Genomic DNA, 144,179 nt, shown 5'->3' with positions numbered 1-144,179 from the left:
TCCACCAAGATACTACTTTTCATCTAATTCTCCCGCAATTTCAATGAAGTGCACACCGGACCAAGGTTTCCTCTCTGGGGAGATCATGTCATTACTCAGATACCACCAAGAGGTATCCGGTCAAACAAAAAAGTTGGGTTTTGTATCCTCCGCTTCGGAGATGCTTTACAGTAAGGTTTCCGTGACGAAAATGGTGTTTCGCTCTGATTGAAAAGGACCGATTTGATCTTTCACGGAGAACAAGTTTCTTTTTTCTTTTCCAAAGACAAGAAGGGAAAAGACACAGGAGATTAGCTCAAAGATGTTATGATTTGCATCGGATCTATAAATTACTCCTTGCTTTCAGAAATTTGCTTCTTATTTTGAAGTCCTTGTAAAACTTACATAAAAGATACAACCGCATAAAAAAGTCTTGGTCTGACAGAAATTCTGTTACAACCAAGAACTTGGTTTCAACCCAGAAATCTCAGTACCACCAAAAAAACCAAAATTTGTCTTGCTGCCAGCAATTGAAGTTGTCTCCTTGATACTTAAAGAAGTTCGTTGTAGAGTTTGTATCAGTAAACGAGGAAAACCCGGGTAAAAGTTTCGGTGGGATGGGTGAGCTATTCTTCCATCATATTTGATATTCCCCTCCCACTCATCGTACATGTTTCCTCTTCAAATAATTCCTTTCCCTATTCTCTCTCAGTTAAAAGAAACATACTAATACAAACTAAAATTGATGTAGAAACAAAAATCACAAAGGGAAGCCTAAGATTAGACATTGTAAGCTAAATATCTAGGAACTAAAGTAATCCGCCGGCGTGAGTTCCTTTTCGGGTTCACCCACCTTTGTTCGCTTGAAGAATCCCATCGGTGTTGAAATAGAAGGTTTCAATTAGAAAAGGAAAATAGGAAGCCCTTTGTAAGAAGAAGAGGAGGAGGAATAAGAGACCAAACAACATACTGTCGGATCTCTCACCGCTGATAGCTGAGGGTTCAGGTCACTATCTCTCACCGCTGCTCGCCGGTGTGTGAGATAGGGTTCGGTGGAAGAGAAGCAATGAAATGGGAGGAAGGATTCGAACAAGGGTTTTTTATTGGGTAAATTTCTTAAACGCTACCCCTACTATTTTTCATAATTGACTAATATTTCCTTATTGTTAACGTTTTTTGGTAAACCATTCAAATGTGCCATCACAAGACTTATAATTTTAAAAATACCAAATCTACCCTTTTATGCTAGAAATGCCATTTTCGTTTCGACTGACACCTTCGTGGCAAAATTGGTGGTAGGTTAGAGATCTTAGAACTCTCAAAACAGGCATCAGATCCTCTTGCTCTTCGTAGAAGATGTCCTCTTCGACGGAGATGACAACAAGGGCAAAGGCATAGGGATGCCAATTTCCCCCATAAAATCGGGGCGACGACAAGGGCAAAGGCATAGGGATGGCAATTTCCCCCATAAAATCGGGGTCCTGCCCCGCCCTGAACGGGGCAGGTTTTCCCTGACCCTAAATGGGGACGGGGAAAGTATTTTTCCCCAAATTAGGGACAAGGCAGGGACGAGTTTTGTATATAATTCCCCGAACCCGAAGGTAAAGTTAGTAATATACCTCTAGGTTTAATATTGATATTTAAAATATCTCTAGGTTTTCCCTAAATTCTTAAAATCCTAGAATCCAATAATTTAATTTTTGAAGTACCCCCAAAGTATTATAATTCAGTTCCTAAAATACCCCCAAATTCCAATATTATATGTGAACATTTTTCATCAAATAAATAATTTTTAAGAAATTACCTTGGAGCGGGGATAATTCGGGGATTAGCCGTCCTTGATGGGGAATGGATGCCCCACCTCACCACCGGGGACGGGACGGGTATAGGGCAAAGTATCTTGACTTCGGGACAGAGACGGGGGGGGATGCCCCACCCCAAACCCGCCTCGCCATTCCTAAATATAGGCCCAATTCAAGCTTTGGGGGGTAGAGAAAAACCTAAGGGAGGCCCCTAGAAAGAGAGACCAAGGGGAAAGAAGAGGTAGGAAACCTGAGGATGGCTTCCAAAGAGAGAGAGAGAGAGAGAGAGAGAGAGAGGGAGAAAGAGAAAGGGAGAAACCTAAAGGAGAAGAAGAAGAGAAAAGATTATTTTTTCAGCATAATCCCAAAGTCCTTGAAGATCAAACTTCGAATCTGCCCACTTGTTTTTCAACTACACAATTTGAAACCAAAAAGTACACCATCCATCCTAGTATCTCATTCAAACTTCTCTGAACTCACTTTCACTGTTGGAAAGCTCCTATCAAGGTACATATGAAAGGCAACTCTTTTTTTTTTAGTTTTTCTAGGCTGTTTGAAGTTCTGAAATGTTGAAGAACCATCGTTTTCAATTTCTTCTTGACTGAGAATAGAGGCTGAGAGGTGAAGGTCTTAGGGAAATCAATACCTAAGACCTGATAACATCACCTCAAAATTGGTCTTAGGAGAAGTTGAAAGCATGTTCCTCCAAATTTAAGAAATTCTTGCAACCATTTTTGTTTTCCTTCAAAAGAAACTAAGTCTGAACAACTCCCATATTGCTACAACAACTTGGAGAGAGGGGTGCCTAATACCTTCCCTCTTCCAATCATTAGAACTCAAAATCTCCCAGTTGTGTGCCTTTTCCATGGAAAACAAAGTCACTATCAAAGACTTAAATCGAATTTTTCAAATCTGAAAATGAGGGACCATTTCCTCAAAAAATGGGTGGTAACTCCATTTCTTTGAACCAGCCATGAGCTTTTCGGAGCTCACACTAAGCTATGGGGTCCATCTACGGTGGACTTTACTGAACAGGAAGGATGAACAGGGAAGTCTTTGAAATGCTGGGCTGTGCAAGGGTGTCCATCCGGACTATCAAGTTGAGGTCCGTGCGTTGCAATCTAGTGAGCTTTAAGAGTGCGTCAACTCGTATGTTATTGGCTCAAGGGATTTGCTGTATATTGAAGTGCTTGAGTCGTTGGATGAACTCTTGCACCCTTTGCAGGTAGTTCACCATAGTCGGTGTCCTTGCTTCAAAGTGGCCAAGGATTTGGTTGACTTCTACTTGAGAGTCATTGAATACTTCAATTCGCCGAGCATCGAGATCCAAGGCGAGCCAAAGTTCGATGATTTGGGCTTTGTACTCAACTTCGTTATTTGATGCTTTGAATTCAAACCTGAGGGCGTGCTCTAATATGGTGTTGTCTGGATTGAGAAGGATGAGCCTAGCTCCGTTGCCTTGTTGGTTGGATGAGCCGTCCATGTAAAGAGTCAAAGCTGGTAGGACTGTAGTTGGGTCTTGTGTCGAGAAGGTGCATTCGGCCAGGAAGTCGGCCAAGGCCTAGGCTTTGATGGTGGGCCGAGGCATGTAGTCGATGTCGAATTCACTCTACTCCACACTCCATTTGACTAGGCGGCTAGATGCTTTCGGCCTCTACTTGAGAGGTTGGTCGGTAAGCACTCAGACATTGTGGGCTTGGAAGTACAACCTGAGCTTTCTTCCTAAGGTGAGTACCAAGTTTGACTAGGTCTAGGGTGACCATCTCTAGGTTTGAGTACCAAGTTTCTGCACCAGTGAGGACTTTGCTGGTGTAGTAGATTGGCCCCTATGTTCGGCCTTCTTCCTTTACTAGGACTGAGCTGACCACCTTGCTTCCAATCGAGAGGTAGAGAAGCAATACATCTCCGAGGCTCGACTTTGTGAGTAGAGGTGACAAATTCATGTACCTCTTTAATTCTTGGAAGGACCATTTGCACTCCTCGGTCCACTAGAAGTCCTTTAGCTATTTTAGTGCCTTGAAGAAGGGAAGGCAAAGATCTGTGGACTTTGACATGAACTTGCTGAGGACAGCTACTCGTTCAATAAGGCGCTGCACTTCTTTGTAGGTTAGAGGTGATTGCATGTTGAGGATGGCTTTGATCTTTCTTGGATTGGCCTCGATCCCCCTCTACGTGACCATGAACCCTAGGAATTTGCTAGAGTCGACATCGAAGGCACATTTCATCGAGATCATCTTCATTCGATATTTCCTGAGGGTGTCAAAAACTTCCTTGAGATCGACTTGGTGTTGCTCGACCTTCTTGCTCTTTACTAGCATATCATCTACATACGCTTCCACATTGCAATCGAGCTAGTCCTTGAATACTTGATTCACTAGCTGCTGGTAGGTAGAACCAGTGTTCTTCAGACCAAAGGGCATTGCTTTATAATAGTATAATCCTTGGTTATGAAAGCAGTCTTCTCTTGGCCATCTAAATGCATTTAGATCTGACTATAGCCTAAAAATGCGTCCGTAAAGCTTAGGAGTTCGTGCTCTATCATTGCACTGACGAGTTGGTTGATCCTCGACAGGGGAAAGATATCCTTCTAACAAGCCCTATTTAGGTCGGTGAAGTCGATGCAAATTCGCCACTTCCCGTTAGCCTTCTTGACCATCACCACATTTTCCAACTAGTCCAGGTATTCTACTTCTTGAATGAATCCAACATCGAGCAAATTCTGAACCTCTTTGTTGATCACCAGCATGTCTATTGCCAACCAAGCGAACATGTCAGCGTTGTCCTTCAGTAGTTGTATGATGTCTTCCTGAAGACGATCTTCCAAGAGGGATCCAAACTAGACCGTATTCTTGGGGTCTTCTTCGGAGAGCGGTACTTGGATGAGGTCTTCAACAGGCTGTCGCATTGTGCCCTCACCTCTTCCCTCAAATCCATGTTTTTCATTCTAAGGGTCTTGGCAACATGAGGCTTTCATCAGTAGGCTGTTAGGTAACATTGCTGTGTAGTCCTTTGGTTTCCGTTGGCTACGCCTACTCCGTATGGGGTTGGGAATTTGATTACCAAATAATATGTGAAAACCGAGGCCCATAGAGCATTCAAGATCGGTCGGCCGAGAATGGCATTATACGGAGAGAGGACTTGGACAACAATGAAGTCAACCATCGCTGTAGTAGTGATGTCACCATCTCCAATCAATAGAGGTTGGGTGATCTTTCCTTACGACATAAGAGAGTCTTCGGAGAAGCCTACTAGGGGAGTGTTGGCTGGAGTGAGACACTCCCTACTGATGCTGAGTTGCTCAAATGCTTCTTCGAAGAGGATGTCGACCAAGCTTTCTGTATCTACTAGGATGTGCCGAACTTCAAATTTAGCTATTTCAAAGGTTATCACAAGGGCATTGTCATGCGGGATCTAGGCCCCCTTGAGGTCATCTTCGGTGAAGGTGATGAAATCATCCTATTGCTGTCTCTTCTGCTCCCCATCCTCAATCTAGTGTATCCGGGCATATGCCTTACAGGTCGAGCTGCTTACCCCCTAAAGGCTATTCAGCCTAAAATTTCTGCAATGACTCCTAAGGTAGCTCGAGATGGAGTTCTGTTAGGCCGACGTGCTTCCTCCTTTGGCTTATGCTCTTTGATGTCTATGAACCTGCTAAGGTACCCGGTCTTCGAGGTGGTGGAGTGGTGGGGTGTGTCCAAGGGTGTGAAGTTTCTATACATTGGTGGCGAGGTCCTTGGTCTTCGGTTTGGCTGTTGGTGCTATCTCTTGATGTCTCGATCCAGCTTGTGCTCATCGTGGTCTCTACTCTTTCAATCATGGTGCTCCTCCTCATTCTTCTACCGCGCTTGCGCTTCCTTGGTGTTCATGTACTTCTGAGCATGATTCATCAGTGCAACTAGGTTTGGAGGAGGGTTCTTTGATAGTGAGAAGCTAAATGAGGAAGAATGAAGGCCATTCCTGATGGTCGTCATTGCTATGGACTAGTTCAGGGTGTGGACTTGTAGGGCCTCGGTGTTGAACCTCACTAAATACTCTCTAAGGGTTTCTCCCTTCCTCTGTCGCACCTGCATGAGGATAGCCGAAGTCTTCCAATGTCATTGGCTGACTGTAAACTGTGTTAGGAATTGGATCTCTAGCTACTCCCAAGAGGAGATGGACCGCGAGGGAAGGGAAGCATACTAGGTTTGGGCAACTCCCAATGAAGGCCCATCAACCCCTTGGACGAGCTGTGCAACATCATTACGGCTTAGAAACCTTCAACGTGGTCATTGGGGTCTGTGGCTTCATCATGCTTCTTGAATTGCGGAGGCCACCAACAACCAACGGGAGTTTGTCTATGATCTCTTGAATAAAGAGCGATTCTTTCATAAGCTAGCCACTGAGATCTGTGGGCTGGGCCGTTGGAGGAGCTGCACTTCTATCAACTTGGCTATGTTCCAGCTCGACCAGGCATTCTTTGAGTTCTTTTATTTCTACATCTTTGTTGGCTGGGTCTACACATGTAGACCTTTTTCCTTTCGGAAGCACCATGGACTAATCTTTAACCGAGCTAGATTTGGTGATAGAGATTGGATACTATGGTGGACGTTAGTTGAGCCAATGTTTTGCTAGAACCCAAGTGGATTGGTGCAATTTTCTATGGTCGTTACGTGCATGGGACTAGACTAGAGAGTCTGATATTCTTGATGACTATCTTTCTTGATTAGACCAAACCTTGTGATTGTTTCAGTGGCACTTTTTTGGGTCCTCAAGGCGAGGATCAGCTGTGGTAAGCACTTGGTCGGTAGGGGGAATGGTCTATGGGACTTGTGCTAGCTGTCCCAGTGTCTGTATCATTGGAAGAATCTAGTCGGCCTTCTGTTGCATTGCCTGGAATTGTGTGGGGTCAACCATGGCTTGTTATTGGGGCTCTCAAGATAGAGAGCTGCAATGAGAATGAGATTCCTGAGAAGGGGATCGAGCTGCAAAGCGATCAGATGTGTTTCTTGGCATGATTCTTGATTGTGTGAAAAGAAACATGGGAATGACTTTTCATATGCTTCCCACAAACGACTCAAATCTAATGTTGTCCGATTTGAGGTGTTCCAAATCAAGATGGCAGTTAGATAGTCCTGCCAACTGATGAAGCCAAGGTGGAAGGATGAAGCCACACACCAAGATCAAGATCTAAAACCAAGAAAGAGGATCATAGGCCCGAGGAGTTGTTTGCCGGGTAGGCACTCCGATGCTAAAGTCAGTAATGAAAGAGATGGGTGGTCGAAGCGAGTAGTTGAGGATAATGCTGGTCTGAGCAGAAGTAGAATAACAATATGGAAGTCTGAAGAGTCCAAAGTCCCTTACCTTTAGGGGGGTTACCTATTTTTAGCTGAAGATCCATGTTCTATTACAACAACGCTTCCGGGATTAGATTATCCGCTGAGGTCTTCAGGGTAAGTCCTCTTCCCCGACGGAGTTGTCCTCCTTATTAGTACGGGTCTCCTTCTTGGTTGCACTTATCCATCCTAAATGGTGCCAACGTAGCCAAATAGATAAGATGGCCACGGAGGTTGCCACGTCACACCCAGGACCAACTTAACAATAACCGAAATAGGAACCTAATAGACTGGTGGCGGAAGCCAATCATTGAAGGGATAGATAGAAGAACCCATTGTTATGGGAAATAATAACTTCCGCCTTTTGGCACCTTTGGAAGAACCAAAATGAAAAAAAATCAATAACAAAACTTCACCCAATTATCAAAAAAAAAAAAAACGTTGCCACATAGGTGCCACTTCAACATTTATCCCATAATGCTGATTCGTACGCATAGAGACTCGTAAAAGATAGCCTTGCTTTATGTACATGCTTACTGTTGGGGGGAAGTTTCATTTTAACGCTTCCCACAATGGTTAGGCATTTATTCGCTATTTTGCTGATGTAGTGCCTAGTGGTGCCTAGATGTTAATAAACAATTTCATTATTACTTTTCTAGGTTTTGCAAACAAATCAAGTACAAATGTTTAGTGAATAAATTAAAGATATACCAAATACACACAAAGTCTCATATGTTTAGCTTAGAAATCTAAACATTTTGTTGATGTATGTTATTGGTGGACTATGCCACTTGAATGTCTGGGACAATTAATTATTTTGCTTATCCAAACCAAAAGTTATGCCTTCTCTTTTTTAGTTTCTATTAGAAATCTTTCATTACCATAACAGAAACCAATGGCTCATATGAAAATGACACAACAAATTAGAAGTAAAAGGACTAAGTTTTTTTTTCCTACTATTTGTACTGTGATTTTGTTAAGCAAAATTAATACACAATTTCTTCAAATTGTTTATTTTCATGTCATTTTTTTACAACTAAACACCATCAAATATTGAGTTGAGCTATGATATTGGAAATACGTAATATATGAAAAACTTATAGCCAATCAACTGGTATCATAAAGGGGTGATCAATCAAGTGATATTCATCAAAATTCACATAGTGCTTTGATTGGTCAAAGCTCTTTCGATACCATGTATGTTCAAGGAATCATTTGTTTTCTTTCCCATTTTGTATGAAACCAAACTGAGTTTTCTGTATGCTACTTTGTTTATAAAACGATAAAGAATTCGAATTAAACCTTGTGTTTCAAAAAAAACACATTAAACCTTAGGGATAAGGCAACAATGTAAGTCTATCGATATATGGTTTTAGGGAGATGGAGGAAGGAGATGAAAGGTTGCAAGTAGCTGCAACGAGGCTTAAATAGAGGTTTGAGGGCACAATTGAGAAAAGTTTATTCAAGGGTTTTGTACTGAACAAATGTGGAAAGCTTCGAATCTCCTCCATTTATAGAGAAAAACCTCCTAATAGAATAGGAAACCACATAATAGGAAAGGAGGCATTTCTCAAAGTGGGAAAGTTTGTTAACCAGTTAAATCCAATACAGAAGATTCACAAGTGGGGTTTCACCATGTGTCATCGTAGATATTCTAGGGTAAAGGCTCCTACCATTTTTCTTCAAGTTTTGTACATTGTTAGCACCCGATTTTTGCTTGGTCTGTCACCTGAACCCCCAAATTACCCCAAACTCCTGATCAGACCCTCATATTCTATCTGAAACACCCAAAACCTCAAAGAGCCCAAATTTTGCTACAAGAACCCTCACATCTACCGTTAAATCTACCAAATACCAATCCAATGACCTTGATTAACCCCCACTTACACCTCAATCCTCAAATCGTACACCACCATAAAACTCAAGGCATCCCAAAATACATATCCAACAAATCTTAACTCAAAATTATTCTGTTTACCCTCCCATCAAGTGAAGATTCCATTTTGATGCCTCCTGTTAGCATAAACACTTGAAACCCATATTCCCTTGATATTAACACATCCAAATTGATTAGACCACACCATTAAACTCCGAATACACCAAAACACCTACCCATAAAGTTTCAACCCAAAATTCTCCTATTTACCCTTCCATTAAACCAAGATTTCATTCTAAATCCCTTTGTTGACCCAAATTTTTATGACCTTGACCCCCAAACCAATCAAACATTACCACCAGATCCTGAATACCCAAAATACCCACTTGTAAAATTATAGCATAAAATACCTTTGTTTGCCCTTTCATTGAACCAATATTCCATTCTAAAGCCTTTATTTTACTGAATTAAGCCATTTTTCCAGATTTGCCTAATCCGTGCTCAATTAGACCAATCTGACACCACTATTCAACTTAGAATGTCCAAAAACCCCACTCTACTAAATTTCAACCAAAACTAATTTTTTTACCTATCCATCTAAAAAGCTTATATTTTGGTCAATCTTGCTGACCCAAAATCCCAAACATCCATTAAATAAAGCCCTCTTTGACCCAACATTTCTGAAATTACAAGCTTGCCCCTGGATTTTCTTAAATGTATAAAATTGTCCCTAACCCTACCTATAAATCCAACTCAAAGTTTAAAATTAGGAAAAATGCATTGTTCACTCTCCCTTACCTCTTGACACACAGTGGCCAATTGGCGATGAAATCCCTCCCCCATTCTCCCCTCTCTTATTTTCTCTCAAATTTTCTCTCTCTTGTCCACTTCCATAGTTCCCCTCTCTCGTCCATCGAAGTAGAACCTACTCTATTGTTCACAATCTTCTTCCTTGTAATGGAACTCAAACCAGTGGTGGTCGGATCTTCCAATCTTTCTTTTCCTCTCCCCTCTCTCTCTCTCTCTCTCTCTCTCTTCTTCTTCTAACTTTTTTGCCCAAGGGACTGCCCATCATCTCTTTCATTCAAACTTAACAGGAGCGACGACAACAATATAGTTAACCTCCAATCTCTTTCTCTCATTCTCCTTCCCTCTATCTTTCTTCTCCCTTCTTCTTCTTCTTCTTCTTCTTCTTCTTCCCCTGTTTCAATAACCACCGCTGCAACTCATTATAGCGCAAGACTTAAGCACAATAGCGGCAAGCTCATCTCCCTAATATCTTCTCCCTCAGCTCTCTATCACTTTCTCCCTTTCCTTCTCTCTTTCTCAATTTTCTTTTCTCCTACCCAAGGAAAACTATTGTTTGTCATCATGTTCAAACTCCCAAACTTGAATGATCATAGCAGCAATTTGATGCTCATGAACCATCGTCTTTTGAGTTATACTAGTGTTCAAACCATCATCTTCCCCATCCAGCTATGGGATCATTCCCGAGCATTACATCCATTGCGTTTGAGGCTGAGCTAATTGAGATCTACCAATGGCATGGATCAAATCAGAGCCAAAATCAGACCAAGAGTCGACCATGATAGTAATCATCTGAATTTCTTCTGCCCATTTTCAGACTTGATTAACGGTGTAAATTCTTCACTTCACCAATCTCTCAAGTTCGATCCCAGTCACTATCACTATGCATAGACAAATCCTCTAATAGGAAAACAAACTCTGTAACAAAAAGCAAAATTGAGTTGCAAAAAGAATACTTTCTATATTGACATATGGAAGGTGTTGGATATATATAGCGTTAGAAACCTTCTAGATGTCAAGAAGAATGTCCATATGGATAAACTAATCCGAACGATCGACTAGAAACTAGAAACTATAAGTTACTATTACATATTCTTCTAATACCCTCCTCAAGTTGGAGTAGGAAGAGGTTGGATGCCTAACTTGCTTACTAGTGTAGAAAATGGAAGAGGCCCCAAAGGTTTGGTGAGGATGTCTACTGGCTTATCTTTGTTGGAAATGTGATGAGTAACAATTATGTTGCTTGCAGTGTGTTGGCGAATGAAGTGATAGTCGATTTCGATGTGCTTGGTTCATTCATGATATACATGATTGTTGGCGATGTGTAGAGCCGCTTGATTGTCACAATAGAGATGCATAGGGCTTTTGATAGTGATTCCAAGATCATGGAGGAGACATTTTAGCGACAATAGCTCTGAAGTAGCTGCAGCCATTGCATGATACTTTGTCTCTGCAAATGAACGAGACACCATGCTTTGCTTTTTACTTTTCCAAGATATGAGAGATCCTCTTAGCATGGTAATATATTCTTTGGTCGATCATCGGGCAATGGGGCATGAGGTCTAGTCAGAATAACAGAAAGCTTTGAGAGTGAAGTTAGAAGTGGATGGTAGAAAAATTCCACGAGATGTTGTGGCTTACAAGTATTATAGGACTCGTAATGTTGCATCCATGTGCACCTGTTGGGGCTTGTGAAGGAATTGACTCAAAGTATTGATTGCAAAGCTTAGTTATGGTCTAGTGACTTGTAAGTAAACAAGTTGGCCAACAAGTCTTCAATATTGTCTTGAATCTTGAAGCAATGGGCTGAAGTCATCATGGAGTGGTAATAATTGCTCAATGGGTATTTTGGTGGGCCTATAGTGAAGCATGTTTGTTTCTTGTGGAATATCATGAATGTACTTCTATTGATTGAGGAAAATTCCCAATGTAGATCTTTGAACCTCAATGCCCAAAAAATAAGAGAGAGCCCAAATCTTTGAGAATAAAGCAAGAATGTAGATAATCTTTCATCTCTTGAATGCATGACTCATGAGTACCAGTGATTATATGATCATCAACATACATCAAAATTGTTGTGAAGGTATCCGATTTTTGTAGTGTAAAAAGGGAATAGTCAGCTTTGGATTGTGGGAAACCATATTCTTGTAGTGCAAGAGTGAATTTTTCAAACCACATCCTTGAAGCTTGCTTTAGCCCGTATAGGGATTCATGTAAACGACAAACTTTGTGCGTCTTGTTATTATCAAATTCTTGTGGGATGCACATATAGACTTCCTCATAAATGTCACCATTTAAGAAAGCATTGTTGATGTCAAGTTGGTGAAGAGACCAACCTCAAGCTTCCGCAACTGCTAATAGGCAACACATAGATACCAATTTGGTGACAAGAGCAAAAGTATCATGATATTCCAAACCCTCAATTTGAATATATCAACGAGCCACTAGTCAGGCCTTGTAGTGATCAACAATGTCATCAGGTTTGACTTTGATTTTGTAAATCTATTTTGAACCAACGACTCTTTTTCTTGGTGGGAGGTCAACAATGGACCAAGTATTGGTCTGCTCAAGAGCTTCAATTTCTTCGGCCATGGCTTGTTTCCGCTTTGGATCTTGAGATGCTTCTATATAATTCTTGGGCTCAATCAATGAGGATGTGATGGCATGGGAATGTTGTTGCAAAGATGGAGTATGGAGCACATATAGTCCTTTAAATGGAATGGTGCTCACTTAGAATGAGACGATCGAGGTTTCTGATCAATAGTATGACCAGGTGGTGTAGCATGATGGGAGTTTTGCAGAATAATAGTGGATTCAACATCCTCTTGGGGTAAGGGAATAACAGGTGAGGGAATGGACTGAATTGGAGTTCAGGTGGAGTCCTTAAAAAGGAAATTGGGTTTCATAAAAAATCACATCTCTAGAGATGAATATGGTTTTGGACTCAAGATCATACAACCAGTATCCTTTTAGAGCATATGGGTACCCAACAAATATGCACTTTCGGGCTTATGTGGCAAATTTATTATGAATTGGTGGAGCTACCCGAGCAAAACATAAACACCCAAAAACCTTGAAGTGTGAGTAAGAAGGAGATCTATTGAGCAACACTTCAACTTGAGATTTTTCTTCAAGTTTGAGTGTCGGGGTGTAGTTTATGATGTAGGTTGCTATAAGTAAGTATACACTCACCCCAAAAAGTAATCGGAATGTTAGTTTGAAATCTAAGAGCACGAGCTACTTCCAACAAGTGCCGGTGTCTGCATTCCGCAATGCCATTCTGTTGAGGCATGTCAATACAACATCTTTGATGTATAATCCTTGATTGCGAATAAAATTGTTGCATGGGTCCAAACAAGAATTCAGACCCATTATTTGATTTGATGTACTTTATAGTAGCATTATGTTGTGTTTTAACCATGTGACAAAATGAAACCAAGAAGAACAAAGTATCTACCTTATGTTTCATCAGATAAACCCATGTGTGGCATATACAATCATCCACCATGGTAAGAAAGCAATGGGCCCCACTGTGGGAGGGCGTTTTATGTCCTCCCCAAATATCACAGTGTAACAATTCAAAAGGTACAGTAGATTAGGTAGTACTAATTGGAATGGAAGTCTAGTAAGTTTTGCTTTATTGCAAATTTCACAACTTCGGTCTGCATCATTAGGAGAATGACCAAAAATGGTGGTGATTTGTGGGGAAGACACATGCCCTAAGCGTTGATGCCATATCATGTATGTCGATGGTGGAGTTATGAGTTGAGGTGGATGGTGGGTGAAGGTAGTATATTCCATTCCACATCTTACCCCTCCCAATCTCTTTCTTTGAGACTAGGTCCTATAAGACACATAAATCAAGGTAGAATGTGATGGCACAATTTAGTTGAGAAGTTAATTTGCTGACAAAAAGAAGATTGTAGTGGAAATTGGGAACACAAAGAACATGATCTACTATGAGTTGAGGTGTGATCTCACAAGAACCTTGATGTGTTGTAGGTAATGTGGCTCCATCAGGCAAACAAAGAAGTTTTGGTGAATTCATGGAGGAACATGTAGTGAGAATGACATTAGAGGATGGCATATGATCTGATGCTCCACTGTCAAATATCCAATGCATTGAATTTAAGAAGGTGAGGAATAGGTGATAGTACCAGCAAGATTAATAGTGTAAGCTTTCAGCTTGCCTTGACCAATGAATGACAACAACTGATTACACTGATCCATTGTAAAGGTAGGGGCAAGATTGTTAGTGGTTGTAGATACATGTGCTGCAGCAGGTAGCACATTATATTTCTTGGATTTGTTATGATCCTAGTTTGGAAGATAACCTACTAGTTCGAAGCATCGGTCTTTAGTGTGACCATTCTTTTTGTAGTGACCGCAATAAAATTTGCTACGGGACTGAGAATTAGGATCTTGCATGCAATTCCCTGATTTGGACTGGACGACCATGGCTACAACTTTAAGAGTTTGAGCAATTCAATGTGATGTTGTTGAATGATGGCACTCTTCTTGGATGCTCAGTGCATAAGCATGATTGATTTCAAGAACTGGTTCAATAGCTAGTATGTCGGATCGAATGGAGTTGAAATTGTCATTTACTCCCATGAGGAATTGATGCAAATTTTATTGTTCTCTTTTTGCCTTATAATCTTTGGTTGCGCCACATACGCAAATTGGTGCAGGAACAAGAGCATACATCTCATTCCATAATCCCTTCAGCTTTGCAAAATATGTAGCTACGTTCATCGAACCCTGATTTAAGAGTGCAATGTGACGTTTCAGTTGGTGAATTCTTGGGACGTTGCCCTGTGAATACCGATCCTCAAGGCCTTCCTAGATTTCTTGGGTTGTCTTAATGTATGCTATGCTTTCATGGAGATTTATGGCCACATAATTGAATAGCCAGCCGATTACCATGGGATTGTATTTTACCCAGGCCAAATGATCATTGGAGGTCAAATCTGGACATGGCTGACTTCCTTCAACAAAAGAGAACTTGTTTTTCACTTGGAGAGCATTCTTCATTGCATGCCTCCAAGTCGAATAGTTGTTGCCGATGAGTGGCGTTGAAACAAGCATCGCCCCTGGATTGTCGGACGAATGAAGAAAATATGGAGACCTTGGATCGCTCTCCATCATGGTGGTTATGTTGGTGTTCACTATTAAAGAATGAAGAAGATTTCAAGAAAAGAGAAACATGAGAGACAAGCGGGATGGATCTACTGCTTTGATACCATAACAAGAGAACAGACTCTGTAACAGAAAGCAAAACTGACTTGCTAAAATAATTCTTTCTATATTGACATATGGAAGGTGATGGATATATATACAACATCAGGAAAATTCCAGATGTCAAGAAGAATGTCCACGTGGATAAACTGATTCAAATGATCTAGGGGTGTTCTGTAATGTGGATGAGAAATTGGTGGGTGTGGATTGGTCCACACCACACCCTGTGGCAGGGACCAATCCACCCCACACCATAGTCCACAACTATTTTGAACTGTGAATAGATTGTGTGGATCGGACCAGTCCACACCCATGGTGGCGTTCTAAAGGTGTGGTGTGGACCAATCCACACTATACTTTTTGATTCCATGTATCTCATATACATTTTATGGGAAATCTACACAGTTGATCATAAATGTCTAATTTTTGCATTTTATATGGTGAATAAATTTAAAAAAATGCATCAATATATAAACAATAATTGCACTTCTTAAATAATTAAAAAATAATATTTTAAATATTAAAAAATAAAAATTAATATTTTAAATATTATTTTATTGATAAAAATATTAAAAAATAATATTTAAATAATGAAAAAAAGAGTTGAGAAGGAAAATCATCAAACTTGTGCTAGAATTAACATTAAAAACTATGATTTTATTGATAAATATTAAAAATTATTAAAAGATTAAATAAAATGAGAGTAATTGAACCAATGTAATGCATGTGCGTTACACTAAAATCTTCCCACACACTGTCCACACTACCATCTATGATAAAATGCTATGGACGATCCATCCTTGTCCACGCTATTTTGTGGACGGGGACCGTCCACAAATAGCAGAACAACATATCTTACCGTGGACGAAACCAATATATACATACTAAAGAATGCCACCTTAGAAACTAGAAACTATAAGTTACTATTACGGGAAAATCTATGATATGGAATTTTTTCTATACCATATTGGTAACCGGTTTCAAAAACAAAAATTAAAATCACATTTCAAAAAAAGAAAATCATTTAAAGATAAGAAAGACGTTAACGTCAAGGTTCAAAATTTTGCAACATATCATACCGTATTGGCTGATACGTATCATTCTGGTATAAGTCCAATACACTGAACACATACCGTTTCGAAACAGTCATGTTTCGGGACTGTATCGGGGTTCTGGAATAGTCCAATACTGATACAAGTACTCATCTCTCTCATTAATTTCATTAAATTATATTTAGGGCCGAATTATTGCTCATTAATTTTATATTTGCTACTCCTATAATTAATGCATAATTTTAAATTTGAATTTCAATTTTAGCGCCTAATTGGAATTCTCTTCTCATTAATTTCATTAATTAATAACCCTTTTCTCATTAAATTCGTTTTGTTAGTGTAAAATTACAAGCTTAGCAATAGCAAGTTTTGAACCTTGGACATTAGGCTTTAACAACTAGAGGTTCACTACTAAGCCACACCCATTTGCTTGTTATAGGTTTATGCATTTTTATTTGTAAATAAATGTTCTCTTTTTCTTAGTGTATGCTTATCAATAAATGTTAGAATTAATTATTAAAATTTATATATTAATAAATATAAAAATAAATTATATTGATTATTTTTAAACTAATATATATTAATATATATTTTAGTTTTTTTTGTTTTTTCACGTTTTAGTTATTCCATCATTTGTGAATAGTTACTAAGTGTGTCTTGATATCTTGAATTTTATATAGACCATTAAATTACAGTGTTTTTTTTTAGTTTTAAATAACTTATTTACAATCATATAAAACTTTTAACTATCGTTATTAATATATTTTTAAGATTTATTTGAGTTTTTTAGCATATTTATGCATATATTGATTTTTCGTCTATGTCTATACATATCCAAAACGTATCCCGATGTGTCTCTTAAAATTATCTTTCCGATACACCTTATGTTTCCATGCATGTTTTTGTCAATAAACAATAATTTGGTTGAGTGACTGGAGAATTAAGTACTGGTGATTGAAGGTTGCAATTGATGATTCTTAAAGGAGTAATAAGGCAGTTGGGACTTGGATGGGATAAAGTATTCCAGATCTTTCTTTAAGAAAAATGGAAGAAGAAAAGAAAGGTCTAGAAAATAAAGAAAGAATGGATTTGCAGGAAATTTTCCAATGACAGAAAAGAAGTTTAAGTGGCTGACCCAAGAGATGGGGATATAAAGAGTCTGATGGATTAGGGTTTGGGAACATCTAGAAGAGGAATTTGGTGCTGTTAGGGAAATGGTTGTGGAGATTATTGAGGGATAAGGACAAACTGTTGACAAAGGTGATTGATTATAAGCATCCATCCTCACTTTCTACCCTTTGTTAGAACCTGTGTTCTGGGGATCGGGTAAGATTTTGGGAACATGTGTGGGTGGGGAATTCACCACTTAAAGACCTGTTTCCTTTGTTATATTCTCTTTTTAGTTACAAAAATGAGCCTATTTCCACCTTTCTATCCTCTTCTTCTCTAGGGCCTGAACTAAATTGGGCTTCAGAGACACTCAGATGTGGACAATGTCTTGTCTTTGATCCAAATTCTCCAAAAGGTTCTGTTGGATCCCTCTAAGTTAGACTTTCGAATTTGGACCCTCTCTTCTTTTGGATCGTTTACTTGTGCCTCCTTCAAAGCACTTTCACATCCTTCTTCCTGTGGTGAATCTTGTTACCACTTATTTATTTCTTGCCTATTTGCTTCTTCTATTTGGGATTGGTTTATTTCTTTGTTTGTCTGTAGATGGACTCCCCCACCAAGTCTACAAAGTCTCTTTGATTCTTTTGCTGATTGCTGGACGAATAAAAGGGAAAGAATATTGTAGAGGTGCATAAGGGCAGTGGTTTGTTGGACAGTTTGGGTGGAAAGAAGCCAAATAATTTTTGCCAAAAAAGAGAGAAGTAAAGAGGCAGTCATAGAAGTGATTACTTCTAGGGTGGTGCACTAGGTAAAAACAGTGGAGATATTCAAGGACAGCCATATAGAGACATTGCTAAACAGCTGGAAGGAAATGACAACATCTGCTTCAAGCAAAAGTGTTGCTCAGCCTCTTTGGTCTCCACCTTGTGCAGATTTGTTATGCTAAACTTTGATGGAAGGAGTGAAGGTATCCCTGGTCCATCAGGGATTAGTGGAGTTTTTAGGATGAATAAAGGTTCTATCATAGCATTGTTCTCAGGCCCAATTGGGGTGGGGGACTCGTTGCGTGCATTATGCCTTTGATGGAAGGTGTGGAAAGAGCTACGGAACTAAGTGTTAGCAAGCTGATCATTGGGGGAGATTCTAAGGTGGTAGTAAATTGGTTAGGGATGGAAGTGATGGATTGTGAGCATACATTAATGAATGAAGACACTTCACGTGGCTAACTCAGGGTATGGAGGTGAGAGTGCGATGGGTCAAAAGATGTGCCAATTCATTTGTAGATGAACTTGCTAAATAAGTAGGGGGAGTTAAAAAGAGTTTACCTCCCCACACTTTTGTAATTGAGTATTTCTCATTACTGAAAACTTCTGTTAATGATTAGAAAAATAAAAAATGGAGATAAAGCTGCAATGGGTGAAGAGGAGTGCTAATTCTTTTGCTGATGCACTTAGAAGGGATAATTTTATTTTGGGATTTGTTGTAACCTGAACTTGTTTTGGGGGAGGGTTAAGAGAGTTTACCCCTCCCCTTACTTTCTTGTATTTGTTCTCTCTTAATTTCAATAAAAGTTTATGTTATTGATAAAAAAAGTGTGGATCTCTAAAAGAAATTAGGAAAAGTGTACTAGATTTGGAAATAATTAATATTCAAAGAAGATTGAGGCTGACTTGCACAGTCCTAATAGAAATAATGGACTTACCTCTGTTTAATCCCTTGGAAGTTGGAGTCCTATTAGCCAATTATGTACACAAAGTTGCATAGACTGTACATGATCCTACTCCCTAACCATAAGAAGTCCAATAGGGTTCATGCAATTTTCCTTTCCAACTCCTACTTATACCCTACCAATTACTGAGTAGGTCTTATACAATTCCAGAAAACAAATCAGGAATCTACTTGAGTATTGAAACATTAAAGTAAAACCCTGAACTAGAAACTATGCCATTGGACCCGTAAACTTCTTATAGGATTTTGATCCAATGCTCATATTACAGTCTTGTTTCATTCTGCCAAATGACATTGTCTACTTTTATCTGGTTCACAATCTTATTGACCATGAAATTTAATATAGCTATTCAGTTGCCTTTTCTGTTAGAATTGTTATCTTGCTGGTTATCTGGAGCTTTCCAATCTTTATTATGAGAAATAGGTTCCCTGGTGTGATTTCCTAATATTTGACTTCCATTTTCTTTTAAAATATATCTTTGCAGTTTAATTAAAACAGTTTCTCATTTAATAAGCATGCAGTGATGGTTTTGCTTAGATCATGCTTTCCTTTTTCCAGATGACAGAATGCAAAGGAAAAGCTGTTCAACCCTTTGTTACAGTTGTCTGGCCGTTGGCAGCTTATATCAGCACAGGTTAACCTTTTCTCTTTATTAAGTTTAAATATTTTCAGTTTGAGGTTGTTGATTATACTATCATTTTCCTGTTTAACAGATTGACAAGGCTTCAAAGACCAAGATTAAAACAATATCAAATGATCACCAATTGGATGAAACTGAAGATGACGGTGATGATGTAGATGAATGTGTATGGGAAAGAGTAAGAATTATCACAAAGTGATAGTGAGGACAATAATTAAGAGAATAACAGTATAAAGCAGTTTCTGTGCCAAAGTAAGTTCCTTTATTTTCCTCCTTTTTTTGTATTGATTGTTATTAGTGATAAATGTATAAAATTAGGTGCAGAGATTTTTTAAGGGAGTAATTTATTTACGATTCTTGAAATAGAGTACTGAAGTGTTCCAGGCCAGTGCTGCTTTGGCTAAAAATAAAAAAGTCTTGTTTTTAATCTGTGCATTGTTTGCAATTGTTTAGTTGTTTTTTCTGTAACTACATTTGATGAAATTATCTGATTGAAATTATGGTTCTAACCAATGTTTTAAAACATGGAGGTGTAACGAGAGGCATTCTCCACTACCTAGAGGCATGAGGCGTAGTTCAGAAGGTAAGAGGCATAAGCTTTCCAAACACAAGGAGGGGAATGAGGAGGATGAAGTGGAAGGAGGACCTCATTTTTCCTTCCCTTTTCTTTTCTTTTTCTTTTTTTTTTCTTTTTTGTCTTTTTATATGAGATGTGTGTGAGGCACCATCACTCATGAAAAAGGCATATGAAGAGTACACCTCAAAGGTGTCAATGCCTTTGACATGTGCCTTTGGGTGTTTTGGGGGGCGCTTTGCCTGGAGGCACGCCTCTAGGCGTATGCCTCCTATGCCTTTTAAAACACTTTCTTCTAACCCATTGGAGGTGTTCAATCTCTATGAAGAGGCAGAGGTTCTTGATTTATAGGGCTGGTTCTCTCTTGAGTTTCTTTTTTGTGTTGTATTGTCAAGTACACTAAACTTTGAGTTTTGCTCGTCACTGATGTAATATTATGGGGCTTCTTTTGCCTTTCACCAACTGGTGTATAATTTTGCACTGATTAAAGAAAAATTATAAATGCTATGACTCTGCAAATGGTTGTATTAGTTGGACTTTCCTAACTGTTGATTTGTCATTTGCAGTTCAAAATTTATGCCATTTTGCACAAAAGTGAGCCCGAGAAGAGCAATTCTTCAGCTACTTTCTCATCAGCTCCCTCACCTGTATGGTTCACTTCTAATGGCAATCTTCTATCAATATTATTCAAGCTTTCCTGTCTTGGTCTGCAAATGTTATTTTAATATTTTTGTACTATTCTCTGATCACCAAGTGGGAAATATTTTTGTTTTTGTTTTTTTTTTTAATTTCTTTTGGACAAATTGATATCAGTTGAATATTAGTTTTTGTGATTGTGCTTTATGGTTTTGAACCAATCTTACCACTCAGTACAAAACGCAATTCTTAACCAATCTTATCATTCATTGTGCTTGATGCAGGTAACCCTTTAATTCTTCTATTTATTTTAAAGATCCTTTAATTGGGTACATAAAATGGTTGCTACTTGCTCAGGCTGTGTAAAATGAATCTTCTATCTATAAACTGTTCCCGCATCCATATCAACAAGGACAACACGTCTTGTACTAGGAATATCTCCCCATCAATTACAAAGAAGATATTCCCAATGCATGCATGTAGTGTTCGGTGGAAACAGTTTGCAGGTAGGAGATCCGAGCTCATGTGGAATGGAATTGGACAGTTAAAAACTGATGTCTCCCAGCTTAATTGTTTGTTTGTCAAACTTGTCACGTGCCCCCAAACTTTCCATAGCTTCAGCCTTTCACTAGAAGAAAAAGCAATAGGCTTTTTGGTTCAGCGAACTGAGCTTAAACATGATATCAACTATGTTTTTCCCCGGTTTTCATAGTAAACAACTCTTATTTGATTCTGAAAATAATATACTTTAGCCATAGTTTTGAAAACCGGACTTGACCCATCCAGGCAACTGGTTTTGTTTCACCTTAAAACCGTTTCTGGGAAAAAACTGTTGAATTGGTTAGTGGATCTGTTGGTCCGCACAGTCAAACTGTTGACCCGAATAATTATTTTCGTCCATTTTATATATTATTTACTTTCTAAATCAGAACAGACCATCCATTCAAACTGGACAGTTGGACTGTTTGTCCCAGGAACCAGTGGCCAAACAGTTCTATGTCTAGTCTAATTTTTAAAACATTGACTTGAGCTGGTAAATAAGATGGTTTTTAAAAACTAAAAAATAGTTTTTAAAACCATTATGGAGCATCAGCATCGATATGATGGTGGTTTTGTTTGTTTTTTTCTTTTTTTTTTAAGCCTTATCCTGATATGTTTGGATATATTAATACATAGTTTTTTTTGAAACATTTAATAGATCTCAATTGTCTTCTCCAACCCAAGGTTCTATATGCCTGATGCGTCGGTAGAGGTGTATCAAGTAGTATCGGTAGTTTTTTTGTTATTTTTATTTTTATTTTTTTTTCAAATCTGGTTCAGAGGGGCCAGTCCACCCGTTGAATTGGTCAAAATCCCAAAACACTCTATGGAGAGGTATATTGGGAAGCCCCCAATATAATATGTATCGGCCAATATGGCCCAATATATATCGAAATTTTGAACCTTGCTCCAATCCCATGATCATTACGAGATATGGGGATAAGTGTGTATCGATATTCTGATCTTTATTTATCAAGGTTCAAAGCATCAATATCGTATCAGGAACTTCCTGATATGCTTCTACACAGGGTGTATCGGGGTTTTGACTGCTTCAGGGGGTTGACGGACCTTAGGCTGGCCCCTCTAAACTAGATTTGAAAAAAAAAACTATGGATACGCCTTTACCGATCTATCAGATGTATTGATATTTTGAACCTAATTGGCAACATGTGGCAAATGAAGGTGATCCATCATGTGATGTAACCTCTTGTTTGCCTTCTAGCCATTGATATGAAGAATATATACAATCTAGAAGTGGAAGCTAATCGGTAATCCTACTCCTACCATCCTACGTCCTACCTGTTTCATCTTTCTTTTCCAGAGTGCAGAAGTTCTAAATATGATGAAAACAACGAACAACGAGGACAAAGGAAGATGTTTTCCAAAGAAGTGGAAGTTGAGAGGTGCGTGCAAATAAAAAAAAAGAAACACCTTAGCTTGCTTAGCCATAGCAATAGTACAGACTATTAGACTTCTATCAAGTCCTTGACAAACTAGTCTTATCAACCCAAAATAAAAATTGACTGGTGCCACTCGGATATCCATTGCAACTAGACCTGTTTACGGGATGGGCTTTGGGCCCAACTTTATACTGTCTCAGGCTTGGGTTTTGGGCCGGGCTCATTAAAATTTTGATAAAAGTCAAACCCGAGCCCGGCCCATGAACAAGTCGAATTGCAACCATCTTTCAGAGTCTTAGAGGCTTCAATAGGGGTGTTTATGGTTCGGATAATCGAATCAAGGGCAACTTTTGCAAATTGAATTGGTGGTACCCGTTTTTTCATTTCTCCAAACTGAAACCGAACCAGTACCATCGGTTAACCGGTTTGTTGATTTCGGTTTTTGAATTGTTCGGTTCTTCAGTTTTTTATATTTATAATATGTATTATATAAATATATGTATAATATTATATTATAAATAAATAATTATATATAAATATTTTAAAAATATATAATATGTTTATAAATAGATTATTATAAATATAATATAAGTTATATATATATATATATATATATAAATCTATCTATCTATCTCTCTCTCTCTCTCTCTCTCTCTCTATATATATATATATATATATATATATATATATATATATAGATAGATAGATAGATAGATAATGAATATATATTTGTATATAGTATGTGACATATATTAAATATATACATATAAATATGTATACTGGTCAGTTCGGTTAACCACATTTTGTGGTTTGGTTTTTCGGTTTTTCATGGACACCCCTAGGCTTCATCTATTGCAGGTTGGCCAAAGCTAATTTAGGAGATTGCAAGCAAGCTATTGACTTGTTATCAAAGGGAGCTTTATTTATCAACATTTTCGAACTGCCGTTGACCCAGATAGTCAGACCGTTCGGCCTGGGAACCATCTAGGCAAGCGGTTCCATTTTACCCCAAACTCGAAATCTGGTAAAAAACCATTGAAAAAATCAACAAACCATTGACCTGGGCGATCGAACCGTTGACCCATTTAATGAGTTTTGACCATTTTTTTATTTTTTATTTTTTTAATTTTATCGTCAGAACGGACCATTTGTTCAAACCAGACGGTTGGACCATTAACTCGAATACCGGTGCCCAAAACGATTCTGTTTCCGGGTCATTTTTTAAAATGTTGTTATTTATTGATTAAAAGAGGCTTGCTTCTTTGCTCAAGAAGCTATGCAATGGTCAAGTATAAACTGTAAAGCTGTCCTGTGTAAACCATACGGCAAATAAAGCAGCACATCTTACAGCAGCAAAGGTTTCAGTGGAAATCAAGAGTTTTTTTGTTGGCTATCCATGGATCAGAAAAAGGATTATGCCCATTTTCTGCTTGTAGTAGTCCTAGATGTTTTGAGTAATTTGTGCTTATTCAAGATGTCAATTTGGAAAGGAACAGAGTGAACTTTGATTAATAGCCCAAAAGGCCGAAACCTCTCTTTCTCTCTTCAAAATTAATGGTTGAGTGGGTTGGAACAAGGTGGGTTTGGATTGAAAGCCCATCTAATTTAAAATTTTAATTTGGTGGATCGTTAACAGGTTGGTGGATAGATTCAAACTTGCCCATTTGCCACCCGTACATAAAAGTTTTTTCACATTTTAATATAGCTGAAATGATTAGATGCATGGTGTATTTGATGAACTCGTTGATTTATTTGAGGGTTTGCACTTGTGGAAAAAGAACAATCTAGAGAGATACAATTGAAAAAACAATCTAGAGGCACAAGGCACTATAACCACAACATAAACACACCAGTAACCCCAGCCAGATGTAGCTAAAATTCTTCAAGTAGAACAATTGGACTTGCAACCCTAATCAGGATCCTGTTAATACCTGGAGCACAAAAAACAATCCAATCTTACAACTCTTCATTTATTTATGAACCAGTCTTTCACAGAGAATTGAACAAGGTGCTCCAAGGGGTTCAGTTTCTAAATGTGCTTGATATGATAGCAAGGCTCAAAGTTATGATACAATATGTACCGTATCCCTCTCGATGATAGGCTTATATTCAGGTATTTTTGAAAACTCTTTTTCCTTATGGTTAAATAACACAAAAATGACTTCCCGGTGAAAATATGAGAAGAAAAATAAGGTTTTTGATCACGCGAAACACCTGATACGTATGTTCATGCATGTTGAATGCATCAATGTTTAAAACCTGGTGGAGATTGGGATGGATCTAGAGTGAAGGACAGTTTGGTACATATCCAGTGAAGGGATAGAATCTTCGATTGGACTCGGTGCATTACCTGGTTCATTGGAAACCCACTTCTTCCTGGATTAGTACATTTTCTGCAGTGGTCACTGTACTCAACTAGGCAAGTTGCCACTGCTGGCCACCACAATTTACACTGATGTAGCTCTAACTCTAAAAATATGGAGATTTTTCTTCATCATTATCCTCATACAATCCATAATTTCGTTGTAAGTTCTGCATCTTCTTGGATACATTCCGTTGTAAAACCTGGACATATACATCTGCGTCCAAATAATATATTCATATGGGAAGTTTAAGGTGCTACCAAGGTTCAAAGTATCCGAAACGTTAGGTGTATCAGAAAAATAATTTTAAAAATTGTATAGAGGTACACTTTAGATACACATAGATATAGATGAAAAATCAAAATACGATTATAACAATACTTACAAGTTTTATATGATTGTTTTAAAGTGAACTCGAGATTGTGTATATGCTTTGTAAAGATTGAGAAATTCAGGCCACATTGTCAATTTTATTAAGAGAAAATTCCCGATCGGTACTTCGTACATTGGGCCTAGTGCTATTTTGGTCCTTGAACCTTATAATGCGATAATTCTGTATCTGAACTTTTAAAATGTGTCAATCTAGTATATATCGTTAATCAGTCATCAGTTGTGTATCACCTGATAACTTGTATAATTTATAATTTTGAAAATGTCAAAATTACTCTTCAAAATACCGTTCATCATTTTCTTCCTTGGGTATTAAGGTTGAACCAAAGCAATGATGAACAACCCCAAACCCATTGGGGTTTCAACACTTGTCACATTCGTTAGTTGGATATCCAAAGAAATGATTAACGACACACTAAGTCACTAACAACTAATCTTTGACCCACTTAGCATGCCCGAAGAATAAGAAAAATGATTGAGCTAAGTTATGGTAAAGCTTTACCGCCATTTCATTTTCTTTTGGCTAATGTTCTTTTGTGGGAGCTGGATCATTACCATTCCCTTGCAAAATTAATACTTGTACCTCTTTCATCTTCTTGAGGAAGAAGATGATGAACAATATTTTAGTTTTGAGAAGGACATTTAGATGGTTGATAAAAAAAATTAAATGACACCTAAATGACATTTGTGTTTTTTTACATGCCACTTAATGACTAATTAATGACAGACACTGAATTAACATATTTTGGAAACTTAGAACTTTAGATATCAAATTGTTGCGATTTAAAGCTCAAAACCAAAGTGGTATTAAGCCCAGAGTACAAGTTACTAATAAGGGAATTTTCCTTTAATTAATTAAGAGAATTTAGGATCAGACATCAGCATGAAATATGACTTATATTTATCTGGTTTTATATACCTTATGCAACTGTGGTCCGTCTTCATACCCCCAACCCCACAATCGAGCCACCATCATTTGTTTCTTTATACAACTTGTGAACCAGCCATGTGGTGAGTGAAATAAATTAGAATAAATATGCATCCACGTTGAAACCTAGAGATCAGATTAGCTGCCGAACACAATGGCCTGCTTATCATGCAGTGGAACAAATGATAACGAGTTTAACTTTGCTACTACACTGTGTCAGGCTATACTGTTGTTGCAAGCAATGTTTTCAAAATCAGACCGGACTAGACGGATCGGAAAAACCAAGAATCAGTCACTTTAGTTTTATTTCAAAATTAGACGGATCGGAAAAATCAAGAATCAGTCACTTTAGTTTTATTTCAAAACTTCTATTTGGCCAAAAATCATTGATTTGATCAATCAACTGCTGATCTAGGCAGTTGAATTGTCGAACCTTTCGACTTGGGAATGATTTTGGGCATTTTTTTTTATTTTTTAATATTCTTGTCAGAATGGGCCATCCGTTCGGACCATTCAACCCAAAAACCAGACCACATAACAATTGTCCGACCCGGTTTTAAAAACCTTGGTAGCAAGTGTGGGTAAAATTAAAGTATTTTTGGTAATAACCTGTACTTCCTCAACCTGAATTATGTTTTTTTCTTTCCTTTTTTTTTGTAATAACCTGAATAATGTTTCATTCTTTGGTATTTGGTAATGTAAAGAGTTAAGAACCTGTCATGGGCGGATCCTAGACATGCTCAATTATTTTAAAGATATGGTAGTACTTTTTTGAGTAAAATAAAAGTAATTTGAATTGTTTGTTATCTTTACATGTGGAAACTGGGATACACAGCAAATTTATCAATGATGGAACAACTGGAGGTAGTCCATCCCCCCCAACTCATAATCCCCTAAATTCAGGTGCAGGCGGGATTCAATCCCAAAGTCTTCATAATGATTAGGTGGAGGACTTATCAACATTTTTTGTCATTTTTTTAAAAAATGCTGTCAGTTCAGAGCCATTAGCATTTTTTTTTCTTTTTTTTTTGCAATAAATAATAACTTTTTATTTAGATGACATTTTTTTGCCATTTTTTTTCTGGAAAAAACGCTGTCAATTTTGTCTCGATTTATGTCATTTTGGGTGTTTATTGTGGGGAGAAGCATTTTTTCCTACATGACAGATGACACTTATTGGCGCCTGTCTTAAAATAAGAATAAACACCGATATAATAATGTTTTTTGGATTTTGTGCAGAATCAATCGCTCTCCTGAAATCCAAGAAAAAGATATTACCTAGGCAATGGCATCGACACCAAACATACCCTGAATTAGTCCCAAATAAAAGACTTGATTTTCAACAAAATCTTAATAAACTCGTATCAGTAGCCAGAATGGATCCACTTCCAAGAAAAGTGGCATGGTCACAGATTTTCTGCAAGCTTGCATGAATATCGGGAACATGTAGAAGAGATACTCCCAAAGTCCCTTGTGTGGCTGAATGCTATGTGTGCAGAGCTTTTGCGTGTTCTTGATTGTATGCACGTTTCGTTTTCAAAATGAAAAAAAAAAAATGATGTTGAATTTCTGTTTTTCTTCTTTTTTGTTCAATGGGGCTAGACAACTAGAGATAATCCATAACCAGCCACAAACCTTTGTTACAAAAAAAAAAATAATAATAAAACCTGCTTGAAACCAGAACAACTGTACCAGCTGGCACCTTGAATTTTTGGTTTCGGACCTTTTGGTCTAAAATAATGTTTTTATCTGGTTATTTAATAAATCACGTTCCATATATCATATAATATCTATAATCTGTATTACAAACTTGGTTTTTTTTTTCTTTAAACCATCATTTTGTTCAAAAAAAAAAAAAGAAAAGAAAATCTGACTTGTTTTTGCCGGTATGACAATTTAAAAAACAAATGAAAACAAAAAACACTCATATTGCACAACACTCATAAATGTTTTATTAACAACCGGCAATTATCTTTTTCAGACAGATGAACTTGTGCGCTTACTCCCCTCACCCACCACAACAAGTAAAATAAAACGAAGCCAGCACTGATAAAAAAAAAAAAAATAAAATGAAATCAATCACCTTAGCCTGGAAGTAACATAACCAAAAGATTCTAACCATTTGAAATTACACAATCACTGGAAAATTTCTGTGAATTCGAAAGAAAAAAAAAATCATATGGTTAGGTCAAGAGTGAGGTCTATAATTGGACGGGACGAGATATCATAGATTAGTCAAATTAGTTGGACATTATAGATTGAAGAGGATATGTAAATGTAGGTAATAATGACATTTTACACCTTAACATCTGTTGACATGTCTTTCTCCTTTAGTGATGTTTTCAAATCAACGATGATTCTGCCAGTCTGCACCAGTGACATCCGAGAAATAATGCTGCAAGGAAAACTTGAAGGGGAGAATGAGTCACCTTGTTGATAAATTTAAATCTCAACCAAATTACCAAGCTCTCAAACATCCTTGTTGTATCATCGTCTTGACCAGTTATCTAATGATTTCAGAAAATTTCACTGGTTAGGCCTGGATATCAGACAGCGCTCATCCCCAGGATGAAACTGAATTCCCGAAGATTGGCATCTATATGGCATGGCTCCATTGAAGGACCCATTGCCATCTTAGCTGCCACATCTCATATATTATTCTCTGTATCAAATTTTATCTAGTGAGAGAAATGCTACATTAACTTTCAGTAAATACTGATACAAATTAGTTACGTTGGTAAGTATGGTACCTTACATCAGGAATCAGTCGTTCTATTGACAGAAATTTCATCAAGACTTTGTGGTAATGCCTTCACAGTCAAAGGCAAATCTACAAGCATGTTGGGAGGGGCAAAATACATGTGTAGTGATATCATGCAGATAATAATACCTAAGAAAAGCTGCATCAAAGTAAAACAACATCAACAACAATAAAGTGCATCATCAATTACAAAAAAAAAAAAAGACAGCTCTAGGTCCAAAATGATTCACGATGGCCTTTCATCAGGATTGTTGAGATATCTTACAGGATGATTTGATGGTGGTGTTTAGTGAATTTTTTTGAGAGGGGAATGATTAATCCAGGATTGATTGTCACCTTCTTTGCCCTGATCCCCAAACAGAAAGGGGTGATTCATCCTAAAGATTTTAGACCCATAAGCTTGGTGAATAGTCTATATATAAAACAATAGCCAAGGTTTTGTCAACAAGAATTAAGAAAGTTCTTCCATCCATTATTTCTATGAATTAGGGGGCTTTTGTGCAAAATAGACAAATTATTGATCAAATTCTGATTGCAAAGGAATGTGTTGAAGAAATGAAAAGGTTAAGAAAAAGATGTTGAATTTGCAAGTGGGACCATTGGACTTTCCTAGTAGATGTCTTAAATAATTTTAGATTTGGAGAGAGATGGTGCAATTGGATTTGGGGTTGTTTGAATACATATGGGCACTCAGTCCTAGCCAATGTCACAGTCGTGGATTTTTTACTTGCCAGGCATGGGATTAGGCAAGGGGACCTCTCTCCCCATTCTCTTATGGCAGATGTTCTTAGTAGACTTTATTACAAGGGTAGATTTGAGACATTTGGTGCAAGGGTGGAGAGGGGAGAAGAGATCACACATTTGCAGTTTGTAGGTGATACAATCTTGTTTTGTTAAGGGGTTAATTTGAACAAATTGGGTTTTGGAGATGGAAGGTCAATTCCTGCGAGCTAAAAGATGGAAGAAAGTTTTGAAGGTGGACGTGAAGACTTATCTTGGAAGAAATCTGGACTAGAAATGGACTCTCTCTGAAGATTATAGAATCGAGGAAAGCTTCTTTGCTTCTTGAAAGAAGGGAGGTACCATGGTTCCAAGGAGTTTTCGGTGGAGCTAAAATAACAGAAAAAGCAAGGAAATGGAGGTGTTGTCTAATGGAACAGAACAGGGAGTACATAGCTGAAAGAAAAGAAAACAAGTACGGGAGGTTTTTGGGAGTGCAGGAACATTTTGGTGAGGGGTTGAAGCAGGTTTACCTGTTTCCCTGAAGGAAGGGAGGCCTTGGGATGGGGCCAGTTAGCAGAAGCAATTCAGGAGTTTATGGTGGTAACTAATGACAGAGAAGGTACTCTAAAAGGTAGTCAAAAAATTAAGGAACAATCTGAAGGGCAGTCGGGGAAAGTATTCAGGGAGATCCCAGAAGAAGAGGAGATAGGGACGGGAAGTATATTGCAGATTGATGCTGGACTAGGTTTGATGAAATTGTGGGTGAACAAACCTAAAGAGGATTGGCAGTTTAAACTTGTCCTCTCGGTAAACAAGAAAGTAAAAGATTGGGAGAGGCTAAGTGAAGAAGTCCAATAGATATTGAAGACTACAGAGATGTTGCAGATTTCTCCCTTTGATGACCACAAAGCTGTAGTGTATTTTCAGAGGATTCTCTGGATTTTGCTACTGTATCGGCTGTAACAGAGCAAGGTGTGATGGTTTTGGAGAAATGGACACCTTTATGCAATGAACAGTTGGTAGAACCCACAGAACTTCTCTATCTGAAAATTATTGGGTTGCCTTTCCATCTATGGAAGATGGAGGTGTTCAGGAAAGTTGCGAAGCTGTGGTGTGGTGAGATGATTTCCTTTGATGCTTCAAACCTGAGTGCTGTGCAAATTAATGTGGCTGGAGCAAAGCCAAAGCTTACCCCAAGGTCTTTGGAATTAACTTAAGATAATGTAGAACACGGTATGGATTGCAACATCTACAGAAACTAGATGGTGGGGAATGGGGAGGAGTGGGGAAGAAGATGTTGACGTGGCCACCAAGTTCGAGTTAACACTGGGAAGGAAACTGTAAAAGCTAGTGATAGGAAAGCAGTACCCCAGTCCCACTTTAAATGGCAAAACAGAGGATTGGGTTAGGACCTTTGCTTGGGTAGTAACGTCCAAAGGTGGAGAAAAGTTGTCAAAAGACTTTTTGAATTTGAACAAGTGTCCAAAGGAGAGGACAGGTGGAGATAGCTTGGAACAGCAATCAGGTGGGTTGTCATTTGGTTTGGCCCAGTCCTGCAGTCAGAAATCAATACCTAACATTTAAAAAGACACGGCCAGGATCAAAATTATAAAGATGAGCCAACGGTTGAGGTGAGGGGTTTAGGCACCTCTGAGATAGGGGCATGTGCTGGTTATTCACTTCTTTCACTATTAGGGCATAAACAAGGCTTGATTCTTTGCTTTCCTCCTCAAATTGCTTCTTGATCAGCAAGAGCGATTGCTTCTGAAAAAAATGAAACCGTTCATCTATCCAGGTGGCAGGTAAGAAACTGAACTATCTAAACCAGCGGGTTAAGGATGGAGAGAGGAAGTGGAAAAATTTTTCAGACGGTGAACAGATGGAAAACTGAACTTGACATCGAAGCAAAGAAACTATTACTTGAGGGTGGTAGAGCCAGAGGTAAGAATATACTAAAGGTAAGAGAAGACAGGAAGGCGATGATACTGTTGTTTGAAGAAGCAGTTTTATGGTTGAAGGGGTTTATCAATGGGGTACTTCAGTCGTTCAGAATAGTAGGGTGGAAGAATATATATATATATATATATATATATATTTGATCAATAACACCAGCTTCATTAAATTAAAAGAAAAGAGGGAATATGGATACAAAAGGGGAGATAAAATATCTTAGCTCCCCAAAAACAGAAAACAAAAGGAGTGCAAAGAGAAAAGATTAAAAACTAGCCCAAAAAACAGACTCCCTATTCACTCCTTGTTTGGCCAACCCATCCACAAATGAGTTGGCACTCCTCTTCACTCAGCTGTACTGAATCTTAATGTCCCTACCCAGCCCATAAGAACTGTTTTTTTTTCATTGTTAAAGTTCCACAAACCACTGTCCTCTGTCTTCAACCAACTAACCACCACCTTCGAATCACCTACCAGGATCAAATGGCTGATATTTAATTCCTTTTCTCTTCGAATTCCTTCAAACACTGCAAGGATCTCAGCCCTAAGAGAGTCACCTTCTCCAATAGGGCCAGAGAATAAAGCAATAACAATCCCTTCCTCATTCCTGAAGACTCCAATCCCAGAGGGCCCTGGATTCCTTACACTGCTGCCATCAAAATTCAGCTTTATAAAGCCCGAGGAGGGAGGGGACCAAAACGGACAAAGAGTCATCTTGCATCTACCATTGGAAGCAATCTCTTTCCAGTTTCTTAGCAAGTCATCCACAGGAAAATCTGAAAACAACTCCAAAGATTTTAGCCAGGGTGGAAGAATATTTTAGAAATGGAGAGGAAGAGATACGAGGTGGAGCTGAATGTAACAGGAAAGGATGGTTTATTACCATCACAGAATTTTTTGGGACAGGAAACAAATGATGTGCTTACCGGAAAGGAAGAAGACACAAGGATGGGCAACATTTGCAGATGAGCTACAAAAATTCCTTGCCGCAGTTGAAAACCACCTGCAAAAGGAGCGTGAGCAGGAACAGACTGATGGAGTTAGCCCTCCTATTCCTTCGAGCCAGGCCTTTAAGCAGACCTCGGTTTGTTGCGGAAAAGCAATAGCAAGCTGAAATAGGGGGTTGAAGATCTGGTATGAGGCTGAGCAAGTTGATTGGGAGCAAAGAATGGTGATAACATCCAGCAAGGATATACAGGATTGGCGGAAGCTATTGAAATCTGTGGTGCATAACCTAAAACTAGAAACTGAGGTTGCCTTGAAGCCGTTGTCCAACAGGAAGGCGGTGCTAAAAATTGAAGATGGGGTAAACAGGGGATTCACAGCATTCGAATGTGAAGAAGGATTGGTTTACATTCAGAACTGGAGGCCGTAATGTAATGAAATGGCACATACCAGAGGAAGTTTCTCTGTAAAACTGGTCGGACTTCCTTTCCACCTTTGGAACGAATCAAACTTGGGAAGCATAGTAAAGATGCTGGGTGGGGCAATGGAGGAAATAAAGCTGCAAGATTATCGAGCTGCGGAGGTGAGGATCAAGGGGGTAGAACCTGAATCGCTCCCAAGAACAATTGAAGTATTTGTCCCAAGAATATTGACGAGGGCTGGATAGACTATCAATCGGAAGAACCAGAAATGGAAGAAGACTCTGACGAACTGTCATGCATAGGAAGTGTCGAGTTTGACAAGTTGTCAGTGGAGTAAGTGGCAGCAATTTTTAATCTCGGCTCCCTGTTTACGGAAGTCGCAGCTGAAGGAACTTGTTCAGAATGGCCTGTACATCATGAGACTCTCAACAGAACTGAACACGTCGATTAGGTTTGGGGTGACAGTCCTGGCTCATTCCCAGAAGATCCATTACCAAAGCCCTACGACAGACAAGATACATATAAGGAAGTATCCGAGACTTCCCAGAAGTATAACAGAGATATACCAGTGGGGGACAAACAGGTGGGCGAGGGAAGATCACTGTATAACGAAAGAGACAGGAAGGCAAACACCTCAGACTCGAGCCAAGGAGTTAGTTGACTCTCACACACCTTTTCCGGACCTGATAGCTTCTGCTTCCAGTTCCAGTACCCCTCCCTTTTCCCAGAAAAACCCAGGTAACTGTGTCCATTCAGCTTTTGCTACTAATGATTGCTCTGTATCCTGTGTGCCAGATACCAATCCCAGTCCAGAGGCTGCAGCATGATTGGTAGAAGTAGAGGTAGGGAGGGTCAGGAGAGTGAGGTTGGAAGTGGAGAGGAAGCGAGGGTGAACAACCCACAAAAGGAAGGGGTGGAAGAGTCTAGTGGAGAAGGAATCCAGAAGGAAGAAGGTAGTGATGGGAACTTAGGTCAAGACGAGAGCAATAAAATGATAGACAAAAGAGAGTTGTCCAGTGAGGATTCGGTGGCAGCTTTTGTACAGAAGTTGGGATGTAAATTGAAGGATCAAATGATCTGAAAGGGTTCTTACAAAGAAAGAGAGAAGTCAAGTCCAAAAGGAGAAAAATGAGTGAGGCTGAAAGACTGGTGAAGGATGTGGAAGGAGTTAAAAGTTTTGGGCTTAGGAAGGAAAGGAGGAAAGGAAACAAGTGAGGGTAATTTGTGTAAGGGGTGGAGAATAAAGTCTAATGAGGATCATAAGCTGGAAATGTTAGGGGACTGGGTAGTGCAAGGAAGAGAGCAGTAATAAAAGAGGTCATTAGGAGAATAGATCCAGATGTGGTGCTGTTACAGGAAACTAAGAGAAGAATTTGATATCCATGGGGCAAGGAGTGTGTGGAGAGGTAGGGGGATTAGTTGGGTGGCTTTACCTTCTTGGGGAGCTGCAGGGGGTATTGTGACAATGTGGAAGAATGAGGCAGTTATAGGTTTGGAGGAGTTGATAGGGCAATTTTCAGTTTCCTTGAAATTTAGGCAAGTGGAGGATGGTTTTGAATGGGTGCTAACTAATGTGTATGGGCCGAATGATTATAGAGAAAGGAGAAAATTATGGGAAGAATTGGCTGACATAAGGGGACTATGGGATGGGCCATGGTGTTTAGGAAGCGACTTCAATGTAATCAGATTCTTGGAAGAAACAAACAGTCCTAGGCAGAGGCCTACCACAAGTATGAGAAGATTTAATCAATTTGCTGATGCTTTTGAACTTAAAGAGATCCCACTGTCACAAAGGTGTTATACGTGGTCTAATCTCCAAGTTAGATAGATTTTTATTCTCAAATGATTTGGAAGAACATTGGGGGTCTTTGAATTCTAGAGCACTTCCGAGGGTGACCTCTGACCATTGGCCTATTGTACTTTGTAAAAAGGAGGCGAGAAATGCAGGTTCTGCACCATTTAGATTTAAAAACATGTGGTTAGAACACCCGGAATTCATAAGGAAAGTTAAAGAGTGGTGGTCAGAGAGCAACCCAGCAGTGGAGTGGAGTGGAGTGGAATGTGGTTTCATAAAAAGCTACGGTATCTGAAAGTTAAAATCAAGGATTGGAATCTAGATTGGGAGACTGGAGGAAAGGAAGTAGAGTTCGATTACACAAATTGAAGACTTGGATAGCAAAGAAGGGAGGGGTAGTCTAACAATTGAGGACAAGGAACAAAGATGGAAATTGCGTAAACAGTTAGAGGACTATCTTCTTCAAGAGGAAATAAGCTGGACGCAGAAGTCAAGATGCAAATGGCTGAAAGAGGGGGATAGGAACACTAAGTTTTTTCATGCCATGGCAAGTAATAGAAGGAGAAAAAATTCTATTTCAAGTTTGAAGATTGAAGGGGTAGCAGTTACTAACCAAAGAGAAATTGCAAGAGCATTTGCAGATCATTTTAGGTTTATATTTAGAAGGCCCCTAAATAATAGGGTTTGGCTTGAGGGATTGGAATGGCCAACACTGAAGATAGAAGATAGGGAGTGGCTGGAAAGGAAATTTAATTTGGAAGAGATAAAGGAGGCGGTATTTTGTTGAGACACAAATAAAGGGAATACAAGTGTACAAGAAAAGGCCACGCCAGCCTTTAAAGAATGTAACTAACAGCCAACCACTAGAACAAACTAAATAACAAACTAGACAAGTGGACTGGACAAGTGGAGAGTCTGGTATAACAGAATTGTAACAATAGTATATAAATAAGGAAAGGAAGTTGGGAGGGGATTAATACAATCTCTCTCTCTCTCTCTCTCTCTCTCTCTCTCTCTCTCATTCAGGAGGCAGGCTCCCTCGAAAGAGTCCCTGAGTTAGGCAGTCCCTAACAAGTTGGTATCAGAGCCAAGATGCCAAGCACAAGGTCATCCGCAATGGAGAATAGAGTCGACAACATGGACGGAGAAATGCAAAGAATATCGGCTAACATCAAAGAAATCAAAGAGCTTTGCATCCTTGCTTGAACAACTGGCACAGGCATCACCTATGCCGAATCAGGAAGAGCGTAGTGACACCAGTCATCGAAGCGGATCAAGAACAGCAAGAATCGAGTTTCCCATCTTCAATTACCACGACACACAAGGACCTAATCGTGTTCCATTAGCTTCTGCACACCTGGAAGGAGAGGCAATCGTCTGGAACCAATGGTACTGGTGACAACACCCAAGAGCCACATGGGCACTACAACGACGCCTTAACCATGCGATTTGGAGTCTCAAATTTTGAGAACTATGATGAAAGCTTTGCTAAGCTACAACAGACTGGTTCCGTCCAAGATTATCAGATGGCGTTCGAAAGATTAGCTGTGTGCGTGCAAGGCTGGCCAGAAAACGCGCTTGTCAGAAGTTTTGTTGGTGGACTCAGGGAAGAATTGTGGCTGGAGGTAAAAGCCATGTAGCCCACCACCATTCTTGAAGCAACAGCATTAGCTCGACTACATGAAGACAAACTGAATCGGGCAAGAAGGATTAGTCGACCTCTAGAAGCTACGAACAGACCAGGTATACCGAACCCAGAACCAGGTATCTTGGGTAAACCGGAGCCCAGATCAGGAGTAGGAATCACAGGCAAGGACGCTAACTCTGGTTCAGGCCCTGGCTCAGCCAAGAGGTTAACCTAGGCTGAGATGCAAGCCCGACGGGAAAAGGGCCTTTGTTATGCATGTGGAGACAAATTCGGGTCGGGCCATCACAGTAAGATACCTCAAGTTTTCTTCCTTCAACCTTAAACGGAATATGTCGAGCAATTAACAGACATTGAAGAGCCAATGGACAACCAAGAATGGGGGCAATGGACAAAGGAATACCTGGAAGTATCCCTGCAAGCCTTGACCAGTCTTGCTACTTCTCAAACTATGAGAATAACCAGACTGGTACAAGGGCACCATGTGTCAGTTCTGACAGACAATGGCAACACCCTCAATTTCATTACCCAAGCATTGGTCAGACAACTAGGGATTCCGGTGAAAGGATGAGAGATCCATCACATGGACGCCCAAAGATTGCGGAATAAGGGGCGAATTTCAAAAATTTTTCCTCTCCCTTCAACTGGGAATCACATTCCCTATTTAGAAAATCATATTTTCAAGGATAAATCTTGAACCTTAAACTGAACCAGATCTGAACCAAAAGGAATGGGAGAGAATAATACCTGATACGGAGAAGTAATATCTCCCAACGAAGGTGTTCACGCCCAAGGAAGGATCCAAAGACTGCTCCCACTGAAGATGGCGCAGTGCAGGATGGAGCAGAATCAGTAGTGTTCTTCCCCAAGAACTCTGTCCTTCGCAAGAATCAGTAGAATGGTACGTGAGCACAGCTTCCTTTTCAATCCTTTCTCAAAGAACTGATGTCAAGATCCAATCTTGACTTCTCCCACAACTGGAGATCGAACTGGCAAACAGGGCGACAAGAGCAGGGAGGCAGCAAGAGAGTAATCGCAGGCTGCAGAATTCTCTCTTCTTGATTTCAGCACTAAAGAGGATCTGATGTGTTTCTTGTTGGTCTCCCTCAAGGCTGCCGCCCCCTCCTTCCTTTTGTTAACTTGAAAGATCAGCTCCTAATCCCATTAGGAGGTGCTTATCCAAATCATATTTGGATCAGCCTTCTCTTCTAGTGATAAGGATAAACCCTTATCTTATCTGCAGATTAGATTAGCTTTATCCTAATCCCATTAGGAGGTTTCTAGATCTGAATCACATTCAGATCTGGACTCTCTGAGTGGATAGGATTAAGACCCTATCCTATCTGCTAATCCATCTCAGAATTCGCCCCTTTAATTAACTAAATAAATAGCCCACTTCGAAATGGGCTTTAGGCCCATCAAGCTTATGTGCTCACTTAACCTTCCTATCTGCTGCCCAGTTGGGCATCCTTGTATGGCGTGGGACCCAAGCATTGATCTACACATCAGCCACATGGGTTCGGCCCAGCCTTTGTTACAAGGCCTGGTCGAATACACTGTTAAAGACAGTGAACCCCCTGAAACCCATCGAATGGGCTCTATGGGCCCAACACTTACCCTAAGTGGTCCCTGGGCCAAGCCACCTTGTAACACCCAAGGACTGTGGGCAGATGCAAGATTAGCCCATCAGGTATTATCCTCAATGGTCTTACACTTAACCTCTCAACCCTTAATGATCATACACTGCCCGACAAGAGAGGACCTCTACCTCGGCTGCAAGGAACAGTGTTGCACTCTCCACTTATATGGATCCCGGGAATTAAAACCCTTTGCAAACATTTTAGAAACCATAATATATATACTTTTATATCTCATATAAAATATACTTTGCAAAACAAATCTCAACGGATGAAATCGGCTGCCGGCAGTCTTGGTTTCCAACAGTGAGAGCGCATCCCTGATCATTACCTTTGTCCGACAAAGGGGCTGATCCTGTCACTATGATCACCCACTCAGATGAATTCTCGGATTGTCCCAACATACCCAGGTTTTGACCCCCGCTAAGGATCTCACTGATTGGTACATCAAAGACAGACCGATCCGACACCTAGTGCAGTATCATAATCGAGTCTAGGGGTCGGGTGTAACTTTCCAGTTTTGCCCATCAATCTCCAAGGTCCAGAGCAATACTGGAAATCTGGTCCAGTTCAAAGATTCAATTAATCCCACACTGTATGTGCCTAGGGTCTCACCCCGGTAGCTGAGACAAGCCACCCCAACCGACTTGGTGGCACCACAGTGTTAGCCTTGTCAGGATAGGTCTCCCCAGACCGACCCACTGGCTGTGAACATTCTAAACTAACACGAGTCTCAATAAGTGTCCAGTTTAAGGGTATTACACAGAAACATACCATGGGAACATGAATCATATATGTACTTTTATTCATTTACAATAAACTCATAAAGTACATCAATTTTGATTGAAGGTAAGGGCATACAAAACTGTCTAACATCCGATCCAACCATGTATAGCCTTTCGGGTGCACATAGCTAATGGGAGCAACCTGGTGTGCGACAGTACGTGCATAGAACTAAAGATGAAGATACAAGGACATGAGTTCAAGGTAGATCTGCACCCCCTGGAAATCAGTAGAGCAGATGTAGTTCTCAGAGTCCAATGGTTAAGGCAACTAGGGCCGGTGATATGTGATTGGGCCCATCTCACCATGGATTTTCAAGTGGGCGTTCACCGATGCATATTCAAGGGCAGCTGTCCAAGGGTTCATGACCTATTAGTCTCGCCTCCCTAAGGAAACTGGCAACAGATCCAACCCACATCGTTTTAATGCAGATAGACTCCCACAAGAACGGCCCCATTCTAGCCCAAGGAAGCAAATCCGAAGAAGGCCGCACACAACTACAGCAGCTACTTCAAAAGTTCTTAGTGATCTTCAAAGAACCTAAGGAACTACCATCGAAACGTGCCCATGATCATTGCATTCCATTGCTGCCTGGAACTGCACCCACAAATGTAAGGCCCAATCGTTACCCCTATTCTCAGAAACTAGAGATTGAGAGGTTTTGTATAGACTATAGGGCTCTGAACAACATTACCGTGAAGGATCGATTTCCCATACCGGTAATCGATGAACTACTAGATGAACTCAACAGGGCCACCATATTCTCTAAACTAGACATGAGATCAGGATATCATCAAATTCGGGTCCATGAGGGAGACATCCACAAGACTGCCTTCCGTACGCACAAAGAGCATTATGAATTTCTGGTTATGCCGTTTGGGTTGACCAATGCGCCAGCTACGTTCCAAGCCCTTATGAATGACATATTTCGACCCCATTTGCGCAAATTTATACTCTTTTTTTTTTATGATATACTTGTATATAGCGCTACATGGGACGAACACCTAGTACATCTACAAATCACCTTGGAACTGCTAAGGACTCATAAACTCCTTGCAAAGGAGTCAAAATGCACATTTGGACAGACACAAGTACACTATTTAGGGCATGTGGTAAAAAACGGCATTATAGTAGCAAACCCGGAAAAGATCTCAAGCATGATAAATTGGCCCCGACCTCAAAATGTTAAGGAGTTACGAGGCTTCTTGGGTTTAACAGGGTACTACCGGCAATTCATTAGAGGGTATGGATTGATTGTTGCCCCCTTGACAAGTTTACTTAAGAAGAATGGGTTCTGTTGGACAAGGGAGGCCCAACAGGCCTTCGAGACACTCAAAACAACTATCTCATCCCCACCGACGCTCGCACTTCCAGACTTCTCAAAGGACTTCAGCATTGAATGTGATGCGTCAAGCCAAGGAGTTGGTGCAGTCCTCATGCAAGAAGAAAGGCCACTAGCGTTTTTCAGCAAAGCAATGACAACACAAAAATGGGCCAAATCAGTATACGAACGCGAACTGATAGCAATTGCTCTCGCAATTCAAAGGTGGCAGCCCTATCTTCTGGGAAGGAGGTTCATCATACGAACTGACCACCAGAGCCTGAAATTTCTATTGGAGCAGTCCGTACTATCCCTGAAACAGCAGTGATGGATAGCCAAATTACTTGGCTACGATTATGTCATTAAATACAAGGCAGGGCACACTAAAAAAGTGGCGGATGCACTGTCACGTCAGCCACAACTATTTCCATTACTTCTCACGGGCCCAACATGTTCCATCATGAGTCAGCTAAGGGAAGAAGTTGAAAGGCACCCACAACTGAGCAAGCTGCGTTCACAGGTCCAAGAGGACCTACTAGCCACCTAGGGTACACAATGGAGAATAACTTGCTGCTGTATAAACGCCGAATGGTGATACCACAAGATTCAACCCATATTCAGCAGGTTCTAGAAGTGTTCCACTCATCCCCAGCAGGAGGACACTCAGGGATCCTGCGCACTTACAAGAGACTAGCCACCCAATTCCACTGGAAAGGCATGCAAAATTCGATCCAAAAATTCATACCTGAATGCATCATTTGCCAGAAAAATAAGGCGGATACCCAGTCTCCAGCATGACTGCTACAACCACTCCCAATTCCTACACAAGTGTGGGTAGATATATCCATGGACTTTATAATAGGGCTCCCCCTTTCCTATGGCAAGTCCATCATTCTCGTAGTGATTGATAGACTCACCAAATACTGCCATTTTCTTCCTCTGTCCCACCCCTTTACAGCCTCCATGGTGGCTGAAATTTTTACTAAGGAGGTGGCACGACTGCATGGCACCCCTAACTCTATTGTCTCAGACCGCGACCCTATTTTTAAGTCATTTCTGGGCAGAACTTTTTCGACTATAGAGAGTGAAACTCTTAAAATCTACCAGCTACCACCCTCAAACAGATGGGCAGACTGAGGTGGTCAACCGGAGTTTGGAAACCTATCTAAGGTGCTATGCAGGGGATAGGCCACGTCAGTGGCTCAAGTGGCTTCATTGGGCAAAATGGTGGTACAATACCACGTATCATAGTGCAGCAGAAATGACTCCCTTCCGGGCTCTATATGGACGGGACCCACCTCCCCTACTCCCATATGACAAAGGGTCTACAACAGTAGCAGCAGTAGAAGACCAACTCCTCTAGCGAGATAGGGTGTTACAAGATCTCAAATCCCAACTCCATCGAGACCAACAATGAATGGCAAACTCCTACAACATAAGGCATAGGCCTGTCCAACACCAAATTGGTGAGCAAGTCTTCCTTAAATTACAACCATGCAAGCAAGTTTTAGTAGCAGGCCACCGGTGGAACAAATTGAGCCCTAGGTACTTCGGCCCATTTTAGATTGTGGAACGCATTGGGTCGGTGGCATACAGGCTTGACCTTACACCCTGTATTCCATGTATCCCTATTGAAGAAATGGCCAAAAACAGGAGCAATAACAACAACCACCCTCCCATCATTCTCAAAAGATGGCCAAGTTCAAACTGAGCCCACTCAGATAACAGATTTTAGGTGGATACGCAAAGGGAATCACATCGAACCAAAGGCATTGGTGGTATGGTTAGGTCTCCCAATTGAGGATGCAACTTGGGAACCTTACTTGGATTTACAGAATAGATTCCCACATCTTGACCTTGAGGGTAAGGTCGCTTTCAAGGGGGGAGGGACTGTTGGGACACAAATAAAGGGAACACATATGTACAAGAAAAGGCCACGCCAGCCTTTAAAGAATGTAACTAAATAACAAACTAAACAAGTGGAGAGGCTGGTATAACAGAATTGTAACAGCAGTATATAAATAAGGAAAGGAAGTTAGGAGGGGAATATTGATTTGGGAATACAATCTCTCTCTCTCTCTCTCTCATTTAGGAGGCAGGCTCCCTCGAAAGAGTCCCTGAGTTAGGCAGTCCCTAACATATTTTCAATGGATAGATCAAAGGCACCAAGCCCTGATGGTTTTACGATGGCTTTTTATCAAGATTGTTTGGAGTTTCTAAAAGAGGATTTAAGGATGGTGTTTGATGAATTTCATGCTAGAGGTGTGATTAACCATGGGCTGAACTCCATATTTATTGCATTGGGACCCAAGAAAAGTGATGCAACCCATCCGAAGGATTACAGGCCGATCAGTTTAGTTAATAGCCTCTATAAGATCATCACTAAGGTGTTGTCCATTAGAATTAGGAAGGTGCTCCCAGCAATCATAGCAAATAACCCCAAGGAGCTTTTGTGAAGGGGAGGCAAATAACATATCAGATACTTGTAGCAAATGTGAGTCTAGAGGATTTTAAGAGATCCAGGAGAAGAGGGCAGGTTTGCAAATTAGATTTGGAAAAAGGCTTATGACTTGGTTGATTGGTCCTTTTTGTTGGAGGTGATGATTAACTTTGGTGCAAATGGGTGTTGGGGTGTATTAGGAATTGTCACTACTCCATTATGGTGAATGGGACAGTGGTCGACTATTTTCTATCCCAGAGAGGGATTAGACAAGGAGACCCATTATCCCCTTTCCTATTTATATTGGTTGCAGAAGTGCTGGGGAGATTGATCTCCAAAGCAGATTCTAGGGATTTGATAAGAGGTTGGAGAGTCAGAAGAGAAAACATACCACTCACGCACTTGCAGTTTGTAGATGATACAATTTTGTTCTGTGAAGGAGGGGATATCAATAGGATTACAAATCTTAAGCTCACTATACAACAGTTTGAACAAATGTCAAACCTTAAAGTGAATTTTGAGAAAAGTTGTATAGTTGGAGTCAATATGGGAGAAGGGGAATTATGTGAGTGTGCAGACATTTTGGGATGTGTAATATCGAATTGGCCTCTAAACTACCTTGGATTACCATTGGGAGATAACCCTCAGACAGATGAGTTTTGGGCTCCTGTTGTGGAGAGGTTTGAAAAGAGACTTGCCAACTGGAAGAAAAACTATTTGTCTTTGGGAGGGAAAATCACTCTAATTAGGTCCACACTTGCTAACCTTCCGATTTACTTTTTGTCAGTATTTAAGGTCCCGGTCAAGGTGGCTATCAGGCTGGAAAAACTAATGAGAGGGTTTCTAAGGGAGCCAAGAGAGGAGAAGGACCATAGGGTTAGGTGGGAGATGGTGTGTAGGAGTATGAAGGAGAGAGGTCTGAGAATTGGGAATATGAGTAGAAATCTAGCACACTATTAGGGAAATGGTTAGGGAGATTCTCACTAGAGAGAGAAAGACTTTGGGTTAAGATAGTGGGTAGTATTCATGGGATGGCAGATAATGGATGGGATTTTGGAATTCTTACAAGGACTACAAGAGCATCTCCCTAGAAAACTATTCAAGCTATTTTGCCCTTGTTCTCTCCCTGAATAAGGTATTATGTGCACTTAGGTAACATCACTAAATTTTTGGGACATATTTGGGTTGGGGACTCTGCTTTGAAAAATCAATTTCCAGGCCTTTTTGCTATCTCTACTATGAAAAATGAACCAATTTCCTCCTTCCTTGTACCTTCTAGTTCACCTTCTGGTTTTGGTTGGAACCTGGGTTTGAGAAGAGCTATCAGGGACATAGAGTTAATTGTCTTTCAGACTTATTATCCGTTCTGGATGGGGTTTTCCTTGCTCCAACAACTCACTCCTTCGGGGTCCTACACTTGTGCCTCCTTCTTTAAGGCCTTATTACCCCCCTCTTCTATTGGTTTGTCCTTCCCGGTTAAAGAGGTGTGGTGTCAACCTATTCCTCCTAAGGTTGGGAGTTTTTGTTGGGAAGCCTTCTTGGAAAGAGTTAATACAGGGAATTTACTTCAAAGCAAAAGACCCAATAGATGTTTATCTCCTAACTGGTGTGTCCTCTGTAAATCTGATGGTGAGTTTGGATACCACTTACTAATTTCTTGTCAGTTTGTTAAAGGTATTTGGGAATGGTTTACTTCTTTGTTTGGGTGCAGGTGGACCCCCCCTTTGAATGTGAAAAGTTTATTCACATCCATGCCTCGCTGGACAACAAAAAGGGCCAAGATCTTGTGGAGATGTGTTCGGGCTGCAGTATGTTGGACTGTTTGGGAAGAGAGAAATTCACGGATTTTCTTAGATAAGGAGAGAAGCTTGGAAGCAATCTTGGAGCGTATCCATGTTAGGGTGATACACTGGTTGAAAACTTTAGAACTGTTTACATACTTCTCAGTTGATCAAATAATAAGAAATTGGAAGGAGATTGCAGATTCAGCTCCGGTGAAGAAGACCTCAAGTTCTTGTTGGACACCTCCACCTCAAGGGTTTACCAAACTGAATTTTGATGGCAGCAGCATGGGTAATTCAGGGCCTTCCGGAATTGGGGTGAGCAATTTTCTAAGGGCTGAGATTCTAGGAGCTCTTGAAGGGATCCAAAGGGATAAGGACATGCATATTAAAAAACTGATCATAGAAGGTGATTCTGAAATTGTGGTGAATTGGCTAAAAGGGGATAGCTCCAAGCTCTGGATTTACAACAATGAAAAGAGGAAGTTTAAGTGGCTGACTAAGGACATCGAAGTTCATTGCACATGGATAAAAAGAAATGCAAATTCCTTGGCAGATGGGCTAGCTAGACAAGGGGTGAACAAAAACTCTCTTTTGGGCTGTTTTGTAAGTTTTTCATGGTTTGGGTGTACATTGGTATAGTAGGGAGTTGAGATTCTTTATCTCCTTTTCTATTAACTTCCTAAGTTCTCAATTATTAATAAAATTTATTGTTATTGATAAAAGAGAGAGAGAGAGAGAGGTTGCTTCTTTTGTTCAACTACTTGTTTTTGGGGCGGAGTTGCCTTTTGAGGGGTCATAGTATGCTTCTTGATCTCATCAAGTGACATAGGTTTCATAACAATTCTCTTTCCATTAAATAGAAAGTAATGTGTTTTCTTTCCCACAATGGTATGCATCCCTATCGTAAATCCATGGTTGGCCTAATAGAATATGTGTAACATTCATAGGAACAATATCATACCAAATATCATCAACATAAGACCCATAGGAAATAGAAACAAGAGCTCTTTGTTCTACCTTAAGTGTCATTTTGTTTAACTAGGCAATCTTTATGGTTGAGGATGAGGTTGTGCAACTAGATTGAGCCTTTCAACAGTTGCTGCGGAAACCACATTCATGTTGCTACCACCATCAATTATTATCTTGCAAAGATTGTCTCCGCTCTTGACAAAGGTGAGGAACATTTTTGTACGAAGCCAATCTTCTTTTTTTTCTTCTTTAGAGGATGCTAAAATACATCTAACAACTCCAACAAGATTGATGTCATCTTCTTCATGTTCAGACCCAGTGTACTCTTCTTCATCAAGGCCTCATCATCTTCCACTTGTCCTTCCTTCTCACACCCTATGTGTAGATTTTTATTGGGGCATTGAAATGCATAGTGGCCCTTTCTACCACACTTGAAACAAGTATTTTCTGTTGTTCCCATTTTATTAGTATCAACCATGATATTCTTCCCCTTATTATCATCTCCTTGATACTTGGAACCATCAGACCTTATTGGAACAGTATTATGAGATGTAGGTTGTTGTACACATGTTTAGTACCGCAAGGGTACTTTTGTAATTTTCTTCATATTTTATGTTGTATGACCAGCCTAGTATAAATAATAACATACTGCACACGCCTGGAGGATTCTTTTGGGCTCTCAGTCCTCTTGCCTCTCTTCTCTTTCTCTTCTCTTCTCTTGTTCAACATGGTATCAGAGCAAGTCGTCCAGGCCTGAAGGGTGATGCCAAGCAAATCTGATCTGTTCAACTTCCAATGTCAAGCAGTCAGTCTCTTCATCTCCCATCTGTATACATCTGCTGTTCGACCTTAAGCAAGAAGATGCCTGCCTGACTTTTCATCTTCTAGCATTAGAAAAGAGTTCTGGTTTATAGAGAGTTTTTCTATCTGACGCTCAAAGAAGTCTGCTTGACTTTTCATCTTCCAGCGTAGAGAAAGTTCTGGTTTATAGAGAGGCTATCATCTGATGTTGAAGAAGGTATTATCTACTATTCATCTACTGTTCGGGTGCCCTGGTATTCAACTGAAGTTTTTTTTTTGTGTTTCTATGCACCCATTGATGGACTGTTGATGCCCTAATATTCGACTGAGGTGTTCTTTTTAGTGTTACTGCTGTTCGGCTACCCTATTGATGGACTGAAGTAGCTCTTTCTTTTACTTTCATCTCATTGGCTGTTCGGCTGCCCTGAACTTGGCACTGTTCCAGGTCTGCCAATTAGGTGTGTGGTGAACTTCAGCATGCTCCTTCCATTCTGTTGTGGGGTCGTATGATCTCTGTAAAACCGTATGTCATACAGACCTGTTTATGTGCTGCAACAGCAGTGTTTGCCTTTTGGATTCCTGTAAAACCGTAGGTCATACAGACCTTGTTTACGTGCTGCAACAGCAGTGTTTGTTCTTGGATCCCTATGAAACCGTAGGTCATAAGGACCTGTTTGTGTGCTGCAATAGCAGTCTTTTTAGTGGACTGAAGGTCAGGAAGTGCCTGATTCCTTCTGTAACAACTCTGTGAGGCAGTGCTCCTTCTTTGGGTGCTGTTTTTTTTAAACCTAAAATCATGAGTGGTGAAGATTCAGCCACATCTGGAGTTTCTTCAATGCTGAATGGAATGAGTGGGGGTGGTGACCTATCATTTCCTATGGCTGTTGTCCCTCTTGATGGTTTAAATTACCTAGAGTGGTCAAGAGGGATCAAGTTATACATCAGTGCAAGGGGGAAGATAGGCTAATATTAATGGGAGAATTAAAGAACCACACTTTGGGAGTGCTAAATATGATATATGGAATCAGGAGAACAGTATGGTTATGTCTTGGCTCTTGGTCTCCATGCAACCTCAAATAAGGAAGAATTTTATGTGGGCTGAAACTGCAAATGAGATTCGGGAACAAGCAAAATCTACATATTCAGAATTGCGACACTATGCCAAGATCTATCAACTGTAGGCAGAATCGTCTACTTGTAGACAGAGGGAGAGGTGTTTATCAGTATATTACTCTGACTTGACTTCTGTCTGGAAAGAGTTGGACCATTACCAGAATGTGGATTGGAAGTGTGACGAGGATGCAAAACTGTACAAGAAACTTGTCTCCCAGTAAAAAGTGTTTGCCTTCTTACTTGGTCTGAATCCTATGTATGAATCTATCAGAGTACAGATTCTCAGTTCTAAGCATCTTCCATCAGTTTAGGAAGTTTATGCTCTTGTACAATCTGAAGAGAAAAGAAGGAATTTGATGAACAGCCCTGGTGGGGATGCAGTTGTGTTGGTAGCAAAAGGGGGTGTGGGATCTTCTTCCAGGAAATGAGATCTCTAGAAAAAAACGAAAGATAAGGACAAATTGTTGTGCACTCATTGCCAGAAACCCCGACACACCAGAGATACCTATTGGGATCTTCATGGGAAACCAAAATGGGCTTAAGATCTGAATAAGAAGCAAGGTTCATATGTGAATAAAAGGTCCGAACAGCAAGGTACAAAGAAACACCACATGGCTACTCGAGAGAACCAGCCCTCCATCCCTACTGTGACTCAGACACATCTCTCTGAATCTGACCCGAGGGAGGATATTATGAATTCCTTCCGCGACCATTTAGAGCTCTATGGTAGAGCAATTCGTCAGATGGATGCTCCTCTCTCAACCTCATTAGCATCTACGTCAGGCAACTCTGCCACAGCTTTCCATGTTGCTTCTCACACCCTTGATTCTCCATGGATCATTGATTCTGGAGCGTCAACACACATGACCGGTACATCTTCTTACTTTCAAACCTATCACCTTCTTTCTGGAAGAGACAAGGTGAGACTAGCTGATGGATCATACACTTCCATAGCTGGTCAAGGAACCATCTCTCTTCCCCTTGGCCTTACCCTCTCTGATGTCGTACATGTTCCAAAATTCCCCATTAATTTGTTCTCTGTTAGTAGTGTTACTAATTCCTTAAACTGCTTAGTGACCTTTTTTCCCTTCTCATTGTGTGATTCAGGATCTGGCCTCGGGGAGGACGATTGGTAGGGGACGTATGCTTAATGGACTTTACATGCTGGAGAATAAGGCTGGTCTTCATGTTACAGATGAAAGGAATGGTAGGATCCATCGTATGGACGCCAAAATTGTTACGGAATGGGTGGGCGAATTTCAAAAATTTCCTACCTTTCTTCCAACTGGGAATCGCATTCCTTGATTTTATAATCAAAATTCAAGGATCCCACTTGAACCAAACCAGACCAGATTTGAACCAAAAGAGAAGAGAGGGATTATACCTGGTCCAGAGAAGCAGTATCTCCCAACGTTGGTGTTCACGCCCAAAGAAGATCCCAAGATCAGCTCCCACTTAAGATGACACAGTGATGATGGAGCCGAACCAGCAGTGTTCGTCCTGTTAGAATGTTAGAGTGATGTTCGGCTGATAAGAGTTCTTATTAGCCCATTCTTATGTTTAACTTATCTTGTAACTGGGCTTGTGTTAATGGGCCTAATCCTGTTTAATGATTTAAGTCATCTGGGTGTCCCATCACTAATCAGGGGCATCCCAATAATTTCTTGTACCTTGTACTATATTCATCTATAAATAAAGGACTGGTCGACTGGATAGTACAGTTCGACATTCTCTTCAATTCTGTGGTTCTCTTCTCTTCCTTGCTACTTCGAGTATAGCTCTCCAGATTACATGGTATCAGAGCATTAGCTCCTTCCTGGTTTCAGCAGGCGCACTCTTTTCTCTTGCTGTCTTTTCATCTTCTCTCTTCCTTTTCTGGGTTGCTGCAATGAAGACCTAGGAGTGTAAGAGAGTAAAGCAAGTTCGAACCTAGGGTTTCTCTTGGTTGTAGGACTCAAGGGAAGTAAGACCCAGAAGTAGATGTCCTACTAGATTATCTCCAGCAAATAGTAGCTATTGGGCTACAAAGAGAGGTCTGTATAGGACAGACCTAGTTGAGGACTAATTTCAGCAGCCCTAGCACTAGTCGAAAGAGGGAGAGCTTCCTCTACAGTTGCAGCTTCGTGCTCCAGCAAGACTTGCGCAGAACAAGTGGTAAAGACTTAGCCTTCTCTACAGTTGCAGCTTCGTGCCCCAGCAAGACTTGGGCAGAACTGTGGTAACTTCAGTTACAGATTCTCTTCAGGTCGGTTATCAGTCCTACTTTGTGAACTTCAGTTACTGCACTGCACAGTTACTTCAGGTTGCAGAACAAGCCCTAACTGAAGTAACTTCAGTTACTAGCACTGTAAACTGGTTCAGTTACTTCGACCAGTCCTAAACAGCACTGCACAGTACCCGAACTGTGAACACTGTGACCACTTCGGCCTGTCCTAAACAGAACCACCTACAGCACTGTGAACAACTCTTGGACTGAAGTCAGGATGTCCTCACTATCCGGTGAAGTTTCCTCTAGAGATAACAGACCTGTTACAAGGTCCTCAAACCTGGAAAACCCTAATCTACACAGCTTGCAGATTACAAGTGTGCTGCTAGAAGAGTATAACTTCAGAGAGTGGTCTGTCTCAGCAATGATGTTCATTACCTCTCGTGAGCTCACAGGCTATTTGGATGGAGACAAGAAACAACCAGAAATTGGCAGTCCTGAATACACCGTGTGGCGCAAGGAAAATGCCACAGTCATGTCTTGGTTGCTGGCCTCTATGACTCCTAGGGTGGCCAGAACCGTTCATCACTTCCCCACAGCTGCTAAAATTTGGGAGAAAGTATCTAAGACATATGGCCAGAAAAAGAACAATGCTAGAATCTACAGGTTGAACCAAGACATTGCATCCCTAAGGCAAGGAGACATGTCCGTGGCAACCTACTTTGCAACACTGGAAGGCCTTTGGGAAGAGCTTGACCACCATTTGATTTTGGATTGGGAAAATGCTAATGATAAGGGGAGGCATGATAAGCAGATTGAGGAGGGCAGAGCCTTCAAGTTTCGGGCGGGTCTTGACCCTGTATATGAAGGTATAAGGTCACAAATTCTAGGGAGAGATGAATTACCTGAGCTTCACCATGTCTACTACCTGGTGAGGAATGAAGAAGTAAGGAGAAAGGATATGCAAGTTGACTCCCAAACACAGTCAACAGAACTACCTGGAGAACATTCAGCCTTAGTCTCCACTAAGGGGAATAGATTTTCAGACAAGAAGTCCCTCAAGTGTACACATTATGGTGGTGAGAAACACACAAAGGAGAAATGTTGGGTCCTGTACCCTCATCTAAAGCCAGCTGCTCTGAGAAAGGACAAAAGGCAACATAAGGGCCACACAGCAAGTGGGAATCTTGCCACCAACAACAGTAGTGACAACTCACAGAGTATTCAGACAGTGTCATCTTCCACCGCAAGGCAGGCTGCCGACTCCTCTGGACCAAGTACTTTGGGCTTCACAGCTAGTGAGGTAGAGGTTCTCAGTCGGGCATTAGCCCGTCTGAAGAACAATTCTTTAGCTTCCACCTCTCTTGCCAAATCAGGTACAACCTCTGCATTTAGTGCATCTAGTTCCATTAATTCTACCTCTTAGGTGATTGATTCCGGAGCCACTGACCATATGACACATATGTCCTCCTTATTCTCCACATATCATTTGTTGTCTGGCCAGGATAAGATGAGAGTAGCTGATGGGTCCCTCTCCACCATCTCTGGAAAGGGGGTGGTTGACCTAAGCAAGGATCTCTCTCTTAAATCAGTCCTACATGTTCCTAGTCTTACCTCAAATCTGTTGTCTGTTTCAAAGCTTACAAAAAACTTGAACTGCAGTATAACTTTCTTTCCTTCACATTGTGTCTTCCAGGACAGAATGACGAGGAGAACGATTGGGAGTGGTCATGAGTATGGGGGCCTCTACTATTTTGATGAAGATGTCAGCTCAGCCTTGCAAGCTTCTACTACTAGTCCGGAAAGTGTGGAGTCAATAGCTAGGCTGCACTTGTGGCATGCTAGGCTAGGTCATTTGTCCTTTTTTTCCTTAGCAAAGTTGTTTCCTGAATTATGTAGGGGCATTCCAAGTCAGAGTTTAATTTGTGATGTGTGTCAAATGTCAAAACAATGTAGATCAATGTATCCAATTTCTAGTAATGAAATTCAAGCCCCTTTTGATTTGGTTCATTATGATGTTTGGGGTCCTTCACCCATTGTTTCCATTGATGGCTTCCGTTACTTTATCAGTTTTATTGACCATTATTCTCGGTGCACTTGGATTTATCTGTTGAAAGGACGTGAAGAAATTCCCCGGATAACTATGATGTTTTGCAAGATGGTTGAAACACAATTTGATAAAAAGATCAAGCAATTCCGTTCAGACAATGCAGCTGAATACTTTGAAAGATCCCTGAACTCATTCATGGAAGATGCAGGCATGTTACATCAATCATCATGTGCTTACACCCCTCAGCAAAATGGGGTTGCTGAGCGCAAGAACAAGCATCTATTGGAGACAGCTCGAGCCCTTCTTTTCCAGCACAATGTGCCCAAGCAATATTGGTCTCAAGCTGTTCTCACTGCATCATACCTGATAAACCGGATGCCATCTAAGGTACTGGGTATGAAGACCCCTTTCTCTGTTTTGTGTCCCACTCTTCCAGAATTTCCTCTTCCCCCGCGGGTTATTGGTTGTACATGCTTCATACATGTGAAAGATCCAAAGAAGACCAAGCTGGATCCTAAGGCTACAAAGGGAATATTTTTGGGGTACTCTCCTACACAGAAGGGTTATAAGTGTTATGATCCTGTCTCCAAGAAAAAATGTCACTAGGGATGTAATCTTTTTTGAGTCTCAACCCTATTTCCAGTCTTCTCAGAATCCTCTTCAGGGGGAGAGTAGTGGGTTGGAAGAGGATTCTCATTCTCCCTTCTTTTTTGTTCCCATTTCATCACCTTCCACTACTACTAGCTGTAACATTCCGGGTCAACCTAGTGAGACTTCCACTGTGCCAGTTGCTTCTCCATATTCGGCCGATGCTTCTGAAGGTTCCAGTAAACAAGAGAAAGAGATACTTACATACAATAGAAGGAAGAAGGCCCCTCAACCTCATGATTGCAACCAGTTGAACTCAGATCAATCTGTCTCTGCAATCCAAGGTAATTCTGATTCACTCAATTCAGATTTGGATCTTCCTATTGCTCTCCGTAAGCCTATTCGTTCTTGTACCACTCGGCATCCCATAGCCGATTATGTTTCTTACTCACACTTATCCCCTGCCTATCATTCCTTTGTATCTGCTCTTTCCTCTGTATGTGTCCCTTCCAGGTATTCAGAGGCGGCATCTGATCCAAGGTGGAAAGAATCCATGAATGAGGAGATGAAAGCCCTAATGAAAGCAAGGACATGGGAATTGGTGGACCTGCCAGAAGGGAAAGGCACTGTTGGGTGCAAGTGGGTATTCACAGTAAAGCACAGGGAAGATGGGTCAATTGAGAGGTACAAGGTCAGACTTGTGGCAAAGGGATTTACACAAAAGGAAGAAATTGACTACAAGGAAACCTTTGCCCCAGTAGCAAAGCTCAACACAATCAGGGTTCTACTATCACTAGCAGCAAAATTCTCTTGGGAACTTCATCAACTGGATGTGAAGAATGCCTTCCTAAATGGTGATCTTCATGAAGAGGTATTCATGGAACCCCCACCTGGATATGATGTTGGAAAGAAGGTATGTAAACTAAGGAAAGCATTATATGGTTTGAAGCAATCTCCCCGGGCATGGTTTGAGAGACTTTGTTTGGCCATGAAGAAAGTAGGGTACACTCAGAGCAGTGCAGATCATACATTGTTTACAAGGAGACAGGATGACAAACTTACAGCACTCATTGTGTATGTGGATGATATGGTGATTACTGGAAATGATGTGAAAGAGATGAAGAGGCTGAAGGAGTTCTAAGCTTCAGAATTTGAGATCAAAGACCTGGGAAATCTGAGATACTTTCTTGGAATTGAAGTTGCTAGATTAAGAGAAGGAATCTACATATGTCAAAGAAAGTATGTGCTAGATCTCCTAGAGGAAACAGGCATGATGGGGTGCAGGCCAGCAGACACTCCAATAGAACCAAGCCATGGATTACAAGAATCAATGGGTGAGGAATACTGTGATAAGGAAAGGTACCAAAAGTTGGAAGGAAAACTGATATACTTATCCCTTACTCGACTAGACATTGCCTATGCAGTGCATGTTGCCAGTCAATTCATGCACTCACCAAAGACCCCTCATATGAGAGCAGTGGAAAGAATCCTCAGATACTTGAAGACTTGCCCAGGGAAAGGAATTCTATTCAGAAAAAACAGCAGACTTGAAATTGAATCCTACACTAATGCTGATTGGGCTGGGTCCGTTGGAGACAGAAAATCAACCTCAGGTTACTATACATTCTTTGGGAGAAAACCTAGTCACATGGCGTAGTAAGAAGCAGAATGTTGTGGCTAGATCAAGTACAGAAGCAGAATACCGGGCTATGGCACACGGGGTTGCTGAACTCTTATGGCTCAGGACTCTCCTTAATGAGCTTGGTATCAAGACTGAGGGTCCTCTCAAGCTGTATTGTGATAATAAAACTGCTATCAACATTGCCAACAGTCCTGTGCAGCATGACAGGACAAAACATATTGAAATTGATCGACACTTTGTCAGAGAGAGAATTATTTCAGGAGAACTTTGTGTGCCTTATACTCCATCAGAGATGCAAATTGCAGATGTATTGACTAAAGGGCTGGCATCAACGAAGTTCAGGGACATACTTGGCAAGCTAAACATGATTGATATTCATGCTTAGCTTGAAGGGGAGTGTTAGAATGTTAGAGTGATGTTCGGCTGATAAGAGTTCTTATTAGCCCATTCTTATGTTTAACTTATCTTGTAACTGGGCTTGTGTTAATGGGCCTAATCCTGTTTAATGATTTAAGTCATCTGGGTGTCCCATCACTAATCAGAGGCATCCCAGTAATTTCTTGTACCTTGTACTATATTCATCTATAAATAAAGGACTGGTCGACTGGATAGTACCGTTCGACATTCTCTTCAGTTCTGTGGTTCTCTTCTCTTCCTTGCTACTTTGAGTATAGCTCTCCAGATTACACGTCCCACGAACCAGGTTCTTCTGAAGAACTTGATGGAAGACTGTGAGCACCACACGAACAATCAAGAACCTTTCTTGATTTTCTCTAATTGAGAACTCGAACTGGCGGAAAAGGTGGCGGTGGCTGCTGGAGAAGGTGGCGAACTGCTATTTTCTTCTCTAGGGTTATCTAAGATCTTATCTCAAAAATGCAGGATGTTCTGCTAAAAACCCTTAGGGTTTGAATTCAAGTAATTCGAATTAGGGTTTTCCTCCTCTTTCTTAATGATTAAGAAAACCTCTTAATCATATTAGGAGTTGCCCTTATCCAAATTTGTAATTGGATTATGACTCCTCTTAATCTTATCTGCAGATTAGATCAGCTTTTGGGGTTAACCTAATCTCAGATCTGCCCCTTTAAGTGACTGATCAAATCAGCCCAGACTAAAATGGGCTTTAGGCCCAATATGTATTAAGTGCTCAATAGTCTTCCAAACTACTGCCTAGTTGGGCTTCTTTGTATGGCATGGGACCCAAGCATTGATCTACACATCAGCCACATGGGTTCGGCCCGGCCTCTATAACAAGGCCTAGCCGAATTCACTACAAAGCCTAGTGAACCCCCTGAGCCCATCACATGGACCCTATGTGCCCAACACTTATACTAAGTGGTCTCTAGGCCAAGCCATCTTATAAAAACCCAGGGACTGTGGGCAGATGCAATGTTAGCCCATCAGGTATTATCCTAAATGGCCTTACACTTAACCTCTCAGCTCATAATGATTAAGCACTGCCCGACAAGAGAGGACCTCTCCCTCGGCTGCAAGGAACAGTGCTGCACTCTCTACTCACATGGATCCCGGGAATTAAAACCATTCGCAAACATTTTGAAACCATATATAAGTATATAACATATATATAAATTTTGCAAAACAAAATTCCAACGATTGAAATCATCTGCCAGCAGTTTGGTTTCCATCAGAGAGAGTGCATCCCTGATCATTACCTTTGTCCGACAAAGAGGCTGATCTCGTCACTATCATCACCCACTCAGATGAATTCTCGGACTGTCCCAACATACCCAGGTTTTGACCCCCGCTAAGGATCTCACTGATTAGCATATCAAAGACAACCCAATCCGACACCTAGTGTAGTACCATAATCGGGTCTAGAGGTCAGGTGTAACTTTCCAGTTTTGCCCATCAATCTCCAAGGTCCAGGGCAATACTGAAAATCTGGTCCGGTTCAATGGTTCAAGTAATCCTACACTACGTGTGCCTTGGGTCTCACCCTGGTGGCTGAGATAAGCCACCCCAACAGTTGGCAACACACCAGTGTCGACCTTGGCAGGATAAATCTCCTCAGACTTATCCAATGGCTGTGAACATTAAAACTAACACAAGTCTCATTAAGTGTCCAGTTTTAGGGTCTTACACAGAAGCATACCACACAACATGAATCAAACATGTACTTTATTTATTTACATTAAATATCAAAAATACATCAAAACTGATTGAAGCTAAGGGCATACAAAACTATCTAACAACAGAGTCTATGAGTCAGTCCTGTAAGAGTCAAGTTTATTTATGGCATTGTCCCCTTGGTCATTTGTCTTTTGAGTCTTTAAAAGTTGTATTTCCATAACTGTTTAAGTCAATGTCCGTTTCAGATTTCTCTTGTCAAATGTGTCAATTAAGTAAACATTGTAGAACTCATTTTCTTCAAAAAAAATAGTAAATCTGAATTTCCTTTTCACATTGTTCATTCTGATGTATGAGGCCCTGTTACAATACCATCTTAGAGTGGTTACAAGTATTTTATTACCCTCATTGATGATTATTCTAGATATACTTGGGTTTATCCTATGTGAACCAGGGAGGAAGTACCAAAAATTATCCAAGATTTTCAGCGGATGGTCTTCACTCAATTTCAGACTGAAATCCAAATTTTTCAGTCAGACAATGCGAAAGAGTTTTTTCATAGTGATCTCATTGAGTTCTTTGCTTCGCGTGGTTCACTTCACCGTAGCTCTTGTGCCCGAACACCACAACAAAATGGTGTGGCTGAACGGAAGAACCGACATCTCCTTGAAGTGGCTCGAGGTTTACTACTCCATATGAATGTCCCCGAACGTTTTTGGCTTGAGGTTGTTATTTGTTCTTCCTACCTCATTAACCGTATGCCCTCTCGTTGGTTAGAGTACAAAGCCCCACATCAACTTCTCTTTCCTAAGGCCCCCCTTCTTCCCATTCCTCCTCGTGTATTTGGTTGTCAGTGCTTTGTCCAAAATTTGTCTCCTACCCGTGAGAAATTGGATTCTCGTGCTATTCCTTGCATATTCCTTGGTTACTCCTTCACTCAAAAGGGATACCGTTGTTTTGATCATGTTTCACGGAAATCCTATGTCTTCATGGATGTTTCTTTCTTTGAGGATGAGCCTTCCTTTCTTGTTTCTCCTCAAGGGGAGTGTAGGCATGAGGAGAAATTGATTCAGTTCCCTTCTCTTCCTAATCCTCCGCCTTTTCGTGTCTTCTTTCGTTGTCGCAAAGGCCAACCAAATTCAAGAGTTGTGGAGAATCTAGAAGTTGTACCTCTAGTGCCATCAAACTCCTCGGGGGAGGATCATACCCACTCAGGTAACTTGGCTCCCAATGATGTTCCTAATTCTATTGAAATTGATACCTCTGCTGCTAATGAACTTGACCTTCCTATTGCTCACAGGAAATGTGTTAGATTGCGCACCACTAAACATCCCATTTCTAACTTTGTTTCCTATGAGAACATTTCACCCTCATTTTGTGCTTTCCCTACCTCAATTGACAGTGTCCTTATCCCCAAGAATGTGGCAGAAGCTCTTTCAGTACTTGAATGGACAGATGCCATGAAAGAATAAATTAATGCCCTTCATAAAAATGGCACATGGGAACTTGTAGATCTTCCTAAGGGAAAAGATCTAGTTGGATGTAAATGGGTGTTCACTGTCAAGCATAGGGCTGATGGAACGGTGGAGAGGTATAAAGCTCGCTTAGTGGCAAAGGGGTTTACTCAAGTGTACGGAGTTGATTATGCATAAACTTTTGCCCCTGTTGCCAAGATAAACTCCATTAGAGTTCTTTTCTCTCTTGCTGCTAATCTGGATTGGGATCTACATCAGCTTGACATCAAGAATGCATTCTTGAATTGTGATCTTGAAGAGGAAGTTTACATGATTCAACCCCCTGGTTTCCTGGCTCAAGGCAATAAACAAAAAGTGTGCAAGTTGAAGAAGTCTTTATACGAGCTGAAACAATCACCAAGGGCTTGGTTCAGCAGATTCCATGTTGCGGTTCAACAGAAAGGATACAAGCAATGTCAATCATATCACACACTGTTTGTGAAAAGAGAAGGTAAAATGGCTGCTTTAATAGTATATGTGGATGACACAATTGTTACTGGTGACTGGAAGAATGAAATCCAGAGGTTGAAGGGTTTCCTTGCCACTCAGTTTGAAGTGAAGGATCTAGGACCTCCAAGATACTTCCTTGGAATTGAAGTTACCCGATCAAAAAGGGGTATCTTCATTTCCCAAAGGAAATATGTCCTAGATTTATTTCAGGACATTGGAAAGATGGGAGTGAAGCCAGTTGACTCTCCCATTGACCCCAACTATAAATTAGGTGACTGCCAAGGTGAACCTCTCAAGGATGTGAAACAGTTTCAGAGGCTTGTAGGGAGATTGTTATATCTTTCTATGACTTGCCTAAACATTGCTTATGTTGTTGGTGTCCTCAGTCAGTTCATGCATGCACCTAGGTCCACTCATCTTGAAGCAGTAGAAAGAATCCTCTGATATCTAAAAAAGTTTCCTGGTGCTGGCTTGTTATTTCAAAGGCACGAGCATTTGAAAGTTGAAGTTCATACAGATGCAGATTGGGTTGGATCTCAAAGTGACAGAAAGTCTACTAGTGGTTACAACACCTTTATAAGAGGGAACCTTGTTACATGGAGGAGTAAAAAGCAAAATGTGGTGGCTAGATCCAGTGCTGAAGCTGAATATCATGCAATGGCTCACGGAGTAGCTGAAGGTATGTGGATAAAGAATCTGTTGAGTGAGTTGGATTTCCTAGTGGACAAGCCTATGACTCTATTCTGTGATAACAAAGTAGCTATAAACATTGTTGCTAACCTAGTGCTACATGATAGAACAAAACACATCGAAGTTGACAAGCATTTTATCAGAGAGAAAGTCATCACAGGTGAAGTATGTACTCCCTATGTCAGCTCTGAGAACCAACTTGTAGACATCTTAACAAAATGGCTACACCATTCCAAACATCATGATCTCTATGACAAGTTGGGCATGATTGATATCTATGCCCCAACTTGAGGGGGAGTGTTGACAGATGTTGTACACATGTTTAGCACCGCAAGGGTACTTTTGTAATTTTCTTCATATTTTATGTTGTACAACCAGCCTAGTATAAATAATAACATGTTGCACGTGCCTGGAGGATTCTTTTGGGCTCTTAGTCCTCTCGCCTCTCCTCTTCTCTTGTTCAACATAGGTCTAATGGCCCTACCCTCATCTAAACTCTTTACGTGCTGCTGCCTCCCCAGCTTGAATGCCAAACCTCCTACTACTCACTTGCTTCAAGCTCTTCTCTATTTTAAGAGCCACCTAAAAAGCATCACCTACATCATAAACTTGTGCAGCCATCATTTACCTTTGAACATCAGCCCTTAAACCATTCCAAAATCGGGCTAATTTTTGCTTCTCACTTTCTGTAGACTGACGTCTAATAGTAAGTTCATCAAACTTTTGCATGTACTTAGACACAAATAAGCTGCCTTGCCTCAATGTCATCATCTCATCATTAAGGGCATGTTGGAAGTCATTAGGAAAACATTTCTCCTCCATGTAATGCCTCATATCTTTCCAATGGGTGATAGGACACTTACCCATATTCTGTAATCTGTTCTCCACACTCCACCATTCCTTTGCATGGTCTACAAGTTTAAGTTTAGCAAATTTAACCCGTCTCTCATCTAATATATCAAACCAATCAAAGTATTCCTCGAGTTCTGCCAACCAAATGGAGAAAGCTTGTAGAATGATATCACCTCTAAAACTATGAACTTCATCTTCACTTTACTAGTAATATCATCCCGATAGGCATCGATATTAGTCTTAGAATGCTCCATCAACTCATCATATAAATCATTTAAAGTACCTTGAGTTTGTAGAGTTCGAGACCTTAGGGGCTTGATGGCAATCCTTAATGGGTGGTTCACATGTTGACTAGTAAGGTTATTGGTGTTAAAACCCTTTGCTTCAGCTCCTCCATGTGAAACACCAGTGCTCTTTTTCTTTTCTTGGTCTTCCATCAACACTTTGACTTGAGCTTCTAGGGTGTCTACTTGATTAACAAATGCAAGAAACAACTCTTCTTTAGCTTGTTCACTTAATCTTCCTCTCATGTTTTTCCCATGGTAATGAGCCATTTGAAACTTGATGCTCTGATACTAAACTGATGCAGTAGGGATAGAACAAACTATGAAATGACAGAAAGAGAGAGGAAGAGAGAGAGAGAGAGGGTAGATGATGAGAAAAGAGAGAGAAATCCCAAGGAATCACTCAAGGGTTTGTAGGAATCACTCCATACAGCAAGAGAGATCTAAAGAAATCTTCATTCATTCATTTATTAGCTTCAAAAGGAAGAGAATACATCTATTTATAGAGTGACTTGTGTGGCCCAGAATACTGTTCACCATAATTACAAAAAATGCTACTCATTGTCTTGTGCATCAAGAAGCACAATAACTTTCTATCTACTAATGCAAATAAACTGAAAATTGAAAGACAAGCCCTACTAAGCTAGAGGAACAAGATGCTATAGCCCAGGCCCCCATAGGACCAGTTAAAATGACGAAAATACCCCAGACCATCTCAGTCCAAGTCCCAAGAGTCTTCCCCATGCCAAATCAGAACCTATTTGCTGGCTTTCTTCTTGCAAGAACAGGTCTTATAATGCCTGGACCAATGCCCATCATTTGCTCTCCACTAGAAAAAGGCTTCCTTAAGCTTTACTTTGATAGAAGCAGTTTGGAAACCCTGGACCTTCAGGTATAGGAGGGGAGAGACTCTGTTCTGGGCACAGCTGTAAAATAGATCTCTGGAGGGGAGAGACGAGTTTGTCTCACATTGACTTTGTTGTATTGTATAAGATGCAAATCAGTCCTCAAATATTAGGTGTAAATTTGTAGATTAGAAGAAAAAGAAGAAGAGAAGAAGAGCAGCAATTCAAGAGAAGAAGATGGCGAAAAGAGAAGGAAGAAGAAGAAGAAATCGAATTCCCTCTCCTTTCTCCTCTAACCCTTTTTTTATTAAGAATAAAAGTTAAGAGTAATGAAAAGTATGCCCTTAAGTGGGCGGCCAGCTAGGCAGTAACATAAAGAGATTAAACAAAAAAAGAAATAGCAGGCCCATTAGCCAACAACAAAAGAAAAGATATTACAAGAGAAGATACTAGGTCCCATTCGGCCCAGTCTCTTTACACTCCCCCTCAAGTTGAGCATAGATGTCAATCATGCCCAGCTTGCTTATATAGTGTCTCATTTTCCCTCTTGGAATTCCCTTGTTCAAGATATCAGCCAATTGCTCGTCTGATGTGATGAATGGCAAACAAACTTCTCCTGAGGAAACTCTTTCCCTTTTAAAATGTCTATCAAACTCAATGTGCTTAGTTCTGTCATGTTGAACAGGATTATGTGCAATGTTGACAGCCGCTTGGTTGTCACAGTAGAGCATCATTGGCTTCTCGTAGTCAACCCCCAATTCTTCTAGAAGGGATCATAGCCATAGTAATTCTGACACACCATGTGCCATTGCCCTGTATTTTGCTTCAGTTGAGGATCTACCAACTACAGACTGTTTCTTACTCCTCCATGACATTGTTCCCAGCGACCAGAGCACAATAACCTAAGGTGGATCTCCTATCATCAATACATCCCACCCAATCAACATCAATGAAAGCTTCTAGCTTCATGTGTCCATGTTTAGCAAACAGAATACCTTTCCCTGGAGTACCTTTCAAGTAACACAGAATCCTTTCTGCAGCAGCTAAATGAGTATCTCTGGGAGAATGCATAAATTGACTAATAACACTTACTGCATAGGAAATATTTGGCCGAGTCATGCAAAGATATAACAACTTCCCAAGTAGTCTCTGAAACACCCCCTTATCAGATAAAAGCTCACCATTTGTAGCAGAAAGCTTACGATTATGATCAATAGGAGTGGAGATTGGTTTAGCTCCAAGCTTACCAATCTCAACAAGGAGGTCAATGACATATTTACACTGAGAAATGAAGATTCCATCCTTAGATCTAGCAACTTCAATGCCCAAAAAATACCGAAGATCTCCCAAATCATCGATCTCAAATTCAGAGTTGAGAAACCGTTTTAGTTTACTGACCTCGTGAGTGTCATTACCCGTGACCACAATATCATCAACATAAACTATCAAGAAAGTCACTAGAGAGCCATTTCTCTTCAAGAACAGGGTATGATTAGATTGAGTTTGTGTGTAGCCAAACGAGACAAGAGCAGCCCTAAACCTCTCAAACTAAGCCCGAGGAAACTATTTGAGACCATAAATAGATTTCTGCAGTTTACACACCTTGCCTTACATTTCCTTCCCATACACCCCTGGAGGCAAAGACATATAGACTTCTTCATGCAGGTCGCCATTCAAGAAGGCATTTTTAACATCAAACTGGTGTAGGGGCCAATCAAAAGTAGTGGCTAGAGATAACAAAACCCTGACTGGGGTCATCTTAGCGACCGGAGCAAATGTTTCAAGATAGTTAATGCCATACATTTGAGTGTAGCCCTTAGCAACCAGCCTAGCCTTAAACCTCTCAATAGAGCCATCAAAGTGATATTTAATGGTAAACACCCATTTACAACCCATTGGTTCCTTCCCTTCAAGCAAGTCAACAATATCTCAAGTATGGTTCTTATGCAAAGCATCCAATTCAGCCATCATAATATCCCTCCATTCAAGTTGAGATAAGGCTTCCCGTACGGACCTGGGTATCACATGGGAAGAAACAGATGTAAGAAAAGAGTAGTAGGAAGGAGAGAGAAGGTTGTAAGACAGGTGTTTGGAAATACAATGGGTTGTACATTTCCGCTTGCCCTTGCGGAGAGCAATAAGAAGGTCAAGGTTTGGGAAAATTGTAGATGGGTCAAAAGAAGGCTGACCTGTTACCTCAAGAATGATGGGAGGAGTAAGAGGCTCTTCTGAAAGAGTGGAAACAACTTGCCCATATCTGAATATCTGCCTTTGGTACCACCTTTGGAGAACAGGAGGAGGAGGAATTATAGGAGAATGAGGGGGAGGAGGAGGAATAGGAATATCGAAGGTAGGTCCAGTGGTAGAAGTGGACACCTCATGATAGGACTCAAGAAGAATGGGAAAAGGAATAGCTGGAGACATAGCAAAGGGCTCAACAGATTTCTCCCCCTCAAGAGGAATGATGAAGAAAGGAGTCAGCTCAGCAAAGGTGACATCCCGAGATACAAAATGGGTGCCACGAATTGGATCAAAGCAACAATATCCCTTCTGTGTGGAAGCATCTCCCAGAAAAACACATTTATGAGCCTTATGTTCAAACTTACGCCTTTGATGACTGTGAATATGCACATAGTAAGTGCACCCAAAAGCACGGAGAGAAAGAGAAAAGATATCCTCATCCGGGAAGAGAAGGCTAAAGAGGGTTTTAAAGTCAAGGACCCGGGAGGGCATACGATTGATCAAAAAAGTAATAGTAAGAACAACATCTCCCCAAAAATTTTACAGGAACATGGGAGGCAAACAAGAGGGATCTGGCAACTTCAACCACATGTTTGTTCTTCATTTCCGCCACCCCGTTTTGTTGTGGAGTGTAAAAACAATAACTTTGATGAATAACCCCAAAAGTTTCAAGATAGGTGGAGAGGGTTCTCTCAAAATACTCCTTAGCATTATCAGAACAGAATATTTTGATATGAGTGTTAAACTGGGTGAGGATGAGTTCATGAAATTTTTGCACAATAGTTGGTACTTCATCCTTGGATTTCATGAGATAAATCCAAGTGTAGTGCAAATAGTCATCAATAAAAAGGATAAAGTACCTGTAACCCCCCATAGTTGGCAAATGATATGGCCCCCACATGTCAAAGTGAACAAATATGGAAAGGAGAAAGAGATCTTTTATTGCTTACTAAATAGGAATGTCTACAATGCTTTGCCAGTTCACACAACTCACAATGAAGACTCGATAAAGACACTCCCTTAAACATATCTGGAAACAAATGACTCAAAGCAGAAAATGACAATTGACCAAATCGAAAGTGACATAACAAAATTTTGTTAACAGAGACTCTAACAAAACTGACTCTAAGGCAACTCCATGAGGTGGTTCCAAAGCTCGACCCGGTGTGTCTAGCAAGTATATTCCATTCACCTCATGGCCAACCTCCCAATCATCCTCTGAGATTGCAGGTCCTGAAAAACACAATGAGTGGGAAAGAAGGTTATGCTGCAATTCATGGATTTAGTTAAGTTGCTAACAGATAAAAGGTTTATGTTAAGTTTAGGGACATGAAGAACAGATGATAAATAAAGGGTGTTAGAGGTGTTAGTGGTGTTAGTGAAGGGGTATTTCGGTCTTTGTACTTGTTGAGAAGGTTGATGTGTACTGTTATGTTAGTTCGAGTGCTTCTTACTTAAAGAAGGGCACTTAAGTCTTTTCCATTTAGTTAATAATATAATAACAGGTCTGGCCGAATCTAGGGAGATGAATCTTTCTCTAATTTGAACCAGCCTTTCTCTCTTTCCTCATCTTTCTCTCTTCTTCTTTCTTCTCCTACTTTACTTTACTTTACTTTACAGTCAACGAACAAAACAGAATTCTAGGGCAGGTCAAACTTAAACATGGTATCAGAGCAAGGTTCAACAAATCAAACTTGCTAGAATTTTGTCTTTTGCGCATTCGAATTAGGGTTTCTCTTGAGTTTCTCAGCTGTGAGTTGGAGACTGGGAAAAGGGCTGAAAAGGAGTGATCGCCCTCTTCCCTATGAGGTTCCTATGCCTCCGATTGTGTCGTTGGTGATTGGTTGTTGTGGTTTCTAAGCCCTAGTTAGGTCTGGTACGTGTGGTGCAGTGGTGTCTCAGCCCTTCGTGTGGTTGGCCTTCAGGCAATGAGGTAAAGTTTTTTTTTATGCATATTATCTGTTATGGAATCGAAGGGCTAGTACGTGTAGTACAGTTCACATGATGGGTTTTCATATTGCAGTATGCTAGGGTTTATGCTTGGGTTTATTTTGGTTTGTGTGTGAATCGAAGGGCAATAGTGTCTACTTAATGGTGAAACTCCCTATTACTGTGGATTAGGGTTTGTGGTGTTACAAGTGTGGTTTTCAGCATTTGATATCGCTGAAATCAGTGTGTAGACTTCGGTGAGTAGGGGTTGTGGTGTTGCAGTTTTCAGCATTTAATACTGCTGAAATCAGTGTGCAGATTTCGGTGAGTAGGGTTTGTGGTGTTGCAGTTCTCAGCATTTATTACTGTTGAAATCAGTGTGCAGATTTCGGTGAAGTGCCTGTGTGTGGTGTGGAGTGTGTAGTGCTCATAATTCAGTGCTCATAATTCAGTGATAAGGAGTTCGGCAATGGCAGATAACAGTGATAGTAAACCTAATGTCATGATCTCTACTGACTACCTGAATGTCCAAATGACCTCCATTAAACTGAATGGAGAGAATTATGTTCCTTGGGCCAAGTCTGTAGAGGTTTTTCTGAAGGCAAAGAAGAAAGTGAAGCATATAAGAGAGGAGAAACCCCCCACTAATTCTCAAGAGTATGAAGACTAGGAGCAGAAAGATGCACAGATCATTACATGGTTGTGGAACAGTATGGAACCCAAAATCAGTGTGAACTTCATGTTTCTTGACACAGCCAAAGAGGTGTGGGATCATGCTAAGAAACTGTATTCAGGTCAGGATAATACCACTAGGGTATATCAACTGTATCAAGAATACTTCAATCTACAACAGGGAAGTCAGAGCCTTGAGGAGTACTATGCCAGTGTGAGGAATATCCGTAATGAGTTAAATGTCTATCATCCTCTCACTTCTGATGTCAAAGTTCAACAGCAACAGCGAGAGCAGCTTGATATGACGGTTTCTGGTGGGGCTGAAGTCTGAGTATGAACCAGTACGAGCTCAGATACTAGGGGGATCTACTCTTCCATCTTTAGAGGAGGTGTTTGCCCGTCTCCGGAGGGCTTCCATTGGATCTATGGATTCTAATGTCTCCGATAAATCAGCATTTGCAGTGTCGAGAGGTCGAGGTGGCAGAAGTGGGGCTCGAGGAGCCCAGCCTAGCAGAAGTGGTAGTGGTGGATCTACACATACCAGTGGTGGTGGTCGTACTGGAGGCAGAGATTCAAGGGGAGCTCGTGGTAGAGGACGTGGCTCGGGTCCACGGAAATGTACTCATTGTGGATTGGATGGACATACCATTAACTACTACTACGACTTACATGGTCCTCCCTCGACGTGGGCCAACCATGCCATGACTAGTGACACCAGTTTCAGCTCTAGATAGGAGAACCAGTCAGCTGACCCGTTGCCTTCTACTCCCTCAGATGGCCCAGGCAAGGAGATGGTGAGTGTTCCTCGGGATGAGTATGAGAGGTTCGTTCAATCCAAGTCGCAGTAGAACACTGCTTCCTTTGCACACTCAGGTATGGCTTGTTTGGCATCCACACCCAACCCCTGAATTATTGATTCTGGAGCCTCCGATCACATGACGGGAACTCTAGGTGTGTTTTCATCTCTCACTCATTGCTCAACATCACAATCTGTTACCCTTGCTAATGGCTCCACATCATCTATCTGTGGTGTTGGTAATGTTGACCTAGACCCTGTATCCCTATCCTCTGTTTTATATGTACCTAAGTTTCCATTTAATCTTATGTTTGTTAGTAAGCTGACCAAGTCCCTTAAGTGCTCCATCACATTTTACCCTTCTATGTGTGTTTTTCAGGATCTCAAGACGGGGATGAAGATTGGTGGAGAGCATGAAGCCGGTGGACTATATTATCTTGATGGTGGTGGACAAACGTCGACGGCCCTTCAGTCATCCATTTCTCCTCTCAAGTGGCATTGTAGATTTGGTCACCCTTCGTTGAAAGTGTTACAGTCCTTAGTCCCTTCATTGATTCAACTTTCTGTTTTAGATTGTGAGTCGTGTCAATTTGGGAAACACCATCGTGTTCCCTTTCGTTCTAGGGTCAATAATCGTGTGTCAAGTCTTTTTTTTTAATTCATTCAGATGTTTGGGGTCCTTATAAAGTGATGCCATATAATGGATACCAATATTTTGTTATTTTTGTTGATGACTGTTCAAGAATGACGTGGCTCTATTTAATAAAAGAAAGAAGTGAATTATTTGCCATCTTCCAGAAATTTTATGTTGAGATCCGCAATCAATTTGGCGTTCACATCAAAATTTTCCGTTCTGATAATGGACGTGAATACTTGTCTTCATCTTTTCAAGAATACTTGGACCAACATGGATGTTCCCAAAACCTTTTGGAGCGATGCAATGCTCACCTCTTGTTTCTTAATTAATCGGATGCCCATGTCTATCCTTGATGGTCGTTCTCCTTTTAGTGTCTTATTCCCCAACATGTCTCCGTTTCCGCTTCCTCCTCGGGTATTTGGGTGTGTCTGCTTCGTTCATAATCTGGGTCCCGGGACTGGCAAGTTAGATGCACATTCCCTGAAATGTATCTTCATTGGCTATTCCCGAACTCAGAAAGGGCACAAGTGTTATCATCCCAGTTCTCGTCGTTCCTTGGTATGTGTTGATGTTGCATTCTTCGAGTCTACTCCGTTCTTCATCGGGTCCGGTGCTGCTGCTTCCTCCCCATCACCACCTCCTCTTCCTCTTCTCGTGGCTGATCCACCTCCTCTGGTTCCAGTCATGCCTACGTCCTTGTCTCCGGTGCCACCATCGGTTGACCGTCCACCCATCCGTCACATGTACCGGCTACAGCTCCTCCAGCTTCATCACCGTCAACAGATCCAGCTCCAGCTCCGACACCAGCCTCCGACCTAGATCTCCCTATTGCCTTCCGAAAAGGTAAACGTACTTGCATCCTTCACCCTATTTCCAATTTTCTTTCACTTACCCACCTCTCCGCCTCCCATCGCCAATTCATCTCTTTGTTATCCTCCGTGGTTGTTCCTAAGGATGTCTAGGAAGCCCTTACCTCTCCAGAGTGGTGCCGTGCTATGAAAGAAGAGCTCTCTGCTCTGCATCATAATCACACATGGGATCTCACCGCTCTTCCTCCTAGGAAGCAGGCTGTCAGTTGTAAGTGGGTGTAGTGTTAAGTACTTGCCAGATGGTTGTGTTGAGCGCCTGAAGGCACGGCTGGTTGCCAAAGGGTACTCCCAAACCTATGGCATTGACTACACAGAGACATTCTCCCCAGTTGCTAAGATAGGGTCAGTTTGTGTCGTCATCTCTCTTGCAGCTATGTATGATTGGCCTCTCCATCAGCTAGATATCAAAAATGCCTTTTTGCATGGTGATTTGCCCGAGGAGGTCTACATGGAGCAACCACCAAGGTTTGTTGCTCAGGGGGAGGATGGTAAGGTATGCAGACTTAAGAAGGCTATTTATGGACTTAAACAGTCCCCTCGAGCATGGTTTGGTAAGTTCAGTGAGGTGGTCAAGAAGTTTGGTATGAAACAATGCCAAGTTGATCACTCTGTCTTCAGTTTTGACTCTTCAGCAGGCAAAATAATATTGGTGGTGTATGTGGATGATATCGTTGTGACTGGGAATGACAAAATGGGCATTGACAGATTGAAGGCATTCCTACAGGAACACTTTCAGACAAAGGACCTTGGCAAGTTGAAATACTTTTTGGGCATAGAGGTAGCAAGATCTAAGCATGGCATTAATTTGTGTCAGAGGAAATATGTGCTCGATTTATTGGAAGAAACAGGGGGGTTGGGTACTAAACCGACTGAGACACCTATGGAAACAAATACGAGGCTGAGCAGTGATATAGGTGAAGTATTTGAAGACCCTGACAAATATCGACGGCTTGTAGGCAAACTAAACTATCTAACCATTACTCGGCCAGATATTTCATTTGTGATTAGTGTGGTGAGTCAGCTCATGCAGAAACCTTTGGTCCCACATTGGAATGCAATGCTAAGGATTGTGAGGTATCTGAAAGGAGCTCCTGGTCGTGGTTTGTTGTACAAGAGTGGTGGAAAACTGGGAGTAGAAGGATACACCATGCTGATTGGGCAAGTTCTATGTCTGACAGACGATCCACCACAGGCTATTGCACCTTTCTGGGGGGTAACCTGGTAACGTGGAAAAGTAAGAAGCAAATAGTTGTGGCAAGAAGCAGTGCAGAAGCAGAATATAGGGCCATGGCACATACTGCTTGTGAATTAGTGTGGCTAAGGAACCTTCTACAGGAGATAGGATATGACATCAATACTCCAATGAAACTCTATTGTGACAATCAGGCAGCAGTTCATATCTCTTCCAAACCAGTGTTTCATGAAAGAACCAAGCACATCGAAGTTGACTATCATTTTGTGAGAGAGAAGGTGCTGAATGGGGTGATAGAAACTGCATATGTTAGTACGGAAAACCAGTGGGCAGACTTGTTTACAAAAGGTTTGAGTCGGGGGAGAGTGGACTACATATGTAACAAGCTGGGATTATAAGATATATACTCAGCAACTTGAGGGGGAGTGTTAGTGGTGTTAGTGAAGGGGTATTTCGGTCTTTGTACTTGTTGAGAAGGTTGATGTGTACTGTTATGTTAGTTCAAGTGCTTCTTACTTAAAGAATGGCACTAAAGTCTTTTCCATTTAGTTAATAATATAATAACAGGTCTAGCCAAATCTAGGGAGATGAATCTTTCTCTAATTCGAACCAGCCTTTCTCTCTCTCCTCATCTTTCTCTCTTCTTCTTTCTTCTCCACTACTTTACTTTACTTTACTTTACAGTCAACGAACAAGACAGAATTCTAGGGCAGGTCAAACTTTAACAAGAGGCATTTATATCTCCTTTACCAGAGATGGGAGCAAGAGACCCATCAGCAAGGGATAATTTCTCTTTGCCAAAGAGAAGGTGGTATGAACAGAAGAGATTAGACAGACTGGTCATATAGTCTGATGCATCGGAATCAATAATCCAAGGGATTTTATGATTACCTGAAACTGAAGCATGATTTGCAGAAGCACGAATACCTGAGTGAGCAAATGCTGATGAAGATGATGTGTTGTTGGAAGGGTGAGATGAAGAAACCATAGCTTCCAAGTGATTTAAGAGCCTCCCATACTTTTCAAAATCCGCCTTCATTGCTGCCAACTGCTCAATGGTTGATTTCTCTTCACTCTCCTTATTTCCTCCTTCAAGTACTGTAGCAACATTAGTTGTCTTAGGCTTTCCTACCTGACTACCCTTCTTAGAGCTGTTGTTATTCTTAAACCTATCAAGGAGAAGCTCAGGATGAAGCTTCCAGCAAGTGTCCTTTGTATGCCTCGGTTTCTTGCGATATTCGCATATCTGCTCTTTTTTCTTAGTAGGACCATTTGGCTTTATTCCAGCATGTGCAAAGTGTTCTGTAGGTGGACCCTGCAACTGAACCTGCCGCCTACTCTCCTCACTACTTATCATAGCATATGCCTGTGAAAGAGTAACCTCATCTTTGGCTAGGATATTTTGCCTAATGATGTCAAACTCAGGGTTGAGTCCAGTGAGAAATTCAAACACCATATTTCTCTCCACCAACTTCCTATACATTTCAGCATCATTCTTACTCTCCCATACAACTGTTTCCGTAACATCAATTTCTTACCATAGGGGTTTCAGTATAGAGTAGTAGATTGCTACACTCTTCTCCCCCTATCTTAGGTTCTTCACATCACTTTTCAACTTATATACTCTGGCTACATTCAATTTCTGTGAATAGGTCTCAGTAACATTGTCCCATATCTCCTTAGCTGAAGACATCCAGAGATAGTACTGACTTATATGGGGTTGCATAGAATTGACCAACCATCCTATGACAGTATAGTTCTCTTGCATCCATTTTTCAAATTCAGGGTCTGTCTCTTCGGGTTTCACTTTACTACCTGTGAGATACCCGAGTTTTCCTCTACTACAGACATAAATTCTTATAGATTGTGCCCAAGCAAGATAATTTGTCCCATCTAGCTTGATTGTGGTTACACCAGTCAAAACGGAATCTACCGAGCCAAGGCCTAAAACCGGCACTTGCTTGAACTCACTTCCGTATGGCTCCATTAATCAAACAAAAATCAAAGAACCAAAAATTTTGTCTGTATAAACTTACTTGAAGTCAAACCAGAACCCAGATGCTTGAAAACTAGGGTTTTACTCCATCCAGTTGTTGGGTAGAAAGAGAGAAGATGAAGTCGCTCCTACCAGACCTTCCCAATCTCTTCCAAACCTGAACCGCCCTCCTTTAGGAGTCACAAGACACCTCCCAAGCACAGAGCGCCACACCCAAGCTTCACCTTTACCTGTACCTTCGAAAATCTCTAATCGACTAGGGTTTTGAGCAACAACAAAACAGCACCGCTTCTTGGCAATATCCAGCCAGATTTAAACTCTCCAAACCCTCTACCAACTAGGCCAGAGATCCTCTATACTATAGAGAACCTATCTCTCCATACACTCTCTTAACCTAAGGGTGTATGGGAAAAGAAGAAAAGGAAAAAGGAAGAAATAGACCTGGCTCTGATACCAAGATGCAAATCAGTCCTCAAATATTAGGTGTAAATTTGTAGATTAGAAGAAAAAAAAGAAGAGAAGTAAGAGCAGCAATACAAGAGAAGAAGATGGCGAAAAGAGAAGGAAGAAGAAGAAGAAATCAAATCCCCTCTCCTTTCTCCTCTAACCCTTTTTTTTATTAAGAATTAAAGTTAGAGTAATGACAAGTATGCCTTTAAGTGGGCGGTCAGCTAGGCAGTAACATAATGAGATTAAACAAAAAAAAGAAATAACAAGCCCATTAGCCAACAGTAAAAGAAAAGACATTACAAGAAAAGATACTAGGGCCCATTCGGCCCAGTCTCTTTACAGTATACTTTCTATATCTATCTTTACCTTTATATTTTTAATGAAATTGCTGAAGTCTTGATAAAAAAAAGGACAAAAAGGTGGATTCCGCCATTATCTGACTAGATTGATTAAAACCATAGGTCGAGCTGCTTGTGTTTAAGAAACCATATAGTGAGAGAAATGTGACACAGTTAAAAATAGCAATATGAGGTAGATAAAAAGAATTTTTTAAGGAATTTACAACGATTGAATCTTGAAAATTTTTTTACCTGCAATGTAGGCTTGAAATTGAAGAGGTATACAGATAAAATCATTGTCAGTAGCATAGCCATTGATGTGGAGTATACCTGAAACCCCCCAAAAAGATAATAGTAGATGAATCAAATTGTTTATAACAGCACTGGCAAGAAAAGGGAAAGACTTATTTCTTTGGTTTTCAAGATAGGTTAGAACAGCAGTCATTGGTTAAATCTATGTGGCAAAAGAAAAATGCCTTTCTCAGACAGAGCTATAGATTTTTCCCAATCAATATCAATAAGAAAACCCTATGTAGACACAAGGTGTCAGACAATATCATTGCAGGAAATATGAACAGCTGTATGTAAAGAGAGATGCAATTAAACCAAGAGGGAGGTAGCCAAGGCTAGCTACCTCCTGGGTGTGTAAAATTGTGTTTTGTATTTTCCTTGCAGTAATAAGATGAACAACAGCTATTCATAAGAAAAAAGATCAGCAGAACAGAATGGCAAAACAGGATTAATGTAGCCAACCCAAAGGATATAGGTTAAGTAGTAAAAAATTATTTAAGCACTCAAAATTTAACAATGGATATGGCACTAAACAGAACAGAATGGCAAAATAGGATTCATGTAGCCAACCCCATATAGATAGGACAAGGCTTAGATGATGATGACAATGAAATCATTTCTTACTGCTTCAGCCCATGTCCTTTTTGGTCTTCCCTTGGCTCTTCTAGATCCTTCCACTTGCAATAGATCATAGAAGTTCCTACACTAAGATGGTGTTTGGTTCCATTGCTGCTTATCAAATAATCGGCACCAGCTCAGTGCTACATAGGCGTTTCTCCCCAATGGATCTTAAAATTTTGTTTGGTTAAGCTGTTTATCAAGAATACATTTTTCTTGGGTTATGTAAGAGCTATCAATTGGGGTTTCCCCCAATGGTAAGGCATTTTTTCACTGTTTGGCACATGTGGCGCCTAATGGCACCTAGTTGTCAAAAATGCTGATAAACATTTCTCAATAACTTTTCTTGTTTTTCAATAAAAGTGCCTTACAAAATGTTTATGAGATAAACGGCAACAGAACTAAACAGCCCCTAAAACACTCAAAATGTTATTTCCTGTGTTTTTTTTTTCAGGTCAAATTTGGGGGTGCTTAAAAACAAGTGCTTATTCGAATAAGCACTTATTTGGGCTGGGACCACATCAATAAGCACTTATTTGTGTTTGGGAAATAAGCCCAAAATAAGTGATTATTCTCAGAATAAGCACTTATTTGAGAAGCCCAAACTTTGGGCTTATTTTTTAAGTGCTTGTTCAACAAGTATTTATTTCCTTTCTGGCCTATCTTGGCTCACCACGTCATTTTAAAACTACCTATACTACCCCTATTTAAAATAAGTGCTCATTAGAATAAGCACTTGTTTTTAAGCACTTATTTTTCAAATAAGCACTTTCAAACTTGGCCTTAACCAATTTCTTGTGATAGCATTATTCCTTTGTAAATTTGAGGAGGGTGGTTTTTTTTGGGGGGTGATGGTGTTTCAATTTGTACATCTTCTCATGTGCATCCTTCCCCTTTTTTGCACTAAAACTTATCATTAAAAAGAACCTCTAACAACTGATTTCATATGGACAACAGCAACCATGATACATATCAATATTTTATTCCTTGATTAGGCCATAGAAAAAAGAGAAATATTGTATTGACATGTTCCTAGTGTGAATGGCACATACTATGGGTGCATGACGCAAATACCTGGACACGAAACATTACAAGAAGAGAGTAACAACTAACCTTAACAATATTATCTGCATACTTCATTAACCAAGACACTAGCAAACCAGTAGACCCTAGATTTAATACCACCAACCATGTAATAATACTATAACCATCCAACAGGCGTTGCCACCATGGTCCCTTCTCAAATCCACCTCTGAAATCGTCCAGGAGAAGTCGTGCCATGTTGAAGATTGCACCAAACCTGAAAAAAGTATTGTCTATGAGAATAATCAACATAATCCTTAAAAGCTTCTGACAATATGCATACTAGTCATGTCAATAACGTTCACTTAGAAAATGTTCTAGAGATGTAAATAAAACTATAAACTTGTTTTAATTTTTCTTGTGACAGAAGGTAACGTGTATATATTGTCGTCTTGCAAGGACCCAAAGTTCCATCCAGAACCAAAAGAAAAAAAAAAAAAAATCATGTCGGAAGAGAAATGCTGTTATACCCAAAAAAGCCCTTACCCAGAATATGCAACACATCAGCAGTGCAATCCATCTCCCTCCCTAAGAATCCATCAAATATTAACTGCAGTGCTGACCAAAACTTCATAAATCTCATTTAAGAATGGCTGTTGTCCCCAAGTGTTTTGATGATAAAGACATCAAGTTCTAGTGCTTCCAATTTGTGTATATTTCTTTTTAGGACTTAATGTAATCATTTGCAAGAAATGCACACAAAATGGGCTTAATTGACTGACCTCGGTTTGACCAAGACCTTAGAGACCAATAGTTAAATGGCTAGGATTTCCCCAAACTCTATACTGAGCTTAAGTGTGAAATCCTAAATGTGGAGGCCTAAGGAGTCAACTCCCAAATATTTGGAGCCACCTACTTGAAGTTTCTAAGGTGGGACATAGTCATTAGCCGACTGCCCATAAGGTAGTAGCCAACCCAAGACTGGTATCAGTGAGTTGACTACCCATGAGGCAGTAGTCGACTACCCGTGACCGTGTCAGTTGAGTCTGGTGTTACAAGGTCAGCCGTTGACTATTGTAACAGAGGTATTCAACTATATCTAACAGCCGAGAACTTGATACACTTAGTAGTCAACTACCAAGAGGTAATAGTCGGCTACCAAAGAGACGATTCTCTCCCAAGTAATAGTAAACTACCAAAACCCAGCACTCAACTACCTACTCATAGAATTGAAGCAGTCAACTACTTCACAACGAACAAGAAATTTTTGACTATTTGAAGGCTCAACGACTCTTTCTTCTTCTGGTAAGCCTTCAATCTTCTCTGTATGTTCCAATTTAATCGGATGTCTCCGAAGAGACTTCTGGTAAGCCTTCAATCTTGTTAGGAGCAAACTCTAAACATTTATACAAATGGTTTAATCCCTTCCCAACAGATCTGTAACAGTCACAAGCTCTCTAACCATTATTCATGCTATATATACATAAGCTTGAGATGAAAATCTCAAGGAAGTGAATTGAGTTATGTAGTGAAAAGAGTAAAAAGAGAAATAGCAACAAAGCAACTTTATTTGAAGAGATTCTGAGCTAAAAGAGTTTTTATCCTTAGAGGAGGAAAGGCTTTAAAAAGCTAATTTGTACCTCATTGATTCTCTCCAAAAATATTAACTCTCTTCAAGGGCATTTAGCCCATATTTGTTTATGCCCATTCTTGAATTTGAATAGTTTGTTTTGTATTTCATATCTTCCTAGTAAGAGGCATTATTTTTGTGATTTAAACTATTTATATCTATTGTAATTGTTTAGCTAATAATATCTAGCTGATGGTTGTTGAGTGTTCAAATATTGAACACTGAAAAGGTTGGGATAGCACCAGTAAGTCTATATAGTTAAAGATGTTGTTGGCACCTGGGAAGTGTAATTGTTGTAAAGTCTTGTTGCCACCTAGGAAGTCCAACTAGTTGTAAAGGTTTTGCTAGCGCCTAGGAAATCCAGTTGAATTAGTAGAAATTCTCAAGTAGCGTGCCTGGGGAGAGGACATAGGCCTGGGTTGGCCGAACCTCTATAAATCTTGTGTATTCTCTTGATTGTTTGCAGTTCTTTAAGTTTATTTATGTTAATTATTCACGGTGCTATAATTTATCACACAAGCACTTTACATTACTGCTCTCTATTATCTGTATAACTTTTAGCTTTTGAACTTTAGAAAGCTTTAGTTGGGGGAAATCAATAGAACCCAATTCACCCCCTCCCCCTCTTGGGTTAGGCTACCTGGTCAACAATGGCCACTTTCCATGCTTTGGAACCACAAGCAATTGCAAAAATCACCCTCCATTATTGAAGAACTAAGCCATATTATTTGATTCTAGTACTCATAAGAAGGGCTTCGACTTCTGTTTCTATTGAGTTTGTGTCCCTTATATGCCCTCTAAGAGGCCAAAACCATTCCAATCAGCTTTGAGCATGGTTTAAAATGCCCATAAATTTCCTAATATTTCAAGGACATGTTTCTATTTCCATGTGCAGTTGTGCACCGACACAAAATATTACTAGAATCAACATATTCCCCAATGAAAGCTACTGCTGTGCTGTTGTAGAGTACAAGAGATAATGTTATAAGTTGGTGACAATATTTTAGATATGTGTAGTAGTTTTATTACGCACCTAATAGGCATCATTACCACTTTGAGCTAAATCAAAAATCTTTTAAACATGAATTTAAATCTTAGTTTTTAGGGTAAATCTCTTAAACTACCCTTACTATTTGCGAAATTGACTAACTGTACCCTTATTGTTTACATATTGTCTTAAACTACCATTACTGTTTCTAAAAATTGACAGTCGTTAAGTGCTAATGGAAAGAAACGAAATGTCAAATTTGCCCTCCACTATTCCCTAAACTTCAAAATAAAACCCAACTGATGAACAATTCTGATTTGAAAGGTATTTCCCATCATCGTATGCCAGTGCTCCCCCAAGGTATTTTCCGTCATTGCTGCAGTTGTCGGTTGGGATCCACCATTAAAGCAGTAAGTAGTGGGGGTAAATATAACCGAATTGATTGGAAGATTGGGATTCCCCATTAAAGCAATAATGGAGAATCTATGCCGCAGTTTCCATCCTCCCCTGTGGCACCAAACGGTGAATCCATGACAGAAAATACCTTACTGCTTTAATGGTGAATCTATGCCCGTGGTTTTCGTCCTCCCCTGTGGCATCAAATGCTACCATCCATGGCGGCCCCCTCGCCCTCAGAGAACTTATGATCTACCTCATGTCATTGCCGACTCCCGTGATTACCCTGAGGTCGACTGGATTGCAGGCGACATGTTCAAACACATTCCTAGTGTCGATGCCATCTTATTGAAGGAAAATAAGTCGAGTATGTTTCAATCTTTTCTTTTCTTTTTTATGAATGATAATAAGTTTATTAATTCAGAAGCAGATTTAGAGTGAGTTCATACAACATCCCAAGGAGAGGCGCGAGCTGCAGCCCCTCCTTGAATCTTACAAGTAAACTAGGAAAGAAAAGCAAGAATCACAACTGAGCCCAAAACAATTCTTCCCTATTTACCCCTTGCTTAGCTAACACACCTGACAAAGTATTTGCTAATCTCCCCACCCATTGTACAATTACCAATATATTCCTTGTCAACCAACTAAATTTCTTCATTTCATTCTTGTAATGCCACATAGCCTCTTTAGGATTTTTCAACCAACCCCACACCACTTTATAATCCTCCTTGATTGTTAGGTGTTGTACCCCCATCTGGTTTGCAAATAGCACCCCTTGTACAACAGCTAAAAGTTCTGCCCTGATGGAGTCCCCAATTCCCAAGGGACTTGAGTAGAGCAACAAAATCTCTCCCTTCTCATTTCTCAAAGCACCCCCCATTCCAGATAATCCTGGATTACCCATGCTATTTCCATCAAAGCTCAACTTCAGTGAGCCATCGAATGGAGGAAACAAGCTTGTAATTGATTTGTCCTTTAGGGATGAACACCTCGCTACTATTGACCAATTTCTCCAAAGGTCATTAAAAGAGAATTGATGAAAGATTTCCAAGGTCTTCAGCCAAGGTATTGCCCTATTTAACACACAGTATTTCAAATCCTGACTGCTCATTTCCTTTTCTTGAAAAATTCTAATATTCCTTTCTTCCCAAAGAGTCCAAATCAAGGCATCACGAGCACATCTCCACATAATTCTCCCTATTTTTGTAGGCCAATAAAAGGTAGAATGGTTGAAGAGCATGTGAACTTCTGCTGGTAGACTCCAACTACTCCCAAACAATGAAAGTCGTCAAGCCCAAAGGTCTACAGAAAAGGGACAAGATATTAATAGGTGGTAACAATCCTCACCGTGAGCTCTACAGAGTATACACCAATTAGGAGAAATACAGAGGAAAGGTCTTCTCTTTTGTAGGTTATCTAGAGTGTTTACTTTCCCATGGAATACTTCCCAACAAAATGCCATAATTTTTTTGGGAACTGGCCTACACCAAATTTCTTTTGACGGAAAGGGTTGGTGAGTAGAAAGTTGAGAGATGGACTCGAAGAAAGAAGCACAAGTGAAGATTCCATTGGGTCTATGAGTCAATACCCTCTTATCTGGCTTGGAGGGATCCAAACAAACATGATTAAGACAACAAAGCAAGACAGAAAGAGATTCAATTTCATCATCCCTAAGTCCTCTACGAAACCCAAAATCCCAAGTAGGATCATTCTTGACTCAGAATTTGATATTTGAGCTTTTCTTCACCATGTGGCACAACTTATTAATTTCTTAAGCAGACAAACTATAAGAGCAACACTTTCTTTTATAGTCAGGATAAATCAATCAAACATGATGCACACGAAAGTGTAAAAAATCAGGTTTGGATTGCTTTAATTGGTCAAGTTTCAACCCTAACCCAACTCAACTTTATGTTCAATTGGCATTTTTCAACCCTAATCCTAATCCAATCTTCATCCCAACCAAACCCTCCTCCTTTTCTGGTCAGATTGGGTTGGGTTTGGCCTTGCAGCCCTTCAGCATTCACTGTTTATAATTCAGCTCGGTATTGCAGACATAATCCATAAGCAGGGAGAACCCTTGATGCTCTCTGAACTGGGGGCTCAAATTCCTGTGCAACCAATCAACACCAATCACTTGCATAGGTTAATGTGTTACATTGTGCACATGAAGATCTTCACCAAGGAAACCCATGATGGCGAAGAACGATATGGGCTGGCTCCACTGGGTAAGTTCCTTGTAAATGGGTGGGACAGGAGCATGGTGCCAGCCATATTAGTGGTCACTGACAAGGATTTCTTGGCACCCTGGTACCGTCTCAAGGATAGCTTGGCCAGTGAGGGGAAGCTTTTGAGAAAGCGTCAAGGAAGAGCATATGGACATACATGGCTGATCATCTGGAGAAGAATAAGCTCTTCAAGGTTGGTCTACTACTGATTTTATACAAGAACATGGGAACGCTGGCTGCAGAAATGGAGAAAGCAGAAAATAGAGAGTTAATAAAAAAAAATAAGAAGACGGGGAGTGAAACAGTTGCACATCGATGATCGTCGGGGAGTGGTTCGTTGTAGTTGCCACTGGGAAGAGGGATTGTGAAGAAGAGAGAGGGATGAAGGGCAAAATTGGGTTTTATAGAAAATTTATGTCATGCGGTGTCACGTGTGTATGAATTTCGACGTAACATTAACGGATATTAACGGCAAGGGTAGAGCTAGTCAATTGTCAGAAACAGTAGGGGTGGTGCAAGACAATAGTTAAACAGTAAAGGTACAGTTTGTCAATTTCGTGAACAGGGTAAATCTCTTAAACTACCCCTACTGTTTACGAAATTGACAAATTGTACCTTTACTGTTTATTGTAAAATAATTTATTTGGTTTTTCTATTAGAATCATTTGCACCTTCTATGAGTTTAAATTTTGCTTGAACTCAATCCATCATGTAGTTTTGATGATTTAGAATTTTGGAACAAAAATGGGTCTACTAATGCATCCTTTATCATTATTAAAAATAGCATTCTATATTTTTGCATATCTTAAAATTTTTCCACCATGTTTATTATTATTTTTTTATCAATAACAATAGATTTCATTAAATAGGAATAAGCTTACAAAGTAGAGGAGCTAAAGTATCGTAACTCCCCAAGAAAGTGGGAAGGCACCCAAAAAGAAAAGAATAATTACAACTGAGCCCAGAAACCAGAATCCCCATTCACCCCTTGCCTAGCTAATCTATCAGCAAAGGAATTTGCATTTCGCTTTACCCAAATATACTGAACTTCCATGTCCTTGATCAGCAAGTTGAATTTTCTCTTTTCATTGTTGTAGCTCCAAAGCTTAGAGGTGTCATCTTTTAGCCAATTCACTACAGTCTCAGAATCTCCCTCTATAATCAGTTTCTTAACATTCAGGTCTTTAGCCCTTTGTACCCCTTGCAAAGCTGCTAACACCTCAGCCCTTAAAGAGTCTCCCACTCCAATTGGGCCAGAGAACATAGCCCTCAAAGCTACTAAAACCTCCACCATGTTTATAATTCTTAGTTTCTTACAATATTTCCATTAGACATTTTTTTATAATTAATTTCCATATGATATTTCCGACATGTATATTTGGATGATCAATAATTTTTTGATATATTTGGATGATTGATATTTGTCGACAAGATATAAATTGCGGCAAATTAAGAAAGATAAGATTTGCTGCAAATTTAGAAAGATTTGATTTGATTGATTACAGATTTGAATAAATTTAGGAAATATTAGATTTGAATAAAATTAGGAAAGTCATATCCTAGGATTAAGGGAAAGATTTAATCAATCCCTAATTGAGAGAGATTCTAGGAGTAATTGAGAGAGATCCTAGGAGTTTGTCCCTACTATCTTTTCTTATTTAAGTAGTATGCTCAACATGTTTCATCAACACACTATCAATACAGAAGTATTTCTTTTCTCTCCCTCTTCATTTCTTCTTCTCTTCCTCTTATTTTACCACATGGTATCAGAGCTTTAGGGTCCGATCATGAATTTTAAGGCCACCATGGTTGGCTCTGGTTCAACCTCTTCGGATACTACCAGTGGTGTGACATCTTTGGAGGGAGGTATTCAGTCAGCGGCCATTTCTCTCTCTGATAATTCTCTTCAGATTACCATTCACAAATTGAATGGAAAGAATTATCTTGAGTGGTCTCAGTCCGTGCGGTTGGTGATCAACAACAAAGGGAAACTCGGTTATTTGAATGGCGAAGTAAAACCGCCAGCCACTGATGATCCAAAGTGCAAGCAGTGGCGTTCTGAAGACTCTATGGTTACCGCCTGGCTGATCAACTCTATGGATCCTGTGGTTGGAAAACCATTCATGTTCCTGCCAACTGCTCATGATGTGTGGGGAGCTGTTAGGGAAACCTATTCAGATCTGGACAATCATTCACAACTGTTCGAACTGAATACCCGAATGTGGAAGATGCAGCAAGGTAAGCATGATGTAACTGTTTATTATAATGAGATGATGGTTGTTTGGCAGGAGCTGGATTTATTTGAAGAATGGGAAAGTCCGAGTGACAGTGCTCGGTACAAAAAGAAGATAGAAAGAGGCTGAGTCTTTGTCTTCTTGGCTACTTTGAATAAAGAACTCGATGAGGTTCAGGGACGTATCTTAGGGCGAAAGCCCTTGCCTACTATAAGAGAAGTTTTTTCAGAAGTGCATAGAGAAGAAACACGGCGGCAAGTGATGTTGAAGAATGCTAATGAAACAAAAATTGAGAATGAAGGTCCGCTCTTGTGGCCCGAGGTGCAGACGCAGACGGAGATAAACGAGGTGGAAAGCAAAGACCTTGGTGTGATCATTGTAAAAAGTCGTGGCATACTCGAGAAATATGCTGGAAGCTGCACGGGAAACCAGCAGGTTGGAAGAAAAAATCAGACAGTGACAACAAGTCAGGGGGGAGATGTCCGTGCACTTCAAGTAAGCAATTAGGATCCAAGGCAGCAATTCATCCTCGGAGTCTCTTCCTTTCACAAAAGAACAAATAGAGCACTTATATAAAATGTTTCAATCTCAATCGTTAAGAAACTCTAACCCATCATGCTCTCTAGTCCAGTCAGGTAATTTTTTTAGTGCAGCCATTGCTTGTACCAAATCTAATGGCTCTTGGATATTAGATCAGAGATCAGGTGCCACTGATCATATGACCGGCACTTCACAATTCTTCTCTTCATATACACCCTGTGCAGGGAATCAAATGGTTAAAATTGCGGATGGTTCCTTTGCTACTGTTGCTGGAAAATGAACTGTATCTATTTCTCCTTCTCTAAATCATAAAGATGTTCTACATGTTCCTAACCTATCATACAATCTCTTATTTGTCAGCAAACTAACCCTTGATCATAATTGTTGGGTTAATTTTTGGTCTTCTGGTTGTGAATTTCAGGATTTAACCTCGGGGAAGATGATTGGGGGTGCTAAACTGGATGGTGGCTTCTACCTCTTTAATAAATGATCAACCTTTCAAACGCAAGACCGACAGACTTGTTTCAGCTCTATCTTGGTTTCTAGTGACAATGAAGTTTTGTTATGGCATTATCGGTTAGGACATCCTAGCTTTCAATATTTAAAGCATCTATTTCCCAAGTTATTCATGAATAAAAACCATTCGTGTTTTAAGTGTGAATCTTGTGAATTAGCAAAACATCATCGTGTTGTTTTTCCATCCCAACCATATAAAAAATCAAAACCATTTACCATGATTCACAGTGATGTTTGGGGTCCTTCTAGAGTAACAACTCTTTCTGTAAAGCGTTGGTTCATTACTTTTATTGATGATCATACTAGGGTCACTTGGGTTTTCCTTTTAAAAGAGAAATCAGATGCTGAAACTGTGTTTAAAACTTTCTATAACATGGTTAAAACACAATTTCAGACTCAGATTAAAATTTTTCGACGAGATAATGGAAAGGAATTTTTTAACAATGTATTAGGGAATTATTTTGCTAAGAAAGGAAATGTACACCAAAGTTCGTGTAATAAGACACCTCAACAAAATGGGGTGGCTGAAAGGAAAAACAAACATTTCCTTGAAGTAGCTAGAGCCCTAAGTTTTCAAACTAAGGTTCCTAAGTATCTTTGGGGAGAAGTCGTTTTAACAACCACTTATTTGACTAATAGACTGCCTACACAAATTTTCGATTTTAAAACACCCATACAGGTTTTCACTGATTGTTTTCCAAACTCTCGGCTAGTGACAAACATTCCCTTAAAAATTTTTGGAAATGTGGCCTTTGTTCATAACCATGATCCTAAACGTTCAAAACTTGATCCAAAAGCACATAAATGTATTTTTGTAGGCCATCCCACTAATCAGAGAGGTTACAAATGCTTTGATCCAGTTTTGAAAATGATGTTTGTGACTATGGATGTCACATTATTTGAAGGAACCTCCTACTACAGACACTCCCATCTTCAAGGGGAGAGCAACACTAGTGAAGATGGTCTTTTAGTTGGTTCTGATTTAATGTTTGAATTTGTCCATAATGATGTTCCTCACAACCAGTCACCAAAAGAAAGTAAGGCAGAAAATACAAAATTAGTGGAAACAAATGAATTAAATATTGAAAATGAACAACCTTCGGTGATGCCATCTCAAAATAAAGTTGAAACAACAGAGATGTGTGCAAAACCTTATAAAGGCCTTGTATATTCAAGGGAACATCTAGCATTGAAAAGGAGCAGCACTATTCCACAGCATCAACAAGAATCTGATCTGAGGATGGATCATAAAATTCATGATAATTCACCAAAAACACCTGAAAATATTCCTCCATGTAAATTTAATTCTTCTAGTCAGCTTGATCTTCCCACTGCTCTTAGGAAAGGTGTTAGGTCTTGTACAAAACATCATCTGTCAAATTTTGTATCTTACAAAAATATTTCACCTTCATATTGTGTCTTTATTTCACAAGTGTCCAGTGTTTCCATTCCTAACAGTATCCAGGAGGCTCTAAATGTTCCTGAGTGGAAAGAAGTTTTTGAGGAGATGAGAGCTTTGGAAAAGAATGCTACTTGGGAGAAAATGGATCTACCGAATGGAAAGACTTGTTGATTGTAAATGGGTGTTCACTTTGAAGTACAACTCAGATGGATCCTTGGAGAGATATAAGACTCGCCTAGTAACTAAAGGCTTTACTTAGACGTATGGAGTGGACTACTCTGAGACCTTTTCTCCAATGGCAAAACTAAATACAGTTCAAGTACTCTTATCTGTTGCAACTAACCTTGATTGGCCACTGAATCAGCTGGGTGTGAAGAATGCCTTTTTGAATGGAGACTTGGAAGAAGAAGTATATATGGAGCTTCCACTTGGTTTCACTGAGAAGTTTGGAACTAAGGTATGCAAGCTAAAAAAGTCTCTATATGGACTTAAACAGTCTCCCAGAGCCTGGTTTGAAAGATTCACAAGGTTCGTTAAAAGTCAAGGATATAGTCAAGGACAATCTGATCATACTCTTTTCACAAAAAGATCCACCGAAGACAAGGTATCGGTTCTGATTGTCTATGTTGATGACATAATCTTGACTGGAGATGATATTGAAGAGATGAGCAAACTAAAGTAGAGCTTAGCCAAGGAATTCGAGATTAAAGACTTAGGCCAGCTAAGGTACTTTCTTGGAATGAAAGTGGCTACACCAAAGAAGGGCATTGTGGTTTTGCAATGAAAATATATTATAGACCTTTTGAAAGAAACTAGAATGAGTGGATGCAAACCTTCAGACACTCCGATAGAAGTTAAGGCTAAACTCGGAGAAGTTAAAGATGGGGTTCCAATAGATGCAGGTAGATACCAAAGGCTGGTAGGAAGATTGATTTACTTGTCACATATACGTCCTGACATTGCCTTCGCTGTGAGCATGGTGAGTCAATTTATGCACTCCTCGTACGAAGAACATCTTGAAGTTGTGTATCGAATTCTTAAGTATCTAAAAGGCACACCAGGAAAATGACTCTTCTTCAAGAAAAACGAGAAGAGAGGGGTTGAAGTGTATACAGATGCAGATTGGGCAGGCTCAATCACTGATAGAAGGTCAACTTCGGGGTACTGCACATTTCTTTGAGGCAATTTAGTTACTTGGAGAAGCATGAAGCAAAGTGTACTGAGGCTGAATTCAGATCAATGGCTCAAGGAGTGTGTGAGGTTCTTTGGCTAAAAAGGGTGCTAGCATATCTTAAGAGACCAGTGAGTTTTCCTATGAAACTGTATTGTGATAACAAGGCAGCTATCAGCATTGCTCATAATCCAGTTCTACATGACAGGACTAAACATGTTGAGATTGACAGACACTTTATAAAGGAGAAACTTGAAGAAGGAATAAATTGCACTTCGTTTGTACCAACCACTCAGAAAGTTGTAGATGTTTTGACTAAGGGCTTGTTGAGACTGCCATTTGAACTTCAAGTTAGCAAGTTGGGCATGATACATATCTTTGCACCAACTTGAGGGGGAGTGTCGACAAGATATGATTTGCGGCAAATTAAGAAAGATATGATTTGCTGCAAATTTAGAGAAATTTGACTTGATTGATTACAAATTTGAATAAATTTAGGAAAGATTATATTTGAATAAAATTAGGAAAGTCATATCCTAGGATTAAGGGAAAGATTTAATCAATCCCTAATTGAGAGAGATTCTAGGAGTAATTGAGCGAGATCCAAGGAGTTTGTCTCTCCTATCTTTTCTTATTTAAGTTGTATGCTCAACATGTTTCATCAACAAATTATCAATACGGAAGTATTTCTTTTATCTCCCTCTTCATTTCTTCTTCTCTTCCTTTTATTTTTCCACAATATTTCCAATGACATTTTTCTTTTTTTTTTCCTTTTACATGTTTTACTTTTACTTTGTTCTTTATCCAAATGCATGATTTATTTTCCTTTTTATAATTTTTTGGTTCAATAAAAATAGTGTATTTTAAAAAGTTGAAGTATTTGCAAGCGAGATGTGTAACTAATGCTTTTCTTGTTTAGAATGACTAATTTTTCCTTATTTTCCCTTATAATAGAAAAATGGAATGATTGGAATCTCATGCTACTCCTGAAAAACAAACACCATTAGATTCTGAATCCAGAGAAAGATACCTACAAATATAATTGCAAAGAAAGAATACATACGTATACAGTTGTACATTCTGCCAGTATAGGCTATCGTTGTTCTTCTTCATCAAAAATTCTGTATAAACACCTGCTAATGCTGAAAGACAAGCAGAGAGAACTCCCAACATGTACCCCTGGATTGGTGCTGAGAAAAGTGAGTCACATGAAGCCTCTCCACAACCTTTAACCTGCATCAATGAGAAAGAGAAGAGGTGTTACAACTATAATGAAAATGGCCAAGTAAATGACACGTATGACAAGAAGTCATTCATTATTAAGAACTTCCTTCTGAAAACAGCAAGATATTTAAAGCAGAAAACAGTTCTTCCTTTTACTAGTTTGCATCTAATGATCTTTCCTCTGACGAGGCAAATCTGCAGAGGCTTAGTCAAAGTATCTTAGCCACTTAAGTCATCATATTTAAATCTGAATACAACATTAAGTAACCAAGAAAAGGAAAGAAAAAATTCTGAATGCCCACAATCATCTATAGGACCCAAATTTTAGCCTATAAGATTTCCTTTACATCAACACCTAATAGTCCAATGCATAGCACAAACTAAAAGAATCTGCTCAAAATTTCCTAAGCCAGATGACTAGGGATGGCAACAGGACAGGTTCAGGGAGGGTTTTGTAAATTCTAGACCCTCCTGCCTCCCCAAAACTCGCAGTGGGCTGGATTTTCAGAATCTAAACCCTCCCCCCACACATGAAAATGCAAAACCCTCCCCAACCCTACACCCCCACATTTGATGGTAGGTGTAGGTCAGGTCCAAAACCTGCATCTAATTGCATATTATATATAAGCAATAAACAAGAAAAATAACATGAACAAACATTAAAATTTCCAATTATTTGATTGAAACATGTAGAAAAAACAAATTATAAATTATCTTTCACATGAGATTCAAAATGCTATTAAATTCACACAGTAAATAATCACATGCCTTACAACAACAAAATCTAATATTATAAGTGCTAAGGGTGTTTTAGTAAATTCAATGCATGGGTCAGGGAAGGTTGTGTTTAGCCTAATACCATATCTGTACAGGTTGTAAAATCCCAAAACCCATCCCTCCCCAAAATCCATTTTTCAAACAAAAAACCTGCCTCGACAGGGTGGGTACCCACTGGGTAGGGTGGAAATTGCCATCCCTTAGCAGGCTTAAATCTGAAAGGCAGTGTGATGCAAAGTTATGTGGATATCCTGGGTTGCACAACTTCTCATTGACCTTTCAAATACTTGGGGTCCCTCTTGGGGACAATCCTAGATACTTGAATTTTTGGAACCCGGTGGTAGATAAGTTCACTAAAAAGCTGGAAGGTGGAAAAAGAATTACATCTCTTGGGGGAAGAATCACTATAATTAAATCTTCCTTATCCAATCTACCCATATATCACCTCCCTATTTTTAGGATTCCTTCCTCAGTGGCTAAAAGGTCAGAGAAGATCATGAGGGATTTCTTGTGGGAACTGGGAGAATCAAAAAGAGATCATTTGATTAGCTAGAAAGTTTGTATGTAGGAGTGGGAGAGAGGGGGACTAGATCAAGGGAATTTGTAGTTAAGAATTCTTTTTTGCTTGGAAAATGGTTGTAGAACTTCCATGTTGAAGAGGACAAGTCATGGCATATGGTCATCAAAAGCACTCATGGCCCTCACTTGTCAGGTGTTGTGGGCGTGTAAAGCAGTTATGGCAATGTATTACATTGTTCTCAGGTCCAGTTGGTGTAGGAGATTCCACAAGAGCAGAGTTATTGGCAGCTTTAACAGGGCTTAAGAGGATAAGAGACCTGAGATATACTAATGTCATCATTGAAGGAGACTTTAAGGTAGGAATCAGGTGGCTAGAGACCAATCAGGTAGAGTCGTGGGTTTACAGGCATATTTTCAGGGAAGTTACAGCCCTGATGAGACAGCTAAATATATGATTCAGTTGGGAAACTCAGGCAGCAAACAGTATAGCAGATGGATTGGAAAACAAGGGGCTATATGGGACAATTTGCTCTGGGGGTTACTAATCTAAACAGGATTTATCGGTTTGTAATGTTTGCCGTTTTTCCCATTATGGATAGCCAAGGCTATTCACCCTCTGTTCTTTCCATTATGGATAGCCAAGGCCATCCCCCTCGACATGAAACATAGTGAAGTTTTGTTGAAACTTTAGAACTTCTCTATTTATCAATTTCACATACAACACGTATGCTTAAATGATGGCAATTCATATTTATGAACATGTTTGTAAGTTTAATGCTATAGTTCCAATCCAAATAAAATAATACCTATATCATGATTGGGTTGGGTTAGGGTTGAGGTTTTAACACATCAACCCACTAAAGAGTGTGGAGCATTTGTCTAAAGCCTTTTCCCTCTTTTTCATTTCTTTTTTTTTTTTTTTGAGAAATGTGAAGTATATCCATAAAAAGGGGCCAAAAATTGAAAACCAAAAATCTCTTCAGCAAAACAAGTGCAAAAGAATCTGAGACATTTACTAATACTCCACCAACAAATCTAAGGACAACCTTAGAAACCCTAATTTTATTCTATGGTCATTATAAAAAATCTTTCATTCGATCGGGTCTCGCGTCCCTTCAAAGACTTCTTTCATGCTTATGAACCCTACAGATTTCTCAAAAATTCCGCGAAATTATCGAAAGAAATTTTCTAAATCTATCTTTTGGTTCAGTGTTTTAGTTAAATTGATGTTTAGAATCTGCTAGGCTAATGTATTTCCTTGATTTTAATCCAATTGAACAAATCAATGTTACTGGTGTTATTTGATTAGATCGGTCTATCTATGGGTTTTGGTGATAATAACAGGAATCCTTATTTCAGTGCAAAGCTAATGTAAATTAAGTTTTCCTGCAACAATAACCTGAGATGTTCTGACTCTTGAATTATTTTTCAGTTAGATCAATTGTACACCTAGAACTGAACGAGAACCGGCAGATTTCCCTCTTCTCTCTTAAAGAACATGACCACTGGTTAGCACCATACACTGATACACTAGAGCATTAGATTTAAATCATCTTACCTTAAACATGATAATTCAAACTATTCAATTACAGTTATTATCCTGGTTATAGTAAGAAGCACAAATGACAGCTTGATTTGAACAAGGCAAATTTGAAGTTATGCAGTGAAGTAGGAGGCAGCTAGGGGCATAGTTTTCAAGGCACCAAGGCGAGGCTAGGCGACAGGGGGGCGCCTTGTCACCTAGTCGCCTAGGCGGGCACCTAGGTGATGGATTTTTTTATATAGAAAACATAGATCCTAGGGTAGTTCCCTAGGTACCATAACCATATTTCCTTAATAAGTATTCATAATTTTCATAAGAAAAGTATAGAAAATCAACATATTCACGATAAGAAAAAAAAGAACGAAAAGAAAATTTAAAAAATATAAGGGCTGAACCCTTACTTTTGTTATAGGAAAAGAAGAAAATTTTAAGTTCTTCCTTACTTATTGGTTCAGGTTTTAAAGTCTGAGGGTTCAATACAGCATTTAGCAATGTTTGTATTGATTAGGTCCTAACAAATAAGAAAATAATAAAAAAAAATTAGTATATAAACACACAAAATGAATATTATAGTTTAATAGTGCCTATTTTATAACTATAATGTCAAAAAATAAAGTATAAAAAAGTGTTTTCCAAATAATGGATGTGGAATTTCTTTCCAAGAAGACTTGCTCGTCTATTCAGACCACCTAAATACGATCCCTCCCCAGCTTCCCCAACAGACCTAGTGAAGAAATGACTTGCATTCAGAGCATTAAGAAAGAAAGCCCAGGTCTTTAAGCTTAAAAGATAGTGGACAAGGAGATGGTCGGCAGACTCCAAGTTGCAGTCACAGAAACAGCAGCATGAGGAAGGGATAAACACACCCTGTTTAATAGATTCTCCTTGGAAAGATACTTGTTCAGATACGCAGTATATAGCATGAAGAAAATTTTTCATAGGGCCATTGGATTCCACACCATTTTGCAAGGGAATAAATTACTCCTTCAGTTAATCAGCCTCCTAGAACGATGCCATCTTTCTCCCACTTCTAAATTCTATGATCACACTCACCAAGTTGCAGGCTATGCCTTTGGAGTAACTTCAGAAGTTTTGTCACCTCCTCAAGCTCCAAATCATAAAGATTTCTTTGAAAGGTAGACACCCAAAATATCTTGTTTCTCCACTTCATAGGAACTCACCACTTCTCTCTCCTTGCCTTCAGCAATTGTAAATAAACTTGGAAAAATGGATTCTAAAGGCTTCTGATCACATCACTTATCCGGCCAAAAGTGAGTTCTAGAATCATCACCCACCTTATAAGAAATAACAGAAATAAAGGCATCAAATGATTTTTTAAACCTCTTCCAGATTGAACAGATATAGGAAAAATTAGCCAGACCAGGGTCCTACCACCTAATGCAGGCCATACTTTGCTGCCACTTGATGCCTTCACCAATTCCCAGCTTCAGTGCTAAAATATTAAAAGTACTTGCTAAAAAGAGCCTACTTTTCCTTGGGGGTATAAACAATATCTGAAAATCCAAGTTCAAATTCAAGATTTGATAAGTTGAATTGAATTCAAATAGGACCTGATTCACTTTGGTAAACATCTTTTTTTTTATATCTTCTGAAGGGCTACACAACGGGGAGTAGCCCATCCCCCAACCCAGGTGCAGGCAGGATTCGATCCAAAGTCTCCACTACGACCAGCACGAGACCTTACCAACCAGCTGGTTGGCACCCTGCCACTTCGACATCTAAACATAATATATAATATATATAATATATAAATTTTATAAATAATGTATATATTTATGCATTTTATATAAATAATATATATTAATTTTCTAAAAGAATTAAACAATCGAAATTGAGTTGAATTGAATACCCAATTATTTAATTGAATTTAAATCCTGTTTGATTCGATTCAAATTCACGCCGTTTACACCCCTACTCTAACTCCTTCCATCCTTGCCACAAGAAATCACACTGGATTTTCTCAAAAAAAAAAAAACATCACACTGGATTTTCTCAAGATATGAGGCAACCTTGGATGAAACAGGAAAATCCATGTAATATCAATTTCAGAGCACAGATTCAACATTTTCAAGCTCAGTTCATCAATTTGAGCCTAAGAGAAAACACATAATTGGGGCACTAAGCTCTAATTCCAAGAACCTAGCTTCTCTCTATATGGTTGTCTGCTCTGGCCTCATACAAATGGCTTTCAATTGATTTTATTAATAACTTGCAACAGCCAAATCCAATCCAATTAGTGAATTTGATTCAGGATATCCTAATTATATACTTAAGTTGAACAGAATTAGGTACATTGAATCTGAATCTGACCCACAAGCAATGATAGGATTCTCTTTGGGAAAGAAACTCATATATGTGGAGCTGTGAATTGACCCAGCTGGGAGTGGACTTTATGCATAGACCATCACATGGGCCTTCAGACTTAAGATTGGGACAAGCTAGTAGCCTTTGAGCTCCAGTTTGTCAGCAAATTGATACAGACAAATCTTACTGCATTTTTTTATTAGTATCTTACTGAATTAACATGATATTATGCCATTGGGCTGATTGTCTAAGGACTTCTAGGAATGCTATCAAATGATGCATTTCAATTGACACATGACTAGGGAGGGTTGCTTCTTCCCATCCTTTCATTCAACTCAAACAGTTTGCTAATAAACTAGCAGGCAAATCATAACAGTAGAAGGATCAGACCCACAAAACATGAAATAGTACACTACAACTTGACTTCCATTATAAACAGAAAGTTCTTCACTAATACCTGGCTTGTAGTTGTGCCAACAGCTAATAGAACAATGGCCATCCACTGTAGAGTAGATAGCTTCCTCCTCAAGAACAGCCTAAAAGATCAAATAAAATCATCTGCTGGTTGGTAAATATCAAGTCCAAATAGAAAGCATGGACATGAAAAATACTTGGATCAATCAGGTGTTAAGAGTCGAGGAATAAATATAAGAAGACATATCTACGCAAGTATCAAGGAAGCACCTGAATAATATCCCAGTTGTGACAATCTTCAGATTACCCATTATCTGGTATGTAGATGTATCCACATAAGTTAGGGTAGCAAATTGGACATTGTTGTGTATTAGGTATATAATTGAAGGAATGGGGAACAAGCGCATGCTTTTCCATTCTGTAGTCATTCTTGGAGGAGGTGATGACTGACACTCTCTCCAAAGGAGAAAACTAGATACCAGAAGCTGTAGTTTAAAAGTAAATGGTATGCGTCAGATGAATAATGAAAAGCAATGGCTATAGAAGAACCTAAGTGGTTTAAAGCGGAAATTTTACTTTCGTTTTTTCTTAAATGAACAAATCTTCTACTTAGTAACCTTATCATTCATTTCAATTGATCTCTGAAAAAGCGAAAACAAGCCATGTAAAAGAGATATTGTAATTTTGTCCACATAATAGAAAAGGATCACAAAATTTAGAAATACCTTAAAAACTTCAGCAAGAAAAGGAACTGTCGCATAATCATACTTATATCCCCCATTGCTTTGTGAAAGTGTTGTCAGAATTCCCTGACACATAAACAAAGGTTATATACCAATAGTTGGCATGTCATTGGTAAGGAAGAAAAATCTAAAATCATCATCATTATCCATGCTTTATCCCAACTATATGGGGTCAACTACATGAATCCTGTTTCGCCAATCCATTCTATTTAAACCCATACCACACCACTGTTAAATGATTAATGCTTAAATCATTTCTTACTATTTCTACCCATGTCCTTTTTGGGCTACCCCAATCTCTTCTAGCCCCTTCAACGTGTAATAAACCACTTCTTCTAACTGGCACAGATGGAGAAGGAAAATCCAAAATCCACCACCTAAATTTTCCATTATTAGCACCAAGAGGTACTTGACAAATTACAGGGGTAAAAAATCCTACAGAATTCTGGTCAATGACCCTCAAGGCCAATGGTGGAAGATTACATTCTGGCATTCCAACTCATTTCCAAGTTAGTAGTAGATGGGAAGCCCCTAGCCATAGTTGTCAAGGTGACGCCTAGGTGACAAGGCACCCTTTGAGGCTTGCATCGCCTAATTGCCAAACAGTTTGTACTATGTATTATAAAATACTTGATACTCTTTATTTTTTGGCATTATAATTATAAAATAGGCACTATTAAACTAAAATATTCATTTTGTGCTTATATACTAATTTCTTTTTATTATTTTATTATTTGTTAGGGTTTAATCAATATAAACATTGCTAAATGCTGTATTGAACCCCTAAAGACTTTAAAAACCTGACTCAATAAGTAAGGAAGAACTTAAAATTTTGTCAAATCAACACATTTTCTTTTCTTCTTTTCCGATAACAAAAATAAGGGTTCGGCCATTATATTTTTTGAATTTTCTCTTCCTTCCTTTCCTTCTCATGAATATGTTGATTTTCTATACCTAACATGAACTCTATACTTTTCTTATGAAAATTATGAACAATTATTAAGGAAATATGGTTATGATACCTAGGGAACTACCCTAGGATCTATGTTTTCTACATAAAAAATCCACCTCCTAGGCAACTAGGCGACAAGGCGCCCCCTATCGCCTAGCCTAGCCTTGGCGCCTTGAAAACTATGCCCCTAGCTGCCTCCTACTTCACTGTATAACTTCAAATTTGCCTTGGTAAAAAGGAAACCTACCACAACATAATGGTAACCTTTCCATCTGGTATTACCTTTTCGGGAACCACTTTTACAAATCAAGTTGTCATTTGTGCTTCTTACTAAACCAGGATAATAACTGTAATTGAATAGTTTGTATTATCATGTTTAAGGTAAGATGATTTAAATCTAATGCTCTAGTTTATCAGTGTATGGTGCTAACCAGTGGTCATGTTCTTTAAGAGAGAAGAGGGAAATCCGCCGGTGTCTCGTTCAGTTCTAGGTGTACAATTGATCTAACTGAAAAATAATTCAAGAGTCAGAACGTCTCAGGTTATTGTTGCAGGAAAACTTAATTTACATTAGCTTTGCACCGAAATAAGGATTCGTGTTACTATCACCAAAACCCATAGATAGACCGATCCAATCGAATAACACCAGTAACATTGATTTGTTCAATTGGATTAAAATCGAGGAAATACATTGGCCTAGCAGATTCTAAACATCAATTTAACTAAAACACTGAACCAAAAGATAGATTTAAAAAAAATTCTTTCGATAATTTCGCAGAATTCTTGAGAAATCTGTAGGGCTCATAAGCATGAAAGAAGTCTTTGAAGGGACGCGAGACCCGATTGAATGAAAGGTTTTCTATAATGACCAAAGAATAAAATTAGGGTTTCTAACGTTTCTGACCTGAGAACTGGTGAGAATAGTAAGAAGCGCGGCAACGAAGTACCATTGCATCCTTGTTCACTTGACACAGTGAGATGATACATGAAACCTTCATTTCATCTACAAGTCACAATTGAGATCAGATTGGCGCCCCACATGCGCGTGCATTGAAAACATCTCCCGTACTTGCCTTGGGGAGATGTTCCCAATACACGGCTGATATAGGCTTTGGAACGCGTGTGGGGCGAGATACAACAAGTCAGCAACTAGTCAGCTCCATCTGGGCTGGAGCAATATATATAAAACGTCGTTGAACAGGCCGGTCAAACTAATTTATCCATCACTCGACCATGATTTTAGGTCCATTTAACCAAACCTGATAGGCTACCAAATGGTAATATTCAATTTTAGCGCCCACCCCCCCCAAAAAAAAGATAATACACAAAAACCTTTGATTTTAATAAAAAAAAAAAAAAGATTGTTGATCCATACAATTAAAAGCCATTTAAAAACATATATATCCTATAAAGCAAATGTATGTCATAAAAGTTAAATTTAATTATATAATATTAATTTATATATTTACTCTTTATTTGTACATGGCATATCACGTGCTTTTACACTAATATTAACTAGAGGTGTAAGCCAGGCATGGCCTACTTTTGTGGGTTGTACGTATTGTAGTAGGTCATGCAATTTAGGCACATGTATAATATCCTATATTTATCATATTAAATAAAAAGTAAATATAATACATCAAAATTATTTTTGTGCATATAAATACAAAAAATATATATATAGAAAATTTTGAATATATTTATAATTCTATTGAAAACATGAATAAGATTGTAGAACTTTCTTTTGATTAAAATACTCAATTTTGAATTTAGTTCCCATTTATTTGTGAGGTTTAAATTGTAAATTAAATTACTACTTTTCATCTCATTTAATTCCCTATATTTAAATCTTATATTTTTTAAAATAAAAAAAGATATACCAAAAAGATGAAACATTACAAAAAAAACAAGAGTTTAACCAAGTAGGTAGGATTGTAAATGATACTTGAAATTTCACAACTCAATCCATATATCACATATTTGGATGAGATATTTATGTAATCACATTTGGATTTTGCAATCTGTGTTCGATTGATAATAAAAAAATAAAAATATATAAAAACAAAAAATAAAAATACATAAGATTTATAAAAAAAAAAATGAATGTGTTATTACTATCATTATCATCATGTAGAATTGCCATGTGCTTGTGCACACTTACTAGTAATTAATAAAAGATTGGTCTCTAAATAAATGGCAATTTGCCAAACTTCTCATCTATAAGAAGTACCTAGCATTAATCCAACATCTAGACAACTAAGGCACATCTTCCCATGCATGGAAATTAGTCAACAAATAAAGAGAAAAATAATGGATAAAATCAATTTATCCATGAAAGATAATAAGAATCAATCAAATTAAACTAAAAAAACCGTAAATCAAGTGAAGAGTAAGATTAAATCAAGAAAATCTATAAATAGGGTTTCCATCAAAAGGGAGGGGACCTTTGATTAGAAATTTAGTGAAATAATAAAGCTTTTAGAGAGATGAAGTACATTCACCATCTATTTAGAAAAGTTTACTACACTCTTGGAGTTTATGTAAAATCCTTCATTTTTATCAAACTAGTAGAATGGCCCGTGCAATGCACAAGGTATTGAACATTTGAAATGTTAAAGGTTGACCAACAAAACCTATAGATAAGCGCATGTTTGCAATGATTAAGGAGATTAAACATTGAGATTTTTTTGGCAAACTAAACATGGAGGTATGAAGTTTTAAATCATTATCTTTTTCAAAAAAGGGGGGGAGCGGGGGAGAAAGAACATGCTTATATGGGCAGCATTTTCCTTAATCATAAAAGTTGTAGAAAAGTTTCATGCATGTGAGGCGAAATGTCTTTTCTAATACAAAAAATAAAAATTAAATAGAATTAAAATCAAGCTTTAATGTCCTTTCTAATCCAAATTAAAATGTCTGTGCAACATTGAAAGAATGACAATGATGGTAATGTTTGACTATACTTCTCATATCTTGGGCACAAATATTGAAAGTTTAAATATATAGTTCAAGTCTTCAAAAAATTATGCAATACAATGCAAAAATAAAAAATAAAAAATAAAAATATGAAGTCCTCACAAAAAAACTAAGATTTGATTTTCATAACTTGAATATAATGGCATATGCAAATGCATCAGATTGGAACAATAATGTACCAAATCAATGATATGAACAACATTACCTATAGAGATGAGTCATCCCAATGAAACAAAGAATTGACATAGAATTGATGGAGAGGGCACTCGTAACCAATCAACCACTGTTTTAGTAACATCTTCGATGACATAATGACTTAAACCGTTAAAGCATTGGCTCTGATGCTATCTAAACTTACGACAACCATGTTACTCTGAGAAGCAATGAAATTGTAAAATCAAAACACAACAAATTAGACTATAAAATAAGAAACAAATATGCAAGTTTACACCGTTCAATTGAAAAGCCTACACTGACAACATTAACATGGAATCATGCAAACCAAAAAGTGGGTGTATAACTACTTCTTTCTCGTTGTCTCAAACCCCATAAAACCCAATTCTATAAAATAAAGAAAAGCTAAATAAATTATAAGTTTATCTTGAATAAATTAACTAACGTGAAATTTAAGAGGTGAAGAGACAATAAATTTAACTTGTTCCAATTTGAATGTTTTTACCTTCATGAGCAGTCCCAGGTAGGTTAGTGTTGACAGATTTGCTAATGAATACATAGAGGAACAAAGATCTAAATCACATGGAAAATAAGAAAAATTATTATCCAATTAGCTTTGCTTAACTATAAAGAAATAAGAGGAAGAAGATGTCTATAAGACTTACAGAGAGGTAGCAACTAAAATAAAACAAAAAAACAAAATCAAACCATAGCAACTAAAAGACAAAGTATAGTGTTAAGTCTTACCAATAGGAAATAGGAATAGTAGACAACTGAAGATATAACCCAAAATATACTTGAACCATAAGTAATATGTATAATTGTTAATTAGCTCCATATTTTAGTCACAAATAATTGGGTAGATATAATCCTTATTTTCATCTCACTTGTACAATTATACAGTATTGAGTATATTATTCATTGAAGATTCATAGTGATGTTTAACTAAATAGCTATACCATAAATCATGTTAAGGTATAGATAAATTAAGAATAATAATGTTTGTCCCTTCAATTAATATAGAACTTGCAACTAAGTTTGATGAATTGCATAAGATAGGCAATGATGGTTATGTATTTTTCTCAAATATAATATTCACCTAACAAGTGTGCTGCCACCTTAGTCTAAAAAAGGGAAGAAAATGGAACTAAGGTATAAATTTTACCTAATAACATCAATAATTTTTATTCAAAAGATAATATCATAGCAATAAGCAATACTCACATTACAAGGGCGCCACTGATAAACATCACTAATATCCTCCCAAAGTAATTGCTTGACTTCCACAGGAGGATTGTTCCAAAAAATAGAATTATGATCCTCATAAGCTATATTAGCTAGATAGTCAGCACACCTATTAGCTTCTCGATAACAATGAGTTAAAAAAACATTTGGACATTGGCTTAACAGATTGATAGTGTTCTGGATTAGGATTTCATTCTTCCAATTTGGATAATTTTGGGATTGTAAGGCTGATATAGTGGACTTAGAATTTGACTCAATAACTTGGGGAAACCATCCTTTGTGCAAGGCAATTGAAACAATTATACTGCCAAAAGCTCAGCTGTTTTAATTCAAAATCGTAATAACTCCAATATTGATGCAAAATCCTCCATTTGATACTTCTCCAAATCCCTGAACAGTCTTACTGCAGTAGCCAATCATGTGCTTCTTTTGATTGAACCATAAGACTTGTGTTGGGAAAGGGTTCCATTTGATACTTCTCCAAATCTTGGAATCAATCGAAACAACGGGATTAGCGGCAAGGAAATATCTATATAATATATGGATGGCCAAATCGATTCAACAGTTGTATTTATTTGTTGGAAAATCTTTTCATTCCTAGATTTCTATATTATCCACAAAGTGTGACACGATAATGATAGGTTTCTTTTATCTAGAATTTTTAACAAATGACTTACACATTGTATGAAGTCCTGTTCAGCACTTGGATTAATATCCAAATATGTCCAAATATTTCCACAGACAACATAGTTTGTAAATAAATGCTTTAAATCCTCAGGTTCCTGATTACATATTTGACAATCAGGATTTTGATTGATATTTTTGTGATAAAGTTGAGCGGATGTTGAAAGTTTGCCTTGAATTAGCAACCAAACCACATAAAAAATGTTCAATCCTATGAGAACAAGCTAGTTTCCAAATTCGATAAGGAAAGTAGTCCTAATGGCCATATTTATGAGTGAAGAGAACTTCATAGGTTGATTTAACTGTTACATTTCCATCCTTAGTCGACCAGCCCCCAAACCCACCTGTCTTATTCTATGACACTTTCCTGATCTAGTTTCTTAAGAGGGATTGCTCTAATCATATGGACAATTCTAGTGGATATAGAAGAGATTCAACTTCAGTGAGATTCCATATTCCATTATCAATTCACTACATGATTGATTTATACGGCCCTGTGGTTAGGAAATATTGAACAATTGACAAAAATTGTAAACTAAAATATAAAATTTTCTTAAATTCCCTCCCCCCCCCCCCAAAAAAAAAAAAAGAAAGAAAAACACTACCTATCTCAAGTAAGATGCACCAAGGTTTAGGTGTGCCACAAGAGGGGGAAGCCACCCCCTCTCTAGAATTTAATGAAATATTAAAAGTGGATTTATCTTGAGAATTAATGATTAATCATGGGAATTGAGGCGAACCTCTAGTGTCATAACTGCTGGTTGGGGTTTGATTTCCATCTAGAGTACGGAGATGGTGATTTCAATGATGCCTGAATAGACAAATAAAACTGTGGGTGTACCATCCATCATCAAGCGTTAATCCTCCACTTGTAGTTGAATGAAATGAGGACCTGAATGTAAAACAAAGGTTAGCTACTACTACCGCCAAAAAAAAAAAAACTTTCAGCATTGGTTTCTTGGGTTTACTAAACCAACAATCCCAAAAGGTGAAGAGTGAAAGGGGAACTTGCCAAACAAAAATACAACAGTTCTCCTCATCACCATTTCTAAGTTCCAATGCATCTATTTGGTTCTACATGTCTATTCTCTTTAAAAGTAAACCTGTAAAAATAACTTTTTTATATTATTAGCAAAAGGAAGAAAATAAATGATGGATACCTTTTCTCTGTGTTGTAAAAGAAGAAGATACATATCTCAAAATGTTTCTCCTGTATGGTCTATAGAGACTTCTTGAGCTTAATGAACCTGAAAAACAAAGAAAAGAGTGACAGGGCTTTTTTGTGTATAGTCAGTAATGGCTTCTTGTGCTTATTGAACCAAATATTTGAATGAGGCTGCAAAATAAGAACACTTGTGCACTTGCACTCATTTTGTAAAAACAGGTATACAAAAGAAACTGACCCTTTTTTACTCCTGTGCACCCTCATACGGAAAAACTGTCATAGGTTGGAACAAAAAAATTGAAGGGATATAATTGGAACTATAAAGGAGTAATTCTAATTTTTATATATGGTTAGTTAATTAATAAAAATAAAATAATATATGAGAATGGGACAAACATTCATTTGCAGGGGTAATATTGGAAAAGCAAAATCAGGGTGTTCGACCATTCTACTTGTCTCATTCTCATTTTTATATATGGGTAATAGATTTTAAAAGTCCAAATGAAGAAACCAATCTCCACCCTCTGAAATACACAAACACAGCATTTGACCTTGGGCTTCAATTCATACAAATCTTCAAGCTAGAGAGAATCAAAGGTTTTATTTTTTTTATTTTTTGTAATATAGTTTAAAAACAAAAAGTTTATATCTCATTTATTTCATATATAAAAGAAAATAACTTTACTTGAGTTTATCTCAATTTTTTCTTGTGTTTGGATTTAAACACGAAATGTGTATCAAGAAGCCCGTAGGCAATTCAGTCATTCATATCATCAAGAGGTGTTTTAGTAGATAATCCTTAATAAAACAAGGAGTCTTTTTTGATAATTTCTCTATTTTATTATTTATATGGCTTTTGGTGTTTTCTTTCCAAAAACACCCCATGAACTCTTGGGGTGTGACTTTATTAGCTCAACTTTCAAAAGTTTCAAATATATCCTAAGCTTTTACATGTTAAGCAACTTTAATTCCAAGATGAAAATGATGGTATTGTATCTATCGGAAAATTTAGTAAAAACAGAACATTCAAGTCATCTTTACTAATAGACAAGGATTAAAATATTGATACGATCCACATTGGTGCACCCAAATATGCATGAATACATCAATACATCAGTATTTTAAAACATTTAATATGAATTGATAGTAAGGATGATCATGGGCCAGGTCGAGCCAGGTTTCTATAGGGTATCAATAGTACTAAGGCCTGATGGGGCTGGGCCATATGAATTAAAATTAAAATTTTAATTGAACTTTACGTTCATAGTTACAAAAAATATATATATATATATATATATTTAAAAAGTTAGTGTATATAATAATATATAATACTATATATATATATATAAAATTTTTGAGTCGGGTTAGGTCAACCAAGCCTAGGGATTGCTTAGCCCTGGCTTGGCCCACATTGTATGTTGACTTGTTCATAGGCCAAGCTTGGGATTGGCTTTTGCCAAAATTTGAATGGAGCCTGAACCCATAAGTCAAGCCCAAAGTCCGGCCCATGAACAGGTCTAATTGCGTACGAGCTTGATGCAGATTAAGGTGAGCCGGATCATACATGATCATCCATAGTTGATAGAACCCATCCCTCTAAAGCTTATAAAAGAATAAAAAAAGTAGACAAAAAAATGACTATCATGATATCGATGCACATTGAAAGCCAACTATGGGTATGAAGTATGTTGATATTTTAATAATTGCCAATGGATAATTTAAGTTAATTACTTAAAGTGCCCATGAACTATCTAGCAATTACTTGAAGTACGCCTGAAGTTTGAAACCCTACTTAATAAAGTACCACTAAACTTTCGAAAATTCATTTTCCATGACGTTTTGTGTTAAATCATTTTTCCCTTCACCACTCTGAAATTTTCAAAATATGCCTCCATTTGCCACCCAACGGAAGATCCTCCCAAGCCAAGACCATGTAGTTTCCTTCATTTTGATCTCCTCATTTAATGGAAATGAAGAATACCTTTTTCCAAGCCAAGACCATGAAGTTTCCTTCATTTTGATCTCCTCATTTAACGGAAATGAAGGATACCTTGCCTTATATATCAAACCCTCCCACTCCTTTCAAAACTATAGAAAAATAAAGGGAAAATTGTCAAACCATCCCCAGAAGTTTTTGGTTGTTGCTGAAACCTCTCCTAAAGTTTGGTCATTACAATCATCCTGAACTTTCTAACACAATAGCAAATAAATCCCTTTTGTTAGAATCCTCTAAAAAGAGGCAATAAAATATCCAAAATACCCATGCGGAATGAATCCCCCAACCTGCATTTTGGGGGAAAAGGGGTAAGGAGAAGTTATTAATAGTGCATGGCACCAAATACCAAAAAAAGAAATTTGAAGAGAGTAATATTTCTTTTCAGAGGGTTGTAAAGTAAAACATTGATCATAGTTTAGGGGTTCTTTTAGAATTTACCCTCTTTTGTTAGATGCCTTTAATATTTTCAAGAATAAGAATGACAACAAAGTGGAGTTCACATCTCCGCCCCACAAGGTGCCACCTCACAATGCCCCACAGCACATCCCCACCATGTATTGGGAACATCTTCCAATAATAGTACTAGAACCGATGATGTCATCATTGGGAGATTTTCCCAATACATGGTGGGGATGTGCTGTGGGGCAGCCCCTTGTGGGCCGGAGATGTGAATTCAACAAAGTGGGGCAGGGATGGGAACCACTCCCATCCCTATCCCTACCAATGGGGAGAGATTTATCCATCCTTGTTTCCATGGGATTCCCATTCCTGGCCATTATTTTTCTGTCAAATTCATTTTCCTTTTTTATTTCTACTTCTTTTCAATTTTTTAATAAAATAGTTACAATTTACAATCTTATCAAAATAGTTATTCAACTATATTTTTAAAGATACTAGTAAATGTGTATGTGCATTTGCACGTGGCAGTGCCTTTGATGAAAGCAAATTTGTTTTGTTTCATACTTTTACGCATTTTCTGTGCTTATTTATCTTATCTATCTATTGATGATAAAATGTGGGGGCTATAGGTGTTATTTTTCTTTTTTATCCCCATGACACTCTTGTTGTAAAGACTCTTTAGTAGACCTTTTCTTATATGGTTATAAGTGGATAGTTTCTGAAGTGAGAGTAAAGGACACATATGCCCTCTTTATGCCCGCTGTATGCTTAGACAAAGGGGGTAGAAAACGTCTAGTGAAAATTCTAGAAAGAAGGGCATTCGCTTTTTTATAAGTAGTATAGATTAACATGAATTCATTAACTAATTCAAAAAACACAAATACTCATTATATCCCAAGCTTTGGGTCACAAGACCTTAAACTGATTTCTCTAGTGATGAGGGGAGACTCAGCCCTCTAGTGACATTGCCACACGTGGCACTTCAAACCTCGATGCCACATAGGCAATCACATGCCCTTATCAAGAAGGTTGGGTTCACCTCAGGTGCACCTCGCGCACTTTAGGAGAGCACCCGACACCACCTCATCTAGGGCCAACCTGGTGCACCTAGTTCTAGACTAGGCCAGGGACTTCGATATGAGGGGTGATCTCCCACTGAGGTCTTAGCGACCTAAATGAGGTCTAGGTAGTGACCTGTGTGGGTGCAACTTATCCTCTCTGACTCCTCTGGGATCACGTCGCCTAAGTGAACTGACTTCCATACAACTCGCTTTTGGGAGAAGCCTCATCGTTATCCATTAGAACCACCTCCAAGGATTGTGTGTTGGTAAGTCGTGTTCCCTCAGAGATCTCGAACGTGGTATGGGAGACCCTTGCCTATATAAGGGCACCTCCTTCAACCAAAAAGAGGTATGCACGATTTAGCTCTTAGACTTTCGAGCTCTCTCACTTTCTTGCATTCTCAACACTCATCACTGACTTAAGCATCAGAGTGCCTACCCCAAGGACTCTGACTCTATTCTATTGCAACTTGGCCATCTGACCTTGTCGTCGCAACGTCTGAGCTATCCTCCATCAGGGAGCACTAGATCGCACACCATCATCTTGGATGTGAGATTATATATATATATATATATATATATATATATATATATATATATATAAGATGGGAGGTGAGAAGTCCTCTCACCATAGAGCTCACATATGCTTTTTCCTACTCTCCTTTCTCGTGCATGTGCATATTTATGAAATCATTAAAAATATAATAAGGCAAAATTAAAACCCTAATAGGTCTTTGTTGTCTCTCATAAATTCCATATTTACTCTCTAATAATACCATTATTCTCTCTCTCTCTCTCTCTCTCTCTCACACACACACACACACGGTCTCACCTTAGTAGTCAATGTTTGTAGCATCTCCCCTCCCCATTAAATCCCTCTTTTTCTCTTAAATCTCTTTTAATCCCTTTTTGTTGTATCTATAAAGTAAGAGTGCTAATAAGATGAATTGGGTTAGGTTAAGGGCCAACCTAAATATGAACCCTAACTTTCCCCCAAACTAATATCAAAACCCAAAATTTTCCACTAATACATAGGGTGAACCAATATTCTTCTTATATAAAAGTCTAAAGAAACCATTTCTCCTCACAATGCCACGTTTACAGCAATTACTAGATTTACTATAATAACCGGTAACTAATTATTTTATATTATAATTAAATTTTAAAATATCCAAAAAAACCTAATAAGTTGATTCCCGATAACTGTGTCAAAGAAGAACATATCTTGTACAATAATAACTCGATGTCCCACTTCGATCACCATACTAAAAGGAGTAACCACACTAGGAATTTTGAGTAGTGAAACCATCATCTAAAGTTTGAACTGCCAAATTACATATTTCATCTGAACAAGATACTAGAGAAGTTGTGGATGAGGTGTCAGTGTCAAAGAAATTCAAAGCAATCTGCAAAAATGTAATAGTCTTGGTAAGGATTTCATCTACAAAAATGTCAATGGAAATGAAAGAATATGAAGGAGGCGGAAGAAAGAAAGAAAGAAAGAGAGCTTTACATTCAGGCCACTATATTTGGGGCAACCATTGCAAGCATTGCAAGTGACCCACAAGACATCACTTCCGATATCAATTTAAACATAGAATTCTTTTGGAGGAGTCCCCAATTTCACTGTTGTAAAATAGAGTCTGGTTCAAAGAAAAAAAATGTGTCAAAACCATTCCAATAAATTTCCACCATGTAGAGTTTTAAAGAGATCAAAAGCCAAAGAAGATAAACAAATAAAGAAAATGAGCCAACATCTACGAAATCCCATCTATAAACTACATCAAACGAGAAAGAACAGTATAGACCCACATAGTTGTCAATTTGCAAACTAAAGAACCTCAAAATATCAGAATCATCACATCTAGAACCCTATTAAACAAAGAAAAGGAAGCAGTAAAAAAGCAAAGAATATCAAAAGCCCATCAATATAAATTATAAAATAACGAGTAGGTAAAATAAGAGAAACAAATTCCATCCAAGAACAGAAACTAATTCAAGAAACAAAACCGGAAAGCTAAACACCATCCTCAATTGAACCCAAAGCTTAAAATCAACTACGGACCAAAAAAAAAAAAAAACAGGAAAATTTACCTGATGGTGCAAGGATTGTAGGTACTCTTGACAAGAAAATCGACGATCCCACCCTACAAGATTTGGTGGTGCCTTAACACTGTCACGAGCTCTAAACTCACTCAGCTCAACTCTCTAGTTTATTGGAAAGACTCTTTCGAGCTTCAGCCTCTTCGCAAATCCACAAAACACCACTGTTGGCAAGAAGATGGCGCCCAAAACCAAGATAAGAAACCTGACATTTTCGTTTTGATTTGCTTCTCACCCTCTCCCGACAACAACAAAAAAAACAATGTGATCTTATATTATAAACCCATACAATTCAGAGGCGAAGATCGAGGTGTGTCTTTCTGTATCACTGAAAGCGCAAAAAGAGAAGAATAGAGTGTGCATGAGAGAGAAAGCAAGAAACAAACTAGAAACTACCCAAGGTCCTAAGTAGAGAGAATAAAAAGACGTTCCACGAGAGGAGATCTCAACAGCGGCCACCAATAGAGAGAGGAATGGGGGTTGGAATTTGGAGAGAGAGAGAAGGGGGGAGGATGACGTTTACATGGGATAACCAGTATTCATCGGCACAGACAAGTCGAATGTTGATTGGTCCATATCATCCTATATGATATGGAAAATATACTTTTTCTATATCATAGATTTTCCCATTCTTTTATTAATCTAATGTACATTTTTTCGTGGATTCTTCTAGTTCGATGATAAAAATCACTAACATGAATCTTATCTTCATCATTTCAATTTCTGAAATTATTTTTTAAATTGGTTATTAATCTCATGTTAAACACATTTTTTTACGAAAAGGAATAAATTTGAAGCTCAATAACCAAAAAAGAAAAAGAAAATTATTTTTCTGCCATTTGATATATAAAAAACTAAAAATATATAAAAACTTTAGTGAATCAATGTTACTTCATTTTTCCCTTAAAACTTTGATGCGCTTCTTATTGCAATATTACCAAATGCTGCCTTATTCATGTACCATAAGCATAAGGTCCAGAACTTCATGTTGCCAAAATAAGTTCGACAATCTATAGTTACCATCTGAAACGCCAAGAACCATGAAAAAAGAAAAAATAATTGTGGATAGTAATCAACAGAAGACTGGAGAAAGAAGATCCATAAAATTTGAAAAATAAAAAAGCAATCACCTAATAGTTGAACGATATGGCCAAAGAAATAAGCCAATAATTACGTTTTACACCAAAACCTCACTCTAACCCTCTGTCCTCTCCACTTGGACTTTCTGAGATTCTGATGAAATCCTGTCTCCAAAGTAGTTGTCATAACAAGGATGATGTAGATATTTGGGCTACAAGGAGGCTAAAACAAATAGAAAAACAAATGCATGGTAGTCACAGATTTGGATAATTCAGATCAAGATTTATTAACATTGAAAAAAGAATAAAACACTTGAATATCGCCAGAATAATAAAACTGGGATATTATACCAAAACTCGGCCTCTCTAAATTGAGATACATTATGTAATTCATATAATGTATATAAATTTCAACAATAATTTATCTAGATACATGTTAAGTGTTTTTTTTTTTCTTTTTGAATTGTTTAACAGGGTCAGTTAATCCTCATGAAGAAATGTATGTTAAACAGGCATTCTCTTACCACAAAATATGAAGGACCGCACAGTTAATCCGCTTAAATGTACAAATTTACAGGCTGTGTCAAACAGGTATTATCGTTGTCACGTAAAGATCCAAGCTCTTCAATCACCCCAATATGATTCCTTGGCACCATCAACATTTAGTTTGTTGTTGAATAATCAACATTTAATTGGATAGCAAGCAAGGCAACGCTCAACTTGTAACCATTACATCTGTCTCACAGACTTGAGTCCAGGGTCTTGTGCAACTTCTTCACAAATGCCTGAACCCAGAGTCTAAAACAACTTCAATGCAAATGCTTCAACCATGTCTTGAAGGCCTTTTGCTACTCTGCAACATAATCTGATGGCACTAAAGCTTAAGAACCTTGCAGTTGTACCTTAACTCCTGGTTTGAAGATACTGGATAATTTTCCATGAAGATTTACTGGAGCCCCATCTGGTATTGTCTTCCAGGGTTGACGCTGCATGCCACGAGGTATTCAACTGCACCAAGCCTCTCTATAATTAAACCTAGGAGCTCGGTATGGAGCTAAGATGTTATAATCGACTGAGCAATTGGTTTGACAAAGCTGACTATTTTCTTTGATAAGCAAGGACAAGGAGAACCAAACAGCAGTTAATTACAATCACAAAGATACCTGGTGGCTCATCTTTCTTCTGCTTCTGTCGTCAATCTCTCAGTTCTCACATCTGTTTTCCTATTACTTTTGTTTGGGGTGAAGTTTGTTCCACCCCAGCCCCAGGGACTCCCAAATTTGTAGGACCAAAAAGCTGTGCACAGCTGGGGAAAAGTACATCTTCCTTATACCATTTGCAGCAACTTTATACTTCCACTAGAGTTAGCAGCAACTATCATGTTTGACTTCCCTCTCCAACAGACACTAGAGACAAATTGTCCATTGTCATCTCCAGTCTCTTGGCCGGAAATAGGATCAATGGAACCAAATTTGTGAGCAGTGATTGGCATAGGGAAAGATTTGTAATATGCATAAACCTGAAAGAAAAAAAAAAAAGCCAGAGTTAGAAAACTTTATCCTATTTCTACAACAACAAAAAAAAAGAGATAAACTACATTTCTTCCTATTCTTCTTTGGCCATCCAAAGGAATATGACATTAGATGTCATCTTAATCCAATCGATAACCGATCATCTAAAATATTTCCAGAGTAGGTTCCATGGCATCTGAATGGGATATGAAATTTGTAGCCTATGAAGATGTTGGGTTGAGGATGTCCTGATACTTGTCTATCAATGAAGCATTCTTTTCCTAGGCCACAGTACTTTGTTCTCTTCTTTTTTAGGTCTTTTTTGATTGTTAGCAGATTAGTGAGATTTTATAAAAAAGTACAGTATGTTATAGCTCACCCCATAAGAGTGAGCCATCTTGTTCATCCTCTCCAGAATACAAGTATGGTCAATTTGTCTATACATTGGATAGGCAAATCTCCGACAGTCCTATTTGCTCCTCTACATCAGCCACAGTTTTTGCAGATCCCCTGACCCATCTGAATGGGGTGGTCAGTCTTCTGGCTAGGATTCTTCCCTCATTAAGAGCATGTGTATACTTCTATGGAGACTCCCCCCCTCCTTTTCATCCACTCAACCATTGGCTGTGAATCCCCTGCCACCTCCAACCAAAGCTTTTCAAAGATAAATAACTACTACATGCAAATAGAATTCCTCTTTCCCATGGGCCTAGATTACACTCGTACTAGGGGCCATTTGTTAACAACTAAAGAAGCTGAACTGAACGACTTGTTGTTATGTCTTTTAGTGAATCTCCTTAATGATTGAAGGTTGATTACTTTACCTTTGAATATTTTATTATATAATTATCGTATCCAGTAAAAGACAAAGTGACAAAGTCATCATTTCAGTAACTTCAGCCATTATTAAACAGCTTTGAACAGTGCTTTGTGTTGTGATTATCATATAATACAATTGGTCCCTAATGGATATACATATCAAATCACAAGATCAAGATGCAAACTTTAAACCATCTGGATGACCTTGATAGTCTCTATCCTGTAGATTGTCAGAACTATTTCAACTATAAGCAAACTTGACTTGTCTGACACCATAAGCATCTTATCAAGTCTTAACATTGGAAGGTCTGGAAAAATATAAGCAGTCCGTACAGGATCAAGTCCTAGATGATTAATCCAAATGCCAGTTTGTATTCAAAGCAAGAGATTAACAACGCAGAACCAATCAAATGAGCTCCATTCTATAGTTCTGACATGCACAGTAAAAACTAAGCTCAATGTTGAAGTCCAAGTATACCTCATTGGTTTCTGAACCACAAGCTATATATCCATCAGAAACTGATAGACCAACAAAGTTCTGAAAAAGCAGAAAGCAAACAGTAAGCAGATAAGCAGCCACGTTTAAGGGTTCTGAAAGCAAGACATATCTAGAACAAAAGAGACCAACCTTCTCATTAGTGTGACCACCAAGGGTTAAGCTGCAAGCATTGGTGGACAACCCACTAAAACTGGTTTTGTTGAGATCCCAGAGCTTTAATGTATTGTCAGTGGATGCAGAAACAAGGGTCTCAGAATCTAGGAATTTTACATAGCTAACAGCTTTCCCATGCCCGGCCAATGTACACCAAGGGATTCTTGTATTCCGAAGATCATAGCAATAAGTCTTATAATCGGCAGAACCAAATGCCAACAAATGGGTGGAGTAAGCAGAGAACTGAACACAACATATGTTGGCCACATTCCTGATTGTGCTGATACTGTTTTTCTGTTCCAAAAACAAGCCTATTAACTTTATTGAACAAAAATGCCTACCAAACTTGCACAGAAAAGAGAAGAATTCCTCAATAAATTTCCTGACATTGAAAGAAGCAGATAAAGAACAATGGTCATCCATCCATAAATGTACCATGAGTGTGAGACAACCCCCCCCCCCCCCCCCCCCAAAAAAAAAAAAAGAAAGAAGACCAAAGAAAGATAATAAAAGTGATGTATCTGATGTCATAATTACAGAAAGCCAGCCAGAGTTAATATGACGGCTAATCTTCTGATTTGTAGAACATTCACCATATCTAATCACTTCTTCGTAGACTGCAACAAGAACAGATGGCTTGGATTATTCAATAAGGATGCACCCCAAGTGCCCCCTCACCCACCCACACAGGGAGCATATTTTGCTCGTTAAGTTGTCAGTGAGAGGGGGAAGTGGCTGCTGTTAAGCTGCTTCTAGTGCAAGTTTAGGCACTATAGCATTGAACTGTGAGAAAAGACCTGTAATGGCAAAACAGTGGCAGAAGTTGATAAACCTTTTCCAGGTATTCATGCATCTCCTTGGAGACCCCTCTTAGGGAAAGCAACATCTGTAGTGACTGAGCTAAGGATCCAGGATGCAATCTGAGCATTATTAATCTTCCAAGTCTGCAGCCCTTTTTTTTGACTTATCATAATACCCTTGTTACTGAATTCTCTCAAGCAAGCATGTGAAGATATTCTTGAAAATGGAAGTGCTTCAGGTGAGAGGATGATTGGAGTGGGGTAGGGGGAGCCTTTGTGAGCTCCCAGAATCCTAAGGTTGAACATGGCGGACGAGAGAAGGTTCATAAAGTGGAAGGTGGAGGTCTGAGGTGTCAATCGAAGCCAAGACTTTCAAGTTCGAAGAGGAAAGGATCAAAGGTGAGGATGCAATGAAAATCAGAGAGAATAACAGGGTGACTGTGTTGGTGTCGAAGGAGGTCATTGTCTGGATGAAAGGTTTCATAGATGGGGCTATCAACTCTGGCAAGGTGAATGGCTGGAAAAACTCAATGTCAGTTCTAGGTAAGAATTATGTAACTGAATTGAAAAGAAACAGAAAGGGTTGGTTTATCTGTGGTGGAGTTTTTTGGAACAAATGGAAAGCAAATGCTATGTGTGCCAGAAGGGAGATTACGGAAAGGGTGGATGGATTTTGTGAAAGTGCTACAGTCTTTCCTTGCAGCCTTGGAAGTTGAGAGTGGATGAGGTGAAGAGAACTGGTCAAAAATCCAAAGACCAGGGTCAAAAAGTTCAGGAGGGGGCAGTTTCGATTAGTTCCTCTGGGAGTGTAGAAGTGCAAGGCCTTCCGACTGAAATGGTGGTTGCTTGTGCTTCTATTCATCGTAGATTATTGGTAGGAGCAGGGAAGGATGAGTGGAAGAAAAGAAGGGTGCTAGTGGCTGATAAAGGAGTGAGATTGGAGGAGGGTCCTGAGTACAGTTGCAGGGGAGATAGGTTTGGGGAGTGAAGCTATACTGTTCCCTTTTGCAGAGACGAAAGCCATGCTTGATGTAGGCGACCAGGAACTAAGTTTTAAAGCAGTTGTGGTGGATGGAGGTCTGATACAGGTTCACAACTGGAGCCCAATCTGCAATGAAGTCGAAGTCCAAGATGGGTGTGTCCGGTTGAAGCTTGTAGGCCTTCCATTTCACCTCTGGCGAGACTCTGTTCTTGAGCACATCGTGCAAAGTCTGGGAGGCTTCTTGGTGAAAACTGATAAACGAAATCTGGGTGCCGTGGAGTTACAGGTAGCTGGTGTAAAGCATGAGAACCTGCCGAGGTTCTTCGAAATCTGCTCGGATGAAGCGTGGTGCAAGGTGTGGGTGGCTTCCGAAGTTGAACAGTCGTGGAGGGAAGGTGCTCCTAAGGTAGAAGATGATGAGCTGGCTGGGTGGTGGACACGTGCAGGGCAGAGGTTGGGAGTTGAAAAGGTGGAGCAGATGAAAGATTTTTTGAGGGTTACTGAGCTGGTTGGGGAAAACCAAACAACAAGCAACCTAATTAAGGAAACTAATTCAAATGGGTTTGAATTAAACAAACTAATGGCGGGCTCTTCTTCTTATGCTGATGTGGCGAAGAGGCAGGATGGGTTGGGGAGCCAAAAGGTTTGGTCTGAGCTGTTGAAGGTGGCGGGTGGGTCGGGCAGGGCAAAGTTTGAGTCGGGACAGCGTTGGAAGGGCCCACTTGACATCTTAAAAGGTCACGCAGGCAGGTCGGGTGGGTGTAACACCGAAAGGAGGCTCCACTTGAAGGACCCACGTGATAACTTAAAATGTCACGTGGGTCGAGGTATGGGGGCTCTTCTTGGGGCGCTGATAGACGATGCTAATGGTCTATCATCGTCCCAAGTCGCGAGAAAGGGGGGGTGGGGGGAATGCACGCAGCGGTGAAAAATGGATAAGAAGCGGGATTTGCAGTGGGTTTCCCAACAAAGTCTGGAGGAGCTTAGCCCCTTGCGGCGCTCCTCAGAGAGGCCAAATCCAAGATATGCTAGGGAAAGAACTGAAGAGAGGGAAGAGAAGGATGAAGGCTGGGTGCAGTGGAGTGAAGGAGATGAAGATTCGGTGGACTTTTCTGTTGTTGGTACTAGCGTGGGCAGTGTAAACGACAAAGGTAGTTGTGCTGGAGGTGACATGGATGGGTGGACTATTGCAAGCTTATTTCAGGATGAAGATTGCAATCGGGTTAACTCATTCCCAAGATTTCAGAGTGTGCAAGGATTATCAGAAGGGGCAAACCGGGAGAGCCGGAAGTAGAGCAGGAATACACCATCTAGGGGTGAACCAGGGGTAGAGTGGAAACATCACCAGGATGACCATAGGACAGAAGTACTTCCCAACCAACTCAGAAAGATGAGGGTTACCACCCTCTGGAACAAGAGAGGGAGGCCGGGAGCAGTCCTTTTCTAACTTGTCCATCAGTCCCAGGTAACCAAGTGATTTCGGTTTGTGCTACTAATGTGTCTCGTGTGTCTTTGGTTCCATATTCAGTTTCTGTTCCATGTCCTATAGCTCATGAATATGCAACTGAGCTAGCATGCGGGCTCTCCGAGGAGGGGGAGAGGGGAAGGAAGGAAAGTGGGAAGGTGCGGGAAGGAAGATATAGGAGTGAAAAAGTGTAGGAAATCATTGAAAGAGTGTTTAAGGAAGTGGAAGGAAGGTTGATCTGGAGAAGGGAAGGGGAGGAAGGAAGAGGGGAGGGGTTAGTGGAGAGGAGGGAAAAGAATGAGGGTAGAGATGGAGAGGTTTACGGGGAGAGAACAGGGAAGGAGGGAGGTAACAGGAGAGGGAGGATGGATGGAGAGGAAAGAACAGAGGTGGGACCAGAGGAGAGGAAGAAAGGGCAGGTGGACAGAGATGGAGGGGATTCTATAGGAAGGGTAGGGGTGTAGGACTCGGTGAGAGAAGACATGATAGCAGAATTTGTAGAGAAGTTGGGTTGTAGGTTGGAAGATTTGAATGTGTTGAAAGAAAGCTTACAGAAGAGGAAGAAGGAGATCAGAACAAAGAAGAGGAGATTGAGTTAAGCAGAGAGATTGAAGAGAGATGTAGAAGGAGACAAGAAGCTCGGGGTAAAAGGAGATAGAAGGAAAGGGGGAAAGTAGTGGGTAGGTGGCAAAGGGTTTAAAAAATAAGTGGAATGAAGATTCTTAAATGGAATGTGAAGGGAATTGGGAGTGCAAGGAAGAGAGCGACAATAAAATAGGTAATAAGGCGGTATGACCCAGACATTGTGATGTTGCAAGAGTCTAAGAGAATGGAGTTTAATAACAAATGGGCAAGGAGTGTATGGAAAGCCAAGGGGATTAGCTAGGTGGCTGCTCCCTCGTGGGGTGCTTCCGGGGGGATTGTAACAATGTGGAAGAGGGATGTGGTTGAAGGTTTGGAGGAGTTGATCGAAAAGTATGTTAGACAGTTTTTGTATGCCCTTAGCTTCAATCTGATTTGATGTACTTTTGTTATTTAGTGGAAATAAATAAAGTGCATGTTTGATTCATGTTGTTTGGTATATTTCTGTGTAAGACCCTAAAACTGGACACTTATAGAGACTCGTGTTAGTTTTAAATGTTCACAGCCGTTGGATAAGTCTGGGGAGATTTATCCTGCCAAGGCTGATACTGGTGTGCCACCAAGTGTTGGGATGGCCTATCTCAGCCATCAGGGTAAGACCCGAGGCACATGCAGTATGGGATTACTTGAATCCTTGAACCGGACCAGATTTCTAGTATTGCCCTGGACCTTGGAGATAGATGGGCAAAACTGGAAAGTTACACCTGACCCCTAGACTCGATTATGACATTTCACTAGGTGTTGGATCAGGTTACCTTTGATATGCCATTCAGTGAGATCCTTAGCGGGGATCAAAACCTGGGTATGTTGGGGCAGTTTGAGAATTCATCAGAGTGGGTGATCATAGTGACAAAATCATCCACTTTGTCGGACAAAGGGTAATGATCGGGAATGCACTCTCTCTGATGGAAACCAAACTGCCGGCAGTTGATTTCAATCGTTGGAATTTTGTTTTGCAAAATTAATATATTTATATATATATGTACGGTTTCGAATTGTTTGCAAATGGTTTTAATTCCCGAGATCCATGTGAGAGGAGAGTGCGGCACTGTTCCTTGCAACCGAGGGAGAGGTCCTCTCTTGTCGGGCAGTGCTTGATCATTAAGGGCTGAGAGGTTAAGTGTAAGACCATTGAGGATAATACCTGATGGGCTAATCTTGCACCTGCCCACAGTTCCTGGGTTTTTATAAGATGGCTTGGCCCAGGGACCACTTAATGTAAGTGTTGGGCCCATAGGGTCCATATGATGGACTCAAGGGGTTCATTGAGTTTTTCAGTGAATTCGGCTGGGCCTTGTTTTAGAGGCTGGGCCGAACCCATGTGGCTGGTGTGTAGATCAATGCTTGGGTCCCACGCCATACAAAGAAGCCCAACTGGGCAGCAGATTGGAAAGTAAGTAGACACTGAACACTTAATGGGCCAAAAGCCCATTTCGAGGTGGGCTGATATGATCACCCATCCTTGGGGCGAATTTGAGATTAAAGTTAGTAAAAGGATTGGGCCTTTTAGCCTTATCCACTCTTAGAGACCAAATTCAAATTAGATTTGAATCTGGTAACCTCCTGATAAGATCAGGAGTAAGCTAACTCTATCTGCAGAAAGGATTAAGATTATCCCCTATCCAAATACTGATTTGGATTGGGATAACTCCTAAAAAGGAGGTTTCTTAATCAAGAAGAAAGGAGGAGATTTCGAACCACCTTGAAGAGGTATAGGATATCTCCTGCGAATTGAGATAGGATCTCATTCATACTCTCCAGAAAAGAAAAAAAAAAAAAAGCAGTTCAGCCTTTTTCGACCTGGAGATCTCCTCCTGCCGCCGCCATCTGCCATTGCAAGATTAGATCTTTGCAGAAAAGAAAGTCAAGAAATCTGTTCTTGACATCAGTCTTGCAAGAAAGACTGAAAAAGATTCAGTGTTTAGTATTTCTAGAGGATTCTTGTGAAGGATCCAATGTGTAGGACGCACCCTGCTGGTTCTGTTCCATTCACAGCTGTGTCATCTTCAGCAGGAACGGATCTTGGAGCATTCTTTGGGCGTGAACACCAACTTTGGGAGATGCTGCTTCTCCGGATCAGGTATATTCCTCCCATTTATCTTTTGGTACAGATCTGGTTTGATTATGGTTCAAGTAGGATCCTTGAATATTGTATTCTAAATTTAGGGAATATGATTCCCAGTTGAGAGAAGGTAGGAAATTTTTGAAATTCGCCCACCCATTCCGCAACCTTTATGGCGTCCATTAGATGGATCCTACCATTCTTTCAAAGTACTCGGTTTCCATGCTGTTTAAGCAACAAGAGGATGATTTTATGTGGGTGCTCACAAATGTTTACGGACCAAATGACTACAAGTAGAGGAAGAAGTTGTGGGATGGGCCCTAGTGCATGGGTGGGGATTTCAATGTGATCAGATTCTCGGAGGAATCCAATAAGGTTAATCAGAGGATGACAAAAAGCATGAGGAAGTTTAACAGTTTTGTGGATGCCTTTGAGCTTAAAGAGATTCCCCTAGCCCATAAGACATTTACTTGGTCAAATCTCCAATCTAGACCCATTTGATCTAAGCTGGATAGATTCCTGTTCTCTTTGGATTGGGAAGAACATTGGGGAACATTGGCTTCTAGAGCTCTCCCAAGGGTGACCTCGGATCACTGACCCATAGTGTTATGTAAGAAGGAAAGAAAGTGTGGAGGTCCTACCCCCTTTAGATTTGAAAATATGTGGTTACTTCATCCAGGGTTTACTAACAAAGTGAGGGAGTGGTGGTATGAGTGTAACCCACCGGTGGAATGGGAGGAGATGAGATTCCATAAGAAACTACATTTCTTAAAAGCAAAAATCAAGGAGTGGAATTTGGTGGAGTTTGAGAGGGTAGAAGAAAGAAAGGGAGATCTGATGGATAAGATTGAAAGCCTTGACTCTAAAGAAGAAGGGAGAATTTGGAGAGGAAGACAATGATCTCAAGAGAGATTTGAGAAGACAGCTAGAGGACTGCCTGCACAAGGAGGAAATTAGCTAGAGGCAAAAATCTCGGTGTAAATGGTTGCAAGAGGGAGACAGAAACACTAGGTATTTCCACTCTCTGGCAGATGGCAGGAGAAGGAAGAACTTTATATCCAAATTGGTAGTAGATGGAGTTGAGTTAGTACAACAAGAGGAGATTGTCAGGGCTTGTGTGGAGCACTTCAAATCTATTCTAAGAAGGCCTGTGAGTAGAAGGGTGTGGATAGAAGGATTGGATTGGCCAGTTGTAGGGGTGGAGAACAGGAGAAGGTTGGAAAGAAGCTTTAATTTAGAAGAGATCAAGAAGGCTGTGTTTTTTATAGATAGAACAAAAGCTCCAGGGCCGGATGGGTTCACAATGGCTTTTTATCAGGACTGTTGGGATATCTTGAAAGATGATCTTTTGCAGGTGTTTGAGGAGTTTTTTAGGAGAGGAATTGTCAATCCGGGTGTGAACTCTACATTTATAGCCTTAATTCCAAAAAAGAAAGATGCATCCCACCCGAAGGATTTACGACCAATTAGCTTGGTTAATAGCTTGTATAAGATCATTGCAAAAGTTTGTCTCTAAGGCTAAAAAGGGTATTGTCAGATATCATTGCACACTCCCAAGGAGCTTTTGTAAGTGGAAGACAAATTACTTATCAGATTTTAATTGCTGATGAGAGTGTGGAGAACTTTAAGAGGGATAAGAAGAAGTGAGTGGTCTGTAAGTTGGACTTGGAAAAGGCTTATGACTTGGTGGACTGGGATTTCTTGAAGAAAGTTTTGATTAAATTTGGGTTTGGGGCTAGATGGTGTAAGTGGATCATGGGTTATGTCCGAAACTGTCATTACTTAGTGCTAGTGAATGGGATAGTCGTAGACTTCTTTCCAACCAGTAGGGGTATAAGACAAGGAGACCCCCTTTCTCCTTTCTTGTTCATTTTAATTGCGGAGCTTTTGGGGAAACTGATTCACAGAGCAGATTCTAGGGGGCTCATTAAAGGCTGGAGAGTTGGGAGGGTGGAAACCCCCCTCACTCACAGTTTGCTGATGACACGATTATGTTTTGTGAAGGCGGTAACGTGAGTTTTATCAGGAACTTGAAGTCGGTGATACAACTGGTTGAGCAAATGTCCAACTTGAAGGTTAACCTTGGGAGAAGCTGTGTAGTGGGGGTGAATTTGGAGGAGGGAGAGGTTAGGGAGAGTGTTGAAGTGTTGGGGTGTGAAGTCTCGGGGTGGCCTTTGAACTACTTGAGGTTGCCATTAGGTGATAATCCTATGAGAGAGAGCTTTTGGAACCCAGTGGTGGAAATGTTTGAAAAAAGACTGGTTTCCTGGAAAAAGAACTCTCTCTCTTGGTGGGAGAATTACACTAAGTAAGGCCACGCTTGCTAACTTACCCATCTTTTTCTTGTCAGTGTTTAAAATCCCAGTGAAGGTTGTTAACAGACTAGAGAAGCTAATGAGAGATTTCCTGTGGGAGTCGGGAGAGGAGAAGAGGGATCATAGAGTTAGATAGGAGATAGTGTGTAGGAGTAAGACTTGTGGTGGTTTGGAGCTTGGGAGTATTAGAAGAAGGAATATGACTCTGTTGGGAAAATGGTTGTGGAGGTTCCCTATGGAGAAGGAGAAGCTATGGGCTAGAATAGTGGCAAGTATACATGGGCTGGAGCACAATGGATGGGACGTTGGAATCAAAGCTAGGACCACAAGCAATTCTCCTTGGAAAGCCATTCATGACCTGCTACCAGTTTTCTCCCCTAATATCAGGTATGATTTGAATTCCGATAATTCCATAAAATTTTGGGAACAAACCTGGGTGGGGAGTGCTCCTCTAAAGGATCAGTTTCCTTCTTTGTATGCTCTTTTTGATTTGAAAAATGAGCCAATCTCGTCTTTCACCACCCCGTCCTCTTCCACTTCTGGGATTGGGTGGAACTTGGGTCTAAGAAGGGATTTGAGGGACTCAGACTTCAACAGTATTTCGAGCCTTATTGCGCTTCTTGATAATGTTGTCTTAAACCCCACTAAGGCGGATTCTAGAATTTGGACACCTTACCCCAATGGCATCTTTTCTTGTGCTTCCTTCTTCAAGTCTTAAGTTAGTCCACCAGTCCTACTTCCCCCCTTTCCCTGCTGACGAGGTTTGGTGCAGAGCAATACCTCCTAGGGTTGGTATTTTTGTTGGGAAGCCTATCTGGAAAGAAGCAACACTGGTGATCTACTCCAAGAGAAGAGACCCAATACTTGCTTGTCACCTCAGCGGTGTGTTCTTTGTAAAGCGGATGGGGAGACTGGTTTTCACCTACTGGTGTCTTGCCATATTGCGAGGTCAATTTGCGATTGGACTTTCTCCCTATTTGGATGTAGCTGGAATCCTCCATCAGACTTGCAGGGCCTTTTTTCCCCTTCTTTTTTCAGGTGGCGGACAAAAAGGGGAAGGACTATGTGGAGAGGACTAAGAGCTGCAGTATGTTGGACACTTTGGGAAGAAAGAAACTCCAGGATATTCTCAGGAGCTGAGAGAGGAGCAACAGATCTGAGGGCTTTCATACTTATTAGGGCGATACAGTGGCTGAAATCTTTGGAGCTATTCACAAATTACACTATGGATGACATGCTGAGGAAGTGGGGTGAAATTGCAAATTGCACATAGACCAAGCTAGTAATGTGTGTAGCTTGGACCCCTCCACCTGGTGGATTCTTGAAATTAAACTTTGATGGGTGTAGTAGGGGAAATCCGGGACAATCGGGGATTCGAGGTGTTTTTAGGGATGAAAATGGGATCATTTCTGCCATTTTCTCAGGCCCAATTGGAGTGGGTGACTCCCTTAGAGCTGAGACCTTTGCAGTTATGGAAGGAGTCCGAAAAGCTAAGGAGTTGAACATCAGGAAATTCATAATTGAAGGGGATTCAGAGGTGGTGATAGGGTGGCTGAATAAAGATCACAATGGCTTATGGAAGTACAACAATGAGAGGAGGAAATTCAAGTGGCTGGTGCGGGAGATGGAAGTCAAGATATGTTGGGTTAAAAGATTGGCTAATTCCCTAGTTGACGGTTTAGCTAAACAAAGGGCAGAAAGGGATTCACTGTTTTGGGCTAAGCTGTAACTTTGGTGTTTTTTTCTTTTTCTCCTTTTCTTGAGGTTCTTTGTTGCTCTTGGAAGATAAGTGTGTTTGTCTCCCTCTTGTAAATCTTCTATTGTTGATTTAATGAAAGTGTTATTGATAAAAAAAAAAAGTTGTTAGTGAGAGGCAAACAAAAGATCAAAAGTGTATCTGAGTTCCTTTACACACCTCTTCTCATGGGAAAAAATAAGCCCTAAAGAAACTGCCAGGTGTAGAGCATGGTGAATCTTTGAATGGCTAATATAAGTTGTGAGAACCACCAAAACAGAGTCAGATGCATGACTAATGTAGAGTTTGTAAATAAAAATGTGGCCAATCCAGTGGGACCCCTATCTAAAGGACAGCTGGAGTTGGCCACATTCATGGAGGAAAGCTCCCTACTTGACCCAATCAGTGTACCTTTACACACACATAAGTAGGCTCGTGTTAAAGACATTTTTTGCAAATACCAAAGAACTCTCTTGGTTCTGAAATGATCCTCTTGGATGGATCTACCAGTTATGCCATACGTGAACTTCCCTAGACAACCAAGGAATGCATGGCAACTTGTTTTTGGAGACCAAAAGAACCCACAAGGATCCTTTACTTGTGGGGTGAATTTCAGGCAAAAACTGTCACATGTACAAAATAAGCCCTTCTTTGTAACTGAAAGGTCGAACGGTAATGTAATTTGGGGGTTGGGGGGGGGGTATAAGGTCTGTCTACCCGTGAAACCCAACTTAAAAAGGGATATTGAGTAAAACCAAAAAAGACAAGGTTGGAAATGAAGTCATACGAAGGAACCTAGGAGTAGCTCCAATAGGTTATAAAATGAGAGGAAGTGGATTGATGTGGTTTGGTTATGTGCATAGAAGACCATATACAACACCTGTTAGAAAAAGTCATCTTTGACAAGATGAAAGAGCAAGATGAGCTAGGGGCAGACCAAAAAGGACTTGGGTGGAAGTAATACGGAATGATTGAAGTGTCCTTAATTTAATGATGAATATGGCACTGAACAGAATGGAATGGTGAAACAGGGTTCATGTGGCTGGCCCCATCATTAAATTATGGGTGCTTAAATTATTCTGATTACTTCCACATAACCATTCTGATTATGTAAAATAATATGTTGGATCTTTTTGATGATTTTAAGCAACCTAGGAATTTTCCACATGGCAATTTCTTCTGGGGTCCAAACTCCCCAACCTTTTTTTTTTATAAAAAAAAAAAACAAGCTCCTTTCTTTATGATATATTTTTTACATTAAAATTCTGAAGGTTGGCTGAAAGAGTGAGTGGGTGCAGAATTGATTTGGACTGAGAAGTATGATTTAAAATATCCATATACTTTGTAATGTTTCCATGACATATTTCCATTTCCATGGGCACCGTCATGAAGTATTATTGGAATTAGCATATTCCCTAGTGAAAACTACCAGCACTACGTGGAGTACAAGAGATGGTATTATAACACAAGTTGGCGACAATAATGTAGGTATGTCATATGTGGAGTTGCAGTGTTATTACCCGCCTAATAGAAATGATAACCACTTTAAGGCACCTCAGTTTTTTCTAGACATTAAGTTAAATCTTAGTTTTTGATTGTATATTAGATTGTATGGTTATCTATTAGAATCATTTGCACTTTCTATGAGTTTAAATTTTGCTCGAACACACTGTATTATGTTGATTTTGACTCTTAAAGTTTACAAGACAACTTCCCAATGTATTATTTTGTCTATTAACCTTAGTTTATTAGCTTTCCTTGATTTTTGGAACAAGATAATAATTTAAAGGAGTGCTTATGCTTTTTTTATCATTTCATTAAATATTATTCAATATTTTTGCATATTTCACAGTATTTTTATCATGTCTATAATTTTTAAAATATTTCCATACAGAATTTCTGATATGTTTCCTATATTTGGATGACTGATATTTCCAATCTGGACCCCTTTCCAAACAGTCCCCTAGCAATCAGCAGTTAATTCATCCTTGGATTCCTCCAAATAGCAGAAATAGGTGGGGTCATCTAGAGCTTTGGCAAGGATTGGGGAAAATTGGCATCTAGAGCTCTCCCTAGGGTAACCTCTGATCATTGGCCCATAGTAATTGGCAAGGAGGAAAGGAGTGGAGGCCCTGCCCCGTTTAGATTTGAAAATATGTGGCTACTTCATCCTAGGTTTACCGAGAGAGTTAGGGAGTGGTGGTATGAATGTAACCCAATGGTGGAATGGGAGGGGATGAGACTCCATAAGAAATTACAATTTTTGAAAGCAAAGATTAAGGAGTGGAATCTTTTAGAGTTTGGGAGGCTAGAAGAAAGTAAGATAGCTTTGATGGACCAAATTGAGAGCTTGGACTCTAGAGAAGAAGGGGGAGAACTTGGAGAGGGAGACATTGAACTTAGAAGAGACTTGAGAAAGCAGTTAGAGGACTGCCTACATAAGGAGGAAATTTGCTGGAGGCAAAAGTCTAGGTGTAAATGGTTGCAAGAGGGAGATAGGAACACCAAGTATTTCCATTCTTTGGCAGATGGAAGGAGGAGGAATTTTATATCCAAATTGGTAGTAGATGGAGTGGAGCTAACACAACAAGAGGAGATTGCCAGGGCATGTGTTGAGCATTTCAAATCCATTCTAAGAAGGCCTATAAGTGGTGGGGTGTGGGTAGAAAGATTGGATTTGCCAGATGTAGGGATGGACAATAGAAGAAGGCTGGAAAGAAGATTTGAGCTGGAAGAAATCAAAGAGGCTGTGTTTTCTATGGATAGAACAAAAGCCCCAGAGCCGGATGGATTCACAATGGCTTTTTATCAGGATTGATGGGATATTTTGAAAGATGACCTTTTGGTGTTCGAGGAGTTTCATAGGAGAGTCATTGTTAACCCAAGAGTGAACTCCACCTTCATAGCTTTGATTCCCAAAAAGAAAGAGGCCTCCCACCCAAAGGATTTCAGACCAATCAGTTTGGTTAATAGCCTATATAAGATTATTGCAAAGGTGTTGTCTTTAAGACTGAAGGAGGTATTACCAGACATCATTGCACAAAATCAATGAGCCTTTGTGAGTGGAAGACAGATTACAGACCAAACCCTCATTGCTAATGAGAGTGTGGAGAGTTTTAAGAAGGATAAAAAGAAGGGGATGGTGTATAAGTTGGATTTGGAAAAGGCTTATGACTTGGTGGACTGGGAGTTTTTGAGAAAGGTTATGACTAAATTTGGGTTTGGGGCTAGATGGTGTAAATGGATCATGGGTCGTATTCGGAACTGCCATTATTCAGTGCTAGTGAATGGGACAGTGGTAGATTTCTTTCCATCCATTAGAGGTATAAGACAAGGAGACCCCCTTTCTCCCTTCTTGTTCATTCTAATTGCTAATGTTTTGGGGAAGTTGATACACAAGGCAGATTCTAGGGGTCTTATTAGAGGATGGAGGGTTGAAAGGGAGGAAACACCCCTCACCCATTTACAATTTGTTGATGACACGATCCTATTCTGTGAAGGAGATAATGTAGGTTTTATCAGGAACATGGAGTTAGTGATACAACTTTTTGAGCAAATGTCAAATTTGAAGGTGAACTTTGGGAAAAGTTGTGTAGTGGGTGTGAATTTGGAAGAGGGAGAGATTAGAGAGTGTGTGGAAGTGCTTGGGTGTGAAGTTTCAGAATGGCCTTTAAATTACCTTGGGTTGCCTCTAGATGATAACCCTAAGAGAAAGAGCTTTTGGAATCCGATGGTGGAAAGATTTGAAAAGAGACTTGCATCCTGGAAAAAGAATTACTTCTCCCTTGGTGGAAGGGTTACACTGATTAAGGCCACGCTAGTAAACTTACCCATCTACTTCATGTCAGTGTCTAGCATGTTGGAGAGGGGGATGAGAGACTTCCTTTGGGAGCCCGGAGAGGAGAAGAGGGATCGTAGCGTTAGATGGGAGGTGGTGACCAAGAGTAAAAGTTGTGGTGGGTTGGGGCTCGGGAACATTAAAAAGAAATATGGCTCTTTTGGGGAAGTGGCTGTGGAGATTTCCTTTGGAGCAGGAGAAGTTGTGGGCTAGGATAGTGGCAAGCATACATGGGCTGGAGCAAAATGGATGGGATGCTAGAATCAGAGCTAGGACCACAAGTTCCACTCCTTGGAAAGCAATTCATGATCTGCTACCAGTTTTCTCCCCTTACATCAAGTATGACTTTAAAAGACCAGTTTCCTTCTTTGTATGCTCTTTCAGACCTTAAGAATGAGCCAGTTTCTTCTTTCATCACCCCTTCCTCTTCCAATTTTGGGCCTGGGTGGAACCTAGGTCTGAGAAGGGTTGTGAGGGACTCAGACCTATACAGTAAGTATCTCGAGCCTCCTTGATTTCCTTGATAATGTCTTCTAGACCCCTCAAACACGAACTCTAGAATTTGGATCCCTACCCCAACTGGATCTTTTTCTTGTGCTTCCTTCTTTAAAGTTTTAAGCCAGTCCACTGATCTTGTTACCCCCCCTTTCCCGGTTAAGGAGGTTTGGTGCAGATCAATTCCTCCTAGGGTTGGTAGTTTTTGTTGGGAAGCATATCTAGAAAGAATTAATACTGGTGATTTGCTCCAAAAAAAGAGACCCAGTACTTGCTTGTCTCCTCATTGGTGTGTTCTCTGCAAAGCAGAAGGGGAAACTAGTTTCCACTTGCTGGTATCTTGCCAATATGCAAATCTGTTTGGGAGTGGGCCTTTTCTCTCTTTGGGTGTAGTTGGAATCCCCCATCAAACATGCAGAGTCTATTCTCCCCATCTTTTTTCAAGTGGACAGCGAAAAGAGAAAAGATTATGTGGAAAAGACCGAGAGCTGCAGTATGTTGGTCACTATGGGAAGAAAGGAACTCCAGGATCTTCTCAGAAGTCGAGAGGGGGGTTGATGAACTGAGGGCCATAATTCATATTAGGGCCACACAGTGGCTGAAATCCATAGCGCTATTTACTGATTACACAGTGGATGATATGCCGAGGAAGTGGGGAGAAATTGCAAACTGTTCGCAGAGCAAATCAGCAATGAGTGTGCCTTGAACCCCCCCCCCCCCCAAACCTGCTGGATTCTTAAAACTGAATTTTGATGGCAGTAGTAGAGGGTACCTTGGACCGTCAGGGATTGGAGGTTTTTTCAGGGATGAGAATGGGGTTACTTCTGCATTATACTCGGGTCCAATTGGAGTGGGGGACTCCCTTAGAGCTGAGATTTATGCAGTTATGGAAGGGATACAGAAAGCTAAGGAGATGAATATCAGAAAAATCATACTTGAAGGGGATTCGGAGGTGGTAATAGGGTGGCTGAATAAAGATAACAGTAGCCTATGGAATTACAGTAATGAGAGGAAAAGGTTTAAGTGGCTGGTGAGGGAGATGGAAGTGAAGATGAGGTGGGTTCAAAGATCAGCTAATCTCTTGGCTGATGGATTAGCTAAACAAGGGGTAAAAAGGGACTCAATGTTTTGGGCCAATTTGTAAACCACTGTTTCCATTTCCTCTTCTTTTCTTAAGTTCTCTAGCTGTGTGTGGAAGACGAGTGTTTGTCTTCTTCTTTGTAATCATCTTTATCCTGAATTAATGAAATTGCTAAGCATTATTGATAAAAAAAAGGTGGGGTCATCTACCAAGATTCCCAACTTGATCCTAATTCTTTTTAATCCTAGCAAGATTTAGCAAAGATGTATATGTCTGTCTGTGTGTTAGTGTTATGTGTGTGTACGAGAGAGAGATTTATGTGAAATAGCATAAGGGAGATAGTAGATATATGTAAGAAACATGCCTCATTAATGCTCCATAACTTCACTGAACAATCATCACCTCCGCTAGCCAACTTTGTGGGGTCTAATTGAGAGAAGTCAACAGACCAAGCCCTTCTTTGGTGCTCTGTATATTGAGAAAACCCTTGACCAGTGCTTGCATCCCATAGCTGCATTCCATCCAAAGAAATGAGGATTAGGAGCCATGCAGGACAAGTGAATAAATAGCAAGAAACAATAATAGTAATTAGTCTAATACAACACAGTAAGATTAAGAAATTCATGTGATGGTAAAATCCCTAGCTGATGAGTTTCTTTTTATCAATTGTGGCTGATGAGTTTTAGTGTGGGCATGTTTGATGTTGTAAGAAATGATTTGAGAAACAATGGGTGACATTGAACTGAGAGGAATGGTGGAACAAAATTCATGAAACCAACCCTATATAGTTGGGGAAAGGCTTTACTGAGTTGAATTGACAAGAATGGAGGATATTTTCTGGTTCTGCCAACGGTATATAAGCAAGAATGGAGGATATTTCTCAAGAGATGTATAAATCCATATTGTATACCAGTGATTTAAAAGGCACGCCAGAGGCGCACAGGCGAGGCGCATTTATTGCAATAAAATATCTTCTTAAAAGGCAATGGAAGTTGTAAAATCATTATTTTCTATGTGAGAAATAAGAATGCAATATGTTTTACATCACATTAACAAATTGAAGCAATGCAATTAAGGAAAAAAAGAGATTATAGGTTTTACATGCTTGAAAATGCTTTATATGTTTGCTTTTATTTTTGAATGTTCATTTGAATACACTTTACATGTTATGTTTAAGTATTTTAATTTTAGATAATAGGTTTTTTAAATAATTTATTTTAAAATTTAAGTTCATATTTTTATTAACATTTTGTTTAATATTTTTTTTAAATTTTTGCATTTAAAAAAAATGGCACTTTTTTTGGAATTTTCTGACCTTTTTTTTTTTTAGCTTTTTTTTTTTTGTAATTTTGCACCTTTCTTAAAAAGGCGCATGCCTTGCCTTGCACCTTGCACCTTGCACCTCAGGCGTAAATTGGCCCTTGTGCTTTTTTTGCGCCTTGCACTTTTAAAACACTGTTGTATACAATATAGAATACTTTAGATGCATGTTTCAATAAGTGCATATGCACGTGGTTGTCCATATATAATAAAGCTGTTCATAAAAAAGAGAAAACCACATGCAAATTCTAAAATAAGAGGTATACTTGATCCAATATGTTCTTAAATCTCTAATCACCACCCAGTTGTCATTGGACTTCAAAACACCTATAGATTGCTAAAGAACAACAAAACGAGGATTTGAACTAGTTTGATTCTGGCCTAGCATGTATTCCTCATATATAACATAGCTGGATTTAATGGGGTTTGGATATGAGGACATCCTAGACAAGGCATTTCTTTTCACTAAAGAACTCTTACCACACAAGATATACAAACCTGAACAACACCATCATAATCAGTTGAAGCCAAGTAATTCTTGATATAGTTGTTCCAGCTAACACAACTGAGCTTAGATTTGTTTGACATCTCAATCACTGGGTAATGGATGTCAACAGAGTCACTCAAGAGGGCACTGAACTCAAATATCTTAATTTTCTTTGCAACCCCCGCAGCAGCAAAGTAATCCTCATCCCGATCAAAACTCAAAGAGCAAATCACATTTGCAGAATTAAGAAGATCACCATTTCTTAATGTTCCACGTACTTCAAACTTACTATAGCGAGCATATTTGCATAAACCATCAAAAAAGGTTCCAACACGATCAGTAGGCACCCGGTTCAGTTCATCATTACCATTTTGTTCTGAAAACCATCTATCTCGGTTCTTTAGTAGATCTTTATCAGAGCGTGCAGAGGCATCTGCTTCTGGAGACTGAATTTGGGATCTCATAGCGAAGTAAGCACTTTCAAGCTGGTCAATATTCTTCATCAACCTTGCCTCATTCCTATTTGATACAGGAGGTACTCTGCTATGTGTTTCTGAGCCTTCTTTAAGAAGGAATCCAAATTCCCTCGAACTAGAGAAACTTTTATGCATCTGAAAAGGAATATCAGTTGTTCTTAATAAGTTCCTTTTCTCAACCTCTTCAATATCCGCCTCTAAGCATCCAATATCTTCAACTAACTTAGAGGTCTGCTTCTGCTTTTCTTCCTTTAAAGATAAGAGAAAATGTAGTAACAATTCTGACTCAGCATAATCTTCATCAGTAGTTAATGACACTTCACTTCCAGATGATAAATCTTGAGATTCACAAATCATATCAGATTGTAGAATTTCCCTGTCACATATAGAACAAAATAGAGAGTTAGTACATCTTCCTTAGAATAATTGATCTTGCAATTCAAAATTTTCTACAGCTAGGAAGGTCTCTCATATCAAAATTCAAACACTAAAATGATTAAAGCAAACTACTTTTGCCTTCCCCTCTTTCCCCCTTTCTTTACAGTGTAGAAGAATGTAATGGATCATATATGTGTGTTCATTAGATTCGCTCTTTTCCTTCAACCTAGAAGTTCTTCTAATTGACCTACCAAATAGCAGGTCTTAGATCTTTCTATGCCATGTTCCTTAATCCCTCAATCACAGTTCCATTTTCGTTGATGAACTTTGGGTTATATTTTTTACTTATCAAAGAACAATATGAAGAGATGAAACATTCTTGTAAAAGAGCAGGAAAAAAAATACTTGTAGCTTTTGGGAGGGCTCTCTCCTCAAAAGTTGTATTTAACTATTCTGGAGAGATCGCATCTCGTGCCTCTCCTTGGGATGCTTGTACTCCTTATCTTTGGTGATTAATAAAATTCATTCGAATCAATTATCAAAAAAAAAAAAAAAGAGGAAATGCTCTACTAAAAGAAGAAAAACATAGTGCCTATCCTTCATGTGTGCATCCTCTATTTTAATAGTGGAAGAGTATAAATTGTATTCTATTGCCATTTTGCATCTCAGGAATTGAACTATTTTGTCTCTCTTTGAGGTATCTTAAATGCTACCATCAAATGCTTGTAAGCTGTACTCTTCACAGAGTTTCTTTGTCATGCATGGAGGCAGCAAATGATATGGCATTGTACTAGAGTTGCAATTTTGTTGACCCTAGGGGTAAAAGGAAAGCGTGAAGTTTTGAAGGAAAAAAAAAAAAGGAAATAATGTAGAACTAAAGGCAGCTGTATATTTTGGGGTCCAAAAGGCATGGGAGATAGGGATCAGGAAGTTGTTGGTTGAAGGAGACTCAAAGGTGATCATTAGCTGGCTGAAATATAATGATAAAGTTCCATGGTATTTCAGAAATGAAGTTAAGAAATTTAAAAGATTTTCAAAAGATATGCAGGTGAATGTGCAATGGGTACATAGATCAGTAATCAACTTAGCTGATTATTTTGCTTAGGGGTCAATTTAAGGAATTGTTTTTGGGCTCATCTCTAACTATAAGAATATGGTATTGCTATTGTCCTAAGAGTTTGGGGTAGCCAAGGCTACTCATATTATTGTAATTTTTTTTCCTGAATTAATAAAAGATTTTTTCTGTTGCTGATAAAAAAATAATGTACACTACATGATAGATTTTATCATGATGGGAGTCATCCCTTAGGTGTTGACTAATTAAGACTTTAAGAGAATGACCAGGGATGATTTAATGCAAGACCAGGAAGCAGTTGTGTGGAATACTCTCTTAGAAGAAAGCAAAGATTTACAGGATGAATGGATCTGGAACAAGTTAGAAGTAAGGTTTTGATCGAAGCAATTAAGGCAACTCAGTTGCTTCAGGCATTAGAGGAGTGGCTAGAGATGAGTGATGACCGTGCAACCATTCTACTTAGTTTTCTAGGGCCAGTTGGAAATGGAAATTCTTTGGAAGCAAAACTTTTGGCTTTTTACAAGGGTTAAAATTAGCTTCAAGAGCTGGCTGAACAGAATTACAAGTAGAAGGGGACTGCAAAGTGATGTCGTGATGATAAATTGGACCGTATCCGGGCAAGATGTGCCATATGTACTAAAGTTTCTTGCTAACAAATGAGAGCTTTAACCTTGTGTAGGGCATTCTGGGATAAAGAGGATAACAAGTTACCGTTTCCAATCAAAAAAACAAAAACAAAAAAAAAAGTGCCATATGTAGTAAAGTTTCTTGCTAACAAATGAGAGCTTTAACCTTGTGTAGGGCATTCTGGGATAAAGAGGATAACTGTAACAAAAACATAGTGAGGAAATCAGTGTGGTTGGCAATATTTTGTTCTCTAAGGATCCTCGTACTCATTTCAGTAACTTCATTTTTTATTGGTAACCATTAAAATTGTATTAATTATGGAGTAAAAAAACATAAGCTGATCCTGCCAACCATTCCTCAACTTTAGACTATGTTAGAGAATAAAAACCTATTAGAGTCTGTTTGATCAAGTGGTCTAGTGTTCGATCCTCATTGCCCCCATTATAATTAATTAAATTCCAGCACAAGGTATGGGAGGGCCTTGCTTGTGCACAATTCAAGCCCAATAGGCTTTCAGGTAAGGCCGTAAGGGGCACGCTAGAGAATAAAAACCTATTCAGGGACCTCACCTAATAGCCTAAGCTTAGGTTGAACGATTTCTTGAGAGACTAGTTTCAGCTACCTAACCCCTTGTGGCCTTCACTTACTCATTATGTTCATTTTTCAGACAATTGACCCCAAAACATATGAACCTTGTTTACCCCTTGTTTGGCCATTGCATTGGATACACTGTTTGTTGATCTTTTAACTTGGGAGAAAGTGACTCCCAGTTCCCTCACTAAATATCTCATCTCCCTCATAAATCATTGTGTCAGTGTTCCAACTGCCCCTGCCTATTTACGTTTAACCAACCCACCACCACCCTAGAATCCCATTCCACTAATATGTTTCCACAATTTAGTTATCTGTGCATCCTCAGTCCCTGTAATGCCTCAAGTAATTAAGCTCTTGAAGTCTCCCTAGACTATTGGTCTGGACTCTAGAGTACATGGTTAAGACAATCCCATAACAATCTATGACCAATGTTTTAAAAGGGCAAGGGCGCAAGGGCCAATTTGCGCTCGAGGTGCCTTTTTGAAGCAAGGCGCAAAAATACAAAAAACAAATGCTAAAAACTCAAAAAAGAAGTCAGAAAATTCAAAAAAAAATCAAAGAATTCAAAAAAAGCAAAAATATCAAAAATATTAAACATAATATTAATGAGAAATTTAAATTTTAAAATTAATGGTTTTAAAAAACCTATTATCTAAAAGTAAAATACATAAACATAACATGTAAAGCATATTCAAATGAAAATTTAAAAACAAAATTAAACATAAAAAACATTTTCAAGCATGTAAAGCCCACAATCTCTTTTTTTTTTCTTTAATTGCATTACTTCAGGTAGCTAATGTGACATAAAACATGTTACATTCCTAATTCTACCAGTCGCCTTTGTGCCATACCCCTCGAGGCAAGCCCAAATAAGTCCATGTTAGGGTCCTAGATTCTTAGTTCTCACACAAAAAATAATGATTTTATAATTTTAATTGCTTTTAAGAAGATATTTTAGTAGGATGAATGAATGAACAATATTACCAAATAGGGGTTCTCAAAGCTTCGGTGAGCGAGCAAACGGTCTAGGGGCGGAGCCCCCGGCCTAGCCATTAGGGTGAAAAAAAAAGCAAAAAGTGCATGCCTAGGCGCACCAGGCGTGTGCCTTTTGAAAGGGCTGCACCTAGGACCTGGGCGAAGTGTCTACCCTAAAATGTGCCTCACCTATGCGCCTAAGCGAGCCTGAGGCATGGCTTTTAAATCACTGTCTATGACTCCCCTCTTATGCCTCAAAATCCAGGTTTACCCAGGCTGTTTCACCCATCAAATTTTAATTTGATTTGGTTGGCAACTGGAAAAAAAAGAGTAGCATGGGAAAGGTGATTTCATTATTTTTTTTCTTCTGGTCAAATCAAAGAAAGAGGTTAATCCTTTTGTCTAAAAAAGTTGAGGTACATGCTTTGCACGAGACTGTCAACATAAACAGAAAATTAACTAGGAAATTTCACATTGATAAAAGATCCCCACCTACCTCAGAACTGCTTACTTGGAACATCTAATCAAACACAAAAAGGAAGCAAGAAACAAGGTCATTCAACCCTAAAAACATCAAATTAACATAGAAGTAACTTCTGGGATCAAACTCTCATATTATACACCTGTAAGTCAGGTGCAGAAGTTAGACACTCACTCTGTGTTTTAAAAGCAAAAGATGCAAAAAAGGTGCAAGGCGAGGCGCACAATTTAAAAAAAAAGGCTAAAAATTAAAAAAAAAGTCAAAAAAATCCAAAAAATTCAAAATAAATGCAAAAAATTATAAAACATAATATTAATAAAAATATAAACTTAAATTTTAAAATAAATGTTTTAAAAAACCTACTATCTAAAATTAAAATACATAAACATAATATGTAAAGCATATTCAAATGAGAATTTAAAAATGAAATCATTCATATAAAACATTTTCAAGCATATAAAACCCACAAATCTCTTTTTTTCTCAATTACATCAAGTAGCTAATGTGACATATTACATGCACACGCCTGGGCTAAGGCGCAAGGCACACACACTAGGCGTGTGCCTTTTGAATGGGCTGCGCCTAGGACCTGGGCGGGGTGCCTACCCTAAAATGCGCCTCGCCTGTGCACCTAGGTACGCCTTTTAAATCACTACACTCATTGGTGTTTCTATTGACTCAGGATCTGCACATACCCTTCCCCTGCTTTTCTTGGAGGTTACCCAATAAAAACCTAACAACTGTCCTAACCTTGTCCGACATTCCTCCAGCATATGGCCATTCTCACATGCAATGTTCTTTATTTTTTTTATGATACCTGTTTGAAGGGCTACACAACAGCAGATGGGGGCGGGATTCGATCCCAAGTCTCCGCTACGACCAGCAAGAGACCTTACCAGTTGGCACCTTGCATTATCACATGCAATATTCTCATTTTTCCTGATATTGACTTCCCTGTCATAACCAATTGCCATCACATAAACCACCCATGTCATCAACACCAATGTCAAATTGCCAGCACCTTCTTTTCAAATGTCAGCATCAAAGAATCTTTAATGAAAAAAGCAAATCAAAGGAGGAAGTGATTGAAGCTATAAAAATCAGTTCTGCAAATTGGGTTAAAACCATGGAACTCTTCAGGAATGTCCCTATAAATGGCATTCTAAGAAACTGGACTGAAGTGTTACAAACAGATTTACATAGAGAAAGTGTGAGAATGGATTGGAAACCACCTGCACCAAATAAACTAAAATGATGGGAGTTCTTTGGGTAATCCAGGAAGAGCACGTATGGGGGAGTGTTTGGAAATCATCAAGGAGAAGTTGTGGCACTATTCTCAGGACCACGCATTGGTGACTCAATTCAGGCTGAAACTTTGGCTCTCCTACAAGGCTTGAAACTGGCTGAAAAGATTGGAGAAACAGAACTGGAAATTGAAGGAGATTCACTCCTGCCATATCTTGGGCAAAGCAAATCAGCTCAGCACCTTGGAAGTTCAGATTTGTCTTCAGAGAAATTGACCCACTTGCAAGGTTTAATTCTAGTTTTGGATGGGTAAAAAGGAAAGCAAATGGATTGGTGGATGTCCTAGCCAAACAAGGAGCAACAGACCGACTTTATTCTGGGCTAATTTATAATCTGTTGTAAGCAGGGCCACTACATTAATGAAACCATAGTTGTCAAGGCGTCGCCTAGGTGACAAAAAGAACAAGGCGGGCGCCTTTTATAATATCATTTATATTGCTGTATCTTATTAATTTATGTGTTAATACATTTTATTATATGCTATATATCAATTATACTTTGTTTTAATGTTTTACTATTGAAATTTAAAAGATCAAAGGGTTTTGAGAAGAGAAAAAGAAAGAAAGAAAGAAGAAAGAAAAGAAAGAGGAAAGAAAGAATAGAATAATAAAGTTACTTTTTCTATTTTCTCTCTCTCTAATTAAATAAAACAGAGAATCCATCATTGTTTTTTTTTCTCTATTTTACTTTCCATCTTGAATATTTATCATATAAAGTTGATAGCCATCTTTAGCTGCTAATTAATATAAATTTTCTCTATTAAATACTTATTATAGTAGTATTATTTTTTAAAATAATGAAATTAATATATGCAAAAGATTTTTATCTTTTAGATGTGATGAGGCTATTTTTTCAATTAACATACATGCTGAATGGTATATAAAACTAGGAAACTAGCCAAAAGTCTGATTTTTATATTATAAAATTTTTATCGCCTAGGCAACTTGGTGACTAGGCACCCCAGTGTCGCCCAGAATCGCCTAAACGCCTTGAAAACTATGGCTGAAACTTTAAAACTCATGTACTTTAATCAGTAATTAATGAATTAATAAATGTTTAATTTCTGATAAAAAATAAATGCAAGAGATTGAGCTTCATCACCTAAATGCTCTTTGAACTCATAAGTCGCAGATTCAGGCAAGTAAATGCAGTCTATTATTGCACACTTTTTAGTTGCCATGTTATCTGAAGTCTGGGTAGATGATAGAATAGCATTTCTGATGACATAAAGACCGGTCTCGTTGTAATGGTCGTAGCATGGAAGGACTAACTCCTTTAGTCCATTCTTGAAGGATGACATCTAATTTCCACCCCAAACTACATTCCATGCCATGGCCTTTTTTTTTTAATATGTAGTTTGGGGTGGAAATTGGATGTTGTCCTTCACTTTTAATAATGGACTAAAGAAGTTCCAGATCTGTGGTTACCTTTAAAACATCAAAAAACCTCAGAGGGAGAAGAAGCTTTTAATGGGGATTGTATCAGCCATAGCAACCTCCTTTCAGAAAATCAAAGTCTCCTTTTAATGGGGATCATAGTTTTCCTCTTCTTCTTGATTTCCAGCAGCACCCACAGGTTTTTTCTTCTTGTCATCTTCTTCTATGCTTTTTTTAGAAAAGGTAACGGACGTTTCATTACAATAAATAAGAGAAAATGAGAAAATGTACATAAAGGGAAGAAAGAGAGACTGACAGACAGACAGACACAGATTACAAAGGAAGAATGCTATCACTATACAAAAATTCCCTGTGGATCCCAGATTTAGTTAAACCATCAGCGACTACATTCAGCTCCTAGGAACCCAAACCATACTTGCAATCATGTTATTTATAATGTCTCTTGTTTCAGAAATGTAATGCACCAATCTCCAAGTACCTTCAGCTCTTCCTTCTATCCACCTAATTGTGTTTGTTGAATCACCTTCAATTGTTAAGTTCGTGATTCCCAAATCTATAGCAGTCCTGATTCCAGTGAGAGCCGCTAAGACTTCAGCCTTTGTAGTCTTTTGTGTCAGTTTTCAGCACCAACAAAGTTTTGGGAGAGATGAAAAGATGACCATATGAAGAACGAATGTCAGACGAGGTTGGGAGACTTGTTAGGTTTTGATTGGTAACCTGCAAGAGAAGTAGTTGTAGTGGTAGGGAAACAGAAGATCTGAACAAAACCTAAATCTCTTACTCCATCTGTTATTTGCTAGAAGTTTCTGATTACCTAGTTTTAATGTGGTTCCCGCTATTAAGAGACCATCATACATTCTTTTGTTAAAGTTACCTCTCTTTTTTTTCTTTTTTGCTTCATTAGGGCTACACGATGGGGGTAGTCCATCCTCTAGGCCCATACCCCCCCCCCAACGGCCCAACCCTAGTGGCTACGAAATTGACCCCAAATCTCCACTACAACTAACCAGAGAACTTCATACATATATTCACAAAATATTTGGTTAATAGTAACTCCAACATTATTAAACAGTAATGTCTTGACATGCCAGGCACTTTTACAACACTGTTCTAGACTCTACATAGATCACAGTAGTTGCAGAAGAACATAGTAACATAAAGGCAACACACAATACCTTGTTGTTGGCCGGGATGAAGGTTCAGGATGAAGAAGCCAAAGACAGAATCCAGCCTCCTTGGGATATTCTGACAGGAAGATTGGAGGAAGAATCCGATGGCGAAGATCCAACATTGCTTTTGCATGCACTTCCCATGATTCAAAATAGCTAAATAACTGATTGTAATGGCCCAAAATTAGTTCCAAAATTCATACTTTCTACTCAATTTCTAGGAAGAAAAAATTTGATAAATTAGAAACTGACCTGGAGGCTGAACAATTTTTCCCTCCAGGTCGCGGGTCACTGGTTCAACCGGTGACACATGTACATGTATATGTGTGTGTGTACAGCATACATAATTATATAATATATACATAATAATATTAATTATATGCATATATTTAAAATATATAATTATATTCTGCATACAACATATACACTTTTTATTTTAGTTTTAATTTTTATCCTAAAAATTAAGATTTGAGGCCAAAAAAGGCATTTTTTGGAAAAAAAAAATAGTGGGGCAAGGCACCTTCAAATGCATAGACCGCAAAAGGTTACCCAAAATGGACAAGTGAATGCAAAGTTATAGCCTCCAGAAGTTTAAAAAAAAAAAAAAAAATTGAATAAAAACCGGTCGATTTTATGAAATCAAGATCAGTTCACTGATTCCCCACTTAGAACAGATGGCTGGCCAGTTATGACCGGTTTTTAGAGCCTGACCAAACTGGCTGATGAACTAGTTCACGGTTTTACTGGTCAGATCAGTTGGTCTGGTCCAGTTCTCTTAGCATGGAAAAAAGGTAATTTCTACCAAAAAAGCAGAAAAGATCATTAAGTTACAAACTAAAACTGACACCATAAGTCTATTGAACACGACAGTAAACCTTATCAGTTCTCTTCTGAAAGGGATAACAAACAGGACAGAAGGGTGGAAAGAGCTCACATTGACTGTTATGGAGATCAAAGATATTCCACGACAGCAAATCTTATTGGTTTTCTTCTGACAGGAATGCTTAATACAGGACAAAAAGGAATGAGAAAGTTCAGGTTGCCTCTTGCCTGTCCTTCAGGGACACTCAAATGGCACAAATGTATAAAGAGATTTGCATAAACATATGTAGTAAAGATTTATTTTCCAAGTTTGTTTTAAAAGCAAGAGCCACGACAAAACAAGGGATGCATAGATACTGAGACGCAAGGCAAGGCATGTGCACCTGAATGAAGTGAAGCACCACTTTTGAGAAAGAAACTCAAAAGATAATATACAGGTATACACAAGTCTAAATTCTGAAAGAGTAAATATTTCAAAAAGCCAAATATGGCAAATAAGGAAGCACAATGATCCAAAAAAAAAGGAAGCACACCCTAAAAAATGAGTGTTGCCTATGAGCCTAGGCACGTCTTTTAAAACATGGTTCTGAGTACAGCTATGAATACACAAATTTCAGTTTTCTTCTTCTTTTTCCTAAATTTGGCTAAGTAATGTATAGTTTCATCACAATTTTTATGAGTTTATTTTTGTATAATAATATATTAGTTTGCATGACACCAACATAAATTACATGCAATGAAAACCAATAAGTAGAAAATTAACAGCAGAGAAAGGTAATGAGAAATAAACTTCACATGAGACATAAATGCACAGTGAGGTTTGAGAAGACCATATTCACACCTCAAACAGAAGAACCCCAAGGCTGTAGATGTTGGAAGAGAACGTGCACCCCCTGTTACTCTGCTCCTCTGGACTAGTATACCACTTCTCTTCCAACTGAACATTTACCGAAAGTAGCTGCTGTCTAGTTGTAATTGATACACTTGGGCTTCCAGGCATGTTTAGAGTCTTCTGGTCTGTATTTGGGTTATGCCATCGAATGAAATCATACCCAGGTTCCTGCATGCACATATTATTCACATCAAGCCCATTTACTGCTTCATGCTTGGAGCCAGATCTAATCGGGAGCCGGTGATGTCGCTGAGCAAATGCCATGTTCTCATCCAACCTTTGATGCTTTATATTTAAACCATTGTATGCATGTAAATCCTGATCCAAGGATCTCTTCCTACAGGAAGGATGTTCTGGATAGGGAATATCTTGATCCTTAACACTCTCTAATGGTTCTTTCTGAACCAGCGAACCAACATACTTGATCCGATTTGGAGACAATAATTTGAAACAAGATGGCCGCATATCTTGCAAGGCAATTCCTTGGGAGTGCAAGTGATCCACCAGCTCCAAAATTTGCCTAAATATATAGAGACTCTCAACTTTATTTATTTTACAGGACCCAGGTTTCAGCCACTCTCTTAAACTAGTTTCATCATGAAACGAATCAAGGCCAGCCCCAGCAGCAATACGTGGGGGTGGATCTCTGGTTTTTGCACTTGAATGATGTGATGGATCAGAAGCTACCCTAGTAACGTAAGCAGCCTTCTCATTATTTTGGCCCATGGCAGCAACACCATCACGAGTTTCTGGACAATTAAATACAACTCCCTTTCCCTTTAAGGTATTCTTGACAAAATATTGAGAAAAGCCAGATGCAGATAGAACCTTTGTCCGAATGCCTCCTGGAAGTAGTCCATCATTCAAGACAGCATTGTCATTACCATTTTGTTTAGAGATCTCATTGCCTTCCTGATTGGATTGCTTATAGGGCAGGTGCTTCTGAGACCAAAGTTCTGGGAGAAACATACTACCAAAATCCTCTTCTCCACTTGACATGACTGGTTCCTTGTCTTTGGACACCGTATGTCCATGTGAACTCTCACTTCCCAACCCACCTGCTAACTGATACAGGATTTGCCACTTGCCCTGCCTAACCACTGTTCCCTCCCGATTGTTTGAGCTATCATGTACAGATAAATTTGGGTTCTTGTAATTATTCAATGTTAATTCTTCAACCATTACTCCAGCATCATTAATAGAATGAGGGCTAGCACACATAGGTTCTGATCCAGCTAAAGAGCTTACACATCTGTTTAAGCTCCGACTATGTAAAGCATCTGTAAATCCTTGGGGTGAGCTCTCGGCCCAACCACTCCCCAGAGATATAAACATGGTGGATGGATCCAACATATTGTGGTTGCTTGGTTTCAGAGCATGATCGTTTTCTTTCCTTCTGAGGTGTACACCTTCCACGGCATCATTTGCAGTCATTTCTTCACCTGTTCCTTCCATCCCATACAAAGAGACTTCATTCAATTGCATGTACTATGTTCTCTGCAAAACGGAGAGGTTTAGTCAGAAATTAAAAGAACCATGCACAGGGAAACGTGGGAATAATTGCATCATCTGAAAAGAGAATAAGCAAAAAGGTTAGAAATGGATAACCGTCTGAACGCCACTTCCTCAAAAACTATCTTCAACAAATCAACAATTAATTTATAATTAAAATAAATAAATAAGAAAAAATTAATCCTAGACAAAAAAAGAGGAAAAAAACAACCACAGATACAACTCGAAATAAACCCAAATCTTAAAGCAATGTCCAATAAACATAAGAAAATTTTGATTATAATACAATATAAAAGGAAAAGTGCAAGCCCTAAAACTCTCTTCAATAGATAAAATACAAAGCAAGAAAAACGATGATCAATTTTTTTTATAATCAAAATTAGTAATAAAAAGAATGACATAAACTAAGTTTCGAGACGCAGAGAAAGGAACATACAAGCTGCAGATCATAACTTGAATTATCAATGAAATTTTGAGTTTTAAGAAAGCCTAATCGTAGCAATTCAAACCTGATTTGAACAAATGATTACTGCTAATCCGTGAACTCAACCCTAAAAAAAAAAAAAAGAATAGACGAGAACAAAAAAAATCCATAAAATAACGCCAAAAACATTCAAACCAAAAACCACGTTAAAGCAAATCTACAACAACACGAAGGCTCAATTCCCAGCAGAGAGAACCCAAAAGAGCTAGAAAAAAAATAGAACAAATAAAAACCCTAGAAATCCTAAACATGTAACAGTAAGGAAAGGGCGAAGAGGCAGAAAACTTGCCTGAAATGGAAAATATCTCCTCTTCTCTGTCATTAAGCAAGCTTTTCAGAATCAGAAGCAAAAGCAGAGCGGAGGAAGAATCGAATAAAATAGGACGTCCTATCAGGTCTAGGATTTTAAAAGAAGAAAAACAGAAACTAAGATGACTGGATTTTCTTTTTTCTTTGAAAGGATTTTCTTAAATTTTGCAGATAGAACAATTGCGCCATTTTTTTATTTACATCTACGAAATCCATATATATCATTCACTTCATTTATATTTTATTTTTCTTTTCCTTTTTTTTTATTTTTACTGCATTGATTTACTCAGGACCTCAGGCTCTCAGCCAAGCATCCCTCCGCCCACGAGAGCGTTGAAACCCTGAAGCCTAAGGTTCGGTAAAGAGGAAATTAAAAAAAAAAAAACAGATATTTTTATTAAAATTAAATTAAATTTTCCTAATAGCAGCTTTCTATCAAGATTACAGAGTGGGGCGGGAATTAGGAAAGATGATATACTAATCCAACGGATAATGTACAGGGAGTACGCTCTCATCTCATCACATCCCGGAGTGGAGTCCGGGTGGTGTCGCCACGTAGTCCCCTCGCAATCCAACAGCCACAAATTGAACGTGAAAAAAAAAAAAAATCGACCCATTCGACCGGTTGACAACATCACTCCCTCTCCCTCCCTCCATGATTAGCCGTAGCCGTTGTTGTTCGAGAAATTTGTGTGCTAATCGAAGGTTCCGACCACTCAATGACCCGCCAGTCAAAAGAATGAAATCAAATGATCAAGTGGCCAAGAACCAAAAGATCAAATTCTAATCTGACTGAGGTCGTGGCATAGTGGGCACCTGGGGGAACGTGGGTGTGCGTGTGGACCATATGGTGGGTGGTCGCCACATGTCATCATTGGTTTGAACTTTGACGGATGAGCCGAGAGAGAGAGGGCACCTGACCGAGACGCCCTCCTCCCCAAAATTCCAAATTACGAAACCCAATCTCAATCTGCACGGTAAAGCTATACGGAGACGGAGAGCTTAACTCAAGGCAATTGCTACGGTAAAAGTGGGGATTGTATTATTTTCCGTACCAACCCCCCCCCCCTCTCTCTCTCTCTAAGTGGAGTGGAACCACGTCGTTGTTGGCGCCTGCAGCGATGCTGGTGATAGGAAAGACAGGGATCGCGTGGCCGCATACGTTCGACGCCGGTGCTGGCTCCAGCGTGGCGATTCAAACACGTTACGAAGGATGTGGTCGTGATCATAGCGTGTCCCTTCACGGGGCCACAACCCCTCCTCTCCTTTACAACATCTGGTGCTGGTTCCGCCACATCACCACTATCTTGACCCTACCTGCCCCGCTCTTCTGTTTTTTGAACGTAGGAAGATTGAGTTTTTCACCCTTCCATTTTTCATCATCCCTTTCCCTCTTCTCCCTCGTATTAAGAAAACTGAAATTTATGGGATGTTACGAGTCGGTTTAAAGGAGTTTAGATCATGAATGGTTACAATGGGTTGAAAATCCGCTCTAATAATTCCAACAGATTGGGTTAGAGGAGAATTTGGATTTTGTCCTTCTAAAGTCCAAATTCACACTGTCCTCATAGCATTTATAGCCATGTATCGAGAATATTTCCCGTGAATGAAAAAAAAATCATACAAGTATAAAGATGTTCCTAGCTAATGCATGGTTGCAAATGACCGGAGGACAGATTTTGTGAGATGAAATATGTATTCCTTATGAGAACAGTTTGAAAGGAGTACGATGAGGGGTGATTTAACCCGACCTATTAAATAGTAGACACGTGGATGTGATTGGACTATGACTCATTGTTTCTTGCCACTTTGGGTGTCTCGGGCACCTTGGCAAGGACCGAGGTCCGAGTAGTTCAGGGAGGCCCAATCTACCGAGATGACATGTAGCTCGACTTCTAGAAGCATGCCAACTGTTTCTAAGCTCTTCGAAATCACGCCGCACGATTGTAGGTCTTATCCTCATTCAACCTGAATCGAGTGGACCCGATAAGCCTTATCGACGTTGAACAGACTCCTATCAGCACGGGGCAAGGATCTCGAGAGTGTTTCGTGAGACTCATGGCAATTTATCTATATAAGGACACCAACCCCTGTGACCTAGGTACACTCGATTTACTGCTTACTAGTTCTCATACTCTGAAACTTTCAGCTCGCACACAATCAATTACTAACTTAAGCATCAAAGCGACCACATTGGGTTAATCACCCCGAATTCTCTAATCCTTCATCCAATTGGGAGCAACCGACCAATTAAACAACTATCATCCGATCTACCATCCAAATGAGAACAACCGGATTGCACACCATCAAAGTACAAATGCAAATTTGTAGAGTGCAAAACTTTATGTTTTATATTATTTTGTATGTATTTGCTTTGTAGATATTTACATTTGGACTCTTTTTCAATTCGAGCCTTACGCTGTGTTTGAAAGTGGTGTAAATATCAGAAGCATCATGGAGTTTTACACCTATTGGTTTAAAAAGGTGATATGAACCGGTGAGGATTATTAACATGTGGGTCATTCAACCTGCATACGTAGATCTCACCTTAGAACTTGCATCGCGTTATGGGTTATTTTTCGGCTTTCTCCCTTTTTCTTGTCTTTTAATGAAAGAAATGATGGGAACTTTATATACTTAAATGGTTGTGGTAAAATAAAGGACCAATAAAGAGATGGATTTTATATGTGTACCCCTCATCACACTTCTAACTCATTAATAAGTGTGTAAAGCTCAATTCTAGATAAACTATGCCTCTACTTATCTGAAGGAGAAGTTTTATGAAAACAAAACACGAGGATATAGTGATCTATAGACCTCCTTCACTAACACCATTCCAACAATCCATTACAGCCACACAATGAGAATATCTCTTTACCATTGTTGTCCACAGAGAAATTTCATTATGTGCAGTTGTAATGCCCTGTTGGAAGACTTATTGGAAGCATTTATTAGGCTAAGTTAGTAAGCAGTGGGCACATGGATGCAACCTGATAGTGACTCAGTATTCCGATCACCTCAGAAGGCCAGGCCCACCTCGGGTGTCTCGGTCACCTCGGCCAGGACCAAGGTCCGAGTAGCTCAGGACGGCCAATCCTATTGAGGTGATACATAGCAAACTTCTAAAAGCATACCAGCTGTCTCCGAACTCTTTGGGATCATGTCGCATGATTGTGGGTCTTATCCTCATCCCGTCTAAATCAGACAAACACGATAAGCCTTATCGGCTAGCATGATATCCATCTCCCGGTGTGGAACGGACTCTTGACAGTGTGGGTCGAGGATCTTAGAGGTGTTTCGTGAGATCCACGATAACTCACCTATATAAAGGCACCTACTTCAATGGTACAAGGTATGCGCTATTTACTACTTAGTAGCACTCTTGCACTTGAGATTACTAGCTCGCATAACCAAATACTAACTTAAGCATTGGAGCGACCATACCAGGTGAACTATTCCAGGTTCTCAGAATTTTTCTATCTTGTAATTCTACCGACCAACTAAGCGCGTAACATCCGAATTACTATCCAACTAGAAGCAACCAGATCACACACTATTAGAGCACAAATATAAAATACAAGGTTTTACACTCAACATATTTGTATTTATATTCCTTTCAAACTGAGCATTAATAACAAATCTGATTAGTGCTGACTGAGTTGTTGATAAAGTCTTTGGCTGGTTGTAGAGAAACATGGGATCGAATTGTATCAGCAGGGTGAGGCGATTATGGATTTAGGAAACTGGATACCCCATTTGTGTAGGTGTAGCCCATGAATAATAAAGCATGTTTGGCCGCACATGGCTGTGGGGGCCGGTTTAACATGTACTGTTGTATTATTAATAAACAAAGAAGTAAAGAAGAAAAGAGGATTAAGCCAACTAATGGTAGACGTCATTGTTTTTCTTCTTTTGGTGGAGGAAGCATCCAAAGGAGCCATGGCTGTTCGTACAAATATTGGTCTACTGACAATGGTGGGTCACCCATCTGGCTGAAAAAGCATAGCGATTACCATACGTGAAATACTGTTTCCCCACAGAGACGGCCGGCCCACTTCAATTTTTAGTCTTTCGAATTTCAGTGATGTAGGTTGTGAGGTCAAGAGCTCTGCCAGCCACGAATTATTGCGACTGCGACGATGGGTGTAGGCCCAGTTGATTCATATCACTTGGTCATTCAATCACACATTCTTTACAAAACTGTTGTAGTTTGTGGATTTTTTTTTTTTTTTTTTTTTTTGTTTGGTCTCATAACAGTAAAGAATGAAGCGAGTTTGTAGATTTGTGGATTGTATTGATGCCACGTAGAACCAAAATTTTATATTTTACTTGAGGCAGCATTTTGAGACAGTACTATTCCATGAGATGTTAGAATTCTTTGATTTTTATAGGGTATGCAGAAACACTAAGTTGAGTATTTGGCTTCAATTTATTTCAGCCAAAATTTCAAAAAATAAAAAATAAACAATTTTGCTTATATCAGAGTAGTTTTGAATTCTTTCTTACTTAAAGGCCCAGTTCCTTTGTCATTACTTGGGTGAGCTCGTCAACCAGTAAATTGACTATGATCCCTACGTTTATTAACCGTTATATTTGGGTCTCAGTTCACGGGCTGGGCTTCTGGTCGGAAATTTTAGCAAAAAATTCGAGCTTTAGCTTATGTCATGAACAGATCTACTCAATAGGAATGCAAATGGATTGGATTGGATTTGAATTAGGATATATTTAAATCCGATTCGACATTGTTTATGCCGGATTCGACTCAATCGGATTTGATAAGATTTTATTTGAATTTAAATCTTATTCATAAGTCGGATCTTCGGATCTGATCGGATCTGACTTGTTTTTTTTTAATTAATAAATTATTAAAAGAAAATAAAATATACTAATTTAAATAAAGTAGAAATAAAAAATACAAGTATTTTTTAATTATTTTCATCATATATACACGTTTTTGTATAAAAAATAAATAATATAACAAATTTATAAAAGTATATTTATAAATATATAAATAACAAATATATGTATTATATATATATATATATATATATATATATATATATATATATATTTATAAATATATAATATATATCGGATTGGATCTTCTCGGATCGGATAGGGGTGATCCGATTCCGATCCGTTTTCTGGTTGGATCCATTATCGAATCCAATATGAAGCTCCAAATAGGGGTGATTCGAATTCAACCAAATAGGACCGGATCTTAAATCAGATCAGATCATGATCCGATCCATTTACACCCCTAGGTCTC

The 144,179-nt window shown here is 39.3% G+C and overlaps 2 protein-coding genes and 1 long non-coding RNA gene across 25 annotated transcripts; all 3 read right to left on the bottom strand.

Annotated features, from left to right (window-relative positions):
• Positions 1–28,472: 28,472 nt before the first annotated feature.
• LOC148864530 (CMP-sialic acid transporter 1-like) lies at positions 28,473–94,633 on the bottom strand. Of its 16 annotated transcripts, none has more exons than XM_088977250.1 (10): positions 94,233–94,633; positions 93,760–93,836; positions 92,359–92,442; positions 91,904–92,118; positions 91,677–91,755; positions 85,895–86,064; positions 73,817–74,003; positions 72,047–72,124; positions 29,127–29,276; positions 28,473–28,883 (listed from the first exon to the last, which is right to left on the bottom strand). In XM_088977250.1, exons 4-9 carry the CDS (start codon positions 92,059–92,061, stop codon positions 29,133–29,135), a joined length of 816 nt encoding a protein of 271 aa, XP_088833376.1. In that variant the 5' UTR covers positions 92,062–92,118; positions 92,359–92,442; positions 93,760–93,836; positions 94,233–94,633; the 3' UTR covers positions 28,473–28,883; positions 29,127–29,132. The 16 variants fall into 16 exon arrangements, with proteins under 16 accessions (XP_088833376.1, XP_088833377.1, XP_088833381.1 ...); XM_088977251.1 differs by having other exon boundaries at positions 28,473–29,038; positions 94,233–94,475; XM_088977255.1 differs by having other exon boundaries at positions 28,473–28,783; positions 94,233–94,475.
• A 9,432-nt stretch (positions 94,634–104,065) lies between these two features.
• Positions 104,066–105,705, bottom strand: LOC148864529 (uncharacterized). The gene is made up of 3 exons (XR_016110100.1): positions 105,123–105,705; positions 104,542–104,671; positions 104,066–104,434 (listed from the first exon to the last, which is right to left on the bottom strand). It is a non-coding gene; the product is annotated as an uncharacterized LOC148864529 (long non-coding RNA).
• Positions 105,706–106,472: 767 nt separating this feature from the next.
• LOC148864528 (protein SPA1-RELATED 2-like) lies at positions 106,473–139,282 on the bottom strand. Of its 8 annotated transcripts, none has more exons than XR_016110098.1 (9): positions 138,891–139,282; positions 136,555–138,102; positions 134,898–135,055; positions 126,426–127,266; positions 124,972–125,118; positions 109,169–109,486; positions 109,019–109,078; positions 107,374–107,729; positions 106,473–107,218 (listed from the first exon to the last, which is right to left on the bottom strand). XR_016110098.1 is itself a non-coding variant. In XM_088978969.1 (8 exons), the coding sequence occupies exons 2-8, from the start codon at positions 138,088–138,090 to the stop codon at positions 107,538–107,540; spliced, it is 3,252 nt and encodes a 1,083-aa protein (XP_088835095.1). In that variant the 5' UTR covers positions 138,091–138,102; positions 138,891–139,282; the 3' UTR covers positions 106,473–107,537. The 8 variants fall into 8 exon arrangements, 5 of the variants coding, with proteins under 5 accessions (XP_088835095.1, XP_088835096.1, XP_088835092.1 ...); XR_016110099.1 differs by lacking the exon at positions 138,891–139,282 and adding an exon at positions 138,627–138,799; XR_016110097.1 differs by having other exon boundaries at positions 109,019–109,486.
• Between the last annotated feature and the right edge of the window lie 4,897 nt (positions 139,283–144,179).

Source organism: Nelumbo lutea, chromosome 3 (assembly GCF_056320005.1).
Source record: "Nelumbo lutea isolate HS-2025 chromosome 3, American lotus-T2T, whole genome shotgun sequence".
Lineage (NCBI taxonomy): Eukaryota > Viridiplantae > Streptophyta > Magnoliopsida > Proteales > Nelumbonaceae > Nelumbo > Nelumbo lutea.
Note: the sequence above shows the minus strand (reverse complement) of the source record. Positions and strands in the feature narration are given on the sequence as shown.

Excerpts from the sequence above, each read along its gene's own strand:
- LOC148864530 (XM_088977242.1), bottom strand. The coding sequence starts at position 94,283 with ATGCAATGGTACTTCGTTGCCGCGCTTCTTACTATTCTCACCAGTTCT. Across the intron at positions 86,065-91,676 it reads TTGGCACAACTACAAGCCAG|GTTAAAGGTTGTGGAGAGGC; the intron begins GTATTAGTGAAG and ends TCATTGATGCAG. Across the intron at positions 74,004-85,894 it reads CAGAATGTACAACTGTATAC|GTTTGGTGCAATCTTCAACA; the intron begins GTATGTATTCTT and ends TACTTTTTTCAG.
- LOC148864528 (XM_088978966.1), bottom strand. The coding sequence starts at position 138,090 with ATGCAATTGAATGAAGTCTCTTTGTATGGGATGGAAGGAACAGGTGAA. Across the intron at positions 135,056-136,554 it reads TTGGGGTTCTTCTGTTTGAG|TTATTTAGCTATTTTGAATC; the intron begins GTGTGAATATGG and ends CATTACAATCAG. Across the intron at positions 127,267-134,897 it reads TCATCCCGGCCAACAACAAG|GGAAATTCTACAATCTGATA; the intron begins GTATTGTGTGTT and ends TATATGTGACAG.